The sequence below is a fragment of the Amphiura filiformis genome, chromosome 7, assembly GCF_039555335.1.
Source record: "Amphiura filiformis chromosome 7, Afil_fr2py, whole genome shotgun sequence".
Lineage (NCBI taxonomy): Eukaryota > Metazoa > Echinodermata > Ophiuroidea > Amphilepidida > Amphiuridae > Amphiura > Amphiura filiformis.
In genome coordinates, this window is record NC_092634.1 from 29,492,901 (window position 1) to 29,637,079 (window position 144,179).

General features: G+C 38.5%; 5 protein-coding genes across 6 annotated transcripts; 2 read left to right on the plus strand and 3 right to left on the minus strand.

Annotated features, from left to right (window-relative positions):
• The first annotated feature begins 824 nt into the window (after window positions 1–824).
• On the plus strand, window positions 825–23,188 carry LOC140156989 (uncharacterized). Its single transcript, XM_072180043.1, has 13 exons — window positions 825–1,456; window positions 1,803–1,954; window positions 3,514–3,614; window positions 7,163–7,263; window positions 8,141–8,473; window positions 9,557–9,656; window positions 10,829–11,124; window positions 11,687–12,031; window positions 13,175–13,381; window positions 13,974–14,021; window positions 19,116–19,236; window positions 20,701–21,030; window positions 21,912–23,188. The coding sequence occupies exons 1-13, from the start codon at window positions 1,138–1,140 to the stop codon at window positions 22,141–22,143; spliced, it is 2,685 nt and encodes an 894-aa protein (XP_072036144.1). The 5' UTR covers window positions 825–1,137; the 3' UTR covers window positions 22,144–23,188.
• Window positions 23,189–28,573: 5,385 nt separating this feature from the next.
• LOC140156990 (uncharacterized) lies at window positions 28,574–56,120 on the plus strand. 2 transcript variants are annotated; one of them, XR_011859618.1, is made up of 9 exons: window positions 28,574–28,913; window positions 44,613–44,730; window positions 49,270–49,303; window positions 49,732–49,840; window positions 50,591–50,748; window positions 51,427–51,648; window positions 52,998–53,159; window positions 54,336–55,027; window positions 55,098–56,120. XR_011859618.1 is itself a non-coding variant. In XM_072180044.1 (8 exons), the coding sequence occupies exons 2-8, from the start codon at window positions 44,644–44,646 to the stop codon at window positions 54,752–54,754; spliced, it is 1,191 nt and encodes a 396-aa protein (XP_072036145.1). In that variant the 5' UTR covers window positions 28,574–28,913; window positions 44,613–44,643; the 3' UTR covers window positions 54,755–56,120. The 2 variants fall into 2 exon arrangements, 1 of the variants encoding a protein (XP_072036145.1); XM_072180044.1 differs by having other exon boundaries at window positions 54,336–56,120.
• Window positions 56,121–104,471: 48,351 nt separating this feature from the next.
• On the minus strand, window positions 104,472–107,303 carry LOC140157776 (uncharacterized). The gene is made up of 3 exons (XM_072181025.1): window positions 106,708–107,303; window positions 105,731–106,582; window positions 104,472–104,706 (listed from the first exon to the last, which is right to left on the minus strand). The coding sequence occupies exons 1-3, from the start codon at window positions 107,301–107,303 to the stop codon at window positions 104,472–104,474; spliced, it is 1,683 nt and encodes a 560-aa protein (XP_072037126.1).
• Window positions 107,304–126,402: 19,099 nt separating this feature from the next.
• On the minus strand, window positions 126,403–131,699 carry LOC140157777 (uncharacterized). The gene is made up of 3 exons (XM_072181026.1): window positions 131,038–131,699; window positions 129,241–130,176; window positions 126,403–127,219 (listed from the first exon to the last, which is right to left on the minus strand). The coding sequence occupies exons 1-3, from the start codon at window positions 131,697–131,699 to the stop codon at window positions 126,988–126,990; spliced, it is 1,830 nt and encodes a 609-aa protein (XP_072037127.1). The 3' UTR covers window positions 126,403–126,987.
• Window positions 131,700–140,000: 8,301 nt separating this feature from the next.
• On the minus strand, window positions 140,001–141,735 carry LOC140156334 (uncharacterized). Its single transcript, XM_072179308.1, has 2 exons — window positions 141,430–141,735; window positions 140,001–140,624 (listed from the first exon to the last, which is right to left on the minus strand). The coding sequence occupies exons 1-2, from the start codon at window positions 141,633–141,635 to the stop codon at window positions 140,480–140,482; spliced, it is 351 nt and encodes a 116-aa protein (XP_072035409.1). The 5' UTR covers window positions 141,636–141,735; the 3' UTR covers window positions 140,001–140,479.
• Window positions 141,736–144,179: the final 2,444 nt, after the last annotated feature.

The window sequence follows — 144,179 nt, forward strand, 5'->3', positions numbered from 1 at the left end:
AATATATATGTAATGGGAATACGGAAGTTAATTGTTCTTTATTCATTCGCGTGTGACAGGTGACTATTTTGGTTTTCCCATTGTTTGTTATTGGACCGTTTTCAGATTGAATTTGTGCTCGTTTGCTTCCTTTTACGAATTTCAAACCCATGTATACAGACAGTACAGTTTCTGCAATTAAAAAAAAATTGCCACGACTGCATGAAAGGTTGGGAACATTTAAAAAACACTACGATATATCATGTATATCGGTAATAGTCATCCGTATAAGATATGTTTAATCATGTGGATTAATATACAAGGGATAACCAACTGAATAACACTAAGCTAGAAATATATTAACTTCTGTCTATTCGCAACGTCTATTTTTTAATAATTATCTAAGCTTGTCATATCAAACATTTGTCAAACGTGCCAGACAATTTGCACAATGACAAGTTATAAAGTTAATGTATAGAAAAGGGAAAAAGTTTGATGACAATCTATTCAGTGGGGTGGCAAGAAATTGCAGAGCGGAGGGGGTGATTTTCAAACGGTATCAGAATATAATAATTAAAGGCCCATTCAGTGATCCCAGCGAAAGTGCCACAATTGTTTAAAAGTGAAGGATAAGTCATTAAAATTGGTATTAGGTACTTTTAAAATCAAAAATTTGCAGCAGTATTGATAAAGTTATAAGCCCCATTCAAATACATGTAGTTAATTTTTGGTCATTTGTCTTGATTAAGTATTCACTGAGTGTAAACATTGGAAAACAACACGCAATGAAAATATCTATTCGAATCTCTAAAGACACAGTTCTTTGAACTCATGCTTTAATTCACATTGCAACTCAAACACCTTATCTGAACGTGGATATTGAACTGTTTCTTGGGTTTGAGATCGTTGGGAAAATCGTGTTTCATGAATATTGACTTAGTGACAACTGCTGGCCGGGAACGACTCAGTCGAGGGGAACTCCGAAAAAAAGAATGAGGAACAGACCAAAAGTTCAATTCATTTATACACTGATTGTATTAGTTCTGGTGACTGACTTAAAGTTAATGTACCAGTCGATTTGAATAATTGCCCTGTGTACTTACACGGAAATAAGTGCGTAAAAAGTTAAACCTTTGCATCTCGGTTTTAGCATGTATAATGAAATTTAACGTTAATGATAACCACGATTTCAGCGGTTTCATAGCCATGCAGTGTTTTACTTACATGCATCATACAATAACAATGGACAACCTCATTTGTTTCATCACTATGGTCCTTCTGATGGACTCAGTCCAGAGTGACCTCAATGCTTCATTCCAATCTGGGAAAGGAACTACGGCCGAAGGAAGTGTGTGTTCTACGTTGATTCGCGGTGTTAGTCCGCACCACAGTGATGGACCCCAGCAATTACCAGCTCCATTTGTCATCAGATTGACTCCTAATGTTACAGTTTATACCCCAAAGCAGACATTCACAGGTATGTTTAGCAAATCAGAAGCTCAAGTTTACATCAATTTTGGTAATGGTAAATACAAAGGTGTTCACAAACATGACAAAGACTAAAACTGTAGTTGAATAATTGAATCAAAATATAATTTTGATATTGATTTATTAAGGGGACAGTGTCATGACGCCACGGTTTCCTTTCAAAGTCAATGTCTTCATTAACTCCAATTGCAACAAAATAGACCAATTTACACCAAAGCAAATGGTAGAATATTTGACATAGATTGTTTCTGAAAATGACTTCCCGTTAACTCATTTTGACTCATAGCATGCATAGTGATACTCTCTTGTCCATTTGCTCAATCATATTATCTCAGTTACATTGGAAGGAACGGAGGCTTTCGAAGGGTTCATCTTAACACCTGTTGCTATATTTGAAGAAATACATTCTCTATCAAGATCATTTGTAAAAGGGGCACATTTCAGGAACCCAGATGCAGGGACACAGATAATGAATTGCTCATCAAACGTAAGTATGCCCCATCTTATGTAACTAAATATCATGATCAATGGTATCAAAAGCTTTCGATAAACCTAGAAATAGTCCATTCATGGTAAGATTTTCACATGCTGCATCTTTCATAATTGGACTGTTTTTCATTCTGCGACATCTATCTTTCAAAATCTGTTCGAGAAACTTGGCTGAAAGGTCACTTATCGAAAATACGTTTGAGGCATCTGTCTCTCATAAACATGATAACTAAAAAAAAAAGAAAAGCGCAGTGATTTATAGTGCGCTACGCACAGACACAACGCCTAGACGTTGATCCACAAGCCTCAGCACACTTTACAGGTTGTCGCTGACCACTACGGCCCCACATCATTCCACAAACCATTAAACAACAATTCAGGGACTTTGCTGCTTCAAGAGAGCGCACCCTAGACATTCCACAAATAACCATCGCAACCAGGATCAGCTCCCCGAGTTTCGTACGGGTTACAACGAGACAAATTAGCAGTGAGTTCCTTGTCCAAGGGAATTTCAAGCTAACTCAATTTTTCCATGTGAGCGTATAGGCACCGCCAGGGTTCGAACCCGCAACTTCTCGCACCATAGTCGAACGCCTTATCGATTGAGCTAACTTGACTGCTCATTATGATTATGATGAACTAATGATGATTCGTTAATTCTCTGGAACAATTAACTGTATAGGTAGGCCCAGGCAGGCTATATATTAAATACCAATAATTATAATGAAGGAAATCGTCAGGGAAGAGTCCAAATGGAGCTTTATTTTAAATTGCTGTTAGTACTCTTCACCTTACTGCATACATCATTATGTTGGCACAAAATATCTTGAGACATCACATTTATAATTGCCTATACAAAAGAACGTTCCAAAAGGAACCTTTTTCTGAAGAGAACCTTTGATGGATTTTTTGAAGAACCATGAAAGGATCTTGGGGCACTCTGAAGAACCTCTGTAGAACATTTCATTTCATTTCAAACAATCTTATATTTTATAGAACCCCTTTTGAATTTCAGTGGCGTACCGTGGCCGCCCCAGCCCGGGGGGCTGAAGAAGCAACAATTTTGCCGCCCCTTCCTTAACAGCCCGAAAAGGTTGACCCCAATTTTTTTCACGGTCGTTTGAAAAAGTGAAGAGCAAAAAAAAAAAAAAAGGATTTTAGTTGCCGCCCTGTTTTTGTCGCCCTTCTTCTTCCAGCCGCCCTTCGTTTTTGCCGCCCCTACTTTGACCCCGGGGGGCTGGCGCCCCAAAGCCCCCCCAAAATACGCGCATGAATTTGAAGGCTCTAAGGGTGCCTCCCTATTCAACAACCCGTTTAACCCGTTGGAGAACAAACAAAGTTCTTTTAAAAAGTCCTCAGAGTGTCTTAAGCTCATGTTAGGGTTCTCATTCTCCTTAGAACCTTCAAGGGTTCTTCTGAGAGTACAAATGTGGTTCCTTTTGGAACTTTCTTTTCTAAGTGCATGTGGTTCTCTTTTGAAAAATATATACAAAATACAGATTCTTGTAATGCGCACAAGTATTGAGTGTTTTTATGTATGTATGCTTTTATATTCAGGATGCTAATGACGCTTGGGGTAATTGTGATAGGAGATTAAAAACACGTGTCTCTGTGACTTGGGAAGCTCCGAACTCAGATGGAAATGCTTTGATATTGAGGTACATAAGTTTGATCAGCTCGTAATCGACGGGCCTTTAAACATCGCCGATTAATATCAATAAATTTTATTTAGAGAATTGGCCTGTGACATCTCGCCAAAAGCATCACGAATTATTGATAATTCAAGTCCAATACTTTGGCTACTTTCTTTAACATGCACATTACATACCAGGCAGGTCAACTATATCGCCCTTAACGTAGGTCTACTTATCGGCGAAGTGGTAAAAGCCTTAAAAAATCCCGCCCATTACGAGCTGATAAATTATACATGTTTTGATTGATTCATCTAAATTTCATAATTTATGTAAAACCATCATTTTGCACAACTAAAAATAAATATCGATTGGGATTGACAGGTTAAAGGATGTCTCCGGTAATCACAACATTGTGCCTTACATGTTAGAAAAATAAATATCAAGCACGAATCACATGGTTTTATTTTAAACAAACTCATATTGACCATAAAAACAAATAAAAACAGCCGGAATTGTCTAGTGCAATGACGTCATGGTTACTTGTGCTCAATTGTTGTCATCCTTCATTGTATTACTTGGACTCATTGCACTGGACAATTTCGGCGCCCGGGAATTTCGAATATCGCGTGTTGAGAGACGGATATGAGTTTGTTTCAAATAAAACCACGTGGTTCGTTCTTGATAATTAAATTTCTATCATATAAGGCATAATGTTGTGATTGCCGGATACATCCTTTAATATCTTAGCAGTAAATTCTGTTCTTCCAGTAAAGTTAATTTATCCGACAGTTTTCACATGCGATTAAACTTAAGATTTTTTCATCCATATCGTGGCTTTTTTGTAAATACCGATTAAAAAACTTGAATTAAATATGCACGGTAAGACGATTATTGCCGTAGACAATGGTCACATTGTGTTACTTCAAGAATAATGATATTAAAGATGCTCATTTGATATGATCATTTGGTAATAATAAAAGCCTAACATGTCTTTCCGAATATAGTACCTCTACCCCCACACATCCGCCCCACACACAACCTCCATCAACATTTAACAATTTTATGAAACCGAAACACCTACCCACATGGCTGATTGTGTTTGTCAAATTCTACTCTGCTGCAGCAAGAAAACAAAAACATCTACCGGTCTTCCCGCCAATTATTTCAGTCGCGCCCGTTCGATGACAGAAGATACAGGGTCCACACAATAAACAATTTTCATAATGATGAAATACACATAGTGACATAGAGCACAATTTCCGAAAGTTATATGAGATGCCAATAAAGTCCATACAAAGAATAGAAATATACTTGCATAAGGATGAACATGGTAATAAAATACCATATCAAAATACTAGTAAATACGGATACTACAGTGCAAAGTACACCATATGATGTACCATACATGAGGATACAAAGGGTCGTTTTATATTTTCAGTTTCTGTTTCCGTATTCGTTTTCGTAAGTCATTGTTATTCTGAAGTGTTAGCCTGCTAGGTGTGACCAATCTTATTCTAGCCTTTTGTTAGTTACTAATCATTTGAAGCAAGTGAATTTCTGTTTTCGTTTTGGTAAGTTATGTTAATATCTGACATGAAAACCTGAGATGAGAGGGTTGGTGCTAAAAGAAGAGTCTAAATTTTACAGTCCTAAATTCGCGGTAAGTTGTACGGCTTCAATTGACTTGCGTTTGGTGTCTATGCACTTACGCCTAGGCGTGAGTGGTTCGTAAACATAGTATTACATGCATTGAAATATATACTAACCATGTTGCCAAGTTTTAAGCAAAAGTCTTTCATATTGGCGATAAAACGAGCGTCTGAAATAGCCAAATATCTCCCAATGAGGCGCGTACAAGTGGCGATTCGGTAATCGTGTTTTATATTGAAATGCAATACAAAAGAATTGCATATGCGCAAAGATAATTTATTCTATTCATTCGTAACAATGGCAAGCCAATTTTTATGTTTATTTTGCAGAGCTTATTTTTGCAAAGAGGGAGGGGGATACTTGAGACTGACAGACTGAACAAGTGAGAGTGGGAGGGGTGAGGAAGAAAGAGAGGAGAGGGAGAGACGGAAAGACTAAAAAGAGAAGAACTCGAGAGAAGAGAGGAGGGACCGGGGAGGGAGCGGGGAGACTGATCATCGGGGGGGGGGGGAGTAAGCAAAATAGGGATATAGACATTGATACGAGGGAAGGGCGACACTGCGGCCCTGCACAGGCCCGAAGCCAGGATTTATTGGGATGCGACCGGCTCATAAGCGGACCTTTTGTGATTTAAGGGCTTATTTTCAACGTTTTTACAGAAAAAAATGGACCTTTTCATTCGGATTGGCATTTTGTCATATTAATGTGAATCAATTTAACAACATCAAAGACGAGAGGTCGCTTGACCATTAAAAACACCGGTGTTCCATAATCTTGTCTCTCCAGCCTTTATTAACACAGGCACCCTTCACTATTGAAATAAGCTGATTGGTACTTCAAAGTTAACAATGAATTCAAAATTTAACCATGGATAATTATGTCTAACTCCCTGTTCACATCAAATTGTGAAGAGAGACAGCCAGCTCCATTTAACCATGAGGCAGTGTTCTCGTACATTGACTGAAATACCAGGCACAGCTTCCCAGTCACTGCAGCATCGTACAAATCATTCAGCAGGATGTTATGGTCTACAACATCAAAGGCTTTTGACGCATCTAGCAGAGTGATGTGTGTGTTGCCTACTTGTTACCAGTGTCACATCATTGATTGCCTCAGTCACCAGAAGTACTGCATTCATGGAAGATATTGCTTTGGTGAGGCCTCGCTGGATACAGTTCTGATTCTTCAGCATGATGGGTGCAGCTTTTAGCAACCATGCCTTCTCAATAACTTCCATGATGATGGTCGATGGAAGTTACAGCTATTCGCCTGTAGTCCGATGAATCATGTGGATCTATGCCCCCTTTCTTCAACACAGGTGTCAGTAGTCCGCACTTCATTTCTTTCTCTGGCTACTTGAAAATGTCCCGACATCCCTGTAGGGTGCACACCAGTAAAAAGCTCCCCATTGACTTTCTGTACAAACAGGATCCGGGAAACCGTCATTTTCTTGACTCCAGAGCGACTCGGTTTTTCAAAACTTACCCTTTCTGCAAGTCGAAGGTCAGATGAAGACATTCATTGTAGAAATTATGGAGTCCAGCTTTTTTTTTCTCCAGAAAAATGCCGAATAGATCACCCTATACCCCATACAGCTTACGCCACCTCACAAAATAGCTTGGTGTTTCTGAAATGTAACACAAAGTTTAGCCAAATCGTCGGATCCTACTCATTTTTCACACACAATCTAATTCTCAGGCCTACATGAGGATTAAATATGAACCAGGGCCTAATAGTTGTGTTTTAAGCCTTTTCTAATGTATTAAATTAAGTCCTATTGTACTTTTCCTCGTTTGGGACACTAATTTTTTCCTCCAAAGGTGTAGGAGACTTGTATTTACTGGTGTGGACTCTGTATGTTAAAAGTACTAATAAACATCCAAGTTCTAAACACGTCTTTCGAACGTTTCTTACATTTACAGAGCAGCAGTATTTAAGGATGAAAAGAAATTTTGGATAGTCGAATCCCAGATTTTGTTTAGTTCTCCTAATCGATTGAGCCACATGCGAATTGCAAGACAAAGTAAGTTTTACCTTCATTATAGCTTAATTATTGGACCTACTTGTCATGACCATCTATGTTGATGTAAGCAAGGACAGAGCACAATTTACGCTGCATATGCAATGCAATAACGGTAACACGTCGAACTAATATTATTATATACATGGTATACATACTGGACTTTAACTTATGCAGATTTGGTTATAAATTGTTATGAAGGGCCAAAAGGGTCCATTTTTATAAAGAGTTCCATAAAGCTACTTAACGAATCCTTTACCTACCAACTGACCAAAGACGACTAAATATTTTATCTACTATACGGATATGTACCTACATTTGTGACGTGTCATGTCAAAAGGAGACACTTTTGGGCAGGTTATCAATTTGGAGGTTTTTACATATCTTAAATATAGAGATAATTTGCTCCACAACGCCGTTTTCCCCATTGAAATCGGTCATTCTTAAGTGAAGATATTGAGTTGTTAAGTTATGGTATTATAAAATTGGGAATTGAGATATCGGCCTTTAAAAATAATATTGACAATGTTGAGAGTACGAATTACTATGAAAAATGTCTCAAAAAATACAAAATGCCAGTTATATTCCGGTCTGACACTATCAGACAATATTTTAAACATTAATAACATAACAAATTTGCAACAAACCCAAATTGTGAAAAAATCACCCCCGGTCAGATTTTTGGCTATTTCTCCATTTATGATCCTGCCCAAAAGTGTCTCCTTTTGACATTACACGTCACATTTATGCACCTCACGGTCTCAAATTTTACAATGTGTCTGAGGTTGCTAGCTGCATCCAGCAACACTTCTTCCCTGACGTAGTTTTAGTCTTTACATAATACATTTCCATTATGTTTCGGTGGTTTTTTTTTCAATAGGTTCTCCTTCAACGTTCCTTTACCACAATGGAGTCCAACTGAATCCCTGGGACAAGTTAAACACAACAATTGAGATGCCTGTAAATATCACATGCACCTTGCGAGGAACCGTGAGAGATACCATAATATCATGGACAATCGAAGGGACAACGGAAGGTCATACTTCATGGATAGTTACCGATGGTCCTGAACTACTTGATAATGGGGACTTAACGGAAACGGTCCAGATTACGACCAGCAGAAAGAACAGTCCTGCGATTGCGCTATCATGTGTTGGGACCAATGACATGAATGATGTAGTGGCACTAGTACAAGTATCTTTAGATGTGTTTGGTAAGATTAAGGGTAGACTAGGACTCAGGGAGGTAAATAACATGTTAACTGGGTGGGCATTTGCCCACCCAGTAAATTATTTTGCCCACCCAGTAAATTCAACTTGCCCATTACCCAAAAGTGTCCACCCAGTAAATTAGTTTGCCCACAAAAATTTGGGCACCATATAATAATTACCATTTCATTTTACTGCTTTTTTTCCTACGTAGGAGTAATGGTGAGTGAATTAGTAGTATAAGATTTTTAAATATCCAAAGTGAAATATAATATGGTATACAATTTTTCTTGAAGTTGCTACATGAATATGCTAAAAATTTGCAGAAGATGCATTTAGGGGGAGTGTAATGTCCACTTTTTACATCAAAGCCAACTTCTACGCAAAAACATGTCTACATTTCCATAAATCCTAACGCCTGGATGCCATTAATTCTTGCTGCCCACCCAGTAAATTATTTTCCATTATTTGAGGGCAAAAATCAATTAAATTGCCCACCCAGTAAATTATCCTTATTTACCTCCCTGGATTGTTGGTCGAAGCAGCCAAAGAATCGAGTGTCATTATCTAAATCAATATATCATGGAAAAATACCACTTTGATGTTTTGCAAAAGTTCATTCTACAAATCATATACTTTGATAACTTGATTTATTGTCGTTCACGAGTTATGTACGTTTTACAAAAAATTGTTGTTTCAGCCCTCTTTACAACATAACTCAAGGACCACAGGACATAGAAAAGTATATCTGTGATATTTGATTTCTTCTACACACTCGCTATGAAATGATCAATGCAATTTTTGTCAAAGCTCACTACCATTCACAAGTACAAGATGCTGTGAACTACCAAATCGCAACACGTTAAATAGTTGCTAACCTTAATAACTCGATACTAAAAATCATAATTTGCTGGGGAAGAGGAAGAAAGAGGTTGGGACAGGACAGGGGAAAGATGTGGATAGAAGACGAAATGTTTTGTAAATAAAACCGGTCATAGTCTTTTGAAATATACAATGTTTTGTGTGTTTGACGGAGATATTCTGTATCCCTTTGATTTTTATATTGGTTTTTGTGTTGCGTCGTTTAGCTGGACCAGTCGGTGCCGTTATATACACATCTGATCCTCCAAGTCAGGGAAAAAGAAAGAAAAGATCACCAGGAATCCGTAAACCACGACAGGCTGACAAGTAAGCAAGTCGATATATTTTGTAACATTAAGAGGCACGGGAAGAGGCACAACCTTAAAATGTTTACAAAATAATTTTTCTTTTGTATCAATGTCCGAGACTGATTGCAGACTCATTAATGTACAGATACATCATGATATTATTCAACAACCCAACCGATAATCTAAAATGGACAATGATAACTTTGAAATAACTATTCTTGTCACCATGCTACCCGTACATGCCCGTTAAAAAAGAAACGGTATAGATGTGTTGTCAAATACTATATAAAGTCAGGGTGGAGTCAGGCAGGTACATAATAATTGCTACATTTGTCCACTTATATGTGGTTTTACGCGTGTTTGAGAGATTTGAATGTGCCAATACGTCTACGCTTCCCGGTTTGCACCAAGAAATGTTAGGCCGTATAAAATTAATGTTTTGGTTCTCGTCCAGAGGATTTTCATGAATTGATGAGGGAGGGAGGTGTTTTTTTGTTTGTTTTTTTTTTCAATGTAAAATTAGCATTGTCAGTAGTTTTCGGTCTTCTCCAACAGTGCTCGAGGAAACGATGAGGTCCTTTTTTTCAAATGTGAGATTCTGAGGATAAACCCCTAGAGTACCACAAAAAGACTTGGAAGTGATGCTTGTTCTCTAATAAACTTATTTATATGTATGAAGATTTCATAAATCATTCCAAAGTCTTAAAAAATTGAAAAATCTATAAAAAAAAAAAAAAATCTGACAAATCCCAGAAATTGAGGAGGGAGGGACGAGAACCAAATTATTAATTTTACACGGCCTTAGGTCACAAGGCGCAGTCAGAGGCGCAGTGATCTTCAAAAATAACAAGTACTACTCAAAATCACGTCACAGGAGAGTAACTTTGAATAGTTTAACGGGCGTAAGCACCAAGACGTAAGGAATCGTAGCCTCTAAAACGAGAATGCACAAACAGGAGTACGTCGCAAGCCAATTTGGCAGATCTTAATATCGTTACGCTGCCCAGCGATTTCAAAATCATTACAATTATTTTTCAAGTTCCTACTCATGTATAATAATGTAACAATTGAATTTCTTCTCATATATGTGTATTGCAACAGCTTCCATTACTAAACACATGTCATGCATGCATATACGTATTGTAAACATAACTTCAATTCATATTCGACCACATTTTAATTTTCTTTAAGAGAACAAGTTATAGATGATGAACTCACCTATTTTACCTGCGAAGCTTGGGAAGCCAACCCTGCTGCCCAAATTAATTGGTATCTAAACGATGTACCTATGAATGACAATATCATTAGTGAGTCGGCAGAAGTCTGGAATACTGGTTATCCACCATCTCATAACACCTATGACACATTTGGTGTATTTGCAATGACAATTGATTTTTCTGAGCACCAGGATTCCACCTTACGCTGTACTGCATCAAATATCGCATTGCCTGACGGAGTCTCAAAAGAAGTATCATTGGATGTTGTAGGTAATTAGTATGTTGAAGTAAATAAACCCGTATCCACCGTCTTTGAGTTCTCGTATGCAAACTTGATAATAATAAGTTAAATACATGTACTCGTAACAGTCGCAGCAATTGAGAAACATTAATCTCTCAAACGCTGGAAGTGATCTGGAAATTATACATTTGTAATGTTTCCGCTGTCCGGTTGACCCTGTACTTACTTCAGGTCCATTAACTGATATATAACAGGGAATTTTGGTTGGGCGGGAGCTGAAAGTGGCGTCACTTCTTGTTCATGTTTTCATGGTAGGACTAACACTTGTGTTTTACGGGTTTACATTAAAATTTAATTTCGATGTTTCGTTTATTTTTGAGTCATGTAAAACTATGAAACTTTTTGACTGTAAACTCAAAAATCAGAATCATTGCAACAAGTTTTGAATTTCTCTAAACACGTCCATGCAAGATAGCCTACCATATTAAAAATATTTTATGATGTTAAAAATAAATTAGATTAACACAATGTAACACGAGCAAAATCTAATATCTAATTACCCGCGTTTTTTCAATCCTCCTTTGTTTTCAGTTTTGCCATCGAAAATACGCATTTTTGTAAGTGACCTCGAGGTCACCACCAGCAATTCGGTAGTAGTGCTAGAAAACTCTCAGCCAGTGACATTCAGATGCATCATTGAAGGCGCCAAACCAATGGCAAGTTGCTATTTAATTGTAAGCGGAGTGCCCACTCCACTACAACAGGCAGAAATAACACCGAATGCTGAGATACCGCAACTTTCAGACACAAACTCCACAATAGAAGTAACTCCTGACATAGCGACTCATGACGGTAATGTTTGGGAGTTTGTTGGGTATAGTGGACATGGTGATATCAGCAGCGCTGCCAAATTGACCATACAACTTCGAGTTGCAGGTAATCTATAATGTAATAACTTACAGTCTAAAGTCGTGTTCACACTGTCGGATATAAGTGAGTTATTACCGGTAATAAGCGACTTATAACCGGTAATAGTGACTTATTACCGGTATTAAGTGACTTAAGTCCGACCGTGTGAACACGACTTTTTAACATCTTTTAACATCTTTTATCTGGCTATTATGGACCAACCATTGGCCGGATGTGTAAATTATTCTGCATTGAATGTCCGCATAATGTGCTAGATTTAGGACAATCACATTATGACTCAATGGGGTAATAATGTATACATGCAAGTACAAGTATGAAAGATAGAAGGCCTTTTAAATACTTCAAAGCGTAACATTAAGGAGTTTAATCCATGTGTATACTATAATGCTATACGCATTCGTTTCTAACTGGAAATTCTGGATAGCTTACGGTCCGCAGACCAGATGCAACCCATGACATCCTTTTACGTTATAGATCCCTTACACAATAAATGTGTGTCATATTTTATTACAACGCGGTACGTGAACGTGTGAAGTCAAGTTGATGTGATTCAAGAGTCGAGTGCCGATTGATGTAATATAATATGGAGGTTGAAGTGACATAAAATTGGCATCACACGTTCACGTACCGCGTCCACGTGTGGTAATCTAATTCTGTTTTGACTACGTTAGTTGCATGACAATATTGACAGATTGACAATAAATATTCCCATACTGTCTAGAGTATAAAGTATAGAAGCTATAACTTTTTTCTATGCCACAATGCACTACCGTATTCAAGGGGCCGGGTCCGCGGGCAATTGATATCCGCATTCGATTTCAATAGACAGGAGGATCAGATCATTATTGCACGTGGACGCGGTCCGTGAACGTCTGACGTCAATTAAATGTGATTCAAGAGTTAAGTGATGATTGGTTAGAGTGGTTGCTTAATGCAATGACATCAAATTGACGGTACACAATTCACGTACCACGTGTAAGATCTAATCCTGTCTAATGTGTGACCCCGTGTGGGACTGCACTATGGGCGTTCAAACTCAAGCGTAGACGCTAGTGGAATAGTGCATGCAGATGATACAAATATGTATTACTAGATGTATTACGCAATGTTGTAATTACATATCCATTCGATTTCAATTTGTATGTCAAGACAATGTCCAAGTTGCCGTCATACCGCCGACTAAAGTGCCAACAACAAATAAGCCTACAACAACTCCTCCAACAACTAGTTCACCAACAACTGTCAGTGCAACATCGGTAAGGGTGTCCACGGCATCTCCAAAGTCTTCAGCAGGGTCTTCAGCTACGGGCAAAGGTTCGGCGCAGCCAAACATAGGTCTACCAGTAACTGACCTGGGTTAGTAGTATAATGATGTTTCTGTTTCCTCTTCTAAGCTCATATTTCAGTGATATAGTCGACTCGAAGATAGAGATCATTGAAGGCCCAGTATAACCGTGAAGTTGCGTAAAACTAATGGAATTTTTTTGCTTCAGGTATTTAGAGGAAATAAGTGCCAAGTGCAAATTGAGTTATTGAGGTCAAAGGTCACATGGGGGATTGAAATTGAAAATGCTTTGATCGATTAAGTTAAAAAATAACACAAATTGTTCGTCTGGTCCCAAGGTATAAAAAAAAAGTCAAAGTCCCTTTGACAGGTTTATATTTCTTCTGGCAGGTATATCAAAAATATTGTATTATAATTATGTATTATTATTTCCAGACTTTGAGCCACATCTTTATGAAGCTGAAAATACAATGTTTAGTTCCTTCGAAATACAATGAATTCGATTTCTTGCCATTTTCATACAGCAATACTGGTTAAAACTTTAAAAATCTGACAGACCCTTTAGCATGCTTGGCACATACTTTAGGGTCATTCTACCCCGCCCAGACCACAAATACTTGAGTGTAATGAGCTATATTTTCCTACGGAACATTTGTATTTTAGGCTATGGTACTACAAAAGCGGTATCGCTTACGACAGCACCAACTGCAAGTAAGTAACTGTTTGGTAGTCTCCAGAATTCATTTTATTATTAAGATAGAAAAAACCGATTTATTATTATGATATATAGGACAGGTATATGATTCTGTAGTATTAGCTATAAGTGATTCCAAACTCACAGCCCCATAAACAAAGACTGATCACAGTTGCCCTATTAACTCCATAAACATATAGCGTCATTCAGGGACCTCGATCTAAACAGGTACAGTAGTACTCATAGTACTCTTAGTAGTAGTAAGAGTATGAGCGGCGTGAGCCGCGAATATTCTTACAAACTAGTAGCACCCACTGAAATGCTCTTATAAGCAGGAGGTGTGCTTTTATGGCCATGTGTCTTGGTTTTAAACTTGTCATCAACTCCAATGTGTTTATCAATAAACCTGTCACCAACTGCAATTCCTATACCTTTCACAAGAGTTGACCTACATGTGGGGACACAGCAGATAATTGGGTCATTAATTGATTGGGTCTGAGGCTATGGTCTGAGGGAGCAAGGTACATGGTCATTGTATGTGCTTAGATTTATAGGCTGCGTTTGACCGATTGGGGTTGTGTGACAACCTTGACTGCTTTATATACTAGTAATATTCTTGCCTATCCTTTTTTAAGTTCCATTCTTTCTTTCCTTCTACCTCTGCATTTCTTTCAGTCGTTCCTTCTATTCTTGCGTTCTGGTTTTTCTGTTTTCTGTGCTTCCTTACTTTTTTACCTTACTTTCTTTCTTTCTTTCTTTCCTTTTTTGTCTTTCCGTTCTTTCTTTTTTCTTGCTTTCTATCTTTTTTCTTTCTTTCCTTTCTTTCCTTCTTTGCTTGCTGTTTTTCCTTCCTTTTTCCTTTCATTCTGATGTCTTTCTTTCTTCCTTCTCTTTCCTATATTTCTTTTAGTCTTTCTCTCTTTCTTTCTTTCTTGCTTCCCCTCTTTCCTTGTTTCTGTCTTTCTTTTTTCTTCCCTTCTCCAAGTTCTTTCTATCCTTCTTTCTTCATTTCTTTCCCTCTTGCATTATTTCTTTCCCTTTATTTCTTTGCTACCTTCTCTCTTTTTTCTTTCTTTATTTCTTACCCTCTTTCCTTCTTTCTTTCTTTTTTCTTTCTTTATTTCTTCCCCTTCTTCTGTTTTTCTTTCTTTTTTTTCTCTCTTTCATTCCTTCTGTTTTTCTTCCTTTCTTTTTTTCTTTCATTCTTTCTGGCCCACTTTCATTCTTCCTTTCTTTCATTCTTTCTTTTTTTTGCCTGCCTTGTCTCTTCCTTTCCCTTTCCTTTTATTCTTTCTTTCTTTCTTTCTTTCTTTCTTTCTTTCTTTCTTTCTTTCTTTCTTTCTTTCTTTCTTTCTTTCTTCCTTCCTTCCTTCCTTCCTTCCTTCCTTCCTTCCTTTCCTTTCTTTCTTTCTTTCTTTCTTTCTTTCTTTCTTTCTTTCTTTCTTTCTTTCTTTCTTTCTTCCTTCCTTCCTTCCTTCCTTCCTTCCTTCCTTCTTCCTTCCTTCCTTCCTTCCTTCCTTCCTTCCTTCCTTCCTTCCTTCCTTCCTTCCTTCTTTCCTTCCTTCTTTCCGCCTTTTTCTTCTCTGCCGTGCTCGTTTTATTTATGGGACTATTGCAGGTTACCAGTGGGGTAACTGACTGTGTTTTGGGTTCTTTATGCATCTGTGGAATATCAGAGAGCGGTGGCAGTCACTATAGATTTTGCAAATGTCTTTTGATTTTGTACATTTTCAGTTGTAACTTTTTCAAAAAGATGTTGCAAAAGTTGAAACTTATTTTACGCCTTTGTCAATGCGTAATACATCATTTAAGAAGCGTTTTGTGATCACTAGAAGAGCCTACCTCTCAAAACAATAAAATGAAAAGGGCCTCCTCCTCCTTTTTCTCAGATTTTTCTCCAATAAAAAATAGAAAATACAAACCCCCTCATCCTCCTAATTTGTACAAACCCGGATGAGAAACATATTTTTCTTTTTACTTCGCCTAAACAATTGTAGTGCTAAATTTGACCTCAATTTACAGAATCTCAGTTCTTGTCATACATTTTCACAGGCCATTCAATAAATGTAGGGTGCCATTTATGTTGGGGTTACTGACACTGCCCTGATAAATTACTAACAGCATGTTGTACATATGCTGGTAGTGATTGCCAAGGCAGAAACTGTGATGGTCAAGGGTAAAAACGTCCCCCTATAAATAATGGGCTTGTGTTTGTCATGTTTAATGCAGAAATAACTGACAGGCCGCTATTAACTGGCTGAGACAGCCACCTGATAATTCACAGAGACAGGATATTTTAAGTCCAAGGTGACCTAGTCTCACCAGTTCGATTTTTATTCACCACAGTAATCATAATCATGTGCTTCAACTTTTGCAGAGGTTGAGCAAAAATACCTGCTGCTTAGACTACTTCCATCACAAACTGCAAATAAATATGCCCATTGACAGTCCACTTAAACACTAATTGATTTATAGTTATTCATAGTGCAAACTTTATTTATATGACCACTTCTCTTCAGTGTGGGCTTTAGTGCCACTTTTATAGTTTAGTTATACATTTTCATGATACAAGCTTTGAGAATGACAACTTTGAGGTTCAATGCTCATGATTTAACTAAAAACAACTACTGAATACAACACTTCAGTTTCACCAATCTGAGTTTCCCAAATTACACACAGCACCTGATATTCTTTAACAATCAAAATGCTCATAATAATTCATATTGTGTATTATACAATAAACTTTGGCGGAAATGGGAGCAGGAGCTGTTTCATTCTTGCTATTCTATGAAGCCACTGATTTACAATTACTTACTCTGCACGCTGTAAAGAAGTCCCGGGGGGGGGGGGGGCACTCAACTTAAATTTTGGTAGGGGTGTGCGGCGCGGAGGGCCGAACTTTGGGAACTGAGAACTGATTTTCGGGCAAAATAGGGGCTTGAAGAACTGAAATTTGGGCCAAATTATAGGCTGTTGAGCTAAAAATTTCCAAATTTTTTCCAAATTTGAGCTTAAAGAGCTGCAATTGTCAGAGTTTGAGGCGCAAAGAACTGGATTACCTCCTACTTATAAGAGCATTTTGGTGGGTGCTACTAGTTTGTAAGAAGTATTCCCTTCCTCTCACAAGGGACAGCTATTTGGTTTTCCCAATAATAGCATTATTTGCAGTTTTTGGTTGTGTGCAAATTGTTTGGAAGAAGAAGAGGAGAGGCTTGGTTGTTTATGCTCGTTATGATTCAACTATATACAGACACATTTCACTGGCATTATATTATACTACTGCTTTAATATCATTTCACACAGACAAGTCTACAAGTGCCTACTTTAACTACATAGGCTACAGCTTTAGACGCAACTTCAGCAGTAGCACATCCTTTTTTTTACACTATTCTACTAATTAACATTAACTCCACAAGTGGAGCAAATAAGTAGACACCTATCCCTTCTTGGTTTCACTACATAATTACAAACCAAACATGTCCCATCAACAATTTTGGTCATGCCCAATAACAAGTTCTCAAATTATTCCTACTGACAGAACGACACAATACGTACGACATGTTGACTACACCCATTGATTTTTTTTTGCATTTTTTTGCATTTTGTGAAGAAATTACAAAAAAAATTGGACAAAGTGGTATGCAAAATGAAGGGCAAATCTTCTTGTTTTATTGGTGGCATCGGTATCAACGTAGCTTACATGCTTTTAAAAGTAGAAGCCAAAAGGTGGTACATCACTGATGATTTAAATTCACTTCATTTTGGAAAGCTTACTATCAACGGATTTCGTTAAAATTTTGGATATGTGTTGCTAACACGTTAGGGAAATAAAGTTGATATGTAAAATGGGAATAAGTGGTTCCTGATTTCTTTTATGACTTCATGAACTTGGTGCTCCACAACTATCAAAAAGGAACTGGTTAAAATGCTTCTATTTTCAATGTTGAGCTATATTTTGTATTTTTAACTTGCGACATTATTTCACTGAAACATAATTAAGCCCCAGGTAACAGGTTACCACAACCATACTGCAGCAATGTTGAAAAAATTGTATTTCTTGTCACCTATACCACCATATTGGGTAGTTTTCCGTAAGCTTAACTTTTGTGATTTTGGTAACTATTTTATATTTATTTGTGAAATCCATCTCAACTATAGGCATTCTATTGTACTCACCATTTACATCCCAAGGTATATTAGTATATCCACCTTGCACTTCTCGATATATATCCAGTTAAAGACAGAATATCAAAATTATTCCTCATTATGATATCACAGACTCTTACATGTGTATTCAAAATTGATGCTTAAATTTGACCTGAAGTCCTGAACCAATTGACCTATAACCTGACATACGGTGACCTAATAGCCTTTTCTTCTCCTAACAACACATTATATAATTAAATTGACTAATGACTATTCATCCATTGTGTAAGTGTTTATTTCATTTATTCAGTGTTATATATTTTGCATGCACCACTATAGATTTTCTATAGAGAGTATAACAAAGGATTTAATGTATTCTATTCATGTACCCTACTTGAACATGTTGAAAAGAATAAATTATAGTTTGTTATGAAACACAGATCTGAGTTACTAGGATACACAGTAAACAAAAAATATATAGGGCTAAAATGACTTACTACAATGTGTAAAAGCATTTTTTTTCTTCTTCTTTTTCATTTTTTTTTTATTTCACATGATCCGTGCATATATCGCCTAGCTATAAATGAAAAAATATTTTTTAGACCAATCAAACCAATATATGGGTGTAGTATGCCCTTAATTCAAGAAATACCATCGCCGTGACGCTACCCGCAAAGGCTTATGGGATTTACCGAAAAGGTCAATTCACCTTTTCGGTATTAAATCCCATAAGCCTTTCGAGTACAACTGAGAACTCGTCATTTGACTTCACGCCGATGCGCACATCGTTTATCGAACATTGTTACTGCATATTGCAAGTCGGCGTGACATCAAATGACGAGTTCTCATGTCTACCTACAAAGGCTTATACTAGAATTTACCAAAAAGGTCAATTGCACACCCGGGATTGCACAATGATATAATAACCTCCATTTTTATTTATCTCTCTCTTTTTGACGTGACAGCGCTTACATCGTCTCCTGCTGCATCGTTGAGCAATAGTTTAATTATTATAATAGGAGCAGCTGCGGGTGCATTTGTGATCATCATCCTAGTAGCCTGCATCATTGTTACAGTTTGTTGCAGGTAACACACATAAAGCCCCAGTCAGACTATCATGCCGCTTACCGGTGCAGCAAGTTTATATGATATCAGCCAATGACAAGCCTTGATTGTGGCCGTTTGTTTGCAATGCACGTGCGTCACGCCGCTCAGCGGCAGCGGCATTATAGTATGAAACCGGCATATAGTAGGCATACACGTCTAATTCGATGGACCTTTTCAAGTTCCTGGCTTTCGTTTTGGTCATGTGGTTTAGTATCGTTATGACTAAGCCCTTGCAGATTGATGCAAGTAAATTATTGCAATATCTTTCTGACAATGTGAATAAAGAATTTTCGGATTTCCCTTTAGTTCCTTATCATATCGTCTGACGATTTGACGGTTGGACTCAGTACAAGTGACCATAAGGGGATGTGGTCTTTTTTGGGCCATTTGGTATGAATGACTCCTTTTTGTGGACTAATTTTGTTATTTGGACATGATGGATGAGTCATTTTTCAAAATGTTCTTAGTTTTTTCGGAAAATAGCCTAATTTTGCCTCCTATTGTAAGATTTTTTCTTAAGGTTATTAGTTATTTTAAACTGTTGTGATTTGGTAGTTCACAGCATCTTACGAATGGTAGTGAGCTTTGGCAAAAACTGCATTGCTCAATTCATAGCGAGCGTGTAGAAGAATTAAAATATCACAGATAACTTTTATAGGTGCTGCGGTTCTTGAGTTACGTTGTAAAGAAGGCTGAAACAACAACACTTTTGTAAAACGTACATAACTCATTAACAACAATATATTAAAGCCATATTATAACATTTCTTTAAAAAATAGATTAGTATTTATTTTCCATAAAATGTTAGCTTTTACTGTCAGATATGTCCCCTTTTAATTTTGAGCCGAACAAGTGAGGTAAAGCAAAGAAAATGGGAATTTACTACTAGCGCCAATGCATGTTACTCCGGCGGTTGTAATATGGTACGATCCTCTGGCATGTGTGTGTGTCCCGCACGCCGTGTACGTAGGGGTATGTTGACATCGAATACGCGTTCGACTAATATTTCCATCGTAATAATAAAACGGCGGTTCCGGCGGTTTATTCAAAATCTCGGATTTTGACAAAACTACAGCACCTGAAGTCTTGATTTTTGCAGAGAATCTTTGTTTACTAAAGTACATTACAATCGTGCAAAAACCTGAATTTAAAATTTTTTTGAGGGCGTTCTCCTCAGCAAATGTTATAATATGGCTTTAAGCAAGTTTGCAAACAAAGTATACGATTTGTAGAATGAACTTTTGCAAAACATCAAGGTGTTAATTTTCAATAATATATTGATCTAGATAATGAAAATCGATTTTTAGGTTGCTTCGACCAACACTACCTCGTCTACCCTTAATTTAGCAAAATTGTGTTGCTAAGCTTAGGCCTATACATACTCGTATACGGTATATAATTATATAAAGTCTAATGCGACGCCGCTATTCCCTTTTTTGTCAGAAAAAAGACTGCAAAACAGGATGACACTCCAATGACTTCTCGCATCGTTAACAAGTCTGAAGAGACTGGAAAAGGAAACTACGAACCCCCACCAGGGCCTACGGTAGATCCGGCATATCAAACATTGGATAACCCTCGAACACCTAGCCAACGACCCCCAAGAGCGAGTACGGATCACACGTATGAACCACCTCCACGTCGTCCACGATCCTCTCAAACGCCTGGTGCGGACCATGACTATGAAGCGCCACCAGACCCTCGTTCTGTCCCAGAGCAAAATCCAGCCTATCAGGAGCTGGATGGCTCTCAACACCAATATCAAGATTTGTCGTAAGTCTGAAATTTTATATATAGGATGATGACAATAAAAATATTAATAAAAATAAAAATGATAATGAAAATAAAAATAATGATTAATAATAACAATAATGATAATAATAATAATGAGTTTCAAATTATACCAAATTTATTAATTATTATGTTTTGATGGATCCAAGTTGTGATAATATTGGATCCAAAACATAATAATGATAAATTGGATGCTTTACGCCCAATATTTATTGGTCTCGCTATGAGTTTTAAAATATCCAATATTTTAAAACTCATAGCTCGACCAATAAATATGGGCTCAACCGATCCAATTTTATATCAAAATAGGCCTTTATATTTGTAAATTTTCCGCGATTTTGGAATAAAAAAGACCCCAAAAAATAAAATTAATTTCCCCTCTACAGTCCAGATTTTGACCACTTTATAACTGCTACAGGGTGTATTATAATAATATTAAAATTAAATCGGAAGAAATAGATGGTGCTATGTCGTCAAAATGAACCTCTGAAACCATAGAGGGAAACGAACATTTCCCCTCTTCACCATTTTCTCCCTATAACCCTGTTTATAACCACGCTTTTCCCCTATAATAATAATAATAATAATAATAATACTATAAATAATGATAATAATAATCAAAGTGATGAAAATGACTAAATATCGATTGAATAGTTTTGTGCGAGCAACCGGCGAACGGAAAGATAACCTTAGTGCCACTTTTGTTCAAAAAATTATGTAAAAAAAAAACCACGTAGGCCTAATACTGAAAAAGATACTGAATTTAGATGCAAAAAGAGGAACTGAAGAATAAGAAACAAAAAAATGAAAAGGACGAAATCAAATTAACAAAGACTGAATATGTTCTATTTAATTTTTTGCAGAAGAAAACCGTCCACTTCAAGACATGATTCAGGCGACCAGATGTCACGCAGACCACCCGTTCCAGACATCAAAAATGACTACGATTCTCCGCGGTTGCGGCCACTAAGCGACAGTAATTACGCTGTTCCACGAGAGAATGGTACTGGTTTGATAAATGCTCAGAGTAGTCGTGTTTATCAAAATGTATTACAGACAAAACCCCGGGAGAAAAACATTCAAAGTTACAGTTGAGCCACCAACCATTGGTGACATAGCCCATGTAAACCCCCCCCCCCGGATGGGTTACGGGGATGTGACACGGTTTAGGGGGACCTTTTCACCGGTTTTGGTATATCAATGGGTGGTTTTTTAGTGAACACCAATACGCCCATTGGGTGCATCTGGGCAAACGTGCCATTAAAAGTACCAAATGAGCAAATTTGGGTGCTATTTCGGTGTTTTTTGTAGATTGGTATTACTGATTATGCATGCTGATTGGGCGTATTGGTCGTCAGTGAAAACACAGTGTCCGCCATAAATAAAACATGTTGTAAAGAGGGCTGAAATTAACAATAACACTTTTTTTGTAAAACGTACATAACTAATTTAAACAACAGTAAACCAAGCACGTTTCAAAGTATATGATTTGTAGAATGAACTTTTGCAAAACATCAAAGTGTTATTTTTATATTTATTTAAATAATGAAAATCGATTTTTTTTTTTTTGCTGCTTCGACCAACAATACGTAATGTACCATTAAAATAGCATTGACTAAATACATATGAAGAGTTTCCACAAGGCATTAAGTCCAATAGCTGCCTTGTGTCACATTTTTCTGGTATATTTTTACATTTTTAAAGATCAAATGACATTTAACAATTGGTATGGAAATTTTTGTAACTCTAGCTTATTCTCTAACTATTTTCAATATCATTTTGTCCCCTAAAATTTTCCAATGCCAGGTTTAGAATAGGGGGTCTAATATGCCATTGGAATGTAGGTCATGTTTTGCTTGATGGTGCAATTCGACTAAAGAATTAATTTTTTGAATTTACAGACTCGTACATGTTTAATACATATTAAAAAGTGGTATTTATATAGCGTTTTAGCAAGAACTTGAAAAGGCACTACACAAGAGAACTTGATCATAATAAATATTTACATAAAATATAGAACAAAATGTGTTGTACGTTGGCCTAGTTCATCTGGCGGGCCGGGCTATTTTTATATTTTCTTAAAATAAACATGTATTTTAACATATTTATTATTAAACGCTGTAAATTATTTTTCTACTATCATTATTTTGTCGCCTGATTCCTTTTACATATTGAACTGTTACTTTTAATAGTCTTGTGATTCTATACAGATAATCAGATAATACGGTCAATTAGTACTATTAGTAAAAAAAAAAAAAAAACACTTGGCGCGCTTAGGCTTATTTGTTCGATATAAACTTTAAAATTCGCAACTATCAATAACCTATCACATAAATTATTGCACTGAAATAAGTTGTTTGGAAAAAGTAAGTGTTTTTGAAATGAACTTAACCATTTTTATGTTCCATGAGAGTGTTGTTTTCTTCTGTGTATGAATGAACAAAATCAAGGTGATTATAGATGTCTGTGTACTGCGATTCCAGAAAAATACAACACTATTATTTTGGAATTAAAAATCTTGTTTTGCCAAATGATATAGTTAAATCCTAAGCCTTTTGTTAATCCTAACTGACAATAAAAGTCGAATATTTTTCAATTTTTAGGGGAAATTGGCCAAAAACAAGCCTATATGGCTTATTTCTTACAATAGTAGTCACAAAATTCTAAGACTTAGCAGAGTCTAAGCATTCAAAATCCTGAGAAGGCCCTATACGCTAAGAGTTAGCTCATAATTTTAATAATATAACCCCGGAAGTACATGTATAACCTTTATTTTTGATATATATTGGTTATAAAAAAGATCAGAAAAGGTGTTTTCCAAATATTAGAATGCATTACTTGTAATTAGTCTTCATACAAGTCTTTGGGCTTAATTTTTACAAAATACTAAAACTCCCTCAAAACGCATGTTTTTAGCCATTATTTTCAAAATTAGACTTTCATTGCTAGTTAAAAAGTTTAGAACTGACTTAAGGGGGTACTACACCCATTGATTTTGTTTTGCATTTGTTTGCATTTTGTGAAGAAATTACAAAAAAAAAAATTGGACAAAGTGGTATGCAAAATGAAGGGGCAAATCTTCTCGTTTTATTGGTGGCATCGGTATCAACGTAGCTTACATGCTTTTAAAAGTAGAAGCCAAAAGGTGGTACAACACTGATGATTTAAATTCACTTCATTTTGGAAAGCTTACTATCAACGGATTTCGTTAAAATTTTGGATATGTGTTGCTAACACATTAGGGAAATAATGTTGATATGTAAAATGGGAATAAGTGGTCCCTGATTTCTTTTATGACTTCATGAACTTGGTGTTCCACAACTATCAAAAAACGAACCTGTTAAAATGCTTCTATTTTCAATGTTGAGCTATATTTTGTATTTTTAACTTGCGACATTATTTCACTGAAACTTAATTAAGCCATAGGTAACAGGTTACCACAACCATACTACAGCAATGTTGAAAAAAATTGTATTTCTTGTCACCTATACCACCATATTGGGTAGTTTTCCGTAAGCTTAGCTTTTGTGATTTTGGTAACTATTTTATATTTATTTGTGAAATCCATCTCAACTAGGCATTTTAAATTGTACTCACCATTTACATCCCAAGGTATATTAGTATATCCACCTTGCACTTCTCGATATATATCCAGTTAAGACAGAATATCAAAATTATTCCTCATTCTGATATCACAGACTCTCACATGTGTATTCAAAATTGATGCTTAAATTTGACCTGAACCAATTGACCTATAACCTGACATACGGTGACCTAATAGCCTTTTCTTCTCCTAACAACACATAGTATTGACTTGACTAATGACTATATGCATCTATTGTGTAAGTGTTTATTTAATTTATTCAGTGTTATATATTTTGCATGTACCACTAGATTTTCTATAGAGAGTATAACAAAGGATTTAATGTATTCTATTCATGTACCCTACTTGAACATGTTGAAAAGAATAAATTATGATTTGTTATGAAACACGCATCTGAGTAACTAGGTTACAGTAAACAAAAAATATATAGGGCTAAAATGATTTACTATACAATGGTTTAAAACCACCTTTTTTTTTCTTTTTTTTCTTTTTTTTTTATTTCACATGATCCGTGCATATATCGCCTAGCTATAAATGACAAAATATTTTTTAGACCAATCAAACCAATATATGGGTGTAGTACGCCCTTAAGGATTATGATTTAGTTATGCTTTATTTGGCAAAACAGGATAGTTTTTTTATCAAAAAAAAAAAAAAAACTTGTATTTTTTTTGGAATCGGGAGTAGTTCCGTTTCGCCAGGGTAATGTACCAGAACGGGAACAAAAGACAAGTCAAAGGTTCGATTCGGTGACTAGATAATTGATGACGTCACTATATGTTGGAGAAGTCCCGTTTATTCCCATTTAACCATGAAAATAGTCATGATGTAATGTAGAATATCGTAATTATGGACACAGATAGAAACCAATTATTGTATAATATGAATTATTATTATTAATAATCATCCATAATATGTTATAAAATTGGATGGTTTGAACCCAATACACAATTTTATTGGTCGAGCTATGAGTTTTAAAAATATTGGAAATATATGAAAAAAGTCATGATGTAATGTAGAATATCGTAATTATGGACACAGATAGAAACCAATAATTGTATATCACAATTATTATTATTAATAATCATCCATAATGTGTTATAAAATTGGATGGTTTGAACCCAATACACAAATTTATTGGACAAGAATTTTGGTCAAAAACGTGATTTATGGTCAAAAATGTGATTATTTTGTCAAAATGTACCGGTATATTTTGGTCAAAAATGTGACTTTTGGTCAAAAATTATTGAAAAAAGTTATTTGGAAAAAAGTGAACCTATCCAACACAGTCCAGTTGTTGGTTATCCATACGCACAAAACAAGGTGAAAGGTAATTCAGCCCGCATCAAAATTATTGAGGTGGCTGAGCCCCCCCAAGTCCCCGGTCCCTAAGCATATGGAGATTAGTCTATATATGGAGAAATATTTGGTTCTTATAAAGGAATATATCGGCAAGTTGGAACATTATTGAGTTTTGAAAACAATCAATATTAGGCACAATGATGATAGACAAACCACAAAATAATAAAGCTGTTTTGCCTGCTAAATAAACTAGAGCGGTTACCGCACCATTGCTGAACCATCATGGGACTTCGGCAGTAGGCCTATATATTGCCGTATTATCACTGTTAAACGTTTCAGATTTTTTCTCTTTCATGTGACACCACTTGGGTCACATTTTCGTTTTGTTTTGATATAATGTAGAAAAGACACAAAATATGAATATTCACCCGGGGTTTGGGGTCATACCTTCATGGCATTTCGAGATTATGCAAAGGACCCAAAACTAATGAATATTGACCCAGGTCTTATAATGAATGTCACCCCCGGGTTGGGAAATAATGTTATTATTTTTATCTATCTTTCTTCATTTGACACCACACTACCATCTTGGCATTTCGAGATATGAAAAGGACCCATGAATATTGGCCGGGGTCTTATGATGAGTGTCACCCCCAGGTGGGGAAATATTTTTACTTCATGTATGGTTCAGCAAAAAGACACACAGGACCTAAAACAAATACATCAGTATATTGCAAATTATGCAACAGACCCGGGGAAACGGGTTTGTTCGCATGAATAAAAAAAATCCAGGGTCGATGTCATTTTGTAAATAATGTTTTTTTGTGTTATCTGTCAAGTATGAAAATAATTTTTTTTCCAGGGGTCTATGTGAAAGGGTTTTTGTGTTTTTGTCCGTCGTCATTAACAATGTCAAGGTTGGGCACATTATTTAACTACTACACTACCATGACTACAATGCTCTCAAGCAGGCAAGGCTATTAGGGACCGATCGTTATTTACGGCAGGAGGGGGGAATGGGCGTTTTGGAAAAAATATCGACAAAAAATTTCGCGTTCCCCCCTCGCGTCCGCTCAAAATTTTCGGATTCCCCCTTGTTTTCCCGAATTTCTCCATTAACAAATTAACCATCCCCCTCCTGGTTCAAAGAAAAATTTCGCATTCCCCCCTCAAGAACCCCAAAAAAATTTTGGGTACCCCCCTCAAAATGCCCATTCCCCCTGTCGTAAATAACGATCGTTCCCTTAGGCCAAAAAAAAAGAAGATTGTTTGCTTGTCCTCCTCAGCTCCGCTGACCGACCCTAATCTGGAAAATCGGGAAAAAAGGGTTTTTATTTTTGTTTGTTTTGCTGTGGAAATGAATACCGACCCTAACTTTGGAAATTCCAGAAAAAGTTTTTTTTTCTTTCAACATTTTTGACATCTTTTTTTAACAGTTTTTACATACATCGAAACTGTTTTAAAAACATGAATGAAGTGGTACACAGTAGAACAATAACCCAATTCACAACTATTTGAATAGATAAAAAATTATTTGGGCTATTTATTACGCTAATTAAACATGTTAAAGGCACAGGCCTACTTCATGTTTGGAAATCCCAACCGACCGACCCCATTCTGAAGAAGTTGTGGAGGACAAGCAAACTATCTTTTTTTTTTTTTTGCCTTGGTAGGCCTACCCTACTACGACAAAAGGGCATATCTGTCAGATGGCCGGCAGTTGATATCTATAGGGTCTACATAAGAAAGGACCTGAAACGTGTACCCCAATAGCTCCCAATACCAATCACAAACCCTAAATCTAACCTGTCTTTATAAAATGGTATAAAAGTCAATGAAAACTCAATATTACCGGTGTTTGTCCATCACATATTCTTCCCAAGGTGGGTAGGGATTCAATGTGAACCATGTCTACAAAATATCATACCAAATTCGACGAAAAAGTGACCCAAAATACTAGTATTAGTAGGCCTATATATACTAATTTCCATTAGTTCTGTTAAAAATTACGGTAAATTTGCCGGATTCTGAGAATTTTGCTGACATTTTTACCAATTTTGCTGAAGAATTTGCACTTTTTTTATATAGATTTGGGGGGAAATGTTGAAGAAAAAACCCATCCCGTCTCGAAACCACTTTCAAAATAATTTCGGGGGCACAGACGAAAAAAATTGATGCAGCTGCATCATACAATACATATACCGTACCGGTTTTGTTTTTTGTATTTTACACTATTTCGGCCCATGATCAGGGTGAATTTTGGTGGAAAGGGGCTCCTTGCCCCTTTTCTTTTCCTTTGCCCTCCAGATTTTCTCTTTCATTTTTTTTCTTCTATGTTTTGTCAGGGGGGTACTCATAAAATACTGCCCAGTGACATTTCTCGCACATAATACGGTAGTTGGGGCAGTGCAGAAAATGTTTATTTTTCAGGGGCTAACCTGAAGTCTGCCATGAGACCCCTAAATTGTTGAACATACGAATTAACCAAGTTGTGCCTTTTTTGTCGACAAACTGCCAGGTAGAAGTTGTTTTGTACTGCATGCTTGATTAGAAATCAGTGATCCGTACTATTTTGATTTTCACCAAAAGTTGGCACAAAAGTCATACTGCGTACTGTGATTACAGGTAACCTACCAAATTCCGATCCATGACTGGTTGCAATTCGTTCACATGGCGTCATCATTACAATTAAATATTTCAAATATCATCGAACATGCTTTGTTTTATCAATCAGGATTCCTTAGTTTACAAGTAATCCATAGTTTATAGTATAGTCCAGTGTACTACTGGTGATTATTTTTGTAACTTTGGAAATATTATTCTTGCGCTGCAAAAAATTGCAATACAAGTAGTATTGCAAGTTGTATTTTTCTATACGAGAGAAGGCATTGTAAATACGCCGTGACCTGTAGCTCTGTAGCCGGATCTGAGTGAAGATTTTTCACCTGTATAGTCTTGTGTAAGTATGATATTATTGTATTAGTATTGGTACACACAAAATGAATGCTTTTTCTTTAAAAAATACATACTATTATTCTCAATTTGAATAAAAGCGCTCAATTCTGCTGTATTTCTGAGTAGTCCATATTAAACATGTTAAATTGGTTATGAGCTGAGCGTTATGTATTTACATAGTTTTATAGCTGAATATCAGGCCTAAATTAAACGTCACCAACTTCAAGAAAATGTTACCAAAAGTGGTTAAAAGATGCTCAATTTTGCAAAAAAAATCATACAAAAGCCTGATTTTAACCCAAATTTTGAATATTTTTGGTAAAGTTGATCAAAATAAAATAAAATAGAATAATAATAATAATAATTAATAATAATAAAAAACCCGGATCCTAGATATTTATATCTAGTTTTTAAAAAATAATAAAATATTTTTTACTGAATAATTTTTTTCTTATGTTATCCGAAAAAAAATTGGGCCAAAAAACAAAACAAAAACGGTTTGAGAAATTTTCTCCCAAACTGTAAACCTCACAGATGAATTCGTCAAGTCTTATGCCATTCTAAATATATATACTTTTATATATTTTAGACCATCAACTTAGCAGTTATGGGGCAGAAGTTTCCACAATTCCAGGGTTAAAGCCACAATGTACGATCTTTTAATATGAAATTGTGTTTTTTTTCAAACCTGATTGTTTTGCATATTTGTAATGTTTACACATGTCCCAACTTGCACCTAAATGGAATCGGCCAAATTTGTTTGCCAAAGAATTATGATAATATGTCCTCCCATAGAACTGCATGTTATATGGCCAAAATAACCAGTGGGGTTTCTTTCAGTTTACCTTGTTATTTCAACCTAAAATGGACATCAACCCTTCCCGTCAGTTATACTAATATTATTTCAACATTTTGAACAAAATCAAAATTTGACGGAAATCGTACATTAAGGGAACTGGAATGAGCGTTTTGAGCGTTTCAACCGCATTTTTTGTGGGACATGAGAGCACATCAGACCTATCGAATTGCATTCTGAATACGAAGAATGTCTTTCTGATATCAAATAATTTTCATTTTATGAAATTCACGATATAATACAAATGTTATGACAAATTATTACAATTTGATATTTTTCACATTTTGAGATATAACAGTCCTCGAAGTAAATTTTATAAATTTAATGATAGTCTTAAAGTGTATGTAGCTGGTTGAAAAAGCCGACGATCAATTGAAAATTTTGACCTTTCATATTGAAGATATGGATTTTTTTCCCAAAAAGACCTAATTTTTTTTGGTGTTTTGGGAAAAAAATCCATATCTTCAATACGAAAGGTCAAAATTTTCAATTGATCGTCGGCTTTTCATCCCACCTACATACACTTTAGGTAGAAATCATCAGATTTATAAAGTTTACTTTGAGTACTGTTAAATATCAAAATATCAATTTTAATGATTTGCCATAAAATGTGTATTACATTGCGAATTTCAAAAATCAAAATTATTTGATATCAGAAGGCCATTCTTCGTATTCAGAATGCAATTCGATATGTCTGATGTGCTCTAATGTCCCACAATAAATACTGTCCAAACGTTCATACCCCTTCCCTTAAGGCTTTAAGTAGGGGGTGTGTTATTTTGCAAAATTTGACTTTTTAATGTGAGGCCCCTTCAAAATATGGTATCCCCAATACAAATCAAGAATATAAAAGATTGCATAACCCCCCTGTACATGCCCCTTGAAAGTTTTGATGACAAGGTTTCCGAATTCGGCAGGTTTCAGGCAGCAGACGACATAAATTGGTGTTGTTCGTGTATGTAGGCCTATATCAAGCAATTTACTACTGTGATTTGGGATTTATTAGTACTAGCAGCTAATTGTCTATGGTTTTGCAAGTTGACTGATCGATGAGTAATCAATTAATTAATAAATTGATTGGTTAATGGATCAATTAAAGCCATATTCAGCGCTCCAAAGTCTGGGTGGTGGCAAAATCTAAATTTTATGCATCAAATAGTGGCTAAGCTCTTTTTTGTAAGTTTCACATTTTTCCAAAAGGGTTTAGGTTGAATTGTTTGGAAATTATAGCAACTTTTGCATAAAAATAATATTATCGGGTGTGATATTTTATTTCACATACTGGTAGTGTTCTTAGGAGCATTGCAGATGCACATTAATTAAATTGTGTCTAATTTGAAAATACAAATTGGAATGACTTGAAATGTTGGGAGTAAGGGTATTTTTGAAAATAAACTGATTTACAACATTTATAAAGAGGATTGCTAGAATCACCGAATATGCCTTTAAGGTAACCCGCGCTACATCAGAATAACGTAACATACTGCAGTTACTGTCCGTTTTCCTATACACAATACACAGTGCTCTTTCCCATTGACGCGTGACCTCTACAAATAGCCCTACGTAAAAAGTATGGGGATATGACTAGTTAGCGTCGCTGTGTGCAAAATAACCGGCCAATATTAAAAGTACTCTTCTAAAGTTCTAGACAATATAGTTTTTTAACATGTCCTAAATTTTTAGCTAATTTATATGTTTGGAAATATTCGTACTTTGGTGTTTTAGTTAATGTTAAAGGTAATAGTACATTGCCTAGTTAACGTCGCTGTGTGAAAAATAACCGGCCAATATTAAAAGTACTCTTCTAAAATTCTAGACAATATAGTTTTGTAACATGTCCTAAATTTTTAGCTAATTTAGGTGTTTGGAGAGGGTCGCACTTTTGTGTTTTAGGAAGGACATGTAAACGACAGATAACACCAAAAATATGAAGACATTATTTCCAAACCGTGTTAAGAAGTATTACACCCTGGCCAATTTTGTGCCTATTTTTGCATTTTTCTCAAAAATTATAGCGCATTGGTGACAAGTAAGATATATGTATATTATAGGGCAAGGACTACAACTACTGCACTGAAAATTCAGCAACTCAAGGCAAGTAGTTATTGATTTATTGATCAAATATTGGTTTTCCTCATTTTTGACTGTAACTCCAGAACTGTTGTCTGTGTTGAAATAAAATTTCCAGTGCAGTAGTTGTAGTCCTTGCCCCTATAATATACATATCTTATTTGTCACCAATGCGCTATAATTTTTGAGAAAAATGCAAAAATAGGCACAAAATTTGGCAGGGGTGTAGTACCCCCTTAAGTCAACAATCATTATGTTGCTCATTTTCAAGAATGCTGGTTTACAAAAAGCACGCCATTGTCTCATTTCGTGAACAAAGGTACACATACCATTGTTTCCTTTCGTTTCCTTTATAATCGGTTACCCAACTGAAGCTATGAACACCAGCTTTATTGCGATATCGCACATGAAAACAGACACTTGTGCACAACCAGAGAAGATCCGATTTAATCAGTTGAGCTGTTTCAATGAGTGTTATCTTGGTTTAATAGCTTTTAATGGGGTTAAGGCTAGCTTCAGACTCCATATTGTACGTACAATATTGTATGTACAATACTTTTCGTGACGTCAAAAATTATTGCACGTGCAATAAATATACGTGCCACGACTAGTTGAATCAGATTAAATAACGCGCTATAACCCTGGCGGTTCATTGTTTGCTAAATCCAAGCGAGGACACCAGAAAATCTATGCAAGATAAATTTCTACTGCTGCTGATGAAAAATCCTAGAGTGCGTTTGGAGGTTTTTTCTGCACTTTACCAGTAGGCCTAATAAATTCATAAAAAATAAAAATCAAATAAAGATTTAGGGTGAATGTTTTTAATCACTGCTCATCTGATCCACTTTCCCAGGAAACTAAATACCGATACTCCTTAGTTTTTCCCTGACTTTCCAGACATAATTATGAGTAAACATCAAATTTAATGTTTACAAAACAATAAAATATATATACATTCGTTTGCATTTTGTACATAAATATTAATATTAATAATGTACAAACATTAAAAAAGGGGGCCTAAGAGTATGTCTATTTTAATCATATACTAATTCCGCCGTGCCCAAACATATTTTATATAATATGAAATCGTGTAATGGCACCCAAATTCCAATCAAAAATAAAAACAAATTTGTTATCAAATACACTAGGCCTATGTTGTATTACAGGAATTTAATAGATGGTGCATTTTAATAAATAAATAGATTAACACGGGTAATGGACGATAAATATTTGGCAATACCGGATTTACCACAGAGCCAGTGGATAAAGAAATTAATTACAATTAAAACAAATTAAATGAGAAAATGAAAGCAAGGACATTTTGGTGTTCAAAGTTCCGGTTCAAAGTATTGTTTTAGAATGCGAAGGAGTCCTAAATGTTATCCTGGCCCAGGACACTGATTAATGTAGATTCGACCCATAGTTATTTTATCTACTTTTGCCACCATTCAACCTGTTCAATGTGATTTGTGCCTATTTTTAATACAATTCCGAAATCTGACGTATCAACGTTGTATCGGTCCACAAACTATGATCCGAGACTATTTCATATGACACGGTTGTATGGATTTCAAAAGATCGGTCCTATATATAATAGATATCGATTAGAGAATTACAGCATGAGGCTTTGAGGATGCCGTAATCCTCTTGACAATCAACCAATCAGAGAGACATATTTCAGAAATATGTTCGTATCGTTGAAACTCTTTCAACTCTGAAATATATATTTCAAGTAATCTCGTTTCACATTAACACGTTTATGGATGTATTGGGATGATCATAAGTAGGTCTATAACATACACCATCATAACATGCCTCAACGATATCAACATGTAAAAAGCTGTTGCAAATTCATAACACAACGTGTTATTATGTATAATGTTATATGCCAAAACTTTAAAAACAATAAAAATATCGGTATCAATCAAATCAAAACCAGAATAAATACATAGGCCTACAAATAATACTTAAGAAACTGACTAAATCAATATATGACTAAATGTCGGTATAAATGAATCGCTATCAATTAATCAATCAGTAATCAATCAATCAATCAACCAATCAATCAACCAATAAATAAATAAATAAATAAATAAATAAATAAATAAATAAATAAATAAATAAATAAATAAATAAATAAATAAATAAATAAATAAATAAACAAATAGGCCTAAATAAATAAATCTATAAATAAATAAATAAAAACTGAATGTGCCATTTATATTATTATTACAATTTTAATATTATTAATATTATTAGTATTAATAGGCCTTTTAATATTAAGTACAGTTGAATACAAGAAGACATAAAAGATGTTCATCATTCCGTGCACGAACACTCACTAAATTTACCACTCTTAGAAATTTGGCAACTCCGTATCAATTAAGCAACCAATGATTGTAGCAAAATATATATTTTCCCGGTACATACTATTTATTGCACGTGTAATACTTTTTGACTTCACGAAAAGTATTGTACATACAATATTGTACGTACAATACGGAGTCTGAAGCGCGCTTAAGTCCTGCAAAGGTCGAGATGAATTCTACTGTAGACATGACTGCATCATGACATAACATCGGATCGTCCAATCAGACAGTTCACAACTTTGGTGTCGAAGAGTTTGTGGCGAGAAGCTGCAATCGGAACGCTATTAAAAGCTAGGCCTATTGAACATCCACCGCTGATGTTCAACAGAATTCTGACTAGACATTGGGCTGAGATAACATTGGCAGGGATAAGATTTATTCTAGATTTTTAGTGAATGCTACCACATCTTCCAGCTCAAGCACGACAGAACAAGTCATTGATTGCATTATTGATATTATGATTTCGACCAAATAAGGCCAGATAATTTTAAGTTTACATGGCGCGAAAGCAGAATATTATCATGATTATTAGTCAGTGAGCTTGAAGAAAGAGCAGTCTAACATACTAACTCTGACATGTGCCATTACTTTATACCATCAAAACAGAAAATGAAGCAATGTTCTTGCAGAAGTTAAACATGTTTAGCATGCATTGTGAGATGTTTTATCAAATTATTATGTTTTATGACATTTGCTTTTTGAAAGTCTTGTACTGTGTAGGAGCTTTGCCGGGCTGCATCTTGTTGTCTTCCAATATATTCCAAATCCCATCCTTCCAATGTCTATATCAAGATCTTCTTACAGCTGACCCTGAGACCCTTCTGAATGTGAATGAACCAGCATTGCAATTTGTTTCTGAGGAGGAGCAGAAAGGAAATATGAATGCTCTTTTTCAAATGGATATAAAGAAGCTGGATAGAGCTAGAGCACTGTTCACAATCTTGATGCTGATGCTTGGGACACCTCATTATCACTTCCAAAAAATATTGACCTTTTCAGGCTTCAAGGATCACAAAAAAGCTTCCTGCAGAAGCCTATACTAAAACATTAAAGCTCTATCTCAGCAATTTGACATCAAAAGGAAACGTGTCTATGAGTGAATTCAATGAAGCTGCGAATTCACTATTCCGGATTATTGTAACTGCATTTCCCGCCTATCCAGGTCTCACACATGTGAAGTTGTCATATTTGGAGCTTGATCTGTCCAAAGGGCCCTAATTGTTTCCCGCTATTCATGACAAAGTAACCATGGTAATTGGAAACAATTTAAAAATGTTAATTTTGATATAGTATTCAGCAAGCAATGAAAATAATTACATTTGATGAGCTAGTATTTTGCTTTTCATAACTTCGGCAACCTATTTAAAAACTTTCAGAGGGTATGTACAGGGGGTTACCCTTCTCAAATTTAATTTTGATTGTTATATTCTTGTTTAGGAGGGTCTACTACATATTCTCAGGGGGGCCCCAGAAAAATTTTGAATTATCACACCCCCCTACTTTAAGACCAACCTTAATTTAATAGGATGCGAAAACAACAGTATAACTTCAATGATCTTTTGTTCATTAATTTTTTCAACAAATGGACCAAATGTTCGCAAAAACTGCTCATTTTTGCATAAATCTGCCGTGCTAATTGGATTCCTTGCATCATTTCCTTCCTGAAAATGTATACTTTTATGTACTTATCATCATTACTTTTAAAGATACAATACAAAATAATGTTTAAAATTTCCGACTTTGAGTGATCCTGCGTGCACTGTGCATCCAAACACAGTGTGCAACTCCATCTGAAATGTCCTTGATCCTAGTCTGACAGATTGTATATTTTTCACCATGTGATGGCGTGCTAACAATGGGCGGGCTTACATAGTCATGATAGTACCAAACTTCAACAGCCAGTTTAAGGGCGTATTACACTAAATCACTGCGCGAAAGGTGCAATGGTGATGAGTTCCGGTTAAACGTATATGGCTACTGGAGACAACGTGGTGTCCTTAGGGACCATGTTCTTCGTGAGGTTGACATGTTCTGATTTAAATGAAAGATGCTAGCCTATTAATGACTAAAATAGATATGAAATTATACAAATCGATTTCACAAGAAAAGTAGGCCCTGTCCGAATTACTGCTAACGGAACAAGTTTTAATGCTAGTTTTGGTATTGAAATAGCGGCGTCGCTTTTCAACATTTTTTAATAAAAAACTGATTCTATAAAGTTCCCCAAAATTGAAGCTTAAATAAAATTTCAGTCCTTAATTAATACAGGGATGACGTAAAAAGTGACAAATATTGTCACGCCTGGTAGAAAACGCCGTTTGAAAAAGTTGATTTTTACGTGCTTTTCAATGGAGAAGTTATTTGGTGGTTTACGCCCTTAATAACACACGGTATAGTTGTTGATGGGAGGAGCTAGCCACAGAAACTTTCGCTGAAGCCCAGTTTATTTTTGTATGATTCATCATGTGGTGTAGCAGATGGATGCAGTGAACCAACAGTTCTGACTGGGGTTGGCTACATAGCTAGTAATTTGAGGAGCCAAGGACAGATTTTAGAGATACTCACCAGCTAGACAGGGATTTTATTGCACCATATCCCACAATGCAAATTGATTCAGGTGACCTTCAGGTGGCAGATGGTGTAAATTTACATTTATGCAGAATAAGTTTAAATTCCTAATGCATGCATGATGGGATATTATATGAGATTAAGATTTCTTACTGTGTGGTGGGTATAATGTTACAACTTTGTCTGGAGTTGACCAGCCCTGGAGTTGACCTAGCAAAGTATTCTAGCCACTAGCATGTTTAATATTAAAAATGAGTTAAATATTGTTTGTATTCTTTCTTTAATATCTGAAAGACTAGATTTTCATAAAAATTCACTGCTCAAATTTAATATATCCACTTCTCAAGATAATTTTAATTTATTGTGTCATATCATAACATTTTGAATGAATTCTATATGTTTGATGTTGATATTATATTGAACACTGGGGCCTATATCCTAAAAGATATATAGACCCTATTATAGGCCTGTATCCTAGATCGACCCCCTCCAAAAAAGAAAATTGTCTTGAAAACGTTTACCCCGCAGTCAATTATAATCGATGAATGGCCCTATCATAATTATTTCACTGTTTTTAATTTTGTCATAATTGGTCATTTAGGCAAGCCTATTTTATGCCAAAGTATTATTATAAACAATTCAGAAAAAAAGTTTGGTCTTATTCAGAGGGTCCATGTGCAAAGAGGGGGCAAGCAAACTTTTGACGAAAATGGTCAGAAATGGGCTAAAAAGTACAAAAAGTACTAAAAATCTAACATATCAGGATGGCCAGGGGGCAAAACTTCTCACAGGGGGGAAGCTGTCCCCTTTGCCCACTTGACTACGCCACTGCCCCCCGGCCCTATGCATGTTACTACTACTAGTGCTAGTAGTAGGCCTACTAGTCAGTTTTATGGGTGGTATGAAAAGTCGGGTATAAGAACATGAAGAAGTAGGGTCACAAATTGTACCAACCCCAGTTTTATTTATACCCTGTTCTACGGGCGGACCAGACTTGTCCGTAGTCCACTTGCCCATTTTGCATACTCTAGCTATTACAGATTTGTATTAATTTGTGTTCAATTGATAGATTTGACTCCCTCTGTTTGTTAGCTTCCCAGGATTTTTGGCTTGCGCGATCAATAAACTGGTAGCTTCCAAAATCCCCGGGCCAAAATCATAATCATGATAATTGTTCAGTATTTAGTGAGCCATTGTGTAAGATATGTTGCATTCAATATTATAAGTAGGGCCTATAGGCCTACTCTACTTTTACTGTAACTCTTTATGACCATTTTACTATTAATTATAATACACATCAGTAGGCCTATAATTTTGAGTTCCAACAGGATGTGTTCATCATGATTAATAATAGCATATTTTTATTTATCAAAACTCGACTATGGCAAGTCTACGGGTGGACGGACCTTTGATTTTGAAAGTAAGTTTGGTCGGCCAGACGGGTTTTTTCCTGCAGGCTAAAATTACCCTAAGATTTCACCAAAATCTGAAAAAAATCTGAAGATTTGTTACAAACATGTTTGTTTACTAAACACTTTCATTCAAAATTAATAGGCCTATACATTGCTCAAAATGGCTGTTTTACATGATTTTAGGATTTTTTTTAAATCTCCAAAATACAAATTCTGGGTCGGTCGGGCCCATAGAACAAGGTTTTTTTTCTTCTATAGAATAGTTTAGAAACATGAGGAAACTTAGTATTATAGTATAGGCTGGTCATAAAAATCAAGTTTTTTATTTATCTCTTACACACACCTCTATTTTTACCTTGCCAAAGCAGAGGCTCCATAAGATTTTAAATATTGTGAGGGGGGAACAATGGTGCCTGGCCCAAATTATTATTTTTGCGGAATGGTACTTTTCCATAGCCACCAAAATTATTGGGGGCACCCCCTCGGTTCTGGAGCGTCATCATCAGTGTACATATCATTGGGTAGGCCTACTTCAAATTCAACAGCGTTTGCTAAAATTGCTGGTGTCGTAATCATAGCATCCTCTTTTTAGGACATTTTTATATTAGTTGATTCCAGTTTTTGCTTTTGAGAGTTACGCATGATTTATAATGTGTATTGTTCTATGTGTTGTAATTTTGTCACTATATTTTTGCTAAGCCAACTATTAGGAACCATTCACAAACACTCGTAAGGGGGGGGCCTGATGCAAAAAGGGGGCCCTGAAATTTTTTGACCCTCCTAAGGGGGGCCCTGAAAAAAATGACCACAAATTTTCCCAGGAAAAATTGAGTTTATATGCTTTTCTATATGGGGTTGACCCATAATTTTCATGTCAAAAAGGGGGGGCTGAAATTTCTGAGGTCTGTAAAGGGGGGGGGCAAAAAAATTTGTGATGAAATTTTTTTGCATCGATCCCCCCTTACAAGTGTTTGTGAACGGTCCCTAATGTTCTGTAAATAAACATTATAAAAGCCAGATGTTTCCAGTGCCCGGGGAGCGGGGGCACTGACTCCCACTTTGGGGGTGACGCGTATGTAGGGCTGTTATTAAGACCCCCCTTTTTCAGCGTTGCTGTCACCCTAAGACACCATATGACACAATCTGGTCCATGGGGGCCAAAGGTGGCAAATTTGAAACTGAGATAAAGGTAAACATATGGAGTAAAAACACAATAAAATACATAAGGAAATATAGGTATCAAAAAACTTCATAACTTTGAACCAAGTATGTTAGACCTTTAGTGTTTTCAGTAAATGATAGCCTATTGTATGTATAATAATGCAATAATTACAGTAACTCCATTTTCAAAAATGCCTCCCTTTGGCCCCCATGGACCAGATCGTGTCACATATTATTGTTTACGAACACATGCTCCGTCACCCAAAGACCCCCCTATTTTTTCCATTTGATCTGTCATCCAAAGACCCTTACAAGTTCAATTTGAACTTTTATTTTATATCAGTGATTTTGTTACTAGTACTGTAGTAGATCTACTTATTTTGAAAAACAAAGAAATCTGAAGCCATATAGGCCTAGATGTGGTGCTGCCACGCAAAGGTTCCATGTAAAAAAGGTCATGTTCTCTCCCAATGACCCCATATTTTACTCTCACTGAATGCCAAAAATCATGCTCTCACCCAATGACCCCATATTTTGTACATTTTGCTCTCACCGAATTCCCCCATTTTGCCCGGGCCCTTTTTACGAAAGTGACAGCCCTACACCTATATCCACCCCCCACCCCGGGCCCCCACCCCGGCAAGCGCACCATATTAAATTGCATGTAAAATGCATAAGAAACGGTGAGTATATGCAGGAATAGGGGCTAGGGGTTTTGAGGGAAAAAAAAACAATTTTCAGAACTGGTCTGGCTTCAAAAGACTGAAATGTTGTAAAGGTTTTCAGAACTGGTCTGGATTCAAAAGACTGAAATGTAACACATAATGATATTTATGATTCAATTTCTTCATTTCCTCTAACTGCACTGATCATGCTGATATGTAGGCCTACCACATACATGTTCTATGGCCTTTTCGCCAGCCCATTCGGGGCTGGTACCTGTTTCAGGTTTGGGGTCAGTTTACTCAAGAGATTATATTTTAGTGGTATTGGAATGATTTTTTTTTTTTTTGTGGTTAAATTTTAAAAAAATATTTTAATTCGATTTGTTAGGAAAAGTAAGTATGTTTTGCCGTTTCAACGAACGAAAACGAGTGAGTATTACCAAAGTTATGTTTGAACTAATTAATTATGACTTTAAAAGTTTAAAGGCCTAAATGTAACAATAATAGTTAATATATATAGCATCATATGGTCAGCAGAAGAAAATCTGACATCACCTATAGATGATGTCATATCAGTGTCCTTGACCGGGGTCCTTACTCCTTGACCACTGAACAGCGTGATATCATGTTGATAACAGATCTATAGAATCAAAATCTTCATCATATCCCCGGATCATATCACAGATTCTCAACAATCTGTGATCATATGGACCATATTGATGTGAAAGTAGTTATCTATCATATCCTGTGTCGTTTTATGGATAAAATGACTCAAAATGTTATTGATGAAATGGTTGCTATCATAAACATCAGTTTTGTCTTTTCAACGGGAAAAATCCGATGCAAAATAAAGTTTTAGGGCCTAGCTATAATATGGGCATAATTTATGCATATAGTATTGAACAATGTACCCCATTTGACATGCACTTATAGATAAATAAATTGTCTTACTTTATTAATTTAATAACTTCTTTATTATAAATAAAATGACACATAACTATTTGATTCATAAAATTACATTCAACAAAATGATTGAAGAGAAAACACACAAGGCACTAGGCAGACTGTTATAGAATGGAGTATGTAAGATGCCATGTCCATAGCTTCGCAGGAGTTTCCGACTAGCAATCAACATGATCAGCACATTAAGAAAAACACAGTTTAAGAGTGAAGATTGTAGTGAGTAACCAGTCCTTTATAAATGTGCTGGCCACTATCTATTATAATATAGTAGGGGAGAGCGGGGAGTGTTCGCCCTAGGGGCAGGTTCGCCCACCCCTTGTTTCTCAGCACTACGGCTATCGGGGAATTTGGTGATGGCAAAATTAGGTGACATAGGTCATTATAAACTTCTCACATTAGCTACGCGACATATAGGGACGTGTTCATCGAACTGCAGCCAAAACAAAAAAATCACACCAAAACGTAATTTTTTCTTGCATTCGTTGTATTATCATTGATACCTACATAAATACAGATGGTTTTAATGGAAATCTGTATTGGGAACATATGGGATTTGTCAAAGATTTAATGCAGTTATAAACTCCTTATTCGATTTGTATTTTGCATACCCTGAAGAAAAAACAAAAATATGCACAAGGGGCACGTTCGCCCTTTTGAGGATGGGGCATGTTCGCCCTATATCTTCCCCGGGCGGACTTACCCCAAACTGGAGGGCGGACCTGCCCCATCAGCGTATTATGCAAAATATTGATAATTATACCATTAAACAAGGTAAAACTACTGAAAAGCATGTTTTTTATAGTTATGTGGTATCAGTATTACTCATACCACCACTTATGTCCTAATCCATAATCTCCCCGAAGTTGTAAACATGATACGTTTAAGCTCACTTTGGACCCCTACATGTTACCCTGCCGACCCCTGCAACAAATTTAGGGACTCCCCAGAAGAGAATGAATGCCCTGTATACTCTTGCTAAATGTTTGCATTGAATATGTTATTGTTATGCAATGTTTAAACCTTTTTTGTGATTAGGGTGAACTTACCCCACCATATGGGCGAACCTGCCCCAATATGGGGCAAGTTCGCCACTTTGCAAAACTTTTTTGTTTGCTCTATCCTGTTGCTATTGTAAGGCCTATAGTTCTGGGATTGTGGCCGTATATAGCTAAGACATAGGGCTTTCACATGGGCTAATCAGGTCATCCCTAACCTTAAAATTGACATCGCTAGGCTGGTCAGAAAAAAATAGGGCGAACACTCCCCGCTCTCCCCTAGGCTTAAACTATACATTGCGAATTAATTAAGTTATTTTAAAATAAAATGTACATGTAAGTTAACTCAAACCGGCAGTGTATATATCGAAAGCAGTGAAATCGGACATTCCTAAGCGAAGATATTGAGTTCGTAAGTTCTGGTATTACAAAATTGGAAATTGAGATATCGTGGGTAAAAAGCTGAAAAGACAAAAAAAACCAACGACAACAACAACAACAACAACAACAAAACAAACAGACCAGAACAATTTGGAGTACATGTAATGAATTAAAAGAGTTGACATGAGATTAGGAATTAATGTTTTCTGCTGTTTCAGTGTGCATGTTCTCATCGTTGATGGTTTGGTGGACTGTCATGTAGATGTAAGCGTGATCCTAAAAATGCCTTTCACATTGACCAAAACTAATTACAAGACCTCTTCTACATTGAGGCTGGCTTTCCCTTTTAAAGGGAATTTTTTAGTGGTTCATGTGTGTAATTTTTCACACCAACTGACCTTGTTGATTCCTGAGTAGTGTGCCCTTGGTTAAGAACATATCATTATTTGCATACATTTTATTTTCACGGCAGCTGTATTGAGCTTGAAAACATAGATCATCTATGGTGAAAAGCATGACAATTACATGTTCTGTGAAAATTTCCACTTTTGTGATCAAATTATCAAGAAGTGGATAGTACCTACAAATACATGTTGATCATGATGGTCAAGGTGATGATGATGGCCCATGGTGATGGCCATGGGTTTTTAATTTTCAAGCATACTACATTTATACATGGACCCTGCATATTGCTTCATTTTATAAATATTAGTATTTACAGATCACAGATCTATACCGGTATGTGTTCCAATATCTGTCATGGTTATGAAAAAGTTTTTATGTACAATGAATATATAAATTCATCAACCTGAGAAAATTTGTTGAGTTGCATGTAGCCTACATACGGTACATGAGAGGATTTAGTTGCATGTACATTATGGTACATGGGAGGATTACACATAATTGGCATTAAAATTATAAGCCTTAGAACTGAAAGATGTTGAGACAAAAAATATAGGCATACCTACAATAATTATAGTGGCCTAATGAATTGAGTGATAATTTCAATTTTAAAATTTTGCTTGCTTGATCACTGAGTAGAATACAGTCATGTAGGCCTTTTTATTTCAATTCACATATGTGATACATTGTTGTGCAGGACTTAGGACTTGTTTGACCATTTTAGGATTAAAAAACAAACAAAGCAGTTTCAGTCTTCGAATGATGAACATTTAGGGACGCACCATTAGATTCTCAGGGGGGGCATGGGAGTTTGGGTCAGGCAGATTTTTTTTTTTCGCCGCCGAAGGCGGCGGAATTTTTTTTTTTTTGCCTCCAAGAGGGCCTTCGGCGGCGAAGTTATTTTTTTTCAATTTTAATGTACATTTGTATACAAAGTTGGGTGGGTGAAATTTTTTTTTTCATTGAGGCAAAATTTTTTTTTTTTCTTCTCACTAGTGGGCAAAGTTTTTTTTTTTTTCTCACTTGTGGGCAAAGTTTTTTTTTTTTTCAAAAATCTCCCATGCCCCCCCCTGGAAATCTAATGGTGCGCCCCTTATCCATTCTGCCTCTTTCATTCAGGGAAAGTCACAGTTTTCCCAAACTGATCCTTGAAGATAAATAGCCATCATCAGACCTTGTGCAGTCTATTAAAGCTTATTAAAAACATTTTATGTACTGTATATTTTCTTTCCTGCCCAACCCCAAAGTGTACACATGACATGCATGAGCTCATAGTGACTTTTGACCTTGCATGCTTTTGGACCTAATCTTTAACACCCATATCTGTCAATCAAAAAGTTTCATCAGGGAATACAGATTTTGATTGGTTGATTACTTCCTGACTACTTCCAGATTGACAGATTATGATGGCCAGAGCATTAGCACCATCTTCTCATGCTGAGTTCACACTTGCATCTCCAGCTGTGTGGCTGTCATTAATTATGCATACTGGTAATGAGAGTGTATAAATAGATGGCAGCAGACAGATTTTAATGTACTGACTGGTACTGCATTATGAGTTGGGTCGAGTGGAATGTGCCTTTAATGTTTTGTGAAAAGCCCGTTTCCTTCAAATGCAACATATACTTAGGACCATCTTGGTGGCCAGAATTTACATTGTTCATAACCTTTTATTACATTAATCTAACAAAAATGGGTGGATCTTATGTTGCATTTTGATGAGCCAGTCTTATCCATAAATCATCGATGCTGATGAGTACCATTCATTTTGATACAACCTGAAGTTGCAACTTTTGACCATTAATAACCCTTCAGTGACAATATTGAGTAATATTAATAAAATTATCACTATATATTTCAGATCCTTTGGATAATCAGCTAGCAGAGCCATCATGCCCAAAAGAGACGAAGACGAGAAACTTCTTAGGTTTGCAGAAGGACATCTCAACCAACGAATGGAGAATGGAAAGTTGAAAAAGGTTCGTAGACTGTTCGTACCCGGGGTTCGGGCCATGCCAGCGCCAATGGGCTTACCAGTTGAAATCGAGACACCCCTTATGGAAGACATGACCTAAATCTCCCACATTGGGGATATAGATTTCACCACTGAGGTCCCGGGTTCAAGCCCCGGTGCGGCCCAAGGACTCATGTGCACTTGGTTTGTCCCGATTCCATGCTCGCTCTCGCAGGTTTTCCTCCTGTATTGCAAAAATCGGTGATTAGTTGTTTGGTTATCAAAAACTTCCTTCACCCAATGGAATTTGGGGAGCTGCACAGATAATTGGTGGATGTTACAATCTAAAATGCGGATAGGTGTGCGCCGTTCGGCAGCAACCTAGTTGATATCTGATGCGATCTGATTGTGATGATTTACCATTGCAGCGAAATTACAGCGCTTTGATTCCTCTAAGATCTGGAGAAAGGCGCTTTATAAATCCAAAATTTATTTATTTTATTTATTCCAGCTCAGGGAAGTGCTCATTCAGGTATAGCCAAAATTCACACACCGTGTGGATTTCAATTAGAATATCCCGTTATGATCCACGGATTGACCCCTCATATGAGCCTAGGACAAGTTATTGGTTGGCAGATGCAAAGTTTTTCTTCAATTGCCAATCTGGTAGAACCCGGAGGGTGAGGGTGATAGGCCCATAACAGTATCGAGGGAAATAGTTCGACCCATTTCCCCAATATAAACCAAGTAGTATTTGTTTTATTCCACCTCTTCCATATGTATGAGCTAATGGTGCCAATTATTCATTTATCTCAATTCAAATGAATGCGCGGTATAAACTTACCATTCTTCGTTGATCCATTCTTCATTGATCCAACATTCCAAAATCATGTTCGGAATGAAGTCCTTTACTATTACGGAAAGCTTTAAATATTTTTAGAACGTAGCGACGCAGTGAAAATAGGAGTCTGACGTGCAATTTAATTCTGGCGCCAAACTTTGACGCTGGGATAGAGGTTGTAGGTAAATTGCATACAAATACATAATTTAAATAGTATTATTGATCTCATTTGGGCTCATAGTTTTAACCAGTCTGGTTAAAACTATGAGACCAAGGTGAGATCAATAGTACTATGCATCCCTAATAAGGATATTAGTACTATTAAGCTTACCGAGTTAAGGGACCAAAGGTTTGACCAGAACCTCGAATAAAAGCAGTTTATTATTTATATTCAGGGTCGGATCCAGGAATTTTTGATAGAGGGGGCGCCTTTTGGGCGACGACGAAAAAATGGTGTTAAGGGGGTTACCCCCTCAAAAACTCTACGGTTTTGGCCCATTGTTTGCTGTTCATTGCCGAATTTGTTCATTTTTTAAAATTTCTTTCATTTTTTGTATTTTAAGTTTAAGCTGCGCCCCCCTAAATCCGCCCCTGGTATTATCATCATAAACATCATTATCATCAGCCCGTATCATCCCACTGCTGCAGCAGCTGGGCACAGGTATCTCCCAAATTCTGCCAATTTCTCATGGCTCTTACACTTCCTGTCCAGGCCAAGCTGCTGTTCCTAAGTAGCTGACCAATTAACTCATCTCTCCATCTAGCTGGAGTCTTTTTCTTGCCCCCATATAACGGTTGCGACTCTGTTGTGAGCTGACGTCATCTTTCATCTGTTATAGCTTGTTACCTGCCCAGACATTGCCAGATGTCCAGCCCTCAATTTAAAGATGTGTTTACTGCATCCTTTACTCTTGTTTGTTCCCTGATCCAGATGTTCTTGTTCCGGTCTCTCCTTACCCAGCAAACACAAAACGTTTTCGACATCATTCGCAAAAGGTTATAAAAGGTTGTCAAAAACGTTTAAATGTCGGGTTATATAAAGGGTATATTAAGAGTATAAAACGTTTTATAAACCTTAAAAACATTTTTGATAATCTACTGCTCAGCAAACAAAAATGTTTTACAGAAAACGTTTAAATATCGGGCTATATAAAGGGTATAAAAACGTTTTAATAACATTCCAAAAACATTCTTGAAAACTTGATACAAAACATTCTAAACAGAATGTTATTTTAGTTGAAAAATATTTTGCGAAAAATGTTTGCCCAAAATATTTTCAATAACGTTTTAAAAACGTTTTCATGACCTTTATATAACCCGACATTTAAATGTTATTAAAAGGTTTTGAAAAAAATATTTTAAGAACATTTCTGTGTTTGCTGGGTTCAAACATCTTAACATAATGTTATTTAAGTATTGACACAATATTTGGCAAAAATGTTTGTAAAAATAGTTTACAATAACATTTTTTGAAAACATTTAAAAATATTGTTGTAGTGTGTTTTCATACAAAACGTTTTAAAACGTGATCATGACCTTTATATAACCCGACATTTTAATGTTATTAAAACGTTTTGACCTAAACCAAAAGCCAAAATATAACTTATTTAAAACGTTTTTAAAACGTTTTTGTGTTTGCTGGGTATATATCCCAGCATTTCCATACTTCTTTGTGTATATGAAGTTTCCTATTCATATCTTCGTTCAATGTCCATGTTTCACTTCCGTATGTCTTTGTATCTGCTGATGTACATCCTGATTCCTGCTTGTGTTTTTTCTTTATTTCCTGCGACTGGTTCCCATCTGGCCAAATCTCTTATAGGTATGTGTATTTGGATACATGTTTCAGTGTTTCACTTTCAATTTTGATTTCCTTGTTTGATATCTGCATACATGTTGAACGTGACCTTTTATTTTAGACATGTTTGCATCTCCAGATATGACCACAATGTCTTCTGCAAACGTTAGATAGTTTAATTGCTTTCCATTTCCATTTATGCGTTTATTATAATACAGTTCAATCTCTTGACGATTTCTTTTAGGGTTGCCATAAACATCTTGGGTGACATGGTATCTCCCTGACGAACTCCCCTTTTGATGAAAATTGGTTTACTCTCCTTATGAAGTCTTAGTATAGCTGTGGCATTGGTACATATTTCCTGGATGGTCTTAATGTAGATTGTGTTTATACCTTGGTTTTTGCCAGTGCTTGGATGACTGCATTTTTGTTTCCACTGCATCAAAAGCTTTTTCATAATCCACAATTTAAGCAAGGCACATTAGGGCAGCTAGTGTATTCCCTAGATTTGTCAACAAGTTGATTCACTGCCAGTTAAGTGGTCAATTGTGGAGAAATTGCTCCTGAATCCAGCTTATTCTGCAGGTTGATTTTCGTCCAGTTGAGTAGTCATGTCAGTCTGTTTGTCATTTAACATGTTTAAAACATATGTGGCTTGTGCCCATTTTTAAAAAAATGACAAAAAATCACTATATCGCTATGGAATGCAGCTAGCTAACGAATTGATATTTATTATTTTTAGCAAAAAGACTATTGTACTTCGCTCGAGTGACAACTGACAAGTCCATTTTCCTTCCACCTCATGAAAATATTCGTATAATTATTATTGTACTCATAAACAATTTAAATAAACATTCAATATTTGTATCTCTGGGCTATATCTGCGTCTTTACCATAATAACGGGGACTTCCATTTACCGTGCCATCATACTGTAAACATAATATTAATAATACGACATATCATCATAATCATAGACACATAATTATTATGACAACCAAAATGCTTCAGGTAAAAGTCACTATCTAGGAAGGAACTGCATGACTGCACAATTCAGGTATACAATAATCATTGAGCTGTCTGACCTTATCTGACCTGATTCCCAGGTCTCATAATAATTATAGAAATGACTTTCCTGGCTTGTGAGCACACCAACTCACAGTCCACCAACTAAGGACCCTGGATGTAGAATATTCGATGTAACATATCTGCGTTATTTAATCTATTCCCATTCGATTAAAATTATAATAAACGAATTTTTGGTGACGTAAAATCCAGATGAATAAATCCAGATGTGTAATTTCTTCTAATTCCTATTTGTCTATATCCCATGGGTCGTGTACTGCATCTGGCTATGACTATTAATCCTGGCCGTAATGTGATCATATCACTGACAGATATGGAACATCAAGGGGATTTTCAGTTTTGAAATCATAGTTTGTTAAGGCAGACACAACGTAATGGTATATGATCAAACATTATTTGCAAATCTGTTCATCTGGACTTACTATTTTCGATAGCTACGGTGTCACGTCTCATCCGAGATGCATCATCAGGCTGCTTGATCAGACACTGAACTATTGACCTGTGGAATGGCTGGAATGACGTCACAGGAGACATCGAGACATTTTTTGATCGCTGCGTCGTATATCTCGGAGAGGTTGTGGCCCCGGGTTGCGGCGCGTATAGTACCCTATTGTGCGAAGGTTCCTTCCGCGGGCCGGTCATGTATGGCCTCCTACACCCTCCTTTAAACCACCTCTCTGGTTTACATCCTTGTCCGCCTGATGATGTATTTCTGATGAACGTAATAACTTAGTTTTCAAAAATATGAACAGATTATTAATTCATTTTATTATAAATGTTTATCTACATGGCTGATTGAGATCATTCACAAATGTAATGTTATGGTATTCTTTGTTTACAGCGATGGGTATTGTTCCTTGGAAATCCAGATGATGGTAGGTTCTTTTTATTGTGTACTTTAAAAAAAAAATCTTTAAACTCCCGGTATTATGGAGTGAACATAATTCTCCATAAAATCATAACCCTTGAGCTTCGGCAAAAACAGCGAATTATTTTTAGAGATACGGACACTCCTGGCATAGAAACTATTTTATACTTCTACTTTTACATTGATACTGGAACAGAGCCTGTTGAAGGTATACTTGTTCAATGTCCAGGGTAGAAAGATAGCAGCACACGTACGTGGGCACATCATTGATACACTTTATTACATTACTATAGGGTATATAGGCCTAATAGAAAGGGTCATCGGTACGTAACCGGGCACCGATAGTTCTATAGGACCAAATTCGATGTGGTGCCTAAAGAGATGAGCGTGTTTGAGTGAACGTTCTTCATCTGCACTTGTTCATTATTTTTTCAGGTCACTTTCAACTGAAAATATATAAGACAAAAAAGGAGAAGCACACAGTTGAAATTCAAGTCGTCTCAAAGGCGACCTACATTGGAACGGAGAAGGGTGGAATTTACAGGTATGTGTATGCACTGGCGCGGTGTATAGCCAGGGGGCAAGGGGGACAACTGTCCCTTGTGCGAAGTTGCCCCCTCCTTAACAAACTGGCTCCCTAATATTTAAGATTTTTAGACCACTTTGTACTTCTTACCCCATTTTGACATTTTCGTTAAATATGCATATCAATATCATGAGAAATATTAGGCCTAAAAATAAATACATAATTTGAGCTAAGAATTTCATCTGAGACTAGCATATAAACCGTGTTAAGTCCACAAACTCATGTATCTGATTTCTCTGTATATTGCAATGCTATAGTTTCAGTTGGATGAAACATTACAAACGCATAGTAACAATACTGTGTGGCTTTGTTTCCGAAATGAGAACAATTAGTCTGCATATTGTTATGCAGCATTGTTATGGTAAATGATAGTACAACTCATTGTTGCTAATGTCAAACTTGTCAAAGTGATTGTGATTTTATGATGAGAGCATGATATAGTGTCCGCTTCATTTACCTACGTCATCAGCCAAACGGGGGGAGAACACGTACGCTTCAAGCGGGGAAAGAACACGTACGAGGCTGAACTTTACCCACACAATTTCTCCTTTTTCAGGAGAAATACGCATAAAAAATTGCAACAAGTCAACTTGTAATGTAATAATTATTCTCTTCGAATAGAGATAAACTTGTTTTTGCAATAGACATGCCCTTTAATCAACACTTTTAACTATTGTTTAATTTTGTTTTTAAATTTTATATCTTTAGCAACAAGAAAAACGACATACAAACCATGTACTGGGCCATCATACTGAAACGAACAACGATCATTTTCCAAAATTTACCAGAGAAAGACGTTAAAAAAGATGATGAGATCACACCGATCGATGAGTGGTATGACGCCATGAAAAAAAGGTTTTCGATGGGTATGTTGACACATTTTAGTCATTGATCTACGAGAGGTGCACTGGGTAACGGTGGTTTTTCGAGGGGGTGGGGGGGGGGGCAAACAATAGCTGGCCAGCCAAAGGAGGGTGCAAAGAAGAGAGAAACGAGTTTTTGCACACCATTTTGTGGCAGCCCAGGTGGCACCTTTTTATAGATAAAGACTATGATAAACATTATGCTATATGAAGTTACCATAAAGTCATTTTCACCGGACAGAGGTGATGCGTAGGCCATATGGGCATTACCACTTGCCTTAGAAGTGGAATGAGTTATTGGGGTTCCTGCTCTCGGTTTCAAGGGTGCTATATTATGGAGATGCCCTGCAAAGTAACCTTATAGACAAAGGCAATATGTAGATACTTATGGACTGTTGCGCGTGTTTAGCTAGGGGCACTACCTCAAAGTGAAATGAGTTATTATAGTACCGACATTTTGAGAATTGGCAGATTTTTTAAAGTCGCCTGTAACGTAATATACCGAGTTTTTTTTTTCGTTCTGTGTGTGGGTATGTAGGGGTGTGTGGGGATGTATGTTTGCATGTCATTGTCATGTGGGGGTGTTGAAGAGCTAGTGTGGGATTGTGTTTATATACCAATTGGAACACAATACATCTGCAAGAAGGTATCATTCTCCTTGATAATGATTTTTTTTCTCAGAAAACTGGGCAGTGAATCCACTTCGTGGTGTCAGTGGTCAAACCGATGGTGCGGCTGTTTCTTTGACGCTGTATCTTACCCAGCACCGGGTAGGACTGGCGATGACGATCCCTCCTTTGAAGTGTTGCGACTACTGGGATTTGGTCAACGTAAAAGACTGTAAAGCCCATGGCAACGTCTTGTTCCTCTACATCGAAGATCCTAGTAAACAGGATCTCGGAGGTAATGAAAAAAAAAACACCTTAAAATAATGGACTTCTTGTTGCTGTGACGCTCAGGTTGTTACATGCTAGTTATTCTATTCCAAAAAAGGATAGGTAGTTGTCTGAAATCATATACATGCGCGTGTATTGAGGGGTGGGTGGGGTGGGGTGAGGGCTTTGTTTTTATGAAACATAAACGTGAATGGTGGTGATTTGATTGGGAATTAGATTATTATCCCCGGTAAGCACAACCCATACCTCTTACCTAAGCACCCCTGTCCCCACCTATATAACCTCCTCTTAAGTGTCTCCTTGCCTCCTCCTCTCTTCCCCAAGATTCAATATCTCCTCTGTCTCGAGTTCTCCTCCCCCTTCCCTTTTTCACGTCCAATGCTCTCTCCCATTTGTTTCTCTTTCTCCCTGTCCTTACCTCCCCACACATTCCCCCACCCCACAAACACACTCTCTTTCCCCTGTATCTTCTCATTTTTTTCCAGTAAAAATTGCTTCAGTAAAAGTCATTAGCTTATATTGGAAGTCATATAATGGCCTTCCATCGATTCTGGTACATGGGATTAAGGACATGAATCGACTTTGTTTATAACACCCGAATCGCCCCTTTTGTAATGTCGAATGCAAATATTTCGATGGTCCATATTTTTTCACAGCTAAAATAGCCATAGCTTATTCAGTTTTCTAAACCACGTTTTTCAATGTAGATCGACATGCTCGATTTCTCTCCTCGTGAATATTGCTCTGCGAAACTTAAACATTTCTTTTATATAATTTAGATCAGGTAACTTCAAACCAAATGATTTCTTCTTCACACCATTTTATAAGAAACTGAAATGAAAACCGAATCTCCTTGATACAACTTTTAAGTTTTTAACAAATGATAAAGAACAAAGATATCAATATCTTGTGAGTCAAGAGGTTAGGCAGGATAATAGGGAACCACGTGACCAAAACCAAAACTAAGACTCAATGAAATGAGGCAATGTCATCTCTCAGACTTACATTTCTTAAGGGACCGTTCATTACCGATTAGATTTGGATCAGGCAGAATTTCATACGCAGCGTCAGCAGTAGATGAATAAAATTGAATCTGTCACATCCCTTCCATTGAAAAATAAGCATGCTAAGTGGAATGAGTTCTAAGTTAGCATGGTTATAGTACTACTAATTCTGAGCATAAACGCGGTCAACACAATTGGCAAAGACAAAACTCTCTTATGATGAACCGGTAGCATTTTTGAAGAAACAAAAACATTTCGCATAAATTCTTAAACCGTCAACCACTGTCATCATCCAGTGAAGTATATAGCGAAGAATATAAATCACTGAAAAAAAAAACCAATTCTTTTTCAGCTTTAGCATATCTCGAGGTTCAATTACGGATGCCTGCTACAGGAGATGCGAAGCGAGCTAAAGACGTTATTGACCGGCTAGCGGCCAAATCAGGGTCCAAATCAGGACGTCGCAATTCTTCTTTATCCGACCAGGTTTCACTTCAGCCACCGCAAACTTCAGGTAAGCGTCCGGGGTAAGCCTACGCTACAGTATTACATGTATCTTCTGAAATTGTGGAAACTTTTGCGCCTGTTGTGATAGTTAAGAAGTTGTATCTTTAAATGATAAGTACATAAAGGTATACATTTTCAGAAAGGCAATGATGCAAGGAGTCCTAATTTTTCTTCGTTTTGAAAATATGGGCCAAAAAACAATTAAAAATTGACATCTTTTCCAATATATCTGGGTCCTCATTGAAAAAATCGTTGCTAGTTTCTTTAGAACATAAATATGCAGTTTTCATCAATTTGGAAATTTAGGGTTAGTTGTTATGCAGAGTGGTTGTTATGGTAGACGAAAAAAAAAATCAAATTTGGCACTTTTCTCAAAACGGTGTTACTTTTTTAAAGAAATCTGTTGTAGGACCTACTATAGTTATATATACACTGTGTAGCCTACTACAAAATGCTACAGCTGAAAGCCACTTCGCATGCATGCATCCGACGTGATGTGATGACATGGCACAATCACCCTAAGTCATATACACGGATTCGTTGGCCGGGCCAGCGAAACACCAATAGCTGCTGGCGGGCGAGCTAGTGCTTGGCATGTGAAGGGTCTCGGGTTCGAATCCCACACCAACAACTTCTTTGTTCATCTTCTTTCTTTATTCTTCATCCTTCTTTCCCTAACATTCATAAAAGAGCACTTCATATACTTTTATGTATAATCATCATTACATCAAAAGATAAGATAAAAAACAATGTCTAAACTTTCCCACTTAGACTGTCCGCTTGGCTTCGCCCTAAGGTATCAAGTCTAAGGATCGCAGGACTTGAGATGTTTTCTTTAATCACCTGAAGAGGAGCAATCAGTGTTAAAAACATAGACGTAGATCCCTGGGGATGGGGTGGATAAATCCAACAATATTTTGCCAGGGGGATGGTCCGTGGTCCATACACGTACATTCATTCAATTACCTTTGAAAGTTTGGGTTCAAAAACTCATACTCTGCAACTTGAGGTCAAATTTTGCACTTTGATTGTTTTTATTGAGCACAAGCACCATTGGGATGAGGTCGTTGTGGTCAATGGCGGTTTGTTCTTCTTCACGAAATTGCCAATCAACAGTGTCTTCGCCATCTGAGTTTCATACAGAAATTAAATCACTAATAAAATATTTATTTGCAACCCATAGAACGTTATCAACCCTCTCCAACGGCACCACGTAGAAGCAGCACACAGGCAGAATACATGTCAGAGAGCCCCGGCGAAAATGATTATGGATTTGGTAGAGCTCCTGACCTAGGTAGAGGGCCATTACCACCTGTTCCAGGCAAACGTGTTGAAGAAACGGCATATGAAGCCAACTGCAACCCGTATGCCAATCCTTATGATACAGCAACGGATCCAACAGAAACGGAATATGTGAAAGCCAATTGCAACCCGTATGCCAACCCTTATGATACAGCTACTGATCCACCACCTCCTCCACCACCTCGCTATATTGATGATGAGCCGCCAAACTATATGTCAACCTGTGATGACAACAACGGGTATCTCATAGCTACCCCTAAGACGATCAATCACTATAATACATGCATCTTTAACACCTAGATAATACCGCATCTGACCATCACAAGCCATACTACCGTAAAACCTCGTATACAAGCATATAGAGTGTTTTTGATGAAAAAGCTAAATTAATACGAAACAGTCATAAATATATGCCAATACAATAGATTGGTCTTGTAATAGTAGCCTACTTGTTTGTATATGCTTGCAAAGGCCTATCGGTGATTTATTTGCTCAATTAACTCTATAATGTTATAATTTTGTCGATGGACGGTGTCTGGATTGATTTAGCTTTCATCGAAACCACTATAATAGGCCTATGCTTGTAGACGAGGTTTTACGGTATAGCACCCTAGACAAATAAACATGCATATCTGATGAAGAGATAAGCTTTGGACATGATCGAACCCCAGGACTCGTAGTGGCGTAGCGTCAAAGGGGTAGCATCCCGGCAAACATAAAACTTAACTTTTACAAAAAACATTTAATGTCGTCGGGCATAAAGGGTGTAAAAGGTTTTAATTATATTCAAAAACAATTTTGATAACTTCCAAAACATTCTAACATAATGTTGACAAATATTTTGAAAAAATGCTTGCAAAATATATTTTGCAATAACATTTTGACAACATGTTTAAAATGTTTCAACACGTTTTCATGGCCTTTATTATGACCTAACATTTACTTATTGAAACGTTTGGACGTGAACAAAACGCAAACACGTTTATAACGTTTTAGAAACATTTTTGTGTTTGCTGGGATGTGTAGTTAGTCAATTATTTTTGGCTCGCATTAGCGTTGAGATACGCATGAATGTGGTTAAGATTTGGTTCACCAATTTGAAAAAAAAAAGTGCCAACTCACTCAGTCGCTGATCAAAACATATTATGCTATTTATATTTACGCGCATAAATCTTACTGTATTTTGTATATTTATCATGTTACTTATATATTTTGTACGTTATTTTTGTCCATTGTATTGATTTTAATATTATTTTTAAATAGCTGTATTTCATGCCTGTTTCCCCTATGCGCTGCTATTTGCTGAAATGACGTATCAGAGGCTCCGGAAGAATTGGAGGGGGGAGGGCGAATGCATCCATATGATCATCTGAGCCTGATCCGAGGCGCAAAACGCTATTTGAAGGTGCCTAGGGTACATGTGCCCCATCAAAATTATTTCAATAAAATACAACGGACGATATGTACACGTTCCGGTTGTAACAAAAATAAGATAAAGAATAAAAACACAGCGCAACGGGACCCATGTTTAAGGATTTCTGTAAAAAAAACACCACATTTTTGCCGTTTGGAGGATATTTTTCAAAAATTAAAGTAGTACATCGCTTGAATCCCAATATTTATTTCTTAATTTACGTATGTATATCCATTAGGGCGGGTCATAAATAGGGAAGGTTTTTATTTCAAATCGGCCATGGCCAAAAGGTGTTCCACTTGACCCCACTTGAAGAAATATGCACTTTAAAAAATAATTGAAGTGGGTCTTCAGACCCCACCACCACCCTTATTCCCCTATATACTGAAATATGCACATTTTGTCAGATATTCAAAGAACAGATACATAATGAGAGGTCATGTTGCTTCAAAACGTACATTTTATCCACCCAGAAGCACTTTTCAAACACAAATTAATCATCTACTATAGAAAATAGTCTATGCAATACTTTTCTCTGAATTTCATAACACTTTGTATGCTAAGATGTCCAATATCGCATAAATATTACACATACAAAACTGGGTAACTTCAAATAACATAGCCATGACAAAATTAGGTTGATGTATTAAAAGGAATTAAATGAATCTGTAGCTGTTTATATTATGTGACCCATCATGAACAAACTATATTAAGGGCTTTTACTAATATATAATAATATTATACTAATATAATAAAAGTCCTTAATATAGTTTGTTCATAGCACGTAAACCTATGGGGAAGTCTTTGAAAGTCCTTTCCGTCGTTATTATACAGCCCGATGAGCTGAAATTCAAATACTGTGAACAGAATAAGATAGAAAAAAAAAAATTGGGGGGTCCCCAATAACTGGAGATGATCTTCATGGTCTAAATCAAGGGATCATCCAGGCGGCGGATGACAGGATCTTGTGAAACCGCCCGGCCGTATGGCATTTTCCAATATAGTCGGTTAGTTTTGTGGGGTTCATTATCGAACCCCAACGGTTTTAGCTTGTATTTATATTATTTATCAACATGGGCCTATTTGTTTGTGATATTTCAAGCGTTTTAAAATTTCAAAATAATCCCATTCAATTACACGGTTGACGATGAAAATTTACTGAATTTAGAGAATGCAATGCGGCCACCACCTGGGATCATCTTCAATATAAAAGCCGAATGTATCGAATGTTGTACGGCTAGTAGTATAGCACGTAAACCTATATGGGGTAGGGGGTCTTTAAAAGCCCTTTCCCTCGCTATTAGATGACCCAATGAGTTGAAATTCAAATATTGTGAACATAATTAGATAAAGACAAAAATTGGGGGGTCCCCCAATACCTGAAGATGATCTTCATGGTTTAAATCAAGGGATCATTGTAATAAAAGCCCTTAATATAGTTTGTTTATAGCACGTAAACCTATGGGGGGGGGGGAGTCTTTGAAAGTCATTTCCGTCGTTATTATACAGCCAGATGAGCTGAAATTCAAATATTGTGAACAGAATAAGATATAAAAAAAAAGTTGGGGGGGGGGGGGTCCCCCAAATAACTGAAGATGATCTTAATGGTCTAAATCAAGGGATCATTGTAATAAAAGCCCTTAATATAGTTTGTTCATAGCACGTAAACCTATGGGGGAGTCTTTGAAAGTCCTTTCCGTCGTTATTATACAGCCCGATGAGCTGAAATTCAAATATTGTGAACAGAATAAGATATAGCTAAAAATGGGGGGGGGTCCCAATAACTGGAGATGATCTCCATGGTCTAAATCAAGAGATCATCTTCAATATAAAAGCCGAATATATCGAATGTTCTACGGCTCGTAGCACGTAAACCTATATGTGGTAGGGGGTCTTTAAAAGCCCTTTCCCCGCTATTAGATGACCCAATGAGTTGAAATTCAAATATTGTGAACATAATTAGACAAAGACAAAAATTGGGGGGGTACCCAATACCTGAAGATGATCTTCATGGTTTAAATCAAGGGATCATTGAAATAAAAGCCCTTAATATAGTTTGTTCATAGCACGTAAACCTATGGGGGGGAGTCTTTGAAAGTCATTTCCGTCGTTATTATACAGCCCGATGAGCTGAAATTCAAATATTGTGAACAGAATAAGATATAGAAAAATGATCTTTATGGTCTAAATCAAGGGATCATCTTCAATATAAAAGCCGAATATATCGAATGTTGTACGGCTCGTAGCTCGTAAACCTATATGGGGTAGGGGGTCTTTAAAAGCCCTTTCCCCGGCCCCCGCTATTAGATAGCCCAATGAGCTGAAATTCAAACATTGTGAACAAAATAAGATACAGAAAAAAATTGAGGGGGGGGGGCTCCCCCCAATAACTGAAGATGATCTTCATAGTCTAAATCAAGGGATCATCTGTAATAAAAGCCCTTAATATAATTTGTTCATGATGGGTCACATATAACTTGAACAGCTACAGATTCATTTAATTCCTTTTTAAGCAAGTCCGGTAATAATACATCAACCTAATTTTGTCATGACTATGTTATTAGAAGTTACCCAGTTTTGTATGTGTAATATTTATGCGATATTGGTGAATATTGGACATCTTAGCATACAAATTGTTATGAATTTGTATAGACTATTTTCTATAGTAGATGATTAATTTGTGTTTGAAAAGTGCTTCTGGGTGGATAAAATGTACGTTTTGAAGCAACATGTCCTCTCATTATGTATCTGTTCTTTGAATATCTGACAAAATGTGCATATTTCAGTATAATAGGGAATAAGGGCGGTGGTGGGGTCTGAAGACCCACTTCAATTATTTTTTAAAGTGCATATTTTTTCAAGTGGGGTCAAGTGGAACACCTTTTGGCCATGGCCGATTTGAAATAAAAACCTTCCCTATTTATGACCCGCCCTAATATCCATGTCAATTTATTGGACTAAAGACCGTTGCGCATATAAAACAATATCTAAAAAAATGCCTATATACACGAAGTTTAACCGGAAGTTTTAACCTATAACAAAATAGCCATGTGCATGAAGAAAGAGACAGCATTTATCACATGGCAAATGCTATCTACGGTAGATAGCTGAGACAAATATTTAACTAATTAACTAATTATACTGATGATAATACGCTATTGAAAATGTAGGCCTCACCTATTGAAAATGAAGGCCTCACCTAAGTGGTATCATGGCCTGGTATCATGTAGACTATATGCCATATAGTCGATTTTTGATAAATAAAAGCATGTTATTAATCATGATGAAAGCATTCAGTTGAACTCAAAATTATACTGATATTTATTACATCAAAATACTAGTATAAAATTATGAAGGAAAAGTTTATATAATTATATTAGTGACAGTAAAAGTAAAGTGTACGTAGGCTTATATTATTGGATGCAACATATCATAATGTCATAATTATATTGGCACTTCATACTGAACAATTCTGATTTTAGAATCTACGAGAATTATCAATACAATTTAACCGCAAGCAAATACAAGACGCGCTCATGTACTTACTGAGAGTTCAATGTTCCTGCCAACACAAAGGCCGCATAGTTGTGTACCATGTAGTTATTAATGGTAATGGCAGGTGCCCGGAGGATTTAAACCATAACGAGATCTGGGCGACCAATCACAAGCCAGATCCAATTAAAGATGCATTACATCATGGCCAATTTTAGTTAGGCCAGAAATTGGCCTAACTCTCCATAGAGTCCCGTGTTAAAAATGTTAACCGCAAGTCAAAGTCAGTAGTCCACCTGGGAAGCTAACAAACAGAGGGGGGTACGGTAACTGAAAAGATCAGTTGTGAAAATCTATCAATTGTGCACACATTAATTAAATCAGAGTCTTAAGCTTAAATACAATATCCAGAGTATACACCATAGGGCCTGCACTTTGGCTCGTTTTTTGCAGGTTTACATGGTCCAATAATCACAAGATGACTGACATGTGGTAACAAAGGAAGCAGTCACTGCAATTTGATTATGTCCCATATGATTGGCCATTCAATACACCCCTGTGAATATACTATAGCGGCCTTTTCAAAATATAATACCTGTTTGCTTGACTGCATTGACAATACCCGGGAACAATACACACAGTATATGCATTGGACAAACTTTTTACAATAAGCATGATAAGTGATAATGTGACCTCCAGATTTATACATATCGTTCGTCTCGCACACTGACAACATTTGATTGAATGGACTGCAGGCTACTGCGCCGTGATTACGGTGAAGGACACAGGTTCAAATCCTTTGTTTGGAGCCAATCGATAAAAGCATGCAGGGCCTCTATACCCATGTACAGTTTATCCCTACATAACCTATGTCTTGAATACGCTGGCAAAGTTATGTAATAATCGGATTAATGCTATATAGCAGTAGGTAAAAACAAGTTTTGAATAATCCGCTCTATAAAGTCCCATTCAGTGATCCCAGCGAAAGTGAAAAAAAAATCAAATTGTTACGTTTATAAAAATTTTTAATGAAAAACAAATGGCAAAAAAACAAAACAGGAAAACGACAGTATTGACGAAGTTGAAGCCCCATTCAAATACATGTAGCTAATTTATATACTGTCAGTACCGGTATATAAATTACAGACTCACGTAAATGCATTATTTTTGTCTTAGACACACGGCTTTCGGCTGAACCACTGCACTAGCAAGCTATGTTAGCACATCTATGACAATGACGAAAGGTACAAAATCAGCCATAGGCCTTTAGATAGCAGAAGACACCAAAGTGGTGTTTTATGACCTTTGACATTCTTTTGTGGCGAGTGACATGGTCTTTCAATTCACGCCGAGTGTCCTTGACAGGTTTGACTATGCTTCAGTGGTCATGAAAGAATTCAAAAGATAACCTCTGCCCCAATAATCCCAAGCAATTGTCTGAAACTGCTCCTCGGATCATAAGAACTCAGTCCTCAAATGATAGTCATAATAATGTCCAAAATATAAAAATTACTGATTATCATTGAAGACTGAGTTCCGCAGTCTAGTATCCAAAATCTGAATTTTGATGATTTTTACGATCGCCGGGATGAAAAAAAATCAAAAAATCACTGAATGGGCCTTTAGTTCCCTCCTCTCCTTACCCTGGCAATATAAATCAAAGAAAAATAAATAAAACAAGAAAAGAAAAAAAAAAGACAAAGAAAATTAACCAAATTAAGGGATCTGGAATGAGCGTTTTGAGCGTTTCGATAGTATTTTTGTGGGACATGAGAGCACATCAGACATATCGAATTGCATTCTGAATACGAAGAATGTCTTTCTGATATCAAATAAATTTCATTGTTTGAAATTCACGATATAATACAAATTTTATGACAAATTATTAAAATTTGATATTTTTCACATTTTTGATATATAACAGTCCTCGAAGTAAATATCATAAATCTAATGTTATATTCTTAAACAGTCCTTGGCATACCATACATGTATAGGCCTATGTATAGTAAATTTGTCTGATTTATCTGTTTTGTGCTGTTTAAGCAAATAGTTAAACATAATTTCCATAAAATGTAAGCTTTTACTGTCAGATATGTCCCTTTAATTTTGAGCAGAACAAGTGAGGTAAAGCAAAGAAAATTGGAATTTACTACTACTAGCGCCAATGAATGTTATACGATTGTAAAACGATACGATCCTCTGGGGGGGGTGGGTGGGTGTGTGTGTGTGTGGGGGGGGGTAGTGTGTGTGTGTGTCCTGCACGCGTATTTTTTTTCTGCAACTATAACGGGACGCAATACGATACCGGTATGTTATAAGAATCAAACTTACAAGAAAGATGGCTCTTGTCAAATCCTACAATTCTGTCAGAGAAATATGCATATTTGCATTAAATTTTAATTAATTTACATAATTGATTAACTAATAAATATTTTATTTAATGATTTACCATAATTCCAAATATGTCAAACAATATGTCAAATTAAAGCTAATGAAATGCTTTATAAATTGGTCAGAGCGCATTTTGCAGAATGCATTTAGTACTTTAGTTACATGATTTTTGCTATACACGCATAGGAGCTGTACTTTTAAAATCCGCGCCTAATCAATAATAATAGTCTTTCACTCCATTGTCAAAGTACTGTGCTCCCTGTAGCATTATGGAGTGACCAGGTCCTAGAGTGTGATGGTTTTGTAGCAGATGACAGTGCTCATTCAAGCCTGTCAAGGTCAGTTAGTAGCCACTTGCTGAATGGATGGCCATTATCAACTATCAAACAGATGCATTGTGCAGCTGCCAATCACAGTAGAGGTTTGATAACATTTGGTTAAAAACCCAAATGTGATATAAGGACAATGCTGTGCATGTTGGTACTTAATTGTTTGGATTCTTACGTTGAAATTCCCTTGTATTAGTATTTTTATGTGTAGTGTATAGTGGTCATAAATTATATAGCTTTTAAATTTTGGGCATTTTTGCTCTGTTGCACTGTACCATTATGGAATTTGAGTAAATCAATTACCGACACAAGCAGGTATACAGTGTATTATTTTATTTTTATTTCGTATCTCAGGAGCACAGCTCACTTGGTAAGGCATCAGAATTTGGTACACTAGCGCTTCGAACTTTAAATCGGAAGGTGGTGAGTTCGAGCCTCATCACGGTCACATTAATTTTATAAACCAAATATTGTTCGAACTTTTCATATTTGTTTTTCTTTTATTGTTTCTTTTCTTTGTCTTTTTTTTTTTTTTTTTCTTGTTTTCTTTTTGTTTTCTTTTTTTTTCTTTGATTCATATTGCCAGTGTAAGGAGAGGAGGGAACTAACGGCCCATTCAGTGATTTTTTTTCATCCGGACGATCGTAAAAATCCTCAAAATTCAGATTTTGTACAAGACTGCGGAACTCAGTCTTCAATGATATAGTCAGTAATAATCTTTTGGTCATTATAATATGACTATCATCATTTGACGACTGAGTTCTTATGATACATCATCCGAAGAGCAGTTTCAGACAATTGCTTGGGATTGTTGGGGCAGAGGTTATCTTTTGAATTCTTTCATGACCACTGAAGCAGAGTTAAACCTGTCAAGGACACTCGGCGTGAATTGAACTGACCATGTCACTCGCCACAAAAGAATGTCAAAGGTCATAAAACATCAACTTGGTGTCTTCTTACACCACATTTCGCCATAATTCATTCTAGAAACGCTTGCTGTTAGAATAAGAAAAATTTTAATGCTAAATTATTGCACATTCTAGGGAAGCGTGGTTACTGTTTTGAAATAACCGAGTGAGAGGGTTTTCAAGAAAATATTTTTCCTGTCAAAACTGAAGCATCCTCTGTATAAAAGAAAATATGAATATTAACTGCACATCATATATAACTATTCGTGATACCCAAATGTGGCACATTTGAGGTCGTTTATGAGGCAGAGAATTTTATTTCAATTTTATATACGCCAAAATATTTTTTTAATTGAGCAAGAATAAGGATAGAAAAAACGTTAAAAATTCTATGTATAAATAACATTAGACCCGGCAAAAGATTGCTGTTTCGTTTTTATGGTATTCTAATCTTTTATTTCCCGAAGAAACATTTGGGGTCTAAAATGGATTTTTTATGTAATTGATAAAAACATCGAACGTGTATACAAGAAAAATGGTAGGTTCCTCGATAGTATTTTACTGACCATGCTAATGTACTGACACCGTGCGAGCACATGTCAAAATCGATATAATGTATTGTCCATATAGACGCGCATTTATCATTTATTATTGTCGGATTAACAACAATTGAGCGCTATTAATACACATTAATGTTTTTAGGTAAATAAAATTCCAAAATATGGTACGTTTTCTGCTTTTGCTTGTCACGTGGTAGGCCTATATTGAAGTTGCGATTATATCTTCAAATAAGTTTCAAATGGATTCCATCAAGACAAGTGGACGAGTGGTCTAAGGCGCTAGGCTCATAGAGCATATCCAAAGCGGCGTGGTGGCGCCGTGAGTTCGAACCCCGCCTCTGCCAAACTTTAATAGAAGTAATATTAAAATTTAACTTTTTTTAAAATTTCATATTGGGGAAATGTGACTGGGAGAATTTATGTATGGCGTGGAGTGGTGTGGTGTCTTCTGCTAGTGGTTCAGCCCTAAGCCGTGTAGGCCTATTTAAGACAAAAATAATGCATTTACGTGAATCTGTAATTTATATACTGACAGTATATAAATATTAGCTACATGTATTTGAATGGGGCTTCAACTTCGTCGATACTGCCGTTTTCTTGGGTTTTTTGCCAATTGTTTTCATTAAAATTTTTTATAAAAGTAACAATTTGATTTTTTTTTCACGTTCGCTGGGATCACTGAATGGGGCTTTGCAACGCGATATACTAGTATTCAAAACTTGTATTCACCTACTGTTATAGCATTAATCCGATTATTACACAACCTCGCCAGCGTATTCAAGACATCCAATGCAAATAATCACCTAGATTGTGACGTATCATACCGTAAATATGGCGGAGTACTCAAATTCATTCAACAAAAGCATGATTACAAGCTATTGCAATCTACCGCGACAGCTCGTCTCACACACATAACAAATGCACTATACGATCAAATAGGTTGACGAAAACGTTTGATTGAATGCACTGCATTGTGCCATGATTACGGTGAAGGACACCGGTTCAATTCCTTTGTATGGAGCCAATCAATAATTTCACGCACATCCTCTATTATTGCCCAATTATTTCCCGGGATGATTGCACACTGTAAAAGAGCTATTGTTATAATGTTTGATGAAATCGTGTTTAACTACCGTATTTGCTTAAGAACGGCACAATACAGATAAAGCAGGCAGATTTACTACATGTGGTACATGTATATACATATAGGGAATGTGAGTCGAGTATTACCTAATTATAATAGGGGCGTATCCAAAAATGAATTCACGCCCCTTTCAAATGTCGAGCCAAAGTGCAGGCCCTATGAATGGGCAAGTGGACTACGGAGTAGTCTATATCATGTGACCCGTTCCTGCCAAACCCGGAAGATGTCGAAGATTAGACTTTTTTAGAGTGTATAATTATTAGTTTTCGTATCGTGGAAACATTGCAAAGACTGTTTGAGTTTTAAACTTTTCAAAACACCGCCATTCTTGCTATACACTTGTGATATTCAAACATGTTTGGAGTATTATTGATGTTAGTAGTATTATATACCTATTAATTAGGCCTACAAAAATTGTTTGATTGGCGTAACCCGACCTACCCTAAAAATAGGCCCGACCCTAGACTTTTTTCTTACTTTTTTTTTTTCTTAAAAAAAAAAATAAATAAAAAAAAGTTAAATTAAAACAAAAAGAAACAAAAAAGTTCCAAGGCCTTCATCGTACGCAATTTATACCGGTTAAAATGTGTTCGTGTGTAAAAAATTGCCGACCGACCTACCCTAAAATTTTTTTATGTTACACCAATCAAACAATTTTTGAGGCCTTATTTTAGCCATTGAACATTACATTGAAGAATGATATTTGACACGTAAATATTTAGCTTCTAAACATGTGTATACATATTTTAGAAAGTGATATCAAGAATGTGCAGTTTGGGAGTGTATTACAAACTTCGGGTAAAAGGGGACTTCGTGATCCACAGCCGCATAGCAAACTTTCCATGCTAGAGATTGGACCCAAGACAAAATACACCTAAATTAAGTGTAAATTCAGGGTTAACCCGCCCATGGCGGAAAAACGTTGAGATTTTTATACCATCATCAGAAACCTATAGGAGATAATAGGACATATGACTACAAAATGTTTGTGGGCATAATAAGAAAGGTTGGCATAACCTTTCAGGGGCGGATTTAGGGGGGGGGGCGCAGCCGGCGCGCGCCCCCTCTATTTGTTGACTAGGCCTATAGCAAAGGGCGCCGGCCTAACTTATAAATACAAAAAATGAAAGAAATTATAAAAAAATGAACAAATTCGGCCATGAACAGCAAACAATGGCCCAAAACCGTTGAGTTTTCGAGGGGGTAACCCCCTTAACACCATTTTTTCGTCGTCGACCAAAAGGCGCCCCCTAACATTCCTGGATCCGCCCCTGCCTTTAACCAGAGAAAATATGGGCTTATCGTCCAATGTGTATTTTGGACTGACTACACATGCACAATCTGCGTATAATTCGCAAATTCCGATGTCCAAATCAACTGAAATTTTGGAAATAAGCTTAAATTTCTCGTGAAAATCTATATTGAACCATAAATCTAGTTGTCGACATTTTCTTGGTTTTGCAGATAACGGGTCGTAATTATAATTATTTGCTATTGGTCTCCAAAATGCAAGCTATGTTATGTAATTATGTGAAAACAGGAGCTAAAACAGTATTTTAAATGATAATTCATGGATGGAAATCACAAACGCGTTGAAGTGTTAAAAAAGTGTTATCCAGGAATTTGGTACCAAATTGACGGATAATAAATATAAATCTTCTTGTGCTGATAACGGTGCTATTATAGTGTTTATTTCTTTACTGTACGAGTCTGTACACTCTTAACCCTATTCTATAATTACCCTGCACAAAAGTGGTAGGCTATATTTGAGTGGTGTGGAGGTATCATATTATTATTATTTTTGTTGATAGAGAGAAATGATAAATTATCAAAACTTTTCAAAAGATAGACCTTATTTGTGTAAATATTTTTACATGCATATTAAGCATTGATGGGGGGGCGGTAATAGAATAGGATTACCAAACGATATGCTCATTTTTGAATAGAAACTTATCAAGTTTGACAAGGAAAACTAATCAGATGGCAGATGGGGACATAACAGATTTCTCGTTTCTCTTCAAAATGACTCTCATAATTATTCTCATCAAAATCACAAGAAACCATTCAAATAGATAACATTTGCTTTGTCATTTAACCGGCGATCTTGTCAATTATTATAAAACGAATAGATTATTGTCAAAATGACCCAACAACCCCACATGACATGACAGTCCCGACCCCATGACGCATGCATGATCAGAGACATCCCCACTGAAGTTGATTGATCCCTTATTATTGAAGTGAGAATAAAGCCCGGGAATAAAGTTGGATTATTAGCTATTATTTCTCTTTGAGCAGTTTCGAATAGGCTACCCGTCATAGACGGTTTTTCCACTGTTCTAAACTTATTCGCCATCCCCGGTGCGGCATGACCATAGTACCAACCATGACCCCCCATCATGATCCCCGGATCCGCGCCATCCACGATATCTGAGTGTTAAGATCTTTTTTAAAACATACCGGTACCGTAATTATATAAATATGCCTATCTCCATATATTATGACAGCTTTAATTTTAAATTTATAATGACATAGATTGTTTGTTCAAACTACCGTATTTTTATTTTGTATAGGCCTACTCTGCTTTGTATAGGCCTACTCTGCGGGCTACACTGATACCTACTTCGTCTCAGGGCCTACTGCTGGCAATCTGGCATAGATTTTCAAATGTTAGGGCCTATATTATTTTTCTAATAATTTATATACAATATCTGCATTTGGCCGGGGTCCCCGCCTGAACTACTCCCGATTCCAGAAAAATACACCAATTAAGATTAAAAAATAAAAATTAGGGCTCTATCCTGCCCGCGCCCTGGAATCGAACCCAAGATCGTGAGGATATCGGAAAATCAAAATCGCGTTTATTAGCGCTGTGCAAGAGAGACTACGAAGGGTCAAAGGTTATGTGTACAAATCCGAGATTTTTTTACGGGACAGCTGCAGGTCTTGAAAAAGTAGCAATGAAAAGTAGAAGAAAATGTAACTTTTCACGAAGGTATTTTTGTTTTCCTTTGAGGATATGTTGAAGTATATGTTAGTGCACGCATATGACACAAAATAATCATAAAGATACAGTTAATTGCTGCTATGTATTGAGGTTTTATTGAGCGTCCCGGGCCGTGGGTACTACAACTAAGTACAACACACTGAACAAGCGAAGTTGCAGAATTTTGAGCCCTTGAAAATGGCGACCGTTAGCAACAGGACGCTACGCTCTTGGAAAGCCTTTTTCGGAATTCATGGAAATGCAGTAGCATTTGCAGGAGAGAGGAGTGATGAAGTGGAAACAAATCCGTCAAAACCATATTGCTTGTACTTGCAGGGAATTGAAAGTGTCGTTAGGCCGGTAAGTTTATTATATTATTATTATCTCACTCCACTATATAGAAAAATTTATTGCATGAATTTGTGTACATCGTCATGATCGTGGAACATACTCTTTACGTACGCGTGGCTGTGCATAGTAGTAAGCTGTTGTACGCAGATAACCTCGCAATATGGACACGTAGAGTAGCGCTGTACGCTCGTGTATTAGCATTATTAGTCACGGAGTAACAACAAGCGTAGTTGAATGTTCCACGATGTACATGTACACAATTTCACAAATTTAATAACTTTTAGGCCATGATGTATTGTAGGCCAGGGTAGGCTAGCTCACATCACACACTATAGGTGGCGCTATTTGTCCATAGGTAGGTATGTTCATAACATTTTGAAGTTCAATATTTTTACTATATAGCTGAAAGTTCTTTCATTTGAAAGAGAATCAAATTCCCTAAACAATAAGGGGTCAATCATGTTTCTAGTGCATATACTTTTGAAGTTACAGACAAAAATAGTGTCACCAAATTGTCCAAAATTTTGTGTGTGAAATTGTGACAGCAGGCACATGTACAATGTACACTACTGTATGTGACCCCAGATGACCTCCTATTCTTTACTGTAAGAAAGCTGTTTTGGATGGTCTTGATTTACACACAAATTGCTTTTTGCGCTTTAACGGCGTCCACTTGGTGGAACATAGATTGCGTGATAGCTTATGAATCCATTATTATGCCAGTACCAACATAAGTCAACATCACTTAGGTTTTGGTTGTCAAAATTAATTTTTTGTAATTTTTTCCATTGAGCCCCACAGTAAAGCCATTTTTGGACCGTACAGGCACATTCCACTTCCCTATGGACGAATAGCGCCACCTATAGTGTGTGATGTGAGCCTGGCTACCATAGGGAAGTGGAATGTGCATGTACGGTCCAAAAATGGCTTTACTGTGGGGCTCAATGGAGAAAATCACTAAAAATTAATTTTGACAACCAAAACCTGGCTAAGTGATGTTGACTTATGTTGGTACTGGCATGATACTGGATTCATAAACTATCACAGTGCATCCATGTTCCACCAAGGACACTCGATTTAGCTCAAAAGCAATTTGTGTGTAAATCAAGACCATCCAAAACAGCTTTCTTACAGTAAAGAATAGGAGGTCGCCACATACAGTAGTGTGCATTGTACATGTGCCTGCTGTCACAATTTCACACACAATTTTGGGCAATTTGATGACACTATTTTTGTCTGTAACTTCAAAAGTATATGCACTAGAAACATGATTGACCCCTTATTGTTTAGGTAATTTAATTCTCTTTCAAATGAAAGAACTTTCAGCTAAAAATATTGAACTTCAAAATTTTATGAACATCCCTAGCCAGGGCAAATGACTCTCAGTCAAGGCCTGATAAAATTATAAATTTATCTAATTAAACTTTTGCATCAAGATTAAACATGTTTTAAAAAATAAGCTATGCAAACATACCTTTTATTTTGTCGAACAAGCTTTATTTTGTTCCAAAATCCATGTTTTTATCGCAATTTTTGACTAAATAAAAGAGCTGAATGCAAAACCGGCGATCGCGATGCAAACTCCAAAACTTTCGCGTAGCACAAGGCCGGGGTCAAGTGCTTGATGTCACTTGTTTTGACAGCGATTTACACAAGTGTATCTAGCATTTTCAAGCGCGTTTGACAGTTTTTTTACTGCGTGACGCAGTTCTGAATTTATTCAAGACGTTTATATAGCATTTACTGTCGGATATGTCCCCTTTTAATTTTGAGCCGGACAAGTAAAGTAAAGCAAAGAAAATTGGAATGGCGTGTGTAAAAGGTCGCGCCGCCGTGTAATGGAGTACTGTGTTGACATCGCATACGCTGTTCGACTAATATTTCTATCGTAATAATAAAATGACGGTTCCGGCGGTTTATTCAAAATCTCAGATTTTGACAAAACTACAGCACCTAAAGTCTTGATTTTTGCAGAGAATCTTTGTTTACTAAAAGTACATTACAATCGTGTAAAAATCTGAATTGAAATTTTTTTTTGAGGTCGTTCTCCTCAGCAAATGTTATAATATGGCTTTTTAATAGAATGAATACGGTACTTCCATTTCCAGGTTCTTCTTCTTCTTTGATACTGTGTAACGTTCTGAATCCTGGTGGAACAAGGCGCATAGGATTGTGGTGTGCGCGATAAGGACTTTTTAGTCCTAAATAATGTTCCGATCCTGGGCTCTGATGAAATCACCCAAGGTGATTTTGAAATGTTCAGGATCTTGGATGCTTCATGCTTGTAAGGCCGTGTAAAATTAATATTTTGGTTCTCGTCCCCTCCCTCCTCAATTTCTGGGATTTGTCAGATTTTTTTTTTTTTTAGATTTTTCAATTTTTTAGACTTTGGAATGATTTATGAAATCTTCATATAATACCAGCACTTATATAGCGCTATTACAAATTCAAGGAATATGAACATAGCACTTTACACAAAAAGAAAAGAGGAAAACAACAACAAAAATCTTATGAGGTGAACAAATGAGTCTTAAGATGGCTCTTGAAACTGCTGACAGTGGGACATGACCGTATGGATGATGGCAAGTTGTTCCAAAGTTTGGGACCAGCAATGCTGAAAGCCCCACCACCAACCACCCGGTGATTCCGAGGGATGGCAAGGCGTGTGGTGTCTGCAGCAGATCGTGAGACCTGGTCTACCTGATTCATATATGGTCATTTTCACGGTAAAGGGTGTAACTTTTGATTTTAGGGTCAAAATTTCAAACCACTTAAATATGTTTCTGTTTACTGAAATCATGCATAGAAGCAACTTAAATTCAAGTAAAATAATGTTTCAAGGCTTAAACCTTTTGATTTCTAATAAAAATTTGACATTTGCATAACATTTTGGTTAAAATCTAAGAAAAATGTATTTTACATAACCTCAGAAAATTTTGACATGAAAGCTGGAATACATGTGAAATTCCATTCCAAAGTAAGTCAACAGATATAAGTTAAATTTTATACCATGTTTTGCTATGTTTGTAATTGCAGTTTTGAAAATTTTAACATCAAGTGTCATTTACAGTGGAAATTTCCAAACCGTAGAAACATATTTTTTAAGTTTTAATTGGGTTCCTAAAATAATTTGAATGTCTAACTTCATGTACAAATACTACTTGATGAAAGGAACCTCCCAGCCAAGTTTCACAGAAATTGGAGTTATTTTTAGAATTGGCAATTCAAGCGATTTGTGTTTCGGAGGCTTCAGTTAACAACACAGGTGATCATAAAAGTAAAATATTTAGCTAACTACTACAAGTTGACATAAAAAATAGGTAAAAATATCACAATTACCAATTTTCATGCTTTGCTTCTAAGTATTGAATTTCAGTTGTGACAAAAATTAAATTATCACAGCAAGTCATTTTTTTTTGTTTCGGAGGCTTCATGTTAACAATTGTTAAACATTGCAGAAGTAGTTTTTTGAAAACAACAGTGTTGGGATCATCTAAGCTGTTATTTTCTTGTGTGTATTGAATCAATGATTCTATGCGGCAGATATTGTAGATTTATCACACATTAATTTTTTCACCCATTTGTTAAGTATGGTGTTTTTTGCATGTGAAGCCTCCGAAACAGGCTTTTTAAGGTATCAGTATATTTTTCAAACATTAACCATAATGTCAATTTTTTTTAAATTTATGACATTCTGCACATATCAAGTAATAATTACAATGCAGATATCATTATGAAACACACCAATTTAGATATGCATAGATGATAATTAAGTTTACTGTTGTTTCGGAGGCTTCATTTGTTTCGGAGGCTTCAATTGTTAACGGAAAGTTTGTGACTCAGTACACCGGTCGATCTTACCGTTTCCGATGTTGATTAAGATACTTCTTGCATCGATCCCGAGATGCGGAAAAAACCAATAGTCATTTTGTCCCACATAAATGAATAAATAACAAAAAACCCGATCCCCGAGTGGACTCACCCATTCGGTGACGCCACACACGATAATCATCCCTTATCCTCCTTGGTTTCTAGATGAGATAGACGTGTGGATTTTTCTTTACCAACGCTAAGTATCATTACGAACCAAAGGACGAGATATACAGTTTGTTTGTTACACTGAGGTAAAAACCAACCAGTATAGTCGCTAGGGAGATAGTTTTGACGACATTTTTCGGCTAGAAAAGTGACAAAAACGATCCAAAAACTTAGCTTGTATGTGTGTTTCCGTTCATATACGGGACACACGTTTTCAAAATGGCCGCCCTTAGGACGCCATTTTATTTTTGTTCTCACGTAAAACAACTATAGCAGACTAGTAAGTTACAATAGATGTTTGTACAGTACTGTGTATACATGTATGGTGAGTGATTATCGCTATGTTTATGGTGTGCTCTATCGTTATATCTTTCAATGCACGCGTCTGATGACGAGTTACTGCTAAGAGTTCGGTGGGTTTCCGAAGGGACCAGCCTGACAAATCTTCCCCAAAAGGTTTTCAGTTTTTCATCCCTTTATATATATATTTTTTATATCATACCACTACATCAGCGTCAGCCACTGTGCGTGTGGGTCTGTTTACTGGGCTTGAGCTTGTGTTCGGGGGGGTAGTGCTGTACGCTCCCCGATTACTACAATGTCTAGGCCTTGTCAATCATGCCCTTCCCTTGTGGCAGAGTGGGACCCGCATCCACTCTGCTACACCCACAGGGATTGCTCTAAATCAAATAAGTGTGCTTCCTTTTGCATAGGCTTATCGGACATCCACTTCGAGGATTTAGAAAGTAGCGCTCGTTTAGGTCTTCGACACAGACAGAAGACGAAGACTAAGAAACAGAAGCCTACAGGTAAGATTGATATGGTAGGTACTAGCGAGGAGGGCAAGGGCCACGCTAAGGTAACCTCTGGGGCTCCGGTCCCGGGCAAGCAGGCGGACCCTCCGGGGACTGCTAGCGAGCCGAAGGCCTAGCAGCCAGCGAAAGCACTGACTTAACGTCTAAGCTAGTAGCAGGCAGCAGGGCGGTACTTGCCCTAACAGGCGAGTACCAGTCTACCAGTGAGATCTCTAGCGAGCTTCTTGCAGGTGGACACCCGTCTATTGCTGGCTTAACAGCGGGTCTAGCACCAGCGAAGTAGCCGGCGACGGACAGTATGCCAAGGGTACCCGGGCTTGCCTGGGTTGAATCCTAGCATACAGCGTGCAGCGGACTTGCCTCGGCCGGTCTGTAGCACGCAGCGTGCCAGTGGAACCCGGGCTTGCCTGGGTTGATCCCGGCACGCAGCACACCTTCGTTCCCGCAAGGGTCGAATGGCGTGCATGGGTTTAGCAGAGAGGCGATACCGGGGCTAACGCTTCAGGTGTAGTCTTAGCAGAACCAACTGGGGTTGTCACACGGCAGCGTTCCATGGTGGGACCGCCGAGTGATTCCCTGGGCCTTGGAATGGCTGCCGGCTGTCCTCCGGGACTGGCTAGCGGCTATACGGGGTTGGGCTCGCAGTCTCTCACGGGACAGCGACCCAAGTGCAAACAGTGGCAGCTACCGAGACGAGCTACGGCTTGACTTCAGTGGTAGCCACTATGCACGCAGCCCATAGCTGCCGTGAGTGGTCCGCCACACACAGCGACCTTGGGCGAGGCTCAAGAGGTTAGGGTAGGTAGTTTGAACAGCCTGGCTGATCAACAACCCACTTATGTCCTCGAGAGCCAGCAGAGCGTGGGTGATCCATTACAGTCAATGGGTCAATTACCTCTTATGATCGATCACTATCTATTCAGCGGAGCATGGCTCCATTGATTGATACTGCCTATTCAGGTAGCGAGGTGACTGATCGAGGGTATACACGCTCAGCTACCCGTGATACTAGGCAAGCTCCTTTTAGCCAAGGGACAGCCAGTATAGCGGGTACCCATACACACGGCTTGATCCTCTAGCGGGAACGCTGTGAGGCATGGGTACAGTGGTGCGCGGCCGGAGCCCTACGGGCACCTACGCTACAACCACGCAGGTACCGCAGTACTCGTCCTGGTTACCACAGTCTCTGTGGCAACAGGGGGGAGGCGGTACTGGTACTACCGTTCCATGGGGTTTCCTGGTGGCGGATCCTTTCAGGGTCAGCTACCAACAGGGTATGCCCCGTGGTATCCGCCGCAGGGTGGTTTCTTCCACGGTCTACCACCGTGGCAAGTGCCGCCTAGCGTTGGGCAAGCAGTACCACCAGTTGTTACCCAACCCGGCGGCGAGTGGCTAACCCTGATACAGCTCAGGGTAGGCCGCACACTGCTATGGCTAGGGCGACAGCAGCGAGAGCGTCGCGGATCCCGGGTGCTATAGCTAGCATCTCGGGGTCTAGCGGGAGTACTCCCTCTTCTGCTGGTGTTCAGTTGGCTAGCCACACGGTGGCGACACCTCCCTGTCCACCTTCAGATGCCCGTCGTCAGATCTCTTCCTCATCAGAGAGTGAGTCAGAGTCTGAAGGCGAGGGAAAGGAGTCGGAAGATGAAACCAGTAGCGACTCACAGTCTGATGAGACTGTGCAGCTAGCTTCAGGTATCCTTCCCCCGCTTCCCCGTGAGGAACTCGCTAGCAATGGTCTGCCTGCGGACACCGCTGAGGTGATGAGCCGGGTGGCCCAAGGTTTGGGCCTGGCTTTCTCTCAGGAGGAGTCCGTTCAGGAGGACCAGGGCATCTTTTCAGTAGGATGCCCAGCTAGCGCGTCCACACAAGGGTCGCCCGCACTTGCATTCCCGGCGGACCTCAAGGGTAGGTTTCGCAGGGCTGTCAGGCTCGCTGGAGCTTCGACGCGCGCGTGCTTGCACGCTTCCACTGCGTGTTTCGCAGGAGGACTACTGAAACCTACCTCAGGGTCCCTGACATGGATCCAGAGCGTTGCCAGCGCCTGCCGCTAGCGGCCAAGGCGCACGGGTCGTTCTCCCCAGTGGGAGGAGGAGCTAAAGCTCATCGATAAGCGAGCACGCCGCTTATCAGAGTCTCTAGCGTCGCTACCACGCTTGCCGAGCACCTCGGTAGGAAGGTAGCGAACGACCACGGGCAACGCCGGAACTCTTCCATGAGGTTAATCTGTTAGCGGTGCTAACAGCTAACCTCAACGAGAGTTCTATGGGCCTAGCCCATAGGCTGTCATCTCGCCGCCGGGAGCATGCCTGTCTGTCCCTCCAGTCATCTTACGGCTCCAACTTTGCTGATGCAATGAAGAAGTCAGACTCGGTGGGACAGGGGCTACTCTTTGGACAGGCCTTTTGCGCACCGGTTGTGGACCGGGCAAAGAAGGCCACCAATGAGAGCACTCTGAAGAAGTCGGAGGCTGCCCTGACCAAGGGAAGGGCAGTAAGGCGAAGAAGAAGCACAAGAAGAAGAAGTCTTCTAAGCGTTCTTCAGCGCCAGCTCCGGCTTCAGCAGGACGCCGCACCACAGACTACACCGAGCCGAGGCTACTCCAGCACCTCCCAAGAAAACTGGGAAGCGCAAGAGTAGTGCTGGACCAGATGGCAAGCCCCCTAAGAAGAGCCGTTCTTCTAAGGGTGGCAAACCAGATCGGTCCTGAGGGCACGGCGGTCGACAGTCCATGCCGGCAGGTTTGGACTTCCACAGGGGATTCCCCTGTGGGCGGCCCGCTGTGCATTACGCCCAGAGATGGCATGCCATCTCACCGGGCGCCTGGGTATTGTCAGTGGTCAGTGGGGGTTACAGGCTGGAATTTACCAGCCACCCCTCGGCGCCTGCACGATTCAGAGGTCCACGGTAGTGCCGCCAGACGGCCCCCAGCGTCGGGCACTACTGTCAGAGGTCACTCAGCTTCTCACGAAGCAAGCGATTGTCCCGGTCTACCCCCTTTCACCAAGGGGTTTTGGAGCACGCTTTTTCTGGCTCCAAAGAAGACCGGCGATTGAGGCCCATTCTGAACCTCAAGCCGTTGAACGAGTTCATCAGGCCCAAGAGGTTCAGAATGGAGACTCGCCGGTGCTAGCCTGCCCCATCAAGGGTATGTGGGCGGCATCGCTAGATCTCTCGGACGCATATCTGCATGTTCGATCGCACCTCAAGATCAGAGGTTTCTACGCTTCAAGGTACAGGGTCAAACTTACCAGTTTCGATGCCTGCCATTCGCTTGTCCACCTCCCCAGAGTGTTTACACTCCTGGTCAGGGCGGTGGCAGCGCATCTGAAGCGCAGGGGAGTCAACATGTGTTGCTACCTGGACGATTGGTTCATTTACGGACGCACCCCGCTGGAGACACAGTGTCTCGTGGAGTTAGTAGTCCGTACGGTGCGGGACCTGGGATTTCTGATCAACGTCAAGAAATCCAATTTGGTCCTGACGCAGACACCACTATTCTTAGGGGCCCAGATCAACCTCAAGGAGGGGATCGCGGTGCCCTCACCCGAGAGGGTGACGAACATGGCGAGGTGTGCCCGACTCTTGGCCGAGTCAGAGGGGGCACCCGCTGTGGCATGGATGAAGGTTTTGGGCCTTATGGCCAGTATGGTAGACCTCGGACCGTACTGCCGCTTTCACATGAGGCCTATACAACTACACCTTCTAGCCTTTTACAGGCCCAGTCGTCACCCAATATCCCTCGCGGTTCCGATGTCGGAGATCGCGCGAGAGGAACTCTGGTGGTGGACCCATCAGCCCAATTTGACTCAAGGTGTCAGGTTTCCTGCACCAGCGGTGCGGCCACGTAGTGACGACCGACGCGTCAAAGCTGGGCTGGGGGCCACATCCACGGGACTCAGTCTCGGCCTATGGTCGGCCACGGAGACGGAGTTCCATATCAACCTTCTCGAACTTTGGGCAGTGGAGAGAACTCTCCAGCATTTCGAGAAGGTGATCGGGATCTCATATCGTTGTCCAAACAGACAACACAACCGTGGCGGCCTACCTCAACAGACAAGGGGGCCCCAGGTCACCACGGTTATGCCTGCACGCACCACGCCTGATAGGGTGGTGCAAGGCCAGGCAGATTACGTTGAGAGCGATGCACATAGCGGAGTCACCAACATCCTCGCGGACGATCTGTCACGAGGAAAGGTGTCGGGACCTACAGAATGGTCCCTTGCTCCGCAGGTCGCCCAGACGATCTTCGAGGTGATGTACCACCCCTCGATAGATTTGTTCGCATCTCATCGAAATCATCAGCTGCCGGTGTATTGCTCAAGGGTCGCAGACCCACAGGCATTCGCCGTGGACGCTCTGTCCGTCGAGTGGGGAGGAATGACTGCTTACGCTTTCCCCCCGATCTCACTGCTCGCAAGGGTGGTGACCAAGATCGGGAGGAGGATTGCAACGTCATTCTGATAGCACCGTTCTGGCGAAACACCTGTGGTTTCGACCGATGGTGGATCTACTAGCGGCTCAGCCGCCAGTACTCCCCGAAAGTTATTAAATCTACTCCGGATGCCGGAGGAGAGGTACCAAGTCTACCACTAGAGCACCTGCAGTTAGCTGCATGGCCCTTATCAGGGAACGTCGCGGCGGAGGGAGGCTTTTCATCAGAAGCTGCTTCTCTCATCGCCGGGGTAGACGAGAGTCTACCCTCCGCACGTATAGTCAGCGTTTGGCTCCCTACTACGCATGGTGCGATGAGAGAAATACATCTCCCACTAGAGCCCCTGTGCCTCTAGTGGCAGATTTTCTGACAGAAAAGTTCAGGTCAGGACTTCAGCAGGCAACGATAGCCAACTATAAGTCAGCCATTCTCTCGATTCATCGGGATTTGAAGACGGGTCGACTATCAATTCAGATGGGTCCCTAAGTCTTCTTCTCGACGGTATGTTCAACGAGCGCCGGCCGGAAAGGAAGGTGGTCCCTCCATGGGACCTCAACACAGTCTTGGAGTATATTAAGGGTCCCCCTTTGAGCCCCTGTCAAAAGCGACCCTTAAATACGTCACTCTTAAGGCGGCCTTTCTTCTGGCGTTGGCTTCGGGACGGCGCTGCTCAGAGTTGCACGCAGTCTCAAGTCAGCCTCCGATTTACTAACAACGGAGCGACGCTGTTTCTTCGCCCGGATTTCCTTGCAAAAATGAGCGAAGTACATTCCGACACTCGCCCTCTTCCTCCCCAGTATTGGGCAGGGTTCATCAATAGCCGAAGACAGGTTGTGGTGCCCGGTGAGGGCGCTACAGCACTACCTTGGCCGAACACAAACCTTAAGAGGGGCTCACGGTTTACTACAAAAACGTAAACCAACGACCAGGCGATAAGTTCTCCAGGGCTATTCTGCGGAGATAATATGGTGGTTGGGTATCAGGTGTTTTGCGGACAATCAGAATTCCAACATGGTAAGAACCAGTGTTTCTATTCTTAACCACTGAACTTTCAGTCCAGGGGTTTTTGTCTGTTCACGTAGTCTTTCTGTTTCCGCCGTGAGGGGGGGAAATAGTTTGACCTCGCGATTACCATGCTACCCACTCTCCCGATCCTTATCAGATGCTGGCCAATCTTGTACCTCCATCCGTCGGTTACTTGCTAGATCGATCTTTCAGATGTTGATGCAAGAAGTATCTTAATCAACATCGAAGCGGTAAGATCGACCGTGTACTGAGTCTAGTCCCAAACAAAATGTTTGGTAGACTCATAACCGTGCGATCTTACCTTTCCGATGTTGATTATCCGACCCGCCGCCCCTACAAGTTTGGCCGAGTAGGGGCTGCCCAAGTCGGATAAGGGATGATTATCGTGTGTGACGTCACCGAATGGGTGAGTCCACTCGGGGATCGGGGTTTTTGTTATTTATTCATTTATGTGGGACAAAATGACTATTGGTTTTTCCGCATCTCGGGATCGATGCAAGAAGTATCTTAATCAACATCGGAAAGGTAAGATCGCACCGGTTATGAGTCTACCAAACATTTTTGTTTGGGACTAATTGGGTCCCATTTTCAAACGGTGATATATATCTCCATGATTTAAAAACATGTGACTTGAGGATCTACTTTGCTACATTTTGATAAATAGATTGGATGAGCTCTTTTATTTATATTTGCACAAGCTTGCTGAACAGTTTGTTTCGGAGGCTTCAAAAAGTTAACGGAAAAACGGCTATTTGAAGTCAAGATTTTATAAAAATTTTAAAAGCTTGCAAATCGGCTAATTTTGTTACCCATTTCAAGTTAAGATAACAACTGTTATAAATCAAGAAGAAGTGAAGAAATAACCAAGAATTATGAACCAAAGCTACACCAACAAAGTTTGTTAACAATTGTTAACGGAAAATGAAGCCTCCGAAACGACAAATATCGAAGAAAAAAAAAAAAAAATACAGGGCCGTTCACAATTAAATCTAATGTGGCAGTGTTTACTGAACATATGACTGTACTTTCAGGATAAGAAAAATTATCCATGAACTAACTGAAGAAAACACAGGGTTTTACAAAAATGTTACTGTTTTTTATAGTTTTTCAAAATGGCAATATTAAGTACATTTAAGCCTGCTAAAACTGAACGCAGTAACTCCCAAAGCTGATTATGCTACCCAAGGTACATGTAGCTGCTAACTAGATGACTTATGTGGCCAAAAATTATGGAATTCTGTGGCTTTATTAGAACACTACGGATTAAAATGTTAAAAATCCAAAGTTACACCCTTTACCGTGAAAATGACCATATGGTAATGCAGTCTGTGAGGTATGAAGGAGCCTGATCATTAAGTGACTTGAAAATGTACAAAAGTGTCTTGAAGGCGATTCTATCTTTAACTGGGAGCCAATGAAGACTAGCGAGAAGAGGAGTTGTAGAATGGCGGCGAGCAACTTGGAAGATTATGCGAGCAGCCCTGTTCTGCAATCTCTGAAGGCGGGTGATGTTGCTAGAGTTGCATCCAATTAAGAGTGAGTTGGCATAGTCTAATCTGGACAGAACAAGGGCTCGCATGGCATGGCTGGTTGTGTCCCTGTTGATGAATCTTCTTATACGAGATATGTTCCAAAGAGAGAAATTTATAGAGCGACATAATGATGTGATATGAGATGACATGTTCATGGTAGAGTCAAAAATAACACCCAGGTTTTTTACTGTGTTAGAGGAACGAATGATGTCAGATCCAATGTGGATTTCAGTGTCCTGTAATCTGTTCATATTATGTTGAGAGGCGGCAATAAAGAATTCAGTTTTGGATTGATTTAATTTCAACTTATTGCTGTTCATCCAGCGATGTATTTAAATCAACACAAGCAGTTAGCTTAAATAAAGCGCAAGCACTATCACCAGGTATTGTGGGATTAAAACAAACATACAATTGGATGTCATCGGCATAAATATGAAACTGGATGCCAAATTTACGAATGATGTTAGCAACAGGTTGGGAGTACATTGTGAATATCTTAGGGCCGATTATAGAGCCCTGAGGCACTCCAAATTTGAGATAGTGCCTTTCAGACATATTACCACCAACACATACTTGAAAATTACGATCAGTCATATAAGATTGAAACCACCCGAGTGCTGTGCCTTTGATACCAAAGTCACATTCAAGTCTGTTAAACAAAATTGTGTGGTCAATGGTATCAAAGGCAGCAGAAAGATCGAGCATGACTAAGAAAACAGCTTGGTTCTCGTCAATGGCAGTCATGATGTCGTTTTTGACAACAAGCAAAGCAGTCTCAGTGCTATGCCTGCATTTGTAAGCTGACTGCAAACGTTCGTCCAGACCGTTACTCTCAATGTGCTCATTGATCTGAGATATGGCTGCTTTCTCAATCACTTTACCAATATAGTTGACATTTGAGACAGGCCTATAATTGGTAAGGTCGTTCCAATCTAAAGAAGATTTCTTTAGTATAGGTATTCATACATATAAAGCATATAAATAAGTTTATTAGAGAACAAGCATCACTTCCAAGTCTTTTTGTGGTACTCTAGGGGTTTATCCTCAGAATCTCACATTTGAAAAAAAAGGGGGCCTCATCGTTTCCTCGAGCACTGTTGGAGAAGACCGAAAACTACTGACAATGCTAATTTTACATTGAAAAAAAAAAACCAAAAAAAACACCTCCCTCCCTCATCAATTTATGAAAATCCTCTGGGACGAGAACCAAAACATTAATTTTATACGGCCTAATGTTGGATGGAATAGTATTCCAATCCCTTATTGTCTTTGGAACAAAAGAGTACAGTTTATGGCTGTCAATTCTTGCCTGATGCTCTATAAAAGCCCCTTGTGATGTCGGATCTGTGAGTGAGCCTCCGGGTCGGCTGCTTGTGGAAGATACAGAGTCTTGATATTTTTCTCCTGGTTGACAGCATGTCCAACTCTGATTTATGTATGAGTTCTGTTACGCTTTCTTTCCAGTCATAATTATTGTGTATAAAGCGTGCTGATCTACATGTACGTTGAATTTTCCCTACCTTCTGTGTGAGTTCCTTTGTATATAGGGATCCCATATTGCGGAGCAATATTCCAGTGTTGGTCTTATAAGTGCAGTATATGCAGCCTTTTGTGTATCTTTTGTGCATGCCCCCAGGTTTCTACGCACAAAACCAAGTGTTCTACTAGCGGAGGTTGGTATTTTGTCTATGTGTGAGTTCCATTTCAGCCTTCAGGTCTTGCTGAATATTTACTCCCAGGTAATTGTGTTGGGTGGTTTCTTGTAGAATAGTTGAACCCAGTTTGTATTTTGCTGATTATTTGAGCTGATTATTGGAGCTCTAGATGCTGGTATTCTTAAAACATAACATTTGTCAGGATTGGAAGCTCATTTGCCAGCTACTTTCCCATGCTGATAACGTCTCCAGATCTTTTTGGAGTGCATGAGCATCTTGCGACGACTTGATATTTTTTATAAAGAACACAATCGTCAGCAAAGAGACGTACAGTTGAGTGCAGATTATCCGGCAAGTCATTGATGTAGATGAGGAACAAGAGTGGGCCTAGGACCGTTCCTTGCGGGACCCCAGACTCCAATCTTGCCCAGCCGGAGTAATCACCTCCCACGACGACACGTTGGTTACGATTTAAAAAAAATGCAGACAGCCAGGTTCTCCTAGATTCATTTAAAGTATCAACTGCTGTTGGATTCCCTGATTTAATTGTTTCATCCTCCTTCTACTTGTTCCCCAAAAGGTCCATCAAATTCAAAGTTCTTTTTGATTTTGATGCCATCTTGAGTACCGGTACTTAAAAACAATCAAAACGTTTGACCTATCCTATATTGACTGCATGCAAATTACATAATACTGTATAATCGGGGGCTTCCCTGTTCACTGTCAATGCTGTACATTTGTACTATTGAACGCTACCGGTACGCTAAAGTCGCTAATGTACCGGTACATGTTTTGCATTAGCTGGCACTTAAAAATCTTCAACTGATCCAGTTGGGCCACATTGGCGCCAGGGATTGAAGGTTTATTCGCATGAGAAAAAATCTAGTCGCCATTCGCCAATGCACCTAAAATGGTCGCACTGTACAGCACATTTTGCACTGTACTTTTATATCAATGTTGATATAGTTATCATGCAGTGATAGTTAGATTTCATCAAATAAAATTGCTTTTGTGTAAAATGGATCGCCGTGGTGACTAATGATGCATTACCGTATTCATTCCAATAAGCGCCCCAGGGAGCTTAACAAAGTCATTTTGCGAGTGCGCTTATTTTTTACCAGGTTTACCTAATTTTTTCGTAAGGGGCGTTTATTAGAGACAAATTGACGTAGGTTTATTGTAAGGGTCCTGAGACGTATTGCAAGTTGACACAGGACTTGTAGTCCTCCAGCTATTTCACTGTATCGACGTCTACATGTATCTGTCACTTCAACATTAATTAATGGTAGGCCCTACCCTTTAGCAAATTGAAAATACCCTGGATGGGCGCTTAATTTTGTACAGTAAGTGATTGCAAGTCATTGTCAGTGATGGCCACAGAAAAATTTGAAAACAGACATTTGGCCATAAATACTTTTTGACCTACAGGCAAGGAATGGTTGACCCCTCAATCACCTTTAAACAAAATAATTTCCATGTGAAATATCCTACTTGAAAATTTTGATCATACAGGGAGTCCCTGAAAGAACTGTATCGTCGGAAACTTGAATTTTGACAATTAACCGCTCCATTTTTGAAATAAAAGAATTTTACGAAAAGTTCTACCTCATTTTCAGCCCGTTCCACATAGTCAAATATCTATCAATGACAATAGATGCCTCATGCGCTGATGATGACCAGTCGTAAAGATGGTACATGGTTCAAAAGATATCCACAAATAATCTTATTTCCAACAGTTTGAGTGTGTATGTTTGTCAACATGATCAACGGAGAGAGCATTGTACTAGAGTAGCTCGCCCCCTCAACTTTTCCATTTTTATGTAGTTGCAATCATGGACATAGAGGGCTCACTGTTATCATTTCATGTTTGACTGCAGGGGTGACAGACATGAGCATGAGATGGTGAAAGTGTTTTCATTCGATTTGACACAATTGATAGGGGTGCAGGACTACAACTACTGCACTGGAAATTTTATTTCAGCACAGACAACAGTTATTGAGTTATTGTCAAAAATGAGGGAAAACCAATATTTGACCAATAAATCAATAACTACTTGTCTTGAGTTGCTGAATTTTCAGTGCAGTAGTTGTAGTCCTTGCCCCTATAATATACATATCTATGATATCTTACTTGTCACCAATGCGCTATAATTTTTCAGAAAAATGCAAAAATAGGCCCAAAATTGGCCAGGGGTGTAGTACCCCCTTGAAGATGGGTCATTGTGTAATTAGGTGACAAACTTGACTACCGGTACCACCCTTTAGTGAAATTATTGTAAAAATAATTGCGTCTTCTGGTGACAGCTGACTCAAAATATTATATTCACATGCCGAACCCCATTATGGTCTTATCCCCTTGGGCTTCTAAAGAGCCAAAGCCACTGTCAGGGTGACAAGGTTGGTAAAAATTCTTATGATTATAAGAAAGATTTTTTTAAAGGGCTTCCCATTTGCATTGTGACAGCACATAGGACTGTCAAACAACTTAGTTTAGGGGATGCCCAAGGGAGCAGGGCATAATATAGCTGGTATCGCATTGCAAAATGCTCCACATTATAAGAAAATTGCTACACAATTACATGGTATTTTGCATGTAAAAGTCACAATGGCTATACAAATTTGGAAATTTGTTAGTTTTTGCTACACAAATTGCTAAATAAACAAACGGGCCTATCACCCTGAACTCGGATAGGCCTAGGCCATAGCCAGTACTGTACTTCCTCAGGAAGAATATTAAACTTGCTGTATTTCCCCTCTCTAACCATGTAGTATGGTACTACGGTATTTGTGTACTGTCTGTTGTATAATATAGCTGGTTCTTGCACTCTGCATAAACACTTGTTGATGGCAACACAGCGTTGGATGCAAGACATTTTTATGCGTAGCATTTTATCAGCTTGCACTACTTGATTTTTGTTACATTTGCACTCTTCACTATAAGACTATGGCATAAAATTGCTACATATTTCCAAAATTGTGTAGCAAAGTGATCAAAATTGAGTAGCATTTTCCTCCGCAATACCGGGTGTGGCCATTGTTTGCAGCGTTGGCCAATAGCATTAGCCACACCTGGTATCGCAGAGCAAAATGCTCAGAACTGTGATCACATTGATCCTATGATTCCAAAATATTTACTGCTCATGCAGAGATGCCACTAAGGACCACTCAAAAAGTATGAAAAACCTGAAATACCACATAAATTTAGAACAAAAAGGCCCAAAATGGGTTGAAAATATATAAAAGTGTGGAAATTTTGACTTTCAAAAAGTAGGAATTCAAAAGTAGGAAAAGTGGCATCTCGATCTGCATGAGGGATCTGGTGGAATCATAGGATCAATGTGATCACAGAACTTTCTGAGCAACAAGCATGAACCAGTTTGCTGATATTAAAAAAACACAAAAAACAGAAATTTAATTCTTTCAAACTGCTTACCTGTGTACAGCCTTGGGAACAAGAGCATACATGTATAGTTCACAATCATTTTGATCAGTGTAATTTTCATTTACTTCTTCCCCATCAACCATTGATTCAGCGATACCATAATGACTGAAAATGCTACACGCGCTAATTGTTCCCACCATGCAGAACTACACTAATTATTATATTGGTTACCATGACAACAACATGTGTTTATGTCTATAGATCACATCAGTATAAGTATTGATTAGATTAATATTGAATTTTGTTTCCAAATATGGGTTTTTGTGACATGGCCTCAGCAATTGAGTTGGTTTGTTCCCCATATGATGGTGCAAACAGTTTACAAACATTAAGAACTGCAGTTTTAAACCACACTTTCCTTCCAAAAACTAGAAGTTCAAAACATTTTCGGGTAATTTTGTACCCGGGTACCCGCCGCAATTTTCGGGCGGGTAACCGGGTACCTGAAATGCAAAAAAAAAAAAAAATCCTTTTGATATAAAATAATAATAATTTTATTAAATAAAATGATTAAAAATAAAAAAATTTTTCATGGTTGACCTAAAAAAAAAAAAAAAATAAAAAATTCAAAAAAAATATGAAAATTGAAAATTTGTATTCATGTCAAAGTCTATTAATGATTTCAAAATGATTGAATTTGAAAAAAAAAAAAAAAAAAAAAAAAATTCAAGATATTTTGTTATTTTTATATGAAAATTGATAATTTGTATTCATGTCATAGTCTATTAATGATTTCAAAATGTATTGAATTTGAATGCATTTTGAAATCATTAATAGACTATGACATGAATACAAATTATCAATTTTCATATAAAAATAACAAAATATCTTGAATTTTTTTTTTTTTTTTTTTTTAGGTCAACCATGAATGATCGTAGCATTTAGGTCTAGGTCCAGGGACACTACAAAACCGAAAAAAAAAACTTAAAAAAAAAAAAAAAAATTTTTTTTTTTTTTTTTTTTTTTGAATTTCAGGTACCCGGGAGGTATTTCCTACCTGGTAATGTAATCTCAGGCGGGTACCCGTTTACCCGACCGAAAATGCCAGCCTTACTATGCATATATTTGGATGTTTTAAATTTAAAATGGGAAGTAATAAATTCATATCTATCAAGTTCATTTCATGAAATACACCAGTGACACACTAAATTAACATATTCATTACAACAAAGACTCAATTAATATAGCTGACCGGATTCTCATAAAAGATCTTTATAGTGTAAAGATACAATTTTCAAATGTGTGAACTTTTTATTATTTATTTCAAACAATTATAAGAATTCACACTTGTTACATTTGTGAATGCTTGGATGTTTTTGACGAAAATTGAAATTGCAAAATTTTATGCTGGAAAGAATTAGTAGTTTGTCATCTAAAGTCTCCCAACCACAAACTGTGACAAACATTACCATTTCAAATGTCTGTTGCTTTAATAATGCTAGTGGTATTGCCAACTTCCCCCAAGAAGAGCCTTTCTCTTTATAATACCAAAAAACATCAGGTATTATAGAAAGATTAAATGTCATATGTGTCACTTTTTTATCCATTAATTTTTTTTCAGTATCAGCACATGTATTAAATTATGTATCATTTTGTTTAAATTATTCATACTGAAGATAAAAAGCATGGTGAAATTGATCTCAAACTATAGCCTGACACATGGTGTGTAATTACCAATAGCTTGTTGGGCTATTCCAGTTGAAATCCATACACCCTGTATGAAAGACATTGAACTTAATCTCCCACACAGGAAGTGTGAATTTGAAATGGGGTTTACCTGAATGCGTGCACTACAGTGAATAAAAAAAAAGAAGAAAAAAAAGCGCAGTGATTTATAGTGCGCTACGCACAGGCACAACGCCTAGACGTTGATCCACAAGCCTCAGCACACTTTACAATATACACCCTCTGTGTGGGAGATTAACGTCATGTCTTCCATAAGGGGTGTATGGATTTCTACTGGAATAGCCCAGTTGTCGTCTCGGTTGACTTGGTAATCATTGCTGTATGCTTGGTTACCATAGCATTGTCAGTATCAAGTTTGACATGTAATTGCTTACCAGCGCAGATCAATTTCAAGTGTATTTCGTTTTTTACATCGCCTGTAAATTTTTGTCGGAAATGTTGATATTTGGGAAGACTAGAGCTGTGTTTGCTTTGAAAGATTGATTACAGACAATTTGCTTCGCACAACTATGTGTTTGTTGATTTTGTTTGATATATTTCAGATATCTTCTACACAGCTAATATTTTTAGCACCGGGTGGCATTTGATGAAAATCTTGCATATTTAGCAATTTGTTATCAAAAATTATCAAATTCTTGACTAATTCAACAAAATTGTTCAATTTTGGACTCATGAGTGGTGGGCTCCAATGCTAAAATTGCAGTTGAGTGGTGGGCTCCAAAACTGAGTGGTGGGCTCTGCTGCCCACCACTGCCCACTGTAGCTACAACATTGCTTTGTACATAAGTGGGTACTAGGGGTAGCAGATATCAAACATGCTCGTCTGTCAGGACACAGTTCTTGAACCACAATATCTTAGAATGACCTTTGGGTACAAAAACTCATACTCCACAACTTGAGGTCAAAGCTTGAGATATCCATGTTAAGTGGGGGTTACTGAACTGTGCTTTGAGGAATGAGAGTGATAAGACCACTTTTGGCTCACAGTGTTAGAAGAGCTGGGACTCTGTATAGCCCTGACAATAAATGCAATGGGGAAATCTACCCATATTGGATTGTCTGTTTGGGGACCAAAATAGTGCACCTTCAGCATTTATTGAATACTGGCACAGGGGCTCAAACTCAAAGGATCTAGGTGTGTAAATCTTAAGGTATGATGTGTGTTACAAAAGTTTACCCATTACATTAAAATGTAGCATTTAGCCCGGGCATTATGCATGCGTTATCGCTACATTAAATTACACAAAGATTGTAAACAAATGCACACTTTAAATAAACTTGAAACAAAGAAATGCAAATTGCTACATTGTACTTTAGGGATTTACAATGGCGACAGAAACAAAATTAAAAGTGCCACAAAAATTACTATTGAACTCATTGTAATTGTAATTTCATCTAGCCTAGGGAACTGATACTGGCATTTGAGCCAAAAGTATAAACACACCGCAGTATAAATGACGTTGTTATTTTCGCGTACCTTAATTTTAGTGATTTCGAGGATTTTGGAAATTGTGCGAGTTGTCTATTTTCACGGATTATACTAGTATTAGGTATTGTAATCTAACTTTTAATTTTTATAAAAAATATTTTTGTATGTTGTTATTTTTGCGCCTACGTCCACTCATAAAAGATGTGAAAATTTAAGCCTCATGAAAATTAAGAGCATATACAGTAGTTTCATCAGCAAGAAAGACTGGCATGTGGATGATTTGGTGGCAGCTCACTTTAATTACATACGTGCCATCGATTTGAGAAGGAGATTCCTCGCTAATAAGAGTAATATGTGGTATTGATTAAAGGTGGGAGAAAGTGATGTGGAAATATGGTGAAGGAAGGATATATGGAAATAGTGTTTTGGAATGATACATGAAGAGGAATTTGATACAGTTTGGTGGAAAATTCAAAAATTGCATCGTTGGATTGGAATACTTTGGATATACCGTACTCTGGAATACAAAGGATTTGGCTTTTTTTACATAATTGCTGGTATTGACTCTTCTCTCAGGTGAAATTTTTCTGCTGGAAGATGTTGGAATCGATGCATGATGTTCTGGCAGATTAGAGTGTAGTGGAATTTGGATTATATTTCCTATGTGTGTTATCTTCATAATGGATTTCATTTCATTTCTTTAATGGAAGATAATCTGTATTTTTAGAGAGTGTGTGATGGAATTTGGATCAAATTGCTCTTCGATATGACACATATTGACTGATCGTTTAGGTTTATGTGATTGATTGATTGAGATTAAGTATTGATCGATCGATCTTCAGTTGCAATGATCAGTTTCATAAAAGTTGCTAGTAGTAATATCGCATGTAGAGACGTTCGCTTCCGGGTCACGAGGTCAAAGGTCAACGGGTGTCAAAGGTCAACCGGAAATACCGCCATTTTGAAAAGGTCAACCGGAAGGGCCGCCATTTTGAAAAGGTCAACCGGAAATGCCGCCATTTTGAAAGGTCAACCGAAAATACCGCCATTTTGAAAATTAAAAAAAATAAAAAAAAAAAAATCAAAAAAAAAATCCAAAAAAAAAAAAATTAAAAAAAAAAATTTCAAAAAAAAAAATTTCAAAAATTTTTCGAAAAAAACATTTCAAAAAAAAATTTCAAAATAAAAATTTCAAAAAAAAAAATTTTTGAAAAAAAAAATATGAAACCAATTTTCAAAAATGATCCTCAGGGGGTGTTTTTTCTAGAAACACCGAATTTTTTTAAAATAAGACTTTTTTCCCTAATTTAAAACGTCGTATCGACCATTTTACGCAATGTATCAAGCGCCAAATTTGGTATACCGTTAAGATGGGTCGATTTGCAAACTACCTCATGGGGTCGAGAGGTCAAAAGGTCGATGCGCTTAAAATATAATTTTGTGTAGGGAAATATCATATTTTTCGTTTTATACCCCGTATCGAAGTAAAACTTAGAGGTGTGACCATGCAAAGCACAATGACCTTTACGGCAACCACCGAGATCTACACTCTGCCCCTACACGATCTTTGACCCCTACATGACCTCTCCTCAAATGCGCCAATTGCATCAAAAACGCGTCAATTTCGTGAAATGAGTAAATGAGCAGTGAAATGAGCAGTACAATGAGCAAATGAGCAGTGAAATGAGCAAATGAGCGGGAAATGAGCAAATGAGCAATAAAATGAGCAAATGAGCGGTGAAATGAATCAATGAGCAGTGAAACGAGTAAATGAGCGGTGAAATGAGCAAATGAGCGTGTAAATGAGCGGTGAAATGAGTCAATGAGGAGTGAAATGCGTCGATGAGCATGTCATTGAGTAAACTAGCGTGTAAATGAGTAAATGATCAGGGAAATGAGCCAACGAGCTGTGAAATAAGCGGGGTAATACTATATATAGAACCGGTTAGAACCGGTTCTCCTCTCCCCTCCCATCACCACCAAATATACAACAAAATGCACAAATGATGGAAAATGCGTCGATTGCGTAACAAAATGCGTCAAAGCGTAACGAATCGCGTCAAAAATGCGTCAATGCGTCGTAATTTGCGTCAAAGCGTAACGAATCGCGTCAAAAATGCGTCATTGCGTCGTGAAATGCGTCAAAGCGTAACGAATTGCGTCCAAAATGCATCATTGCGTCATAATTTGCGTCAAAGCGAAACTAATTGCGTCGATTACGCGACGAAATGCGTCAAAGCGTTATAGATTGCGTCAAAATGCGTAAATTGCGTCAGTAAACAGCGCCGATCGCGCAAGAAATGCGAACGCAAAAGGGAGGTTAAAGGTTTAAAATTTGAGTAATAACGAGTAAAAGAGCCAATTGTATTTTGTTTCTCTACTTTATTATCGTGAGTATTAGCGGGTTAATCATCGCCGCCTTCATCCGTGGCAGACTCCTCAACGTTATCATCTTCATCGTACTGGAACAGCCCGTCAAATTTAGACCGATGTTTGGCCATCGTTCTCTTCACGGCTTTGTCCACGCCGACCCTTTCTCCATTTTCTCCTCGAGATCGTCCGTGATCTCCGTGATAAACGTCTTCGTCTTTGAGACGCTGCGTGGCTTCAGAGAAACGCACTGTACTTGTCGAAAAAAGTCGCGTTTGACGGCCCATACTGTTTTCAGGTAGGCCTTTTCCCTAGCCATCTCCGGGTCCATCCGTCTTTGATGTACTTTTCGTATTTTTCCCTCCTCATATCTTCCGTAGCTTCTTTAGCTCCCTCGTACCATTCCCGATAAGCCTCGTTGTCCTCCAGTTCATCGTTGTCTTCGTCCGCCACTTCGCGCTCTTCGACCTCCGAGTCTTTATCGTCGGAATCCATCTCCTCCTCTTCTTCTTCCTCACTTTCCTTGGAGTGTACGTGTCGCTCGTGTCTCTCGAGATCGTACTTGCGCGAGAACGTCCTGCCGCACACGGAGCAAGGGTAAGATTTGAAGGTATTCATGTTGACTCGTTGAAGGTTCGGATCGAAATGACCGTGAGGTTGAAGCTAACCGGTTTATATAAACTTATTACGCATTTCTCGCGCGATCGACGCTGTTTACGACGCAAGTTACGCATTTTGACGCAATCTATAACGCTTTGACGCATTTCGTCGCGTAATCGACGCAATTAGTTTCGCTTTGACGCAAATTATGACGCAATGATGCATTTTGGACGCAATTCGTTACGCTTTGACGCATTTCACGACGCATTGAAGCATTTTTTACGCGATTCGTTACGCTTTGACGCAAATTACGACGCATTGACGCATTTTTGACGCGATTCGTTACGCTTTGACGCATTTTGTTACGCAATCGACGCATTTTCCATCATTTGTGCATTTTGTTGTATATTTGGTGGTGATGGGGGGAGAGGAGAACCGGTTCTAACCGGTTCTATATATAGTATTACCCCCGCTTATTTCACAGCTCGTTGGCTCATTTCCTGATCATTTACTCATTTACACGCTTAGTTTACTCAATGACATGCTCATCGACGCATTTCACTCCTCATTGACTCATTTCACCGCTCATTTACACGCTCATTTGCTCATTTCACCGCTCATTTACTCGTTTCACTGCTCATTGATTCATTTCACCGCTCATTTGCTCATTTTATTGCTCATTTGCTCATTTCCCGCTCATTTGCTCATTTCACTGCTCATTTGCTCATTGTACTGCTCATTTCACTGCTCATTTACTCATTTCACGAAATTGACGCGTTTGATGCAATTGGCGCATTTGAGGAGAGGTCATGTAGGGGTCAAAGATCGTAGGGGCACTCAGGGTCGACCGTGACTTCCGGGTCAAAGGTCACTTGTGCTTTGCATGGTCACACCTCTAAGTTTTACTTGACACGGGTATAAAACGAAAAAATATGATATTTCCTACACAAAATTATATTTTAAGCGCGATCGACCTTTTGACCTCTCGATTTCGCAGGTAGTTTGCAAATCGATTCTTAACGGGTATACCAAATTTGACGCCGATACATTGCGTGAAATGGTCGATACTGACGCTTTAAATTAGGGAAAAAGTCTTATTTTAAAAAATTCGTGTTTCTAGAAAAACACCCCTGAGGATCATTTTTGAAAATTGGTTTCATATTTTTTTTCAAAAATTTTTTTTTTGAAATTTTTTTTTTGAAATTTTTTTTTTGAAATTTTTTTTTTGAAATTTTTTTTTTGAAATTTTTTTTTGAAATTTTTTTTTTGGAATTTTTTTTGATTTTTTTTTTTGGAATTTTTTAATTTTTTTTTAATTTTCAAAATGGCGGTATTTTCGGTTGACCTTTCAAAATGGCGGCATTTCGGTTGACCTTTTCAAAATGGCGGCCCTTCCGGTTGACCTTTTCAAAATGGCGGTATTTCGGTTGACCTTTGACACCCGCTGACCTTTGACCTCGTGACCCGGAAGCGAACGTCTCTACATGCGATATTACTACTGTTGCTTTTGTGAGCTATAATGAGTGTGGATATATTGAAGAGTTTGTGTTCAGTGTGTTTTGCAAATGTTATGTTACCATCAGCACATGCATGGTTCACAACATACTCAGCTCTGATGCAACCCACGATGAACCAACCAACATACCTTGATTTTTTTTTTTTTTGGGGGGGGAGGAAGGGGCATAGGCTCCCTGACCCCAGTGGCGATGCCCCTGCTTATCTTGTGGTTATTATTTGCAGCAGGTTTGGATTTGCTATTGTAAAAATGAAGGCTGAATTATTGTTATTTGATATTAAATACTCAGATCTATATGCTACTCAGCTCTATTTATTAAACTATCATCATTTTTTGCATTGAATTTAGATCGTTATTTGAACAAGTGCTACGCTATGCTGCATACCGTTTACATCAATTCAAAACACTTGACTTTTCCGAAAATAGATCTACGTGACTCGCACTTGTTTATTAATCATTTACAAATTCCACTGTGACATTAAAATAGGGTGAAAATTATTAGAGATAATGTACTTTCACACAAGCTGCTGTACAGTGTTTTTACATTGTATTGGTATTGAAGGCTAAACAAAGTAGTTGCTGGCCTGTAGACATGGTAGACAGGTCTTATATTTGGGAGGGGTGGATTTTTGAAAAAGTACACTTGGTGGGGGGGGTGATTTTTGAAAAAAAGTGAACATTTAGAGGGGGTTCTCAAATTGGGTGGATTCTGGGAGGATGTTGGTGGATTTTGGAAAAAATTTGGGTTGTCTTGTGGCACTTTTGCTGATTTTAGGTATTGGGACATTTGGGCAGATTGGAGGCAATTTGTTGGTCCTCGGGTCCTGCCCCCTCCCCTACGGGCATATCATACTGGTGACATAAATCTATGGGTCTTTCACTGACAAAAAAAGGAGTATTCTGTGACAGGTTGCATTGAAATAATACACAAACTAGGAGTCTTTTGGTGACAGGTGTCTTTAAGATAGGGTTGTCCTGAAAAAAAAAGTCTTTTGGTGACATAACCCTAAAAGTAGGGTCAGTCAGTGATTAATACTTAAAGCGTGATCTTTCTGTGATGCATAGTGGAATTTGAACCTCTTTTAGTTATAACCTCAATATTTGGGACATATTTAGTACAAAATTTCATTGAAATATTAATCCATTTCTTGATCTTTGTCAATAACAAAGACATGTTTGTGGAAAGATGGAGTCATTGGGTCAAGAAAGAAGTGTGGTCTTTGGGGTATAAACTATTAGAATAGAATTAGATGGGAGCCTTTGACCGACAAATTATAAAGTTATGCTGTCTTCAGGAAGTTGGCTGAAAATAGGTAGATTTATGGTGCCTATTAACCAAAGTATAATTTAAACTGTAATTTTGTGAAAGGAAACAAACTCATTAAATTTCTTCCACAATCACAATGTGATATAGGCTAGGTCTTTGTCAACGTACAGTTTATTTTTGATAATGATCATATCATTTAAAAAAAAATTACCATTTTTATTTGCTCTGTAGGAGGCAAAAAAGGTAAATGAGCACTACCGGCTATATATTTCATATTATACACTGTACACAAACATACTCTGTGAACAAATTTGACATACATTTTGGTACCTTTGTATTCATGTTTTATACAATAATGATAATTCATCAATGAACATGCTGTGCTGAATAATTGTCATATTTATAGACTCAGTACACCGGTCGATCTTACCGTTCCGATGTTGATTAAGATACTTCTTGCATCGATCCCGAGATGCGGAAAAACCAATAGTCATTTTGTCCCACATAAATGAATAAATAACAAAAAACCCGATCCCCGGTGGACTCACCCAAAAGGTGACGCCACACCATCTGATCGCCCTTATCCTCCTTGGTCTCCGACTGACACAGACGTGCCTATCGATTGTTCATAGCACTGTGTATCAATTTCTCGACCAAGGCGAGATATACGGTTGTAGTTTCACACCTTAGGTAAAACCAAACCGGTATTGTTCGGCTGAGGATAGTTTTGACGACATTTTCTGGCGAAAACTGACAAAAAACAATCCAAAACTTAGCTACATATCGTGCCTCCGTTTGTATACGGGACACACGAGCAATTCAAAATGGCCGCTCGTTGGCGCCATTCATTTTGTTTCCCACGTAAAACAACCATTGCAGCCTGTAAGTTACAATAGATGTTTGTACATGCACATTGTATTTCATGTACGGTAGGTTATTGTTGCTATGTTAGGGTGATTACTCTATCGTTATGTCTTCATTACCGTCCGATAAGACGAGTTAATCAGATATTCATACGGTGGGGCTTGGTAGGGACCCGCCTGACATTTTAGTAATAAAGTTAGCCAGTCCTTACTTTTACCACTAACGTTAGCGACCAGCCTCCGTGCTCAGGTTTGCTTACTGGGCTTGAGTCGCGTGTTGGGGGGGGTAGTGCCCCCCTCCCTTTCTCCTCGCTTCGCCTCGGCCCTGTCGGGCTTGCCCTTCCCTGGTGACGGAGTGGGACCCACACCGCTCTGTTTCACCCACAGGAGTGCTCACGATCTTCTAGATGTCTTTCTTTTGGTTAGGACTCTCCGTGTTCCAGCTTGACGATTGGGCTAGGCTCCGTCATCGCCATAAGACGAAGAAGAAATCTACCAAGGGCACTGGTAAGGTCGACACGGTGGATTCTGCTGTGACAGCCCCTATGGGTCATGGCAAGTCTGCTTAAGGGGGCTCCGGTCCCCGGACAAGCAGGCGGTTCCTTCGGGGACTGCTAGCGCGTCCAAAGGCTCAGCAGCCAGCGAAAGCACTGACTATACGTCGGAGCAAAGTAGCAGGCAGCAGAGCGGTAACCACCAGCGAAAACCCTAGCAGGTTTTGTAGCAGGAGGATACCAGTCGACACGGTAGATTCTGCTGTGACAGCCCCTATGGGTCATGGCAGGTCTGCTTAAGGGGCTCCGTCCCCGGACAAGCAGGCGGTTCCTTCGGGACTGCTAAGCGCGTCCAAAGGCTCAGCAGCCAGCGAAAAGCACTGACTATACGTCGGAGCAAAGTAGCAGGCAGCAGAGCGGTAACCACCAGCAAAAACCCTAGCAGGTTTTGTAGCAGGAGGATACCAGTCCTCTAGCAAAAATCCTCACGGGTTTTTAGCAGGAGGACACCCGCCTGTTGCAGGCATATCTCACGGGCTCAAACAGCCACAGTAGTAGCCAGCGACGGGCAGCATGCAAGGGTACCCGGGCTTGCCTGGGTTGAACCCTAGCATGCATGGGTTCAGCAGAGACGATACCGCTGCTAACGCTGTGGGTGTAGTCTTAGCAGAACCAACTGGGGTTGTCACACGGCAGCGTTCCATGGCGGGACCGCCGAGTGATACCCTGGGCCCTAGAATAGCTGCTGGCTGTCCACAGGGACTGGCTGGCGATTATTCAGGGGTTGGGCTCGCAGTCTCTCACGGGACAGCGACCCAGGTGCATTTGGTGGCAGCTACAAAGCGAGCCACGGCTTGACTTCAGTGGTAGTCGCTATGCACCCGCCCATAGCTGCTGTGAGTGGTCCGCCACACACAGCGACCTTGGGCGAAGCTCTAGAGGGTAGAGTAGGTAGCTTGAACAGCTAGCTGATCAACAACCCACTTATGTCCTCGAGAGCCAGCGGAGCGTGGGTGATCCATTATCGTCAATGGGTCAATTACCCTCTCTTGATCGATCACTGTCAAATCAACAGAGCATAGATCCATTGATTGACGCTGCCTATTCAGGTGGCGAGGAGATTGATCGGGGGTATGCACGCGCAGCTACCCGTGGTACTAGGCAAGCTCCCTCTAGCCAAGGGACAGCCAGTATAGCGGGGTACCCATACACACGGCTTGATCCCCTTGCGGGGAACGCAGTGAGGCATGGGTACAGTGGTACACAGCCGGGATCCCTCACGGGCACCTACGCTGGAACCACGATACAGCGGTACACAGCCGGAACCCTCACGGGTACCCATGCTAGTACCGCGCGGTACACGCCAGCACACAGCTTGATCCCCAAACAGGGAACGCAGTGTGGCGAGGGTACAGCGGTCCACAGTTGGGAACCCTCACGGGTACCCACGCTGATACCGCACCGGTACCGCAGCACCGCTTTAGTCGCCACAGTCTGTGTGGCAACAAGGGGGGGGAGGCGGTGCTGGTACTGCAGTACCATGGGGTTACCCTGGTGGCGGATCCTTTCAGGGTCAGCTGCCGGCTGGGTATGCCCCGTGGTACCCGCCGCAGGGTGTTTTCTTCCACGGTCTAGCACCGTGGCAAGTGTCGCCTAGCGATGGCCACGCAGTACCATCAGCTGTTGACCAGGCCAGCCGGCATGGGGCTAACCCAGATCTTGATCAGGGTAGGCCCCGTGCTGCTAGCGCTAGGGCGACGGCTGCGAGAGCATGCGGACCCAGTGGTGCCATGACGGGTACCTCAGGGTCTTGCGGGAGTACTCCCTCTTCTGCTGGCAGGTAGTCGGCGAGCCACACGGTGGTTATGCCTTCTTACCCGCTTTCAGATGCCCGTCCCCAGTTACCGTCATCATCGGAGCATGATACGGATACTGGGGCGAGGGAAAGGAGTCGGAAGTTGAGTCCGTAGTGAGTCTGACGACATCACTACAATCTCCTTCCCCCGCTGCCCCGCGAGGGGAGCAACAGCACTGATCTCCTCCGGACACCCCCTAAGGGGGAGCCCATGGAGGAGGACCAGGGGATCCTTTCAGTAGGATGCTCAGCTGCTGCTTCCTCACAGGGGACGCCTGCACTCTCATTCCCGGCAAACCTCAGGGGTAGATATCGTGGGGCTGTCGAGCTCAGTAGAGCTATGACGCTGCAGAACGCGGGAGGACCACAGGACCTACCTGAGGGGATCCGAGAGGGACCCAGATGTCGCAAGCGTATGACGCTCAGACAACATCTGAGGTCTTCCGCGAGGTGAGCCTATTAGCGGTGCTAACAGCTAGCCTCAACGAGAGCTCCATGGGCCTAGCCCATAGGGTGTCCACTCAGCGCCGGGGGGAGGGGCCTGCCACTCCAATCGCTCAACGCGATGGAAAGGCAGGGTCCTTTTTCTTTGGATGCTTCTGCGCCACGGTGGAGGACCGTGCAAAGAAGCTACCAACGGAGCACTCTGAAGAAGTCGGAAACTGCCCTTACCATGGGTAGGAGCTCCGGCTTCAGTAGGCCGTGCACCACCACCAGTAACCGAGCCCACTACCTTTGCAGCACCCATTTCTGGGAGGCGCAAGGGTAGCACAGGAACAGCTGGCAAGCCCCGAAGAAGAGCAAGCGCTCTTCCAAGGGAAGCTAGGCGGAGCATTCCTGGGGGCTTGGCGGTTTTTCCACAGGGGATCTCGCAGTGGATTCGACCGCTTATGGCTTTCGCCCAGAGGTGGGAAACCATCTCTTTGGGTGCCTGGGTATGGTCAGTGGTGAGTGGGGGTTACAGACTGACAACCCAGTCTCCCCACATTCGTCTGCACATTTCAGAGGTCCACAGTAGTGCCGTCAGACGGCCCCCAGCGTTGGGCACTACTGACAGGGATCACACAGCTTCTTACGAAGCGGGCGATTGTCCCGGTCTACCCCCCGTTCTACGGGTGATCTTGGAGCCATTGGCTCCAAGGAAGACCGGCGACGGGAGCCCCATCCGGCACCGCAGGCTGTTGAACAAGTTCTTCAGGCCCAAGAGGTTCAGGGTGGCGACTCTCGCCGGTGCTAGCCTGCCCCATCAGGGGTATGGGAACAGCATCGCTAGATCTCTCGGACGCCTATCTGCATATGCCAATCGCCTCTCAAGATCGGAGGTATCTGCGCTTCTAGGTACAGGATCAAAATTACCAGTTTTGATACCGCCATCCGCCTGTCCATCTCTCCCAGGGTGTTTACACTCTTGGTCAGAGCGGTGGCAGCGTACCTGAAGCACAGGGGTGTCAACATCAGTTGCTACCTGGACGATTGGCTCATATACGGACGCACTCCACTGTAGACTACGGGTCTCATGGGGTTGATAGTCCGTAGGGTGCAGGACCCTGGATTTATTGATCAGCTCAAAAAAAAAGAAGTCCAGTGTGGTCCCGACGCAGACACCACTATTTGTAGGGGCTCAGATCACCCTCACGGAGGGGTTCGCGGTGCCCTCACCCGAAAGCGGATGATTAACATGGTGCGGTGTGCCCGACTCTTGGCGAGTCTCGGGCAATACCCGCTGTGGCATGGATGAAGGTGGTAGGCCTAATGGCCAGTATGGTAGACCTCGTACCGCACTGCCGTTTCTATGTTAGGCTTGCCCAACTACACCTTCTAGCCTGCTTGCAGGCCCAGTCGTCACCCAATATCCCTCGCGGTTCCGTTGTCGGAGATCGCGCGAGAGGAACTCTGGTGGTGGACCCATCAGCCCAATTTGACCCAGGGTATCAGGTTTTCCTGCACCCCCGGTATGTCACGTAGTGACGACCATAGCGTCAAAACGGGGCTGAGGGGTCCACATCCACGGAGACTCCGTCTCGGGCCTATGGGGGCCATAGAGACAGAGTTTCACATCAACCTCCCTCACTTACGAGGAGGTGATCGTGGAATCACATACCGTTGTCCTAATGGACAACACAACCGTGGTAGCCTACCCCAACAGACAAGGGGACTCCGGGCCACCACGATTGTGCCTGCATGCACGACACCTGATAGGGTGGTGCAAGTTCAGGCAGATTACGATGAGAGCGATACACATCGCGGGCGTCACCAGCATCCTCACGCACAATCTGTCACGAGGAAGGGTGTCGAGACCAACAGAATGGTCCCTTGCTCTGCAGGTCGCTCAGACGATCTTCAGGGGGATGTACCACCCCTCGATAGATCTGTTCGCATCTCATCGCAATCATCCACTGCCGGTGTACTGCTCAAGGGTCGCGGACCCCCAAGCATTCGCCGTGGGCGCTCTGTCCATAGACTGGGGAGGGATGACAGCTTATGCATTCCCTCCGATCTCACTACTCATGAGGGTGGTGGCCAAGATCGGGTGGGAAGACTGCATTGTCATTCTGCTAGCGGCAAGGCCGCTGGCACTCCCCGAGGTACCAGATCTACTCCGGATGCCTGGAGCGGAGGTACCCAGTCTATCACTAGAGCACCTGCAGTTAGCTGCATGGCCCTTACCAGGTAACGCGCAGCGGAGGGATACTTTCATCAGAAGCTGTTTTTCTCATCGCCGGGGCTAGACGGAAGTCTACCCTCCGTACGTATAGCCAGAGTCTGGCTCCATACTACGCTTGGTGCAATGAGACAAATAGCTCTCCCGCTAGAGCCTCTGTGCTGCTAGTTTCGGAGTTTCTGACAGAAAAGTTCCAAGCAAGACTTCAGCGGGCCACTGGGGCCAGCTATAAGTCAGCTATCCTCTTCATTCTCCGAGGTTTCGAGACGGGTCGACTATCATAACCGATGGTTACCTTATTAGTCTACGCCTTGACGGTATGTTCAACGAGTGTCCGCCAAAAAGGAAAGTGATCCTCCTAAGGGATCCCAACACAGTCTTAGATTACTTTAAGGGTCACCCTTTGAGCTTCCGTCAAAAGCGACGCTTAAATACATAACTCTCAAGATGGCTTTCCGGTTTGGCGTTGGCTTTGGGGCGCCGGTGCTGAGTTGCACACGGTCTCGAGGTTAGCTTCTGTGTTCACAAACACTGGAGCGACACTGTTTCGGCGCTCTGTTCTCATGGTTACAAACGGGCGCGGTGCATACCGACATTCGTCCCTCTCCAATCCCCAGGGTTGGGCAAGATTCGGCTGAAGCCAAAGATAGGCTGGGGTGTCCTATAAGGCGCTGCAGCACTATTTCTTCCGAACACAAGCCTTGCGAGGGACTCACGACCGCATTCATCACCCTTACAGAGCCTTTCGGTCCAGCCGCTGTCGCAATGGCTGGTCCAGGTGTTGGTGAAGTCCGGCGATCGCGAAGGTTTCGCGCCCCACGACCCACTCGACACGAGCTATCTCATCATCTTGGGTATACCGCTCGGTTGTCCCTTGAGGAGATCTAGTAGGCGGTGTCCCGAAGCCACCTTCGCCCTTCTCTACGATACTTCCGTTTACGTTAGTAATCAGAGACAGGGCGGGAGGTTTACCGGGACATTGTTCGGGCGATCATAATACGGTGGTGTACGGGTACCAGGTTTTCAGACTATACAGAATACTCAGCATGGTAAGAACCAGTGTCTCTATTCTTAACCACCGAACTTATTAAGTAAGGAGGTTTATGTCTGTGATCGCGTGGTCTTTTTTGTTTTCCTGACCGTTGGGGGAAAATATTTTCTGACCTCGCGAAAACCATCGTTACCCGCTCCCGATCCCTGATCAGATGCTGACCAATCTTGTACCTCCATCCGTCGGTTACTTGCTAGATCGATCTTTCAGATGTTGATGCAACAACATCGGAAAGGTAAGATCGACCGGTGTACTGAGTCTAGTCCCAAACAGAAATGTTTGGTAGACTCATAACCGTGCGATCTTACCTTTCCGATGTTGAGTATCCCGGACCCCGTCCACCCCCCTCCGGTTTGGTCCGAGTAGGGGATCCCGAGGCGGGTAGGGGCCGATCATATGGTGTGACGTCACCTTTTGGGTGAGTCCACCGGGGATCGGGTTTTTTGTTATTTATTCATTTATGTGGGACAAAATGACTATTGGTTTTTCCGCATCTCGGATCGATGCAAGAAGTATCTTAATCAACATCGGAAAGGTAAGATCGCACCGGTTATGAGTCTACCAAACATTTCTGTTTGGGACTATTTAGGTTGCGTATTATGATATTCTTTGATTTTGATATTTTTCAGTGGCATGCAGCTTTGATCTCAAAAGTGATACTCATATTGTACTTTGCCACTTTGGCAGTGTTTATACTGTGCAGTTTCTTAAAGATACTAAAACCAAATTAGAACATGAAAAGTAATTGATAGATGGAAAATTTTGTTCTGCGCATTATGATACCTCATTTAGCATGATGCAACCTTAATTTCTCCAATAGCAATTTTAATGAAAAAAGCGAGATTTTTCAAAAGTGACAAAATGTACTTTTCCTTCGAAACACACATATTCTGAACACAGGGTGGTGCGTTAGTCTGCCACGCTGTAATGAGCCTATTACAAAAGGCGGCGGTCTTGAAGGAGGAAAGAAACGCTACCTTTTTTCATTAAAATGCGAATAGCTTGGGCATTAAAGTCGCATCATGCCGAATGAGGCACAGTGTATTTTACCCATACGAAAAATCATTCCGTACGGACCGTACCGTGCATGCACAGATCACTGACAGTAACGCAATCAACCAATCAGCAGTTGGAAAATCGTTAACCCAATGACGTCATCGCTGCATTTTCATTGATAAAATTCAAAATCGTTCAAAAACATGAGTTTTTAATTGCAGATATTTAATTTTTGTAACCATGAATGTCAATGCCTAACTCAAATTAACATCGCGTATTATCGTAGCGTTGAATGCGCTGAAGCTTGTGAGGCGGATCCTTTGCAAATTTGGCGGATCTTTTGTTTTTTGTGACATTAAAAATCCATCTTTCGCATGGCCGCTGTGTGTGTGTGTGTGGGAACGGGGTCAGCTATGCACGCATGGATTCTATTAATAGCGACCTGCATGCATAAACACTAGTACTGCTGACTGAGTGTACCAATCGTAGCAGGGTGTAAAATATAAAACAAAGTCAATATTTAATCTCAAATGCGTTATGGGGTAAATATAAGCATTTGAATAATTTAACAATAATTTGAACCTGAAAAATAAATGAACATGAAAGTTCATGAGTGATTTTTCAACATATTTGACTGTTGGATAAATTAATGGGTGCTGCAGCTTTGAAGCTAAGGCAATATGGCGCATTACTTTGAAGTTGGTAATGGGTAAATTACACTGTGTGAGGTATCATATGCAGAACAAAATGATCCATCTATCAAACACTTTGTTTTACAATAATTTAGTTTTAGTGTCTTTAAGAAATTGATTTTTTATTATAAAGTGTACAGACAGTTTTTGTGCACAGTATAGTCAATCTGATTACTTTTTTTTTAGTATGTCTGATTATACGTCTCGCTATAGTTTGTGACTTTATGCATTGGATTTTTGAATTCTTTAAATTGGATACACTTTTTCAGCAGCAGGTTTAATCTCAAATGTGATACTCATATTGTACATTGATAGCACTGGCATGGTTACGTGCTCAAAGTACTGTACCATGATGACAATCCAAGCGCTCAGTCTTGCGTTCGCTTCTCGCGCTTCGCGCTCGCTATCGGGTGTCGCAATCAGAAGGAACTGAGCCAGTTAGTGCGCTCAGTCTCGCGCTTCTGAGCCAGTTCTATACATTGACACTTTGGCAGAGCTCATAGGTGATCTGATAATGATAATAAAGCGATTTATACCAGGCACAAATCCACCCTCGGTGCACAGAAGTTTTAAAAAAAACGTGTGATAAAAATCACAACATTTATACTTTGGAAACCATACATGTAGCACACTCCTGGGCTAAATAAATTAAGAATGTGGAAATATTTAGGTATTATCAAAAAATAAAGAAATATCTGAAAAAAGATGGAGTGAAGACTTACCTTTAGTTTGTTTTTAGTTTTAAATTAATACACAATTTTGATTTGCTATGGCTATTTTGCTGCAAGCCTGATAAGCCGTTTGTACTAACGTACCTTAATAATTAGCTAAATACTCAATATATGCCCTTCATAAAATTTCATTTTTCATTTCCAAAAAAATAGCCTATTTTTAACTATTTTGTGGTGGAGAAGTCTGTGACGGGCAGCAGGTTTTTGATTGAAGTCCTGGGTAGAAGTTTTGGGCTACCACGCCCAATGCCACCCACTATATAGCTAAAATGCTGATCTACATTGTTTTGCTCTGATGGGTATTATGGAACAGCATTCTCTCTAAGGATTTTTTTTTATTTCGCCAATTTGAATTGTGATTGGAATTTTTGGCCCTGGCTTTAAGACCCCTGTAGGAAACCCCTTTTTTCCTTTTTTATGCCTCCACCCATGAGGCATACTGTTTTACAATGTCCGAGCTTCCGAAGCTTCCGTGCTTCCGTCCGTCCGTCCGTCCGGATGCTGTATCTCGGCATGGATGGGTGGATTGAGTTCAAATTTTCAGGATAGGTGGGTCATGGTCAAAAACTCTGGCTACTTTTTTTTTTTTTTTTGTTCAAGGTCATATACTGAGGTCAAAGGTCATTTGAGGTCAAATTACTAAAACTGTCGTATGGGCATGAAACTTGGTGGGTACAGTCAACATTTAGAGCCAAATTTTGGAAGGTCATTTTGGGGTCATCCGGGGTCATCTAAGGTCAAATTACTAAATATTGTCTTATGGGCATGAAACTTAGTGGGTACAGTCAACATTTAGAGTCAATTTTTTTGAAGTTCATTTTGGGGTCATCCGGGGTCACCCAGGGGTCATCTAAGGTCAAATTAATAAAATTGGTCATATGGGCATGAAACTTCGTGGGTGCAGTCAACATTTAGAGCCAAATTTTTGGAAGGTCATTTCGGGGTCATCCGGGGTCACCCAGGGGTTATTTAAGGTCAAATTACTAAATATTGTTTTATGGGCATGAAACTTGGTGGGTACAGTCAACATTTTGAGTCAATTTTTTGGCAGGTCATTTTGGGGTCATCTAAGGTCAAATGAATACAATTGGTCGTATGGGCATGAAACTTGGTGGGTACAGTCACCATTTAGAGCCAAATTTTTGGCATGTCATTTTGGAATCATCCGGGGTCACCCAGGGTCATCTAAGGTCAAATTACTAAAATGGATTTGTACACATTTAAATCGCCCCATGGTGGAGGCATCCCATTCGACGCCTTGCGTCGAAAACCGCGACGTATCTAGTTCTATTTTAAATGGAAGCCTTGCGCCAATTCTTGGAAGCGCTGGGCTAATTGTGCATTATACAGCCTTTGCGGTGCAGATGGTGATTTTGGTGGAGGTGATGGTGTGTCTTCAAACCGCACAACTGAGTTAGTGCAGGATAAATCCCAAGGATTTATATAGCTGTTCATGTTGATATAATCCTTGTATTCGCTGAAACCTTCAGTCCCTTCCGATGATTTGCCATCTGAAGTTGATCTATAGAAATAAGAACAATGTATTTAACATGTACCAATACAGATTGAAATGGATGTGTTGCTAACTCAAGTTAAATTTGTTATGGCTGGTTGAACTTGGCACTTTCGACTATGACTGATGCACATTTTGCACTGTTAACTAAAATAAAATGTGCAAATTTTAGAATAAATAATTGGAATTTTTGTTTTTACCATCCTCTATTGTGATAGACGACAGGCAGGTCCAATATATTGAGTATGTGGATACGGCAAAATATTGGACCTGCCTGTCGTCTATTACACTGTATAGAGGATATTAAAAACAAAAATTCCTATTGTTTATTCTCATTTGTAGTCAGTGTGCGAGTATCACGCACCAGATCTACGCATACAATGCACTACATGCCGTATTGTTTGTAATAAACGCTCCCCCTCTATTAAACGCCCCCTCCAAGTTTTCTGTGAAAAATTGACAAAAATGCAAAGATTTCCATGCTATATCGTGTGAGTAAGCTTAAAACTGACAACAGTCAGTCAGTCTTGTCAGGGACGATCGGTAAATTGCATAGACAAAACCTATTATGACTCCCACTTCCATCCATTCCATTGCCTTAAATTATGGTAGAATTTACCTGATTCTTGCTTGATGATGCACTTACGGACCTGTGTAATTTTGATGTATTTACCACGAAAATTATATTTTCCATGGGCATCACCGTTTATAGTATAGCCGTAAATCCATCCTTTCTACAAGAGCACCACCGGGAATTTAACCCGATTTTTAATTTTGTTCACTGACAATTCACCTTCAATAAACGCCCCCTTTTGGAAAAATGCAACGCCCCCGGGGCATTTATTACAAACAATACGGTATGCATGGTTTAGGCTTTATTAATACTCATGATGATGCAGAGTCGTCTACGGCCTAATAGACGACACCCGAAATCATGCGATTGTCCAATCAGATTATGTGTCTACGAACTAGACCACTAGCACTGAATACTAAGTAATGCTTATTGCTGTTGAATTTGCAGTTGTTAAATTACCTTTCTAAGAACATCACATAGTAGGGTATCTCGATTGGTGCTATCTGTTGCAAGGCACATCCATAGGTGAATCTATCAAGATAGGTTGATTTCTCCTCATTAAGATAGAAGCATTCAAAGTGCTGGGCCCATTCCCACTTGCCTCTGGAGACTGTGTAAGTTTCCTTCACAACACTCAGATGACAAGCTATAAAGAGTGGATCCAGGTTCAGCTGAGTGAAGAGGGATTCAAAGCAACCAGCCTCCTTCCCTTGACTGGAGGGAAACCCGTTATGCCATACATTCTTGTAAATGGACAATTCAGACTGGCTGGTGTGGATATGGATGCTATGTTGAATGGATGGTTGACCATAGAGAGCAAAGTCATGAATAGCATTGAAGTACAGAAGTGGGAAAATATTGTACCTTTTCTTCTGATACCTATGGAAACTCATAGCCTTTAGTAACTCAATTTGATCATCTCCATAATCAAACTTTGAAGGAAAGCATATGTACTTGATGCCTTTCTGATCTGCATATTGTAGCACTCTGTGAATTGCTGATCTTATTCTAGGAAACTTTCCTGGCTCCTCGTCGATGATGATTTCAAACAGACTTTGGTTTCCTGCTGTTTTGATAGAGATGTTGTCAGCCAGATGAGTTGCTGTAATATCTGAGAATTGTTTAAGTGATATTGGCAATATATATTGATGCGCTCTGGTTATATTTAGAAAGTCTACAAATGCAACATTCTGATGGGCATAGTAGTAGTCTCTGGAATAGCACACATGAAGATGGACTTGGCCCAATTTGGCATGAATCTCCCTTGCTTGGTAGACATCCTGTGAGAGTTTCCTATAGGAAGATATGCGACTGACAAAGGTTGCGTGATCTTGATGTGTTTTGTTGCAAGGTACATCTGCAGTGGGGACATCAAGTTCTGAAAAAGAATGGACAATATTTGTAAAAAAACAGGCTGAATCAGTAGGTCTCTATACATCTCAAACTCAATCCCTTGTCTTGCAGCTGCATATTGATAAAACCCATGATCATTTGGTAGTACTACTTGGATAAAGTGAAGACACATAGGACAATCCACTCTTGTGAAGTCATCAAATGATTCTAACATAGTCATGACTGCTTCCATTGAACAAAGTACAGCAGGTAGATGGGGAAATGCGATGGATCTTGAGTACTGCTTCTCCATCAGGCGAAGAGCAAGAGCAAGCGATATCCGAAGTGTCACACCATCATTCTTCACCAGTAGGTGTAGGATGTGCTGTGGATGCTCTAAATTCCCTGCACCAGTCAACACAACACCTTTTCTTACATTCTTCCCTCCTCTAGTTTTAGTATGTTGAAACTCAGCTTCTATACCATCTCCAGCAGCCTGTAATATCCTCAATGAATCACCCTCTGCATTGTCTGTATCTGATCTGAAGACAGCCATAGCATGAGTGTTTTCTTTGGTGATATCGCCTTGTAGAATCTGAAGGTGAACATGTTTACTTGTCCCTGGCTCTATGGATATAAAGACATCAAAACTTTTGATCCGCTTAGCAAGTGATTTGCTACCTGTACCACCTTCTGCCATTTTGATTTGATGTTTATATTTACTTCCTCTTTAAACTGGGATTTTCCACCTAAATAAAATTTGAGATTGGTAGAAGTCAATGTCACTTTTGTTTGTACACAAAATTGTTCAGTGACCCATTTACTTGTAAAGGACTGTTGTGTGAGGGTTTTCATTAGCAATATATCCACTTACAGAATCTGTTGTTAGGTGAACATGTTGACTTTTTTGAGTTTGTAGGACAGGGTATCACTGGTTTGAGGAGTGGTTGAAATCAAAGTTGAAGAAACCGAGTTAAAAGCACTTTTAAATGCAGAATATATAAGATATCGCTAATTGCCCAAGTAATTGTTTGTAATTTTGAGAACAAAGAACAAAATGTGGTTCAAGCATGCATCAGTTATGTAATCACCCTAATTATTTCGGATTATTCCCTTTCATTTGTTTCATTATCATTTGTTCTTGTGCAAAGATTGGTGAATAAATTATGTTTAAATGCTTGAACCAGATTTTGTACTTTATTCTCAAAATTACAAAAAATGACGTAGGCAATTAGCGTAGCAGGCTGACAATATATGGAATATAGATATTATGAAGTCAAAAATGTTAAGTCAAAAATGCAAAATTATCAACTTGAAAATTGTTCCTATTTGATTATACATGTCCAGAATTAGTGAAAATCTGCTCAAATTGATTTGTTAAAAAATAGAACTCACATATAATTAAATTTTGCCAAAATAAAAACCATATCATTTTTGTCCAACTTGTCACAACAAATGTTTATTTCAAGCGACTGGTGTACACAAACTATATGAAATCATTTGCTAATTTAAAAAAAAGCTGTTTTATTTGATGGATAACATCATGATGTAATAAGAAATAGATGTGAAATTGCAATAGATTTTTTGAGTATATACATGTACTTACAATGGGCAACTTGAAATGATTAGTGAACATTTTGGTCACCCCAAAATGGCCAAAACATTTTATTTCAAAAAAAAGAAAAAGAAATACAAGGTTTTAATTAAAAGGGCATTTCGTGATCCACAGCCTCATCCCCTCACTTTTCTCAAAAAAAGTTGAGATTTTTATATCACTGGAATACTCGGGCTACATAATGTTTATGTACAAAATATTTCTTGCAGATTAATTTGTTTAGCAAAGATATCACGAAATTTGAATTTGGTTCTGGTGCACCAGAACGAAATTACAACGTATTGTCTATGGAGCAGTGTAATACACATAATCATGCATAACTCGCAAACGCAAAATCGGAATCAACTGAAATTTTGGGAATATGCTTTTTTCGTGGATATGTACTGAAAAATGTCATAAAAAGAGGATGCTAGGATCACGAAATATTCCTTAAAGTTGCAAAATTAGAAACTAGTTTTGCCGTAGAAATTGTACATTTTTGTCAGCCCTAATTGTCAGTCAAATGGTGGCAAAATCTCGAACCTGTCGTAGTTAATCATGTCGACTGTATCAAATATTACCAGTGTAAACTCAATTGGCTACTCTACAGCATGAAAGTTACAATAAGAGTATTCCAGTTATAACTTGAGCCCCCCTCCCTCCCTCCCTGAAACATGTTAAATGTTGAAAATGTCACTCTGAATATTCAACATTTAACTACTTTTTTAGAAACTTAGTCAGACTTTTTGACCCCCTCTACAGCCCTTACGAAAGGACTTTTGTTTATAGGATATCATTGAACTTTTTGTTTGTTCCCTTACTGGTGTCACCTATATGAAGATTTTCAATGTGTTTTGTCGTCATCAAGGAGAGGTTTTGTGAAGTTTTTAAAGGATTAGTTCAATTTCTTTTTATAGCGGTATACATACATGCATTTGATCCAGATAAGAGAGTGATTCTTCGGTACTCTAAAAGTGGACATTTTTGTGTTACAAATTTTGCCGTTGAGCAGGAAAAACCTCCTATATGTGTCATGCCCTGAACATGTTTAAAGCAAAACTCCCTATGTAACCTCAATTAGCAATTTTGTTTTAAACATGTTCAAGGGCCACAAATACATGGGAGGTTTTCCTGTATTCTTCTAATTTAGTATATACCACTACGTACATGAATATTCAATTTTATTCCTACTTTTTGTACTTCAAATTTCCGCACTTTTATTTATCCGTTTTGAATCTTTACTATAGCCCAAATATGCACACTTTCTCAGGCTTTTCCTGCAAAGTCACTTTAGGCCACAGTGCATCTCTGGACTCAATATAGGAGGTCTTTATATGGTTGGTGCCCTGTAGATAGTGCTTTGGACCCGGGGGTGGGTACTCAAGTTTGGTTTTGGTAGGTGTCGCTGAGAATTTGAAAGTGGACCCATCAATATACCAATTTTTCAAGAAATTTGGACCCATCGATATACCAAAAGTGAAAAATTTAGGCCGAATTTAACCCAAATTGTCTTTTACAAATGTTCCCGAAAATTTTGGCTAAATTAAGGCAAAATTGGGTTATTTCCGGAAAAAAATTGGCTTAGGAAAAGGGTCATTGATATACCAAATGGGTAAAATGCTAATCATGTTTGTGAAACATCCCTGTATGGTCATTTGGGTTGAGTACCCCCTTGGATCAATCATGTTGTGTTGTATTACATGTAGGCCTATTTTAAACCAAAGTATAAATTGCTATATAAATAATGAACATACAATAATGACCAGATTATTATATCGTTTTCAAAAACACAATTTGATTGTGTTATTTTAATTGCTCTGAGCATAGATAGTGAAGGAGAGGCAAATGAAATGAGCACTATACTGGCTATTTCATATACACATGTACATTATACATACTATTTGAACAAATTTGACATACATTTTGGTACCGTACATTGGTATTCATCTACATGTATATATATACAAAAAGTACAATAACGATAATTCATCAATGAACAAGCTGTGCTGAATAATTGTCACTGCCAATTATTTATGGTTAGGTTATGGATTATGAATGTTGATATTCTTTGAATTGGATATTTTGCCGCGACAGCTTTGATCTCAAAATGTGATACTCATGTTGTACTTTGCCACTTTGGCACTTTGTGTGCAAAAAGTATCCTTACACTTTAAAAAAAAGCAATTTCTTTAAAAAGACACTAAAAATAACCCAGGCTGGGTTGTACTGAAGTTTGGTTTGGGTAGGGGTGTGCCGCTGAGAATTTGAAAGTGGACCCATCAATATACCAATTTGTCAAGAAATGTGGACTCATCTTTATACCAAAATTCAACAATTTTCTGCCCAAATTGTCTTTAATTTTAACAACTTACTTTTGGGTAAATTTCTAATATTTTGTCAAGTGAGGCAAAATTGGGCTATTTTCCGGAAAAAATTAGAAAAAATGATACATCCATACCAAAATTGGCCTAGAAAAGGGGGTCATTTATATACATTGTACCAAAAGGCTAGAAAAGGGGGTCATTGTATACCAAAAGGCCGAAAATGCTGCCCATGTTTGCGACACGTCCCCGTTTGGTCCCCCTGTCTACAATCCTGCTCTACATTATTTTGTTCTATCAATTAGGCTTGTGGTTCTAAAGTTATTACCGACTGGTCAGTATTTCCTCTGAAAGGCCTTTTTTTTTGTTGGGTCAATTTGAGCTGTTATAGTGAAATATTTGACCCATGGACTTGGGGTCCAGGGGGTCATCACCTTAAGGCCCCTGGTGGGAAAAAAATTCATTTTTTCTTTTTCTTTAATTGGATGCGCGCCAATTCTTGGAATCGCAGGGCTATTCGCGCACCATATGACCTTTGTGGTGCAGATGCAGTTTTGTGGTGCAGTTTTGGTGGAGGTGGTGGTGTGTTATCAAACCATACTACTGATCTTGTGCAGGATGAATTCCGCATATAGCTGTTGATATCTATATAATCTTTGTATTCTCTGAAACCTTCTTCAGTCTCATCATCCAATGAAGGTGATTTGCCACCTGAGGTTGATCTGAAGTTTAGGACAAAAAAAGAAAAAGAAAAAAGAAGGTTAATGAAGTATGTTTAGACGATATTACTTTGAACACAACATGATATTTTAAAAATTGTGGTATGAAATTCACCAAAGGGCATAGCCCAATAGTGACAGTTGTTAAAATTTATAGGCTTATATAAGATTTTGATGTCAATCTAAAATTAGGGATTCAATCATATGTTTCACCGTTGTTCATCACCGATTAACAAAGATGCCCACGGGCAACAGCTTGGCTTACTTAGCGAGGGCAGCTTTAGCTCTCGGTCCCGCACTCCGGCGTCCGCGAGGTATTCATGCTTGTCGGTGAACTTTAAATGCACCCCCTTTTGCACCTCATTTCGCGAAGTTTTTAGGGGAAAAAGACCCCTTTTTTTTAGCGATTTCGCGAATTATTTGCCCTTCGACAATACCCCTATTTTCGCTAAAACGCGAACAATATTTCTAATATACCCTTTTCTGGCAGAAACGTGTAGGCTGCTCGATGAAAATACCCTTTTTTTTAATTACGCGAACACATGGTTTGAAAAAACGCCCCTTTTTGTGTGTGTTTCGCGAATCGCGTTTCTTCATCTGAAAACACCCCTTATTTCGCGAAATTTTCGACAAGCATGAATACCCACGGATGCACGGAGTGCGGGGACCGGGCTTTAGCTGCCCGAATATATGCCTCAAAAAGTTACAGGCCAGCCAGGCTTGACCTTAAAAAGTTACCGGCCAGCCGTGCCGGCAACTAGATGCCAGTCAGAAAAGTTACCGGCCAGGCCAAAAAGTTACAGGCCAATAAGTTAATTGCAGGCCATTGGCCCTATTTCGAACGCTGCTCAGATGCGCCGGACGCAAGTTGTTAATCGGTAATGAACAACGGCGAAACATGATTGAATCCCTTTCAACAACGAAACAAGCTAAAGATGTCTAATTCACATGATTCTTTCATTCGGAATATCCGTTTGTCATTGCCACTCAACCTTACAAAAAGATTGTGGTATTTCTCTGTTGATATCAGCAATAAAACTAAAGAATAAAGCGGTAATATTTAGGCATATGTTCCAGGCATGACAAATTTTATGCGCTCATGCGTAAGCGTAACACGTACGCGTAACCTTGCGTTCGCGTATATGCTACTGAACTGTGGATTCAGCGCGGATTAACAACGGTTGGCTCCAGTACAAAGGTATAGGAAGAGTTGTTGAATGCAACTTCAATTATGAGGCTACCTTGTGCCTTGTTTTTAAATCAAATGACAATCTATTGTGTGACGAAATTGGTCAAACTTTTGGTGCACAAGTTATTAATTTTGTTTCATGGGGTTGCCATTTTGGATATTCAGTGATTTTGATTAATGATAGTTCTCTGTGACAAGTTATAGCACATATCAAAAGGCCTATGATATAATAGCCACCTGCAGCAACTGTCAATGCAATCAAATATAAAGTGCTATACCACAAAGCACATTCATTTATCATAACTATAATATAATGTTTATTGCTTTTTAATTTACATTCTTTATAAATTACCTTTCTGAGAACATCACATCATAGGGTATCTTGATTGGTGCTATCTGTTGTAGGGCACACCCATAGGTGAATCTATCAAGATTGGTTGATTTCGTCTCATAGTACTGATCCCATCTCGACCTGCATCTGGAGACTCTGTAAGTTTCCTTCACAACACTCAGGTCACAAGCTATAAAGAGTGGATCCGTGGTCAGCGGAGTGAAGAGGGATTCAAAGCAACCTGCTTCCTTCCCTTGACTGGAGGGAAACCCTTCATGCCATATGAACTTATACAAATCAGACCATAGCTATCATCAGACGCTGTAATATGGATGCTATGTTGGATGGATGGTTGACCATAGAGAGCAAAGTCATGAACAGCATTGAAGTACAAAAGTGGGAAAATATTGTTCTCTTTCTGATACCAATGCCGTCTCATATACTTTGGTAACTCAATTTGATCATCTCCATAATCAAATACTGCTGGAAAGCTGATGTACTTGATGCCTTTCTGATCTGCATATTGCAGCACTCTATGTATTGCTGACCTTATTCTAGGAAACTTCCCTGGCTTCTCATCAATGGTGATTTCAAACAGACTTTGGTTTCCTACTGTCTTGATAGAGATATTGTCAGCCAGATGAGTTGCTGTAATATCTGAGAATTGTTGGCATTGGTATGGAACTTTTAACCATGCTGAACGTTGATGCTCTTTGGTTGCATTTAGAAAGTCTACAAATGCAACATTCAGATGGGCGTGGTTGTAGTCGCTGGAATTGTGCACATGAAGATGGACTTGGTCCAATTTGGCATGAATTTCCCTTGGTTGATAGAGATCATGTGAGAGTTTCCTATGGGAAGATATGCGTACTGACAGAGGTTGTGCATTTTGACGTGTTTTGTTGTAAGGTCCATCCGCAGTGGGGGCCTCAAATTCTGAATAAGAAAGGACATTATTTAAATAAAAAAATTTAATATTATTATTGCTGATATCTTTCTTTGTTTAGCATATATTTTTTATCATAAATCTATGAAATCTATTTTGAAAAAATTATATCAACTAGCTTTTGTTACATGTGGGGTTAGGGTTATCTTGTATGTTACAGCTATATAGACCATACAGAGCCATATGCTCTTTTATCATATCATTGTCTCATTTTATGTTACAATATAAATTGGTCTTCTTTCTGTCTATTAAAAGCTTATAAAAAGGGGAAAAATGACAGCATTCAGTGGCGAAAAGTGGCAAAACTTACAGACCAAATGCATTTTTTAATTCACCTGAACTAAATGAAAATATTCTTTCCATTGAAATAAAAACATTCAATATTTTTTAAATTTCTTTTCTTCCACTTAATTTCATAAATCACCAGGACAACCAAAATAAATCTAAAATATCTCAACTATATATATATGCCATACGAGTGAATATTCATACATAGCGGTAGATAAAATGAATTAAAGTTTTAACTTCAACACTACACTATTTTTTCGCTCACCTGGAATGTTTTCACTAGTCCGACTAGTGTCTTCAGCAGATGGTGATGCTGTGTTGATATCTTGTCTACAATCGGGATATCTCTCACTGAAGACGTCATATGATTGACAGAATGACGTCATAGGATGTTACGATGTAGATTAGTCTCGGTTTTTGAGTCCTTATCTGTATGGCTTCAAGAACTCTCCGGGAAAATTCTTTTTGCTCCCGTTCAACGTTCAAGCACCTTGACGTTTTCCCAATCAATCTTGATGACCTTTAGATCTCACTACATGTTCTCTGACTGCAGATTTAGAGCTGCCAGCAGTTGACTTGTATTCACTAAGCCTTTTCTCAAGCTTCCTGGCAGACTCGCCGATATAACTCGCATCACAATCAGCACAGTTAATTTGATACACAATCCCAGATTGTTTAATGGGTTCTGTCTTGTCATTAGGGTCTACAAGCGCACTCCTTAGTGTATTTTGAGGTTTGAAGGTGGTTGAAACTCCCGCAGTCCTGAACGCTCTACGTAGCTTCTCAGAAAGACCTTCTATGTAAGGTAGGGTGACAAACTTTGTTAGCTGTTTCTGTGTCTCGGTTCTGAGAAGAACTGTTTTTTCTTTGGGCTGACCAAAAAAAAGTCCAGTCTTGGTAACCGCAGTTCTTTACTGCATTCTTCACATGAGCTATCTCCTCTGCTTTATCTGCGGGTCTGTGAGAGTTCTTGAAGCCATACAGATAAGGACTCAAAAACCGAGACTAAATCGTGACAAAGGACCAGAAATAGATCCTATTTGGGATAACCTGCTGATGCCGGGGCGCTACATCGAACATCCTATGACGCCATTCTGTCAATCATATGACGTCATCAGTGAGAGATATCCCGACTGTAGACAAGATATCAACACAGCATCACCATCTGCTGCATGAAGACACTAGTTGGACTAGTGAAAACGTTCCAGGTGAGCGAAAAAATAGTGTAGTGTTGAAGTTAAAACTTTAATTCAATATATATATTCCATTTAGAATTAAGCAACACCCAAACCCACACTTATGATTGTTGAGTCCAGGTAGTCACACCACGCGAAAGTAAACACTACGTATGAGTTAAACTTTGTCATGGCTTGCAAAGGAAAATGGACTATTACTCTCTTGCAGTGTACAATATTTTTTTGCAGCTGATGATAAAAATAGCAAAAATAAATCATTATTATTAATGAGGAGAGTATAGACTCAGAACCTGCCGGGGTGCCAATAATGATTTTTATGCCTCCATTGCGAGGCATACTGTTTTTACAATGTCCGTCCTTCCGTTCTTTCCGTCCTTCCATCCGTCCGTCCGGATGCTGTATCTCGGGCATGGATGGGCGGATTGACTTCAGATTTTCAGGATAGGTGGGTCATGGTCAGAAACTCTGGCTACTATTTTTTTGGGTGGGATTCAAGGTCAAATACTGAGGTCAAACAAGGTAAACTTGTAAATTTGGTCTCATATGCACAGTTCAAATCATATTGCAACCAAACTTGGGTCATAGCTGCACTTTGGGAACCCTCATATATTGGTGGTGATTAGAGGTCATTATACTGAGGTCAAAGGTCATTTGAGGTCAACTTGTAAAATACCATTATTTTGAGACTTGGTTAAAATTTGGTCTCATATGAACAGTTTAAATTAAATCCTGATGCAACCAATCTTGAGTCATAGCTGCACTATGGTCACACTCATTATTTATTTATTTATTTATTGGGGGACCTTTTTGTGGCGCCCTCTACAGAGGCGCGCCACAATATAGGCATGACTTTGTGAAAAGCTTCTAATTTCACTCTTGCTAGATTGACTTCGCAATTGTTTTGCCAAAATTATGCCCAGCTCAGAAATAAAATCACAATTTGCTTGGATTTTATTTTATTATTGTTTTCTGATATGCACAGGATAAAATGGTGAATGTATATTCTTTGTTTAAAATACAAAATTAGGATTTATAAAAACACCAAATAAATCCTGACCTTTGTATGCGTTCAACCAGTTTACCGTGTGCCTTAGAACCCGATAGACGGTGACATTTGACCATACAATAGGATCCACAACATGCTCATCTATCATGGGAACAGTTCTTAAACCCTAATACATTTGTACATTCATCCTTTGACAATTTGGATACACAAACTCATACTCTGCAACTTGAGGTCAAATTTTGCACTATGATTATGTAATTGAGGTTATTGGACTGTGCCATTGGGATGAGACTCTTGTGGTCCATAGTGATAAGATCAATTAACGAGGCCTCTTAAACTGATGGCTTTTGTTTGCTAATTATACCATAGAATCTATATAGCGGTTATTGCCAAAGTTGCAATATGGTGGCACAATTGGGCGGCAAACTGTATGCAAACAACACGGCATATTAATTATACATGTTCTACATTGTTGTATTTTAAAACACTGAAGACCAAAATTGACCAGCTACTACCTCCGTGATTGGATTAAGTAAATAACTAAATCTGGGACTAAATCCTGTTATCTACCCAGCAATGTTTGCTTATCTTAATAATTGTAACAAACTGTAGTGTACTAAATGGTATAAGACAGAAAAGGCAAACAGACAGAAATTTAGAGTTTTAAATTAGAGAATTGACAGGAAGTTGTAAGAGTTAAATTGTTATGGATATGATTGGTGTAAGCGCGAAAATGTTGAATGTCAGATCAAAGTCATCTGAGGTGAATTAAGTAATGTCAATCACAAATTGTTACAGGTCATTTGAGGTGGACTAAGTTTATATTTGGATTGTCAGAACACCTTCCCCAATCAAACACATTTCTCTTGCATTTGATCATCTTCTACTCTTCCCTAGAAAAATCATTATAATAGTAATACCAAATCTACACACCATGGAATTCACCATATCACGTCCAAGTTCACATTGGGCGCCACATTCCTTTTTAAAGGAATTTTATTCATACTTTGTTGCATGTATTCCTACAGGGGGGGACCATCTTCCTTATTTACTTCTTTTCTCAGAGACTAGATGTGCATGACGTTCCCCAAACTTGGTGGCTGGGTGCATCTTGACCCCAGGCAGAACAAGTTTGTATTGGTTAGTGAGTCAAGGTCACCTGATGTCATCCAGGGGTCATCTGAGGTCACATTAGCAAAAACTGTCATATGGGTTTGAAACTTGGTAGGTACAGTACAGTTAACATTAAGAGCCAAATTTTTGGAAGGTCATTTTGGGGTCATCTGGGGTCACCCAGGGGTCATCTAAGGTCAAATTAATAAAATTGATCATATAGGCATGAAACTTGGTAGGTCCAAGTCTTGAAATAAGCAGGCGATGGGAGCAAATTAATGCCCTTGTAATGCCCTGGTCTTTGTAAAATTTACATGAACCAGGAGCAATTTTCTTAAAAAAATTGCTCCTGGTTCCAGTATTGCACTTGATGCAGCTGTGCTTACATGCTGTATTGTATATGTGCAGAATTGGATTTGCTTTTTGAAAATTGCTCCCGTTTCTTCAGAAATTGCTCCTGGTTCTTGTATAAAACAGTGAACCAGGAGCAATGTTCAAAGACAAATTGCTCCTGGTTCCAGTCCACTTATTTCAAGGCTTGGGTAGGTACAGTCAACATTTAGAGCCAAATTTTTTGGAAGGTCATTTCAGGGTCATCTGAGGTCACCCAGGGGTCATCTGAGTTCAAATTACTAAAAATTGTCATATGGGCATGAAACTTGGAAGGTACAGTCAACATTTAGAGCCAAATTTTTGGATGGTCATTTCAGGGTCACCCAGGGGTCATCTAAGGTCAAATTAATAAATTTGGTCGTATGGGCATGAAACTTGGTGGATACAGTCAACAATTAGAGCCAGATTTTTGGCATGTCAACCAGGGTCACCCAGGGGTCATCTGAGGTCAAATTACTAAAAATGGATTTGTACATATTTAAATCGCCCCATGGTGGAGGCATCCCATTTGATGCCTTGCGTCTCTAGTTTTTATTTGATTTGTTCAGGTTTTGACAACCCTGGATAACCCAAGAAAGCCTCTATCATGTCTATTGAAGCTTATTTCCATTAGATCCATTTGAACACCAGGACGGGCTGGGAACAGTCAGGGGTTATCACCCTACTCTTTTCGAAACTGGCTGCGAGATGCATGTACAGGTATTGCTCTCTGCACACGGGACCAACGGCTTAATTACGTCCCCTCCGAAGGACGGATTACTTGCATGATTCATTTACCCAATTCTAAATGAACCATATGGGGAAAGCAGAAGTCTACAGATGTTGCCAATTAATTTCTTTTTTTCCCAAGTCAATATCCCAGCAAATCGCCACCGCTGGGAATTGAACCCGAATTGAAACCTCATGCACTAAAGGCAAGTACCTAACCATTGAGTTATGTAAGCTATCCACCAGTGGAGCTTCTGCGACCCCTGCGCAGAACTTCCTATAGTGGAAAATGATTCTCGCGGAATCGGATTATTCTTGGTATCATCATTATACCTCTTAAAATTATTTTCAATGCTGCAAAACAGCAGGGTTTCTCATCCCGGCATCATTGATCTATTGGTTCAATGGCTAATTAACAATTTTCGCGGAATCTTCTCATCACGACACCTTTGATCTTTTGGTTCAATGACTAATTAACAATTACAGCGGAATCGGATTATTCCCGATATTATTTAGATACGTAGCAGTTGGCCTAATCTCATCTCATCTATATCCCACCTATTGTGTAATAAGCCGTCTTATCTTTACCACCTCTGGTGAAATATAGGCCCTAAATAATATTTCTTACTTTCTACCATTTAATAATATCAAATCATAACAATTTGTAAACGAGATGATTAAAACGTGCGCCGAAAATCTGTCCGTGGATTCCCTGCGACCGTGGCGCAGAATTACTCCACGGAGCTATATACGGAGGGAGTTTCTGCAAGACGCGTGCCGAAAGTCAACTGTGGATTCCCTGCGACCGCTCGCAGAAAAACTCCACCGTTCTGACTCTAAAAATATATATAATATTTCTTACTTTCCAAGTTATTTTTTTAACATGTTTTTAAACATGAAACTTGATCATAGAACTGACTCTAAACATATAGGCCCTAAAATAATATTTCTTACTTTATACCTTTTAATATTATTAAATTATAACACTCTTTATATTATTAAAATCGTGCTCCGAAAATCCGTCCGTGGATTCCCTGCGTCCGTGCGCAGAATTACTCCACGGAGTTATATATAAATAATATTTCATACTTTCTACCATTTAATAATATTAAATCATAACAATTCATGAGATGATTAAAACATGCGCCGAAAATCCGTCCGTGGATTCCCTGCGACCGTGCGCAGAATTACTACACCGGAGCTATATACGGAGGGGAGTTTTCAAGACGGCGCCGAAAAATCCGATCATGGATTCCCTGCGACCGCATGAAAAACTCCACCGTTCTGACTCTAAAAATATATATAATATTTCTTACTTTCTAAGTTATTTTTGTGTTTTTTTGTGTTTTTAAACATGAAACTTGATCCGTCCGTGGATTCCCTGCGACCCGTCGTAGAATTACTACACCGGAGCTATATACGGAGGGAGTTTCTGCACGCACGTGCGCCGAAGTCCGACTGTGGATTCCCTGCGACCGTCGCAGAAAAACTCCACCGTTCTGACTCTAAAAATATATATAATATTTCTTACTTTCTAAGTTATTTTTGTGTTTTTTTGTGTTTTTAAACATGAAACTTGATCCGTCCGTGGATTCCCTGCGACCGCGCAGAATTACTCCACGAGCTATATACGGAGGGGAGTTTCTGCGCATGTGCGCCGAAAAGTCCGTCCGTGGAGTGCGTAGAATTACTCCACCTGAACTATATACGGAGGGGCGCTCCGGCGCACGCGCGCCGAAAGTCCGTCCGTGGATTCCCTGCGACCGTGCGCAGAATTACTCCACCTGAACTATATACGGAGGGAGTTTCTGACGCGTCGCCGAAAATCCGTCCGTGGATTCCCTGCGGCCGTGCGCCGAATTACTCTGCTATATATACTATATACGGAGGGGATTTTCATTGCACGTGCGCCGAAAATCCGACTGTGGATTCCTTGCGTCCACAGTGCGCAGATAATCCACTATCGGAAGTTCTGCGCATGAGGGGTCGCAGAAGCTCCACTGGTGGATCATGTACATACATGAACCATTGCGCCAAGCTCTCCAATGTATTATTCAAAATTTGTTAGAAATTTGGCCTTGATAAAATCTGTGCACGGAAGAGCTTCTTGATTTTATTTACCTTCGATCATCATGTTAACTCTCAACAATTTTGAATATGCAGCAATATCAGCGTATGCATCTATACACCTTTCCGACTTCGCCATTACTGCGGTGTCCCCGATGTAAAACTGCGGTGTCCCGAGGTCGGGGGTTCCACCCATTATTTATTGTGTGCTATACAGAATTGTAACCGGGAATTGTACACAACAGTGATATTCATACACAATCATGAGTATTGACTTACTAATTAAATCTCCGCTCTGGTACATCTGTGTTTCCGTCGATTGAGGGCCAAATACAGTAAACGCTTCTCGGATTGGTGTATATCACTGTGCCCTCTGGATAATCCCAGAATCAGTAGGTCTCTATACATCTCAAACTCCACCCTCTGTCTTGCAGCTGCATATTGATAAAACCCATCGTCATTTGCCAGTACTACTTGAATAAAGTGAAGGCATATTGGACAATCCACACTAGTGAAATCTTCAAATGATTCCAGCATAGTCTTCACTGTGTCCATTGAACAAAGTACAGCAGGTAGATGGGGAAATGCGATAGATCTTGAGCACTGCTTTTCTACCAGCCGAAGAGCAAGAGCAAGCGCTATCCGTAGTTTCACACCATCGTTCTTCACCAGTAGGTGTAGGATGTGCTGTGGATGCTCTAAATTCCCTGCACCAGTCAACACAACACCTTTTCTTACATTCTTCCCTCCTCTAGTTTTAGTATGTTGATACTCAGCTTCTATGCCATCTCCAGCAGCCTGTAATATCTTCAATGAATCACCCTCTGCTATGTCTGTATCTGATCTGAAGACAGCTATAGCACGAGTGTTTTCTTTAGTGATATCACCTTCTAGGATCTGTAGGTGAACATGTTTACTTGTCCCTGCCTCTATGGGGATAAAAACATCAAAACTTTTGACCCGTTTAGCAAGTGATTTGCTACCTGTACCGCCTTCTGCCATTTTGATTTGATGTGTATTTTTATTTCCTCTTTAAACTGGGATTTTCCACCTAAATATAACTTCAGATTGGTAGAAGTCAAGTCAAGACCACTTCTGTGTGTGCACAAAATTGTTCGGTGACCCATTTTATACTTGTATGCACAACATAATAATGTGAGTGTTTTCATCAGTAATATCCGCTTATAGAATCTGTAGCTTGGTGAACATGTTGACTTTTTGGAGCTTGTAGAAGAGGGGACCAAATCAAAGTTGAAGAAACGTACTTTTAACCAATCAAAGTACATTAAAATGCAGAATAATGAAGTAAAAAATATTAAGTCTAAAATGCAAATTATCAACTTGAAAATTGTTCATATTTGAAATTGTCCCTATTGGACTATACATGCCTGAAAAATTAGTGAAAATCAGAAATTGATTTGTTAAAAAATAGAATTCGAATATAATTAAGTTTTGCCAAAACTAAATACCATATCATTTTTGTAAGTCAATGAAGCAAATAATATCTTTTGTCACAACAAATGTCAATTTCAAACAACCATACACAAACTATATATGCAATTATTTGCTAATTAAATAGCTGTTTTATTTGATGGATAACATCATGATGTGATAAGAAATAAATATGGAAGGTTGCAATGTATTTTATGAGTACAATGGGCAATTTGAAATGGTTGGTGAACATTCTGGTCACCCCAAAATGGCCAAAACATTTTATTTAAAAAAAAAGAAGAAGAAATACAAGGTTTTAAGTTGCGAAATTAGAAACTAGTTTTGCCGTAGAAAGTAAACATTTTTGTCACCCCATTTTTCAGTCAAATGGTGGCAAGATCTTGAACAAGTCGTAGATTTGTCTGTATCAAATATTACGGTGTAAACTCAATTGGCCAAGTCCTACAGCATGAAAGTTGCAATAAGAGTATTCGGTTATAACTTGAGCTAATTCCTCCTTCCCTGAAATGTGTTAAATGTTGAAAATGTCACTTTGAATATACTACTTTTTACAAACTTAGTCAGACTTTTTGACCCGCTACACTCCTGTGAAAGGACTGTCGTTTATAGGATGTCATTGAACTTTTGTTTGTTCCTTACTGGTGTCACCTATATGAAGATTTTCAATGTGTTTTGTTATACGTCATCATGAAGGAGGGATTTGTGACGCGTTTTAAAGGATTAGTTCCAACTTCTTTTTATAGTGGTATACATGCATTTGATTCAGATAAGAGAGTGATAAGAGTGATTCTTCGGTACTCTAAAAGTGGACATTTTTGTGTTACAAATTTTGCTGTTGAGCAGGAAAAACCTCCTATATGTGTCATGCCCCTGAACATGTTTAAAGCAAAACTTCCTATGTAACCTTTTGGAAATTTTGTTTTAAACATGTTTAAGGGCCACAAATACATGTGAGGTTTTCCTGCCCAAAAACTTTTGTTTTTGCGCTTTTTGTATTCTAAGCAGCTACCATCAAGAGTGGACTAACAGGGATGCCACTTTTCAGGTAATTACCTGATTTCCTAATTTTCGAATTTTTTTTTGACATCAACACTACTTAAAATATGATCGCTACTGGGATCGCTTTCACAGTACCAACTGCGTCCTCAGCCGGATGTTTATCACTAGGATCCACAACATGCTCATCTATCAGGACACAGTTCTTTAATCCCAATACATTTGTATATTCATGTTGAAAGACCTTTGAGTACAAAAACTCATACTCTGCAACTTGATCGGGAACTTGATGTCAAATTTTGCACTATGATTGTTTAATTGACATTGTTGAATTATATGCCATTGGGGTGAGACTACTGTTGGTAACCCACGCTTTAGAAAGGGTGGGTTTGAAGGGTCCACAAAATGCTTAAAAGGGTGGGTTTGCAAAATTTCTAGTTAAAATGTGTGTCCAAATATAAAGCGTGGTCACTGATAAAAAGGGTGGGTTTAGAAGTCAACAATTGCAATCTCAAAGCTTACTGTAATCTCCGACTGAATGACACTAAATGAAGCACAAAAAATATTGAAATCCCATTCTGTAGTGTTTGGTCATCTAAAACTTCAATGTGTAATTTTCTTTGGATGCAAAAATTAAATCTGCACCTCCTGCATGGAACATCATAACCACTTATCTATGATCAATAACCATGCTTAGAAAGGGTGGGTTTTGGAGTTCTGGTATAAAGCACAGTGGGTATAAAGGGTATAAAATAAAAGGGTGGGTTTGAAATAATAAAATTCCCTTTAAAGGAAAGCCAGCTTCAATGCAGAAGATGCCTTGTAATTAGTTTGGGTGGTGGCATTTTTAGGATCAGTCTTTTTTATGATCCATCATGTTTCATGACAGTCCACCAAACCATCAATGATGAGAACATGCACACAGAAACAGCAAACCAAACAACTCCTATAACTTCCTTTCAATTAATTACTCCAAATTGTTCTGTCTTTTTGTCTTTTCTGCCTTAGCAGAAGGCTAAGGCTACCCATAGCTCATTATTAATATAAAGAAATGCAGTTTTTAGTTAATTGGCTAAAAAACTGTCATCCCACTGCCTTATACATGCACATTAATTTTATATTAATTATAATTTATACTTAATATAGCACATTATAAAATGTATAAAGACTGATATTGTTCAATTATAATAGGCCTACATGTATATAAATTATACCCATATCAAAAAATAGGCCCTGAAATTGCATCGAATTTTTCCTGTTGAAAAGACAAAACTGATGTTTAAGATATAAATTATTTCATAAATGACATTTTGAGTCATTTTTATCCATAAAACGATACAGGATATAGGATATTTTTACTTTGACTTTTACGTCCATAAAGGTTTTAATCATGTTATCAATACACTCACATCTCATGCTGTGCTGATCTCCAGGAGGTCTGCAAATGTAAATCTAAGAACGCCTGATAACAAGGATTCTATAATTTTCTTTCGTTGATATGCTGTGGAAACTATTATAGGCCTGGCATGAACTTTTAATGTCATATTTCCTTCAAACCTTAACTTTTGAAATTCTCACTCGTTTTCATTCGTTGAAACGGCAAAACATACTTTCTTTTTCTTACAAATCCAATAACAGGTCTATTATATATTTTCACCATAAAAGTTCCATAAAGTAATTAAAACCAATGCTAGTACCCGTAATCTCTTTAGCAAACAAAGACGATCTCCGATTAAATAGCCAGCTAACGCTGGCGAAAAAGAATGGTGTATGGCTCTGATAATTTGAATTTATGGCTTGACAACCTTGGATGACACATCAGGAAAAAGGACCAAACTTGAACAGAGACACTGGACTGGACTTAGATCCAGTTTGGGACATCCTTCTCATACCCATGACCACCAAGGGGAGGGGGAGGAAAACACCTTTGACATCCTCTACAAGTGTGACATCATCCAAGGTTGTCAAGCCATATATCATCAGAGCCATAACATCCGGCTGAGGGCACAGTTGGTACTGTGAAAGCGCTCCCGGTAAGTGATCAAATTTTAAGTAGTGTTGAAGTCAAAAAATTCTTCTAATTTAGTATATACTACTACGTACATGAATATTCAATTTTATTCCTACTTTTTGTACTCAATTTCTGCACTTTTATTTATTTTCAGTCCGCTTTTGAACCTTTACTATAGCCCAAATTCGCACACTTTCTCAGGCTTTTCCTGCAAAGTCACTTCAGGCCACTGGCATCTCTGGACTCAATATGTGGTCTTTATATGGTTGGTGCCCTGTAGATATGTGCTTTGGACCGGGGTACTCAAGTTTGGTTTTGGTAGGTGTTGCTGAGAATTTGAAAGTGGACCCATCAATATACCAATTTTTCAAGAAATTTGGACCCATCGATATACCAAAAGTGAAAAATTTAGGCCGAATTTAACCCAAATTGTCTTTTACAAATGTTCCCGAAAATTTTGGCTAAATTGAGGCAAAATTGGGTTATTTCGAAAAAATTGGCTTAGGAAAAGGGGTCATTGATATACCAAATGGGCGAAAATGCTAATCATGTTTGTGACACATCCCTGTATGGTCATTTGGGTTGAGTACCCCCTTGGATCAATCATGTTGTGTTGTATTACATGTAGGCCTATTTTAAACCAAAGTATAAATTGCTATATAAATAATGAACATACAATAATGACCAGATTATTATATCGTTTTCAAAAACACAATTTGATTGTGTTATTTTTAATTGCTCTGTAGGATCGAGCATAGATAGTGAAGGAGAGGCAAATGAAATTCATATACACATGTACACATCTACTATTTGAACAAATTTGACATACATTTTGGTACCTTGGTATTCATCTACATGTATCTATATATATACAATAACGATAATTCATCAATGAACAAGCTGTGCTGAATAATTGTCACTGCCAATTATTTATGGTTAGGTTGCGGATTATGAATGTTGATATTCTTTGAATTGGATATTTTGCCGGACAGCTTTGATCTCAAAATGTGATACTCATGTTGTACTTTGCCAAAGTTTATACAGTGTACAGTGTACAAAAAGTATCCTTACACTTAAAACAAAAGCAATTTCTTTAAAAAGACACTAAAAAGTAACCCAGGGTGGGGTGTACTGAAGTGTGGTTTGGGTAGGGGTGTGCTGCTGAGAATTTGAAAGTGGACCCATCAATATACCAATTTTTCAAGAAATGTGGACTCATCGCTATGCCAAAATTCAAAAATTTTCTGCCAAATATAATACAAATTGTTTTAATTTTAACAACTTACTTTTCGCCCAAATTTTGTGTAAATTTTTAAAATTGTGTCTACAGTGAAGCTGAATTTATACTCGTCGCTTTTGCATATACTTATCACGGCGATAGCGATTGCAGACGACAATTAAAATATTATTCTAAATGCCACAAAATACATTTTTAAAACATCAGTTGCTGTCAATAATTATTGCTTTGAATTAATTCATCAAAAAAAATTAATAATCGAGAAAGGTAAATTAATTAGCAAAATAATAGATTCAGATGGTTGTACAATGTATATGATTGGTTGACGCATTCATGTGTCAAGCGATATCGCAGGGAAGTTGAGATTTCTTCAACTTGCAAAAGCGACGTCGTTTTTGCCTTGGCGATTTGAATCGATTGATCGGCTTGATGTAAGTAAACATTGAGCATGCGTGAAAATCGCTTTTCTACAAAAGCGATCGAGTATAAATTCAGCTTGAGTCAAAATTGGGCTATTTTCCAAAAAAAAATTAGAAAAAAGGATACATCCATACCAAAATTGGTCTAGAAAAGGGGGCCATTTATATACCAAAAGGCTAGAAAAGGGGGTCATTTATATACCAAAAGGCCGAAAATGCGACTGTATGGTCCCCCCCTACAACCCTGGGCTACATTTTTTAGTTCTATCAAGGCTTGTGGTTCTATAAGTATTACCAACTGGTCAGTGTTTCCTCTGAAAGGCTTTTTTTTGTTGGGTCAATTTGAACTGTTATAGTGAAATTTTTTACCCATGGACTTGGGGTCCAGGGGCTCGCCTTTAAGGCCCCAGGTGGGAAAAACCTCTTTTTTCCTTTTTCTTCTTTAATTGGATGCGTTGCGCCAATGCAGATGATGGTTTTGGTGGAGGTGGTGGTGCGTTATCAAACCGTACTACTGTTCTCATGCAGGATGAATCCCTGATATAGCTGTTCATATCTATATAATCTTTGTATTCTCTGAAACCTCCTTCAGTCTCATCCGATGAAGATGATTTGCCACCTGAGGTTGATCTGGAGGTTAGGACACAAAAAATATTGGTTAATGCGTTAATCAAGTATATGTTTAGATGAAATTACTTTTAACACAACATGCATGATATATAACAAATTATGGTATGAAATTCACCAAGGGGAAAATTGATAATTAAATGTGTTCTCTGGACTGGATATAGATATCCCAATAGGGCAAAAAAGTTGTTTGATTGTCCTCATCCGACCGACCCTAATCTGGAAAATCTGGAAAGAAGTTTTTTTTTTTGGTTTTACTGCATAAAACAGGGATGTATATGGGCAACATATCAATTTCCTGAAAACCCATCTGGTCCTTGGACAGGTGGCCATATAGGGGGTTTGTACAGGGAATAGGCTGCAGGGTATCACCCTCCTAAAAAAGTTTTTGGCTCTTTTTATTATGAATCATAATATGGTATATTAAGACCCACATTCGCATCATGCTCCAGTTCATTGAGCCCAACACTCTGAAAATAGCTCTTTAGCTCAAATTTGGAAACATTTTGAATTTGTTAGCTCAAAGCCTATAATTTGTCCGAATTTTAGTTCACAGACCTCCACAAAAATGTTGAAATTTCAGTTCATCAAGCTCCTATTTTGCTTACAGTTCTTAATTCCCAAAGTTCGGCGCGGCACACCCCTACCAAAATTTAACTTGAGTGCCCCATTGTATTATTGTGCATGTACATAGAAGTTTACAATAAATGAAAATAAAAGACCTAAAAAGACCCTATTTTGCCGAACTCGAGGAGGACTCGAAGCCGAGTCCCGAGTCCTCCAACACTGCTGATTGTACTGGTGACGTTCGCCATTGGCATTCATTTGCTTTGGTTATGAAGAACCCTCATTTCAACAGCCCCAATGCAGTACTGGGATGTACTGCAGCCAGGGCCTGACGCCCGTCCTGACCTCAGCCTTCTTGGCTTTTTAAATAAAGAAAAAAAGTATTCTGAACAAAAAAAGTAAGCTTGAACTTTTGAAATTTGACCTTAGAAAGTGGCTAATAGTCGTAGGCGCGACTATTTGGGTGGCGATTAGTCAACTACTAAAAAAGCCTATGCCGTGCAGCCCTACTCCCTATTCCATAAAAATACAGTACAGCACTAATTTTTGGGATTAAAAAAATATTATCAACTTCTGCCAATAATGAAACAGCTCAATCCTAATCATTCATTTAGTTCTAACTGGCAATGGCAACAAAAGTGTAGTTTCACTATTTTGCCAAATTTATGAATTAAGGGCCAAAAACATGCATTTTTAGGGTGTGTTTCACATGTTATGACAATCAAGTCTAAAGACTTGTATGAAATCTAATTACAATTTATGCATTCTAATTTTTGGAAAAGACATATTTCATTCTTATAACCAATCATTTAATTAAAGTGACACAAATAAGTGAAAATTAGAGCAAAATTTCGACATATAATCAAGATTTTGAATACCTAGCCTTTGATTTTTGTGACTCGATTGTCAGAAAAGCGTGCGAAAATGCATATTTTGGCTCTTTTTAAAGAAATTAGTAGAACTTTTTCTTTTATCTCCACTCCAGTTAGTACTAAATAAATGATTAGGAGTGAGCTATGTTTCACTTTGCAGAACTTGCTAATATTTTTTTAATCCCAAAAAATTAGTGCTGTATTTTTCTGGAATTGGGGAGTAGAATAAGTGGTATTTAAAGTATACAGAGAAATATCCCAATTCACACCTATTTGTTAAGCTAATTATGCCAACATGTTTTGGCTATGACCTTCAATTTTTTTTTTTTAATCTGACCGACCGGCTGACCGACCCTTCCCTTAGAAGGGATCTATGGACAATCAAACAATTTTTTTTCTGGCCTAGTGGCCAGTTGTCGTGTGATCTGAATTAGCACAAGCCTGGATCAGGCTTAAAAGTCTGCACTGTGACAAATTATAACACAAATCAAAAAGGCCTATGAATTCACAAAGCATATATCCATTTATCATAACTATACCAGAAAATGTTTATTGCTTTTTGAATTAACATTGTGTATAAATTACCTTTCTGAGAACATCACATCATAGGGTATCTTGATTGGTGCTATCTGTTGCAAGGCACGCCCATAGGTGAATCGATCAAGATTGGTTGATTTCTTCGCATGAAGATAGAACTCTTCTCTGCACTGGTCCCATACCCACTTGCATCTGGATCTGGAGACTCTGTAAGTTTCCTTCACAACACTCAGGTGGCAAGCTATAAAGAGTGGATCCATGTTCAGCTGAGTGAAGAGGGATTCAAAGCAACCTGCTTCCTTCCCTTGACTGGAGGGAAACCCTTTAAAACATATAGTCTCGTAAGTCCAGTTACTATCAGCAGACTCTGTAGTGTGGATATGGATGCTATGTTGAATGGATGGTTGACCATAGAGAGCAAAGTCATATACAGCATTGAAGTACAGAAGTTGAAAAATATTGTACCTTTTTGGCCGATACCAATGGTAACTCGTCGCCTTTGGTAACTCAATTTGATCATCTCCATAATCAAACCCTGCAGGAAAGATGATGTAATTGATGCCTTTCTGATCTGCATATTGTAGCACTCTATGAATTGCTGATCTTATTCTAGGAAACTTCCCTGGCTCGTTATCAATGGTGATTGCAAACAGACTTTGGTTTCCTACTGTCTTGATAGAGATGTTGTCAGCCAGATGAGTTGCTGTAATATCTGAGAATTGTTGGCATTGGCAGGAAACTGTAAGCATTGCTGGCCATTGATGCTCTCTGGTTACATTACAAAAGTCTACAAATGCAACATTCAGATGGGTGTGGTTGTAGTCGCTGGAATCGTGCACATGAAGATGGACCTGGCCCAATTTGGCATGAATTTCCCCTGCATGATAGAAATCATGCGAGAGTTTCGATAGGAAGATATGCGTACTGACAGAGGTTGGGCATTTTGATGTGTTTCGTTGTAAGGTACATCCACATCTGAACTTTCTGCAAAGAAAACAGAATTATCTGTAATAGAAAATATATTATTATTATTATTATTATATTGCTGGAACACCGAGTCTGGAAGGGTACCAACTGTTTTTTTATTTTTTTCTTCTGGATTTTCCAAAATTGTCACATCGAGGGGTCAGGCCTGCCCCTATGACACATACATACGTTCTTAATGTTTTAATGAGTACAATGGTAAGAATATTTTAATGAGAGAAATATGGAGTGTTCCATTCAACAATGGAACAGTTCATATATTTCACTGAATGAAAATATTCTTTCCATTGAATAGTGAATAAAAAACATTCAGTATTATTTTGTTTTATATTGTAACATTTCCATAAGAAATAATTATTTTGTAAAATTTCTTTTCCACAAACTGTTACTTTTCACTGTCAGATATATCCCCTTTTAATTTTGAGTGCAACAAATGAGGCAAATCAAAGAAAATTGTTATTTAATGCCAGCGTCTATGTCATCAATGTGTAGCACTCCGTAATTGGTCATGACGGAGGTCGGTCCTTTGATGCGTTATGATATTTCTGCATGCCTATTTATTGGTTGTTTCTTACTATCTGACTGTCAGAATGTATGAAATATATTCAAAACTTATAGTAAATGATATACATACAGAGAAACTGACCTGGTAACAATAAAAAAGGAGAGCAAAGAAAATTTGGCTGAAGCGAGATTAGAACCGGTGAACTAGTGCTCTACCATCTGAGCTATCCAGCCCTATGATGGATGGTAATCCCAGTTAAAATTTGTTAGAAATTTTGTCTGGATATATAAATTCTGTGCATGCATGATTTAATTCCTTGCTTTTATTTACCCGTACTGCTGTCGTCAGTCACTTGCATCATGCATTGTTGGAGACGTCTATTAAAAGATCGCTGTTCTTCAATCAGTAGGTATCTGTACATGTCAAAGTTAACATTCTGTCTTGCAGCTGCATATTGATAAAACCCATCATCATTTGGTAGTACTACTTGGATAAAGTGAAGACATATTGGACAAACCACTCTAGTGAAGTCATCAAATGATTCCAGCATAGTCATGACTGTTTCCTTTGAACAAAGTACAGCAGGTAGATGGGGAAATGCGATAGATCTTGAGCACTGCTTTTCTGCCAATCGAAGAGCAAGAGCAAGCGCTATCCTAAGTTTCACATCATCCTTCTTCACCAATAGGTGTAGGATATGCTCTGGGTGCTCTAAATCTCTTGCTCCGGTTAACACAACACCATTTTTTACATTCTTGCCTCCTCTAGTTTTAGCATGTTGATATTCAGCTTCTATACCATCTCCAGCAGCCTGTAATATCCTCAGTGAATCACCCTCTGCAATGTCTGTATCTGATCTGAAGACAGCCATAGCATTAATGTTTTCTTTAGTGATATCACCTTGTAGAATCTGAAGGTGAACATGTTTACTCGTCCCTTGCTCTATGGGGATAAAAACATCAAAACTTTTGGTCCGTTTAGCAACTGATTTGTTACCTAGTGCACCGCCTGCTGCCATTTTAATTTATGTGGTTTTACTGCCTTGTGATACTGAGGATTTGCCACCCTAACCATGCAGTTCACTGTGAGCATAGTATACTAGTATATCACATGAACATGAATAGCAAGCAATTAACATACACCTCCTAGCACTGCATGTCCGGATGTTTTATACATCATCTACACCAAAATACAACCTATATAGCTAGCTAGGTCATAGCCATTAAAGGGAGTCTCCATAACATTATGACTCATATGTTAGAAAAATAATTATCAAGCACGAATCACATGATTTTATTTAAAATAAACTCATATTGACCTTGAAAATGAATAAAAACAGTCGGCTCTCAACACGCGATATTCAAAATTCCCACACCTAAATTGTCTAAGTCAGGCCTTCTCAACTGGCAGCGCGCGCGCCACTTGTGGCGCTTGCAGTCAGTCGAAGTGGCGCACAAAGTGGCGCACAGTAATTTTAATATTATTTTCACATAAATCTTGAACAAAAAAGAGGTGAAAATACTCAATCTGGGCCTTTAAAAAACCTTAAAATCCATGAGCTTCAGGGGGCGCTGCCCCCTGGACCCCCAATAAAACTTTATCACTACACCGTACCCGCTATGCGCCCGCTGTAACTCACAAGTCCTCAGGCGCCCTTAAACATTTTGGCACTTCATGATCACAGAAATTTTCCAGTTGGCGCTTCAAATAAACTAGTTGAGAAGGCCTTGTCTAAGTGCAATGACGTAATGGTTATTTGTGCTCAATTGTCATCAGCCTTCATTGTATTACTGGGACGCCATATTGCTCTCGACAATTTTGGCGCCCGGTAATTTAGAATATCGCATGTTGGACCGGCGTGTCCAGGATCTTTTCCTGCGGGGACTAAGAGGGACTTTCAGAGTTATGCGGGGCTTAATGGCTAAAATCGCCAAAAAAATGGCTCATTGTACATGATTTTTAACAAAGTGCGAGGGGGGAGAGCTTCAGCACTCAAAGCCCCTCTTGGCATGCCACTGTGTTGAGAGATGGATGTTTTAATTTGTTTTTGTGGTTACTATGAGTTTGTTTTAAATAAAACCACATAATTCAAGTTTGATAATTATTTTTCTTACATATTGCCTGAGACTTCCTAATTTAAAGCCATAATGTACGATCTAAGTCGATCTTATAATAGGAAATTGGATAATTTTTTCAAACCTGATTTTTTTTGCATATTTGTAATGTTTACACATGTCCCAACTTGCACCTAAATGGAATCGGCCAAATTTGTTGTCTTTGTAGACCAACAGAGCAAAGTTCGACGTATTAATCATAATTTAAAAATTGTGATAAAAGATCTCAAACCTGTCATAGATAAAATTCAGAGTAAGTACTATCATGTCTGTATCACAGGGATGTAAGTTTTCAGGCTTTTGCCTGAGTCTAGTTTTTTTGTAGTCTAGATTTAGGCAATTTCTTTTATTTTCAGCCTGTTTTATAGCCATTGTAATTTCACAATGTTTTTCAGGCTTATTCAGGCTTTTTGTCAAAAGTGGACTTCCATTTCCATCCCTGGATATAACCAGTCTTGGCTGAAGTTGGCTAAAAGTTACAATTAGAGTATTCCAGTTGTAACTTGAGCCCCCTCCCTCCCTCCCTCCTGAAACATGTTAAATGTTGAAATTTAACTACTTTTTTAGAAACTTTAAGTCAGACTTTTTGACCCCCTCTACAGCCCTTATGAAAGGACTTTCGTTTATAGGATATCATTGAACTTTTTGTTTGTTCCCTTACTGGTGTCACCTATATGAAGATTTTCAATGTGTTTTGTCGTCATCAAGGAGAGATTTTGTGAAGTTTTTAAAGGATTAGTTCAACTTCTTTTTATAGCGGTATACATGCATTTGATCCAGATAAGAGAGTGATTCTTCGGTACTCTAAAAGTGGACATTTTTGTGTTACAAATTTTGCTGTTGGGCAGGAAAAACCTCCTATGTGTCATTGGCCCCTGAACATGTTTAAAGCAAAACTTCCTTGTAACCTCAATTAGCAATTTTGTTTTAAACATGTTCAAGGGCCACAAATACATGGGAGCTAGGTTTTCCTGTATTCTTCTAATTAAGTATATACCACTACGTACATGAATATTCAATTTTATTCCTACTTTTTGTACTCCAAATTTCCGCACTTTTATTTATCCGTTTTGAATCTTTACTATAGCCCAAATATGCACACTTTCTCAGGCTTTTCGTTAGGCCACAGTGCATCTCTGGACTCAATATAGGTGGTCTTTATGGTTGGTGCCCTGTAGATAGTGCTTTGGACCCGGGGGGGGGGGGGTACTCAAGTTTGGTTTTGGTAGGTGTCGCTGAGAATTTGGAAGTGGACCCAATACACCAATTTGTCAAGAAATTTGGACCCATCGATATACCAAAAGTCAAAAATTTAGGCTAAATTAAACCCAACTTGTCTTTTACAAATTTTCCCAAAATTTTTGGCTAAATTGAGGCAAAATTGGGTTAGGAAAAGGGGTCATTGATATACCAAATGGCCGAAAATGCTAATCATGTTTGCGACACATCCCTGTATTGTCATTTGGATTGAGTACCCCCTTGGATCAATCATGTTGTGTTGTATTACATGTAGGCCTATTTTAAACCAAAGTATACATTGCTGTATAATAATGAACATACAATAATGATTATATAATATATTGTTTTCAAAAACACAATTTGAGTGTGCAATTTTTAAGTGCTCTGTAGGAGGCAAATGAAATGAGCACTACTGGCTATTTCATATACACATGTACACATACATACTGTTTGAACAAATTTGACATACATTTTGGTACCTTTGTATTTATCTACATGTACAATAATGATAACTCATCAATGAACAAGCTGTGCTGAATAATTGAATACCTGAGTGGAAGAAGGGCCAACTCCAATTTTTTACAAAAATCAGTTAGACCCAGCATTTTATTGCCAGCAGACTGTTCTTCCTTGTGTGTGAAAGATGAGCCAAAATCCACTCTCTAAATAGTCTTCCACGTACACTTAATCATGGTTTAAATATTGGGTTAACGAGGAATTTCGTTCATCCATGAAATCTGCTTTTCTCTACAATAAACTTTCTTGCTAACATATTACATGCTTCTACTTGTGCAATTAATGGATAATTATCAAATTTCTGTAGCTATTTATAACACATCTGCTTACGGAGCTGGCACTTGCAATATATTAGTGGAAGAAGGGCCCAACTCCAGCTCGTATTAAGACCTGTACCATTGCCATGGAAACATCAAATATAATTTCAAATGTATGTAATATTGTATGTTCATGTATTAACTTTTCCAAATATTCAGTTTTTTATTAATATCTTAAAAACAGTTTTGATGGAGTTGGGCCCTTCTTCCACTCGGGTATTCAATTGTCACTGCCAATTATTTATGGTTAGGTTGCGGATTATGAATGTTGATATTCTTTGAATTGGATATTTTGCCGCAACTGAGCTTTGATCTCAAAATGTGATACTCATGTTGTACTTTGCCACTTTGGCAAAGTTCACTGTGCACAAAAAGTATCCTTACACTTAAAAAAAGCAATTTCTTTAAAAAGACACTAAAAATAACCCAGGGTGGGGTGTACTGAAGTTTGGTTTGGGTAGGGGTGTGCTGCTGAGAATTTTAAAGTGGACCCATCAATATACCAATTTTTCAAGAGATGTGGACTCATCCATATGCCAAAATTCAAAAATTTTCTGCAAATCATTCTGTCAAGTACATTTGGGCTACGTTTTCCATGTTGCCACAAAGTTCTTACGGTACAAAATGCTCAATAAGTCTGCATTTCGGGCTAATGAATTATGCATTAGAAAAAAAAATGACAGGGACGGTCATAAATTCTTTATACGGGGTTGTAGTAAAATGTTTGCCTTGAAGAGTGATTATAAAAATGTTTGACTTGATTCTGGACTTTGAAAAGAATATAAAGCTTTGAATGTGTGAAGTTTTTATTGTTTTAAAGAAGTTAATCTGAAATAAGGTATCTGTGAAGGATTTTACGGATATTTAGAGGGCCTGCACCCCGTCTTACAAAAATGTCGAATTATTTTGTGAACGGCACCTAAATAGTTCAGCCTGATACTGAATATTTAGGGAAGACCGGGGCAAAAGTGGAACATGGGGCAAAGCGGAATCATCAGTCGGCTGCGGAGCAGGTGACTACAAGCTCCTATCTTTGGCTGCATCCTTTTTTGTACTTTGTGTACTTAACCCTCTATCTTTTTAACCAAATATCCCACAGAGTCGTGCAATATGTCAAACTTTTCCTCTGGTCATAAGGAACAAAAAAGTCAGTGGTCACATCTATGTAGGGTCATTGGTTAATGAGATATAGTCACTTTTTTGTACTTTGTGTACTTAACCCTCTTTTTAACCAACTATCCCACAGAGTCGTGCGATATGTCAAACTTTTCCTCTGGTCATAAGGAACAAAAAAGTCAGTGGTCACATCTCTGTAGGATCATTGGTTAATGAGATATAGTCACTTTTTTCTACTTTCTGTACTTAACCCTCTATCTTTTTAACCAAATATTCCACAGAGTCGATGCGATATGTCAAACTTTTCCTCTGGTCATAAGGAACAAAAAGTCAGTGGTCACATCTCTGTAGGATCATTGGTTAATGAGATATAGTCACTTTTTTCTACTTTCTGTACTTAACTCTCTATCTTTTTAACCAAATATCCCACAGAGTCGTGCGATATGTCAAACTTTTCCTCTGGTCATAAGGAACAAAAAAGTCAGTGGTCACATCTCTGTAGGATCATTGGTTAATGAGATATATTCACTTTTTTGTACTTTGTGTACTTAACCCTCTATCTTTTAACCAAATATCCCACAGAGTCGTGCGATATGTCAAACTTTTCCTCTGGTCATAAGGAACAAAAAGTCAGTGGTCACATCTCTGTAGGATCATTGGTTAATGAGATATAGTCACTTTTTTCTACTTTCTGTACTTAACCCTCTATCTTTTAAAACCAAATGTCCCACAGAGTCGTGCGATATGTCAAACTTTTCCTCTGGTCATAAGGAACAAAAAAGTCAGTGGTCACATCTCTGTAGGATCATTGGTTAATGAGATATAGTCACTTTTTTCTACTTTCTGTACTTAACTCTCTATCTTTTTAACCAAATATCCCACAGAGTCTTGCGATATGTCAAACTTTTCCTCTGGTCATAAGGAACAAAAAAGTCAGTGGTCACATCTCTGTAGGATCATTGGTTAATGAGATATAGTCACTTTTTTGTACTTTGTGCACCAAACCCTCTATCTTTTTAACCAAATATCCCACAGAGTCGTGCGATATGTCAAACTTTTCCTCTGGCCATAAGGAACAAAGAAGTCAGCTTTGGCATATCTGTAGGATCATTGGTTAATGAGATAGAGTTACTTTTTCAATTTTGTGCATTTAACCCTCTATCTTTTTAACCAAATATTCTAGAGAGTTGTGCGATATGTCAAACTTTTCGTCTGGTCATAAGGAACAAATATCCCACAGAGTCGTGCGATATGTCAAACTTTTCCTCTGGCCATAAGGAACAAAGAAGTCAGCTTTGGCATATCTGTAGGATCATTGGTTAATGAGATAGAGTTACTTTTTCAATTTTGTGCATTTAACCCTCTATCTTTTTAACCAAATATTCTAGAGAGTCGTGCGATATGTCAAACTTTTCGTCTGGTCATAAGGAACAAAAAATTCAGTGGTCGGCGTATCTGTAACGATCATTGGTTAATGAGATATAGTCACTTATTGTACTTTGTGCACTTAACTCTGTATCTTTTTAATCAAATATCCTACAGAGTCGTGCGATATGTCGAACTTTTCCTCCGGTCGTAAGGAACAAAAAGGTTGATTGGCGCGAGGTTCATATTGGTGCGTATGCACTATGTATCTTGTAAACCTTACGTTTTGCCTTGCTTGCTTCGTAATCCTGTTGAGGCTGGACAAAAAAAATGTTCCACTTTCCCCCGATCTCCCCTAGGTATTTTCGTCTTAAGCTTACTGATTTTCTTTATTTTATTACTAGTATATTGTGAAAAACCAAGTAGCTGTGGTGTTAGCTCAATATGCTAGGAAAATATTATAACCGATGACCCCATGTTGACTTTGGCTAAATCAGCTGTATTTTTTGCTGATAAAATAGCACATACTCGATCAACATCCGCCATCTTTGTTTGGCAATCAAATATGGAATTGTCAATTAAATACGGGGATAAGTCTGTTTCACTATTGAAGTAGTACGCAATACGTTCGTCGTACATACGTATGTACATTTTAGGCTAAGTGTTACTATGTGTATTTAAAATGCCTAGCATCTGTCACTCAAACTTACGATGTGTCAACTGCCGAAAAGTGAATTCACTTTTATACAGGGATTGAATACAAGTGTCACGGCCCGGGGTTTAGTGTGCATTCAAATCCTTACTAGCCGTCGGCAATGATTGCAAATTACACATTTGTAATCATTTTGACCACAAAATATGATGTGAAACACAGGTAAGCAATGAGAACATGTCCTCCAACATTTGAAATTTGTAGCTTACTACAAGCTGAGACTAGTCTCAGCTGCATATACTCATCTGAATTCCTACTGACTGAAGACAGCCTGAAGACATAATCATAATTCATATACCATGTACATGTCAGATGTATAATTGTATTGGCAAATATCCACAAAAGCGTTCATTATCAATTTATTTTGATAAATTGTCACATTTTATGCCATGTATTATATTCTTAAAACTAACGGTGGATTTGCGAACAATTTGTCGCAATAAATGACGTTCGGTGAAACGGTGGGCCAAAATGGGTTATATTTGGTAATATGCAGACGAATGGTCAAATTAATAGAAAAATACCTGTGATAAATTTATCTGTACACATTGGAGCACTACGAGTGACGTATGGTATATTTGCAACCCTGTGGTGGATTCGCGAACAATTTGTCGACATAAATAACGTTCGCGGAGAAACAGTCGCCCAAAATGCATTATTTTGGTAATATGCAGACGAATGGCCAAATTAATAGAAAAATACCTGTGATAAATTTATCTGTACAAATTGTCACACTCCGAGTGACATATGGTATATTTGCAACCCTGCTGTGGATTTGCGAACAATTTGTCGACATAAATGACGCTTATGGAGAAATTATTAGAAAAAAAGGGTTTATTTTGCCTAGGCCTGTCCTCCATGCTAGGCAGGGTCTTAGGCAGGATCAGAAGGTTTGGGGTGTGTAAATTAAAAAAAACTGGGTGTGTAAATTTAAAATTTATGTACAAAGTGGGCAAAAACTGGGTGTGTATTTACAAATTTGGGTGTGTAAAACACTCCCTACACGGCTGGCTGCCTAAGCCCTTGATGCTAGGTATGATCATCAAATTTCCAAGTAGCCGTTTTAGTACTTTTTTGATCCTGGTGACAACCCTGAAGTAGGATATTTCACATTGAAATTGTTTTGTTTAGAAAGGTGATTATTTAACTTGAAAATGAAGGGTCAACCATATCTGTAGGAAAAAAATTAGCAAAGTTATGGACAAATGTATTTTTCCGAATTCTGTGACCATCATTGATGGTACCTTACAATGAATTACTGTACAAAAAAGCAAGTACCCATTATATGCAACATTTTTCAGCACAGCAATCAATTTTACAGAAAAGAGATTTTATTTGAAAAAATCTTACTATCATCACTGTATGATAACTTCTGTATCAAGATGTACCAATTGACACTTTTTGACTTTCAACCTGAAGTTTCTGGTGTCCAAATTTCAAATTTCCTACACAGTTATTAAGCTTTTCCTGTGGTCACAAGTTGGGAGTTGAAGGAGGGCCTCTATTATCTATACGCATCTGGGGCACATGATACGTGATTATAGCCTTCCTTGTGTGTAGCCTTCTTCACTCTGTATGAAGGCTACAGCATCAATGTATTGAAAAATGCAGGGTCCATCGATCATGTCAGTAAATGAATATTTTGTTTTGGGAGTGAATATTCGGATTACCACCCGGCATGCAAGTATTCCTGAATCAAATACATCAGAATTATTACCATTGCAAGATGGCTTAAATAAAGCTAGTTCACCACGTAAACTTGTATGGCTCAAAATTCGGACCGCTCGCCATTAAGTTTACTGTCATTGCGTATTTTGAAATTGTTGACGTTTTAATGATCCCTGATTTCCGGTCGATTATTTTAGCTGTGCATGACGCTGGTGGTAACCAGCCTAGCCTAACTTCAGTAAAAAAATATGATCGCCGATATGATGGATGTGATGTGGGACTTGCATAGGATTACACAGAGATATTTCTTGCCAAAATTTGACCATTTGTAGGCAAGTTGGCCTTACTTTGTCTGCGTTATGTGAAAAAGGACAGTCTTAAGTAAGTATACGTGCAACGCTTTTGATGTTTTGGGAGACAGTGAGGGATCCGAAACAGCGGGTGGCGGAGCTTATTCTTGACTGTTTAATATTCATTCAATACGCTGATTACGGTAATAGTCTTATACGATGGACAGATAGTATCAGTTTGTGAATGAGGACATCATATAAGTTCCTTGTACTAGGCTTAAAGCTAGCATTTCAAGTATTTCTTATGGCAAATAACAGATGGTGCCCGCTGGAATCTCTTGAGGCATTGTCTTTTTTAAAGACATTTCTTGTTTCCTTCTTGAATTGGATGCGTTGCGCCAATTCTTGGAAGCGCTGGGCTAGTCGCGCAGCATATGGCTTCTATGTGGTGCCGATGGTGGTTATGGTGGAGGTGGTGGTGTGTTATCAAACCGTACTACTGTTTCCGTGTAGGGTGAATACCTGTTCATATCTATATAATCTTTGTATTCTCTGAAACCTCCTTCAGTCTCATCCGATGAAGATGATTTGCCACCTGAGGTTGATCTGAAGGTTAGGACAAAAATAAATGGTTAAACAAGTATGTTTAGATGAAATTACTTTGAACACAACATGCATGATATATAACAAATTATGGTATGAAATTTACCAAGGGAAAAATTGATAATTAAATGTGTTCTCTGGACTGGATATAGCCCAATAGGGCAAAAAAATTGTTTGATTGTCCTCATCCGACCGACCTTACCTGGAAAATCCTGAAAAAGTTAGTTTTTTGGTTTTACTGTATAAAAGAATACCGACCCTTATTTTGGAAATTCCAGAATTTTTTTTTTTTTCTTCAAAATTTTTGACATCCTAAAAGAAAAACAGTTTAGTTTCTTCACACAAAGTGTATTCTGAAGAAAATAAAGTCAGCTTGAACGTCAAGCAAAATTTGGCCTTTGAAAGTCGTCAGTAGTCATAGTTGCGACTATTTGGGTCGCGATTAGTCAGCTACTAAAAACGCCTATGTCGTGCAGCCCTATAATGAAGTGGTATGACAGTAGAGAAATATCCAAATTTGCACCTATTTGGGCAATTTGTTTTGGCTATGACCTTTAAAAAAAATCTGACCGACTGACCCTTCCCCTTGGAAGGGATCTATGGACAATCAAACAATTTTTTTCTGGCCTGGTGGCCAGTTGTTGTGTGATCTGAATTAGCACAAGCCTGGATCAGGCTCAAGTATGCGCTGTGACAAATTATAACACAAATCAAAAAGGCCTATGAATCCACAAAGCATATATCCATTTATCATAACTGTACCGGAAAATGTTGATTGCTTTTTTAATTTTCATTCTTTATAAATTACCTTTCTGAGAACATCACATCATAGGGTGTCTTGATTGGTGCTATCTGTTGCAAGCCACGCTCATAGGTGAATCTATCTAGCTTGGTTGATTTCTCCTCACGATTAAAGAAGCGTTCAAATTGCTGGGCCCATTCCCACCTGTGTCTGGAGACTATGTAAGTTTCCTTCACAACACTCAGGTGACAAGCTATAAAGAGTGGATCCATGTTCAGCTGAGTGAAGAGGGATTCAAAGTGACCAGACTCCTTCCCTTGACTGGAGGGAAACCCTGCATGCCATACATTCTTGTAAATGGACAATTCAGACTGGCTGGTGTGGATATGGATGCTATGTTGAATGGATGGTTGATGACCATAGAGAGCAAAGTCATGAATAGCATTGAAGTACAAAAGTGGGAAAATATTGTACCTTTTCTGCTGATACCAATGCCAATCCGTATCATTTGGTAACTTAATTTGATCATCTCCATAATCAAACTTTGAAGGAAAGCTGATGTACTTGATGCCTTTCTGATCTGCATATTGCAGCACTCTATGTATTGCTGTTCTTATTCTAGGAAACTTTCCTGGCTCCTCATCGATTGTGATTTCAAACAGACTTTGGTTTCCTGCTGTCTTGATAGAGATGTTGTCAGCCAGTAGAGTTGTCGTAATATCTGAGAATTGTTTAAGTGATATTGGCAATATATATTGATGCGCTCTGGTTATATTTAGAAAGTCTACAAATGCAACATTCTGATGGGCATAGTAGTAGTCTCTGGAATAGCACACATGAAGATGGACTTGGCCCAATTTGGCATGAATCTCCCTTGCTTGGTAGACATCCTGTGAGAGTTTCCTATAGGAAGATATGCGCACTGACAAAGGTTGCGTATCTTGATGTGTTTTGTTGCAAGGTACATCTGCAGTGGGGACATCAAGTTCTGAAAAAGAATGGACAATATTTGTAAAAACAGGCTGAATCAGTAGGTCTCTATACATCTCAAACTCAATCCCTTGTCTTGCAGCTGCATATTGATAAAACCCATGATCATTTGGTAGTACTACTTGGATAAAGTGAAGACACATAGGACAATCCACTCTTGTGAAGTCATCAAATGATTCTAACATAGTCATGACTGCTTCCATTGAACAAAGTACAGCAGGTAGATGGGGAAATGCGATGGATCTTGAGTACTGCTTCTCCATCAGGCGAAGAGCAAGAGCAAGCGATATCCAAGTGTCACACCATCATTCTTCACCAGTAGGTGTAGGATGTGCTGTGGATGCTCTAAATTCCCTGCACCAGTCAACACAACACCTTTTCTTACATTCTTCCCTCCTCTAGTTTTAGTATGTTGAAACTCAGCTTCTATACCATCTCCAGCAGCCTGTAATATCCTCAATGAATCACCCTCTGCATTGTCTGTATCTGATCTGAAGACAGCCATAGCATGAGTGTTTTCTTTGGTGATATCGCCTTGTAGAATCTGAAGGTGAACATGTTTACTTGTCCCTGGCTCTATGGATATAAAGACATCAAAACTTTTGATCCGTTTAGCAAGTGATTTGCTACCTGTACCACCTTCTGCCATTTTGATTTGATGTTTATATTTACTTCCTCTTTAAACTGGGATTTTCCACCTAAATAAAATTTGAGATTGGTAGAAGTCAATGTCACTTTTGTTTGTACACAAAATTGTTCAGTGACCCATTTACTTGTAAAGGACTGTTGTGTGAGGGTTTTCATTAGCAATATATCCACTTACAGAATCTGTTGTTAGGTGAACATGTTGACTTTTTTGAGTTTGTAGGACAGGGTATCACTGGTTTGAGGAGTGGTTGAAATCAAAGTTGAAGAAACCGAGTTAAAAGCACTTTTAAATGCAGAATATCGTATACGCTAATTGCCCAAGTAATTGTTTGTAATTTTGAGAACAAAGAACAAAATGTGGTTCAAGCATGCATCAGTTATGTAATCACCCTAATTATTTCGGATTATTCCCTTTCATTTGTTTCATTATCATTTGTTCTTGTGCAAAGATTGGTGAATAAATTATGTTTAAATGCTTGAACCAGATTTTGTACTTTATTCTCAAAATTACAAAAAATGACGTAGGCAATTAGCGTAGCAGGCTGACAATATATGGAATATAGATATTATGAAGTCAAAATGTTAAGTCAAAATGCAAAATTATCAACTTGAAAATTGTTCCTATTTGATTATACATGTCCAGAATTAGTGAAAATCTGCTCAAATTGATTTGTGAAAAAATAGAACTCACATATAATTAAATTTTGCCAAAATAAAAACCATATCATTTTTGTCCAACTTGTCACAACAAATGTTTATTTCAAGCGACTGGTGTACACAAACTATATGAAATCATTTGCTAATTTAAAAAAAAGCTGTTTTATTTGATGGATAACATCATGATGTAATAAGAAATAGATGTGAAATTGCAATAGATTTTTGAGTATACATGTACTTACAATGGGCAACTTGAAATGATTAGTGAACATTTTGGTCACCCCAAAATGGCCAAAACATTTTATAAAAAAAAAAAAGAAAAAGAAATACAAGGTTTTAATTAAAAGGGCATTTCGTGATCCACAGCCTCATCCCCTCACTTTTCTCAAAAAAAGTTGAGATTTTTATATCACTGGAATACTCGGGCTACATAATGTTTATGTACAAAATATTTCTTGCAGATTAATTTGTTTAGCAAAGATATCACGAAATTTGAATTTGGTTCTGGTGCACCAGAACGA

What these genes read in the sequence shown, in the direction of transcription:
- LOC140157776 (XM_072181025.1), bottom strand. Translation starts at nt 107,303, where the DNA reads ATGGCAGAAGGTGGTACAGGTAGCAAATCACTTGCTAAGCGGATCAAA. An exon ending in CAAGGGATTGAGTTTGAGAT is followed by an intron (nt 106,583 to 106,707) that starts GTATAGAGACCT and finishes AACCTTTGTCAG; the next exon opens with TCGCATATCTTCCTATAGGA. An exon ending in TATGTGATGTTCTTAGAAAG is followed by an intron (nt 104,707 to 105,730) that starts GTAATTTAACAA and finishes TTATTTCTATAG; the next exon opens with ATCAACTTCAGATGGCAAAT.
- LOC140156990 (XM_072180044.1), top strand. Translation starts at nt 44,644, where the DNA reads ATGCCCAAAAGAGACGAAGACGAGAAACTTCTTAGGTTTGCAGAAGGA. An exon ending in CCTTGGAAATCCAGATGATG is followed by an intron (nt 49,304 to 49,731) that starts GTAGGTTCTTTT and finishes TTATTTTTTCAG; the next exon opens with GTCACTTTCAACTGAAAATA. An exon ending in GAGAAGGGTGGAATTTACAG is followed by an intron (nt 49,841 to 50,590) that starts GTATGTGTATGC and finishes TTATATCTTTAG; the next exon opens with CAACAAGAAAAACGACATAC.
- LOC140157777 (XM_072181026.1), bottom strand. Translation starts at nt 131,699, where the DNA reads ATGGCAGCAGGCGGTGCACTAGGTAACAAATCAGTTGCTAAACGGACC. An exon ending in CGTCTCCAACAATGCATGAT is followed by an intron (nt 130,177 to 131,037) that starts GCAAGTGACTGA and finishes TTTTCTTTGCAG; the next exon opens with AAAGTTCAGATGTGGATGTA. An exon ending in GATGTGATGTTCTCAGAAAG is followed by an intron (nt 127,220 to 129,240) that starts GTAATTTATACA and finishes CCTAACCTCCAG; the next exon opens with ATCAACCTCAGGTGGCAAAT.
- LOC140156989 (XM_072180043.1), top strand. Translation starts at nt 1,138, where the DNA reads ATGAAATTTAACGTTAATGATAACCACGATTTCAGCGGTTTCATAGCC. An exon ending in AGTATCTTTAGATGTGTTTG is followed by an intron (nt 8,474 to 9,556) that starts GTAAGATTAAGG and finishes TGCGTCGTTTAG; the next exon opens with CTGGACCAGTCGGTGCCGTT. An exon ending in AAACCACGACAGGCTGACAA is followed by an intron (nt 9,657 to 10,828) that starts GTAAGCAAGTCG and finishes ATTTTCTTTAAG; the next exon opens with AGAACAAGTTATAGATGATG.
- LOC140156334 (XM_072179308.1), bottom strand. Translation starts at nt 141,635, where the DNA reads ATGGATCCACTCTTTATAGCTTGTCACCTGAGTGTTGTGAAGGAAACT. An exon ending in GATGTGATGTTCTCAGAAAG is followed by an intron (nt 140,625 to 141,429) that starts GTAATTTATAAA and finishes CCTAACCTTCAG; the next exon opens with ATCAACCTCAGGTGGCAAAT.